Source organism: Phyllobates terribilis, unplaced genomic scaffold, assembly GCF_046119375.1.
Source record: "Phyllobates terribilis strain yellow unplaced genomic scaffold, ASM4611937v1 Scaffold_7__3_contigs__length_470593459, whole genome shotgun sequence".
Taxonomy (NCBI): Eukaryota; Metazoa; Chordata; class Amphibia; order Anura; family Dendrobatidae; genus Phyllobates; species Phyllobates terribilis.
The window spans coordinates 79,972,941-80,117,119 of NW_027362767.1; the positions used below are offsets into that span (position 1 = coordinate 79,972,941).

Consider the following 144,179-nt stretch of genomic DNA (forward strand, 5'->3'; position numbering starts at 1 on the left):
CTCCGGGTGCACAATCCCCACTCCACAAACTCACACACCCTCGCAGAAATCTCAAACACCTTGACCTACACTCTCTCTCTGAATCCCTCCTTCCTCTCACAGACATAAATTCCTTACACGATGCAGACGTTGCTGCTGCTTCATATAACACCACAATAGCTTCAGCTCTAGACTCGATCGCCCCTCTCACACACACCACACCTCGCACATTCAACAGGCAACCCTGGCACACTAAACTTACCAAAGAACTGCGCCGGGCCTCCAGGGTTGCGGAGCGGAGATGGAAAAGGTCTCACTCCATCGAGCACTTCATCGCATTCAAGCAATCCCTCACTAATTTCAAGTCCGCACTCACTACAGCAAAACAAACCTACTTCTCATCTCTCATATCCTCCCTATCTCACAACCCTAAACAGCTATTTAACACTTTCAACTCTCTCCTTCGTCCCCCAGCACCTCCTCCCTCTTCTCTCATCTCAGCCGACGACTTTGCCTCATTCTTCAAACAGAAGATTGACACCATCAGACAAAACTTTGGCCTAAAGTCCACACAACCCCTCCTCATATCTACTCAACCCTCCTCCTCCAAACCCCACTTCTCCACCATTACAGAAGGTCAAGTCTCCTCTTTACTCTCCAAATCACACCTCACCACCTGCGAACTTGACCCAATCCCATCCCACCTCATCACTAACCTCACCACAGTCTTCATCCCAACCCTAACCCACCTCTTCAATCTATCACTAACAACCGGAGTCTTCCCCTCATGTTTCAAACATGCCGCAATCACACCCATCCTCAAAAAGCCCTCCCTTGACCCTTCCTCTCTGACCAGCTACCGCCCCATATCACTCCTCCCCTTTGCCTCAAAACTTCTAGAACAACATGTCCACCTTGAACTGTCCTCCCACCTCTCCTCCTGCTCCCTCTTCGACCGTCTACAATCTGGCTTCCGACCGCATCACTCGACTGAAACTGCCCTGACCAAAGTCACCAACGACCTACTAAATGCCAAATCCAAGCAACACTACTCCATCCTCCTCCTTCTGGACCTGTCATCTGCCTTTGACACAGTGGACCATTCCCTCTTACTCCAGATTCTCTCATCTCTTGGCATCACGGACTTGGCTCTATCTTGGATCTCCTCATACTTAACAGACAGGACATTCAGCGTCTCCCACTCACGCACCACCTCCTCATCTCGCCCCCTATCTGTCGGTGTCCCCCAAGGTTCAGTTCTAGGACCTCTGCTCTTCTCCATCTAAACCTTCGGCCTGGGACAGCTCATAGAGTCTCACGGCTTTCAGTATCACCTCTATGCTGACGACACACAGATCTACCTCTCTGGACCCGATATCTCCTCCCTACTAACCAGAATCCCACAATGTCTCTCCGCCATCTCATCCTTCTTCTCCGACAGATTTCTAAAACTCAACATGGATAAAACAGAGTTCATCATCTTTCCACCCTCTCATTCACATCCCCCATCCGACCTATCCATCAACGTCAATGGCTGTTCACTCTCCCCAGTCCCACAAGCTCGCTGCCTTGGGGTAACCCTGGACTCTGATCTCTCCTTCAAGCCACATATCCAAGCCCTTTCCACCTCCTGCCGACTCCAACTCAAAAACATCTCCCGGATCCGTGCATTCCTCAGCAAAGACTCTGCAAAAACACTAGTGCATGCCCTCATCATATCCCGCCTCGACTACTGCAACCTCCTGCTCCGTGGCCTCCCTTCCAACACTCTTGCACCTCTCCAATCTATCCTAAACTCTGCTGCTCGACTAATCCACCTGTCCCCCCGCTATTCCCCGGCCTCTCCTCTCTGTCAATCCCTTCACTGGCTCCCCATTGCCCAGAGAATTCAGTTCAAAACTCTAACCATGGCATACAAAGCCATCCACAACCTGTCTCCCCCATACATCTGTGACCTAGTCTCCCGGTACTTACCTGCACGCAACCTCCGATCCTCACAAGATCTCCTTCTCTACTCCCCTCTTATCTCCTCCTCCCACAATCGTATACAAGATTTCTCCCGTGCTTCCCCCCTACTCTGGAACTCTCTACCCCAACATATCAGACTCTCGCCGACCGTGGAAACCTTCAAAAGGAACCTGAAGACCCACCTCTTCCGACAAGCCTACAACCTGCAGTAAACACCACTGCACGACCAGCTCTACCCTCACCTACTGTATCCTCACCCATCCCTTGTAGACTGTGAGCCCTCGCGGGCAGGGTCCTCGCTCCTCCTGTACCAGTCGCTGACTAGTTTTGTTAAGATTATGTAAATGCTTTTGTTATGTATATCCCTATCACATGTAAAGCGCCATGGAATAAATGGCGCTATAATAATAAATAATAATAATAATCCCTGCCTCAAACGTCTCAATTCAGTCTCAGCTGATGAGACACGATCCGGATCATCATACAACAAACCCAAAGCAGAAAAAAAACTATCCACTGATCTAAAGCATGGATCACTAGGTTGGAGAGAAAAGGCCCATCCCGGAGGTTCTTTGCGCAAAAGTGACATTATGAACCCTATGCGCTGTGATTCATCACCAGAGGATCTGGGTCTCAAACGAAAATACAACAAACAAGCATTTTTAAAGGAAAAAAATTCTTGTTGATCACCAAAAAATAAATCAAGCAAACGTACCTTTGGCTCCACAAAATGTGCTCCAGAACAGCTACTCACGTGTTGTTGGAGCTCGGCCACCTCCAGAGAAAGTCCCTGCAGGCGTTGAGCCAAATCCTGAACCGACACCATGATGGAAACTGGAGGTCTTTCCTTATAGATATTTTTGGGCTGGACTTACTGTTATGATCTGCTACAAGCACTAAGGAAAGAAAGGAGATCTGTCCCTACAATAGAACTAAGCTAGATCCCTACGATGTAACGGGAACCTGATCCTGCGATCAGACCCGCTAAAGTCCTCGGCTAGTCTGTACGAAGACCTATAGATGCAAGGGAGGGATCCCTACAAGAACTAGGGACTGGGATAAAGTTGGACACCTCCTAGCAGAAATTGTAGCAGTAAAAGACAAACATACAACATAGAACATAAAGGTCCAAAGACCTAGCAAAACTGACTGAGAAAGGTAACTAAGCACCAGGCTAGCTAAAGAGTAGAAATTACAATGAAGTCCAACAAGGCCAGGAGGGCGGAGCAGGATTAAATAGGCAAAAAAGGTCATGTGACCAGCAAGATAGAAAAAACCTAACAGGAGAGTTCTAACATATAACACGCTATCACCAGCAACTCCCTGAGGATCTGAGTGTATTTAAGGACACAGCAAGGAAGTGCTGAATAACAGCAGAAAGGTGAGGATACCTCAGGATCCTAAAGGGAGAGGTATAATGCCCAAGCAAGGTGAGGATCACCGCTGGGTCCTAAAGAGAGAGGAATCATAAAAGGATCAGGGAAATGTTTGTAAGGCCAAACACAGCGACCTTCTACAGCCGGACACCACATGACTGTCTGTCAACCCTGACACACCCGTAACACAACACAAGGTGGAGCCGCTCCACAACACAGGTACTAGAATCTGGGTTAGCCAGGAACTGTCCAACAAGCTGAATAGCTCAGAGAGAAGAGCTGCCACCTGGTGCACAAGAGCTGCTGGGTTTGAGTCCTGACATCATGTCCCGGAAGGGCATCAAGAAAATAGCCATGGACTGATTGGTGCAATTAACTGACCCTGCTGGTTCCTGTACAGACTAAAGATTCTGACCCCGCAGTCCCTAGTAGTTCCTGCATGAGCAGAGATCGCCCCAACCACAGACTAGAAGATGGCAACTCTGCCCTATGCTGACTGAAAGGCCGTGGAGCACATCACGTTCCTCCTAAAGAACTGGAGGGCAGAGCAGCGTGTGAATTACCTACAAAAGGGAAAGTGTACTGAAAAAAGGAAAGATCCCAGAGTGAGTAAAATAAACCACAAAATTCAGAATAAAGTATAAAGTACATACTGTTAGAAAATATGCCGCCTACTTCCTAAAAAGATACAGAAGCTAGGTGCAGGGAAAAGAACATTAACAGCAAAGAGATAAACCCTAACTGGCTTTAAACTACAGCAAAATGGTTGCACATCCAAATGAGAATATCACCAGCAGGAAATGCCAGCAGATGGACAGAATATAAAGCCGCACCCAAAAGGTGATAGGGCAGACACATGAAAACACCTGTGTTATGCTAAACAGACTGCAGCCAGAATAGCAGCACCTAAACCCCTTGGAAAAAAAAGTGTATCTGCTGCGGCTCGGCAGACAGAGAAGCCGATCACAAAGCACAGGCTGAAGGGTTCGAACTTAGGAGTATGACAGTCTTAACTCGGCTGAGATTGAGACTGGATTCACATCTACACTGCTCAGTTTTGCTGCACGCCTTCCTCCATGCAGCTGCTGCTTCTGAGTGTGTGCTACGTAAAGGAAGTAAGAACAGGAATACATCTCTGCATGCTCTCTAAGGGAGACATCATAGCAGTAATTCTCTACCCACTAGCTCAGAGTCAATTGCAAATTAAGAGAGATCATTAGATCCTCAGCCAGCCTGTGCATCGGAGTCCGTGCTCAGACCATGATACACAGATATGTGAATCCACCCTTACTCTTAGGTCTGCCCCTGGTGCACTAGGATGGGGAACAGAGATGTAGCCAGGGGTTCGACACAATGGTAGGAGGGGCGCAAACACATCTGAGTGGGAACTTAATTTAGGTAACTAAGTTTATAATGACAGTGGCACACCCTAATCATAGTGGGTAAAGGGGGACCTCAGCCGATGACCATACCACTACTAGAATAAAAAAATCACTATACAAAAACCAAGACCTATATTATCCCCATACATGGTAGATACCAGTTAAGAGATTACAATATGTAACGGGTCTGGGAGGTGGAACCTCTGTGCAACTATACAAGGGGGCAGTCCTTGCAAGTGACGCGCCCCCTGGGCCATATTCGTTAGTGGGAATATCCGGAGCCGGATCAGATGGGAGTTGTAGTCTTCCGAGTGGCTGTGACCCGGTCCGTGCCCAGGGTGTCAAACTCAGTTGTATGTGGCAGTCCTACAGATGTTATAAGTTCTTTATTGTCGACTACGCCACCCGTTGTATTGCGGTCACTACGGCCGCCGCTGCAGCAGGGTCCGCTGAGGCTGATGGTGTAGGTGCAGCTTTTGATGGTATAACCCCCAACGGGTGGGGTATAGCCTCAGGGGGTCAGGTGCAGAGGATGGGGGTTGTGGTGGTGCAGCATAGGTGTTAAGGAAGACAGAGTCGGGTTATGCAGTTTAGGGTATTTACTCACTGCTGATGTTCCGGTCACTCCAGCTTCAAGTGACCTCCCGAGCCGTGCTGCGTCCACCAGGTCCTGGATCCAGCCAACCCCCAAGCGAGTCCGGAGCGTGACCCTGAGCTCTCCTTCTGTCCTTTCTCTGGCCGTCCCCACTATTGATCCACCCAGGTCCAGCTCCCTCGGGCCTTCTGTTGGGAGACCCTTGGCCTTGGGTTCCCTGGCCCTCCACGTGGTATGCCTTCGTGGTGGATGTGGTGGGTGGCCGTGGCAGACGCTGCCCACGGCCTCCGGTCTCTGGCTGGGGTGTGTTTTTGCCCCCACCAGCTTGGGTTCCGGTACCCTGATGCCGGCTCTTCACCCGTTGTTTGAATTTGGGGTCTTAGAGTCCTCTCTTCTGCTTCCCCCTCTGGGTCTCTCTTTCTTTCTCCTCTCTCTCTCTCTGGATCTGCTCTGCTCCTCTTCCTGTGACTCCTCTGCAAAGGCTGACAGACTGACTGACCCTGTTCTTTGATGGTGCCCACCTTATATACACCCTCTATGTGTGAGCTCAGGTGACCAGCACCCAATGAGCTCCTATCTTTACCCAGGCTGCTCCCCCTATCTGCCCCTACACTACTTGGGATGTTCCACCCCCCTCCCACTCCAGCCAGGAACAGACTCGGTCGTACCTGCACATTTCTAAGTGGGAGTACCGTTGGCCTGTTCCTCGGAAATGGGATGTGTGTAGTGCATGCAGCCTACCGAGCTCAGTTCCACACTCCATCCTTACCCGGGAGTGGAATATCACACCTCTGGATTGAGGTGCAATACCCCTGTAGCAGCCGAATCCTCAGGGTGCTACATTCCCCCCTGGTAAATCACAGCACGTCCTCGGGCTGTAAGACATAACATCCACAAACATACATTTTTTTTTTTTTTCATAAACAACATATAAAACATATTAAACAACACATATATTATCAGCAATAAACTTTTCATATAAATAACATTCTCGTCGCCTCTGGCTCCTCCTCCGGTCACTGTGCAACGTGTGACCGGGTAAAGTGCGACAGTCTTTTCTTGAAAAACTCGTGGCTTTCCTGTAAAACCAGTAGGGGGCGCTTTAGGACGCGCAACTATATACAGGGGAAGTGGCCGCTCTCAGTCCTCGACCAGTGGGATTTAGGGGTTAAACGGGTAACAGTTCACACTTGCTGGTCCCAACGGGGACTATATTTAGCAACAGTAACAGTTTCAGTTTATGGTGCCCCGACGGGCAACTATATACAGCTCCTGCTTCGCTGTACTTAACGACGGCGTCCTCCTGCTCTTTCTTTATTGTTACCTTTGGCTCTAGTTTCAGACCCGTCCGGGTCCTCTTGTTCTTCCTCCTCACACCGCAGCTCTTCCTCCGTCAGACGATGCACATGGAGGGCGTAGGGTCCTTTGGCACACTTGTGCCGGGTAAAGGTGACCTCGTCCCCGATGTAAAGGTCACGACCTCTGTGTCCCTCCGGTAGGTGGGACTCAACGTCTCTCCTCGTCACGAAGACGTCGCCTAGGGTGCGGTGGTCTCGGATGAAGCCCCACCCATGCTGCATATTAAACTTTATCACAGTCCCGGTGGTGCGGGGACTATGCGCTGCACGGGGGTCTCTCCTGGCCCGGCTCTTCTGCTCCGCGCTCCTTACTTGAGCTTGCTGTTCCCGGACCCGCCTCTCTCTCCGCTCCCTCTCAAAGTCCTCGAGCTGTTGGCGGCAGCACTCAGCACGCTCCGCTGCAGCTGCCCGAGTCTCTTGAGTGAACCCCATGAGATCTTCTCCGGTGGGGTCCCACTCAAACTGCGCTTCTGCTAGCGGGGGCGAGATCCTCTTTACGGGCTTTGGAGCCGGGATCAGGGGTTCATCCAGGGGTCTCTCTCTCCGGAGTCGGGGATGGTGGAACTCCGGTGGCCATATAAATGGCTGCCCATCCGGGCACGTATGCTGGGCGTACAGGTCCTCTCCCAGATGCGGCACTTTAGGTCTTATGGGCGCGGTGGTGTTAGCGCCCGGGTTGCCCGGGCCTTGCGGCCAGGCCTGGGGTATCTGGAAGGTGAAGGGCACCGTAAGGACGGCGGCGCCCTGGGCTACTTGGCCCTGCGACCAGGCCGGGGGCTCCGCGGAGGTAGGGGGCGCTGTTGGTATTGCGGCGCCCGGGGGTACTAGGCCTTGCGACCAGGCTGGTGGTACTTCCTGCTTGGTCACGCTCGGGGTCGAGGCGTGTGACGTCACAGGGGTCGCGGCTCTCGTTTGAGGCCTAGTCTGCGGCGGTGACGTTGCAGCGACGGGCACGGCAGGATAGACTTCGGGCTCTGCGACGGGGAGCTGGGGCAGGTACGCGGTTTCCCGGTTTGGGGTATAGACGTCCCCTTTACCTGCCTCCACTCGTTCGGCTCCCTTCTCGGCGCCGTCTCCGGCCTTGAGTCCTCCCGCGCCATCCTCAGAGGCGATCTGTCTCCTCGTCTTGGGTGGCGTGCTCCGCTGACGGGTCTCGGTCTGCTGGGCCATCTCTCGGCTCCACTCCGCCAACGTCTCTCGCTGCACCCGGGCCATCCTCCTTGCGAGGCCCTCCAGAGCGGTCTGTGCACACTCCCGGTCTCGGGGGAGCTGTGCTAGGACCTCCACTAGTCCTAGTGGGGTCGTTGTTTCCAGCAGGCTCCTGACCAACGGGTCGGTGCTGCTCTGCTCTTCTACAGTTGTTTCCAGCAGGCTCCTGGCCAGCGGGCCGGTGCTGCTCTGCTCTCCCTCTTCTGTTTCTAGCAGGCTCCTGGCCAACGGGCCGGTGCTGCTCTGCTTTCTCGCCATCTCCGGGTAAGCTCCTCCGATACTCTTCTCCAGGCTTCTTGCCTCCGGGTGCGCTCGCTCTAGACTGCTCCAGGCGGCACCCATCTTTGTTCTCTCCTTTCGTCTCCTCCCCCTTCGAGGGCGGTCCCGGGGCCACTTGGTGACTGTCAGCTCCAGGGGCTGTTCTTTCACGCTGACAGACACCTCTAGCATCACAGTCTCTGTTGGTGGGGGCGGTTTCCACCTTTGGCGCCATTTTCGGTCCTGGCCCACGATGGGAGGTGGCCTCTTGCCATCCTCTGGCACGCCCATAATGGCGTCCGCTCTTCCAAGGCGGGAAATCTTCGGAAATGGCGGGAATCGCTTCCCAGTGGCGGGAAACTCTGCAGATGGCGGGAAAAAGCTGTTAATGGCGGACAACCGGCGGGAATTGACTGGTGATGGGGTCCGATGGCGGGGACCCTCCGGAACCGGCAGGAGACTTCTTTTTGAGGTAAACTTGCACTTTTCTTCAGGCACGCAGTACCCGGTTGTTGTGGGCACGTAATCCTGCCGACTACGCCAAAGTTGACGCGCCCCCTGGGCCATATTCGTTAGTGGGAATATCCGGAGCCGGATCAGATGGGAGTTGTAGTCTTCCGAGTGGCTGTGACCCGGTCCGTGCCCAGGGTGTCAAACTCAGTTGTATGTGGCAGTCCTACAGATGTTATAAGTTCTTTATTGTCGACTACGCCACCCGTTGTATTGCGGTCACTATGGCCGCCGCTGCAGCAGGGTCCGCTGAGGCTGATGGTGTAGGTGCAGCTTTTGATGGTATAACCCCCAACGGGTGGGGTATGGCCTCAGGGGGTCAGGTGCAGAGGATGGGGGTTGTGGTGGTGCAGCATAGGTGTTAAGGAAGACAGAGTCGGGTTATGCAGTTTAGGGTATTTACTCACTGCTGATGTTCCGGTCACTCCAGCTTCAAGTGACCTCCCAAGCCGTGCTGCGTCCACCAGGTCCTGGATCCAGCCAACCCCCAAGCGAGTCCGGAGCGTGACCCTGAGCTCTCCTTCTGTCCTTTCTCTGGCCGTCCCCACTATTGATCCACCCAGGTCCAGCTCCCTCGGGCCTTCTGTTGGGAGACCCTTGGCCTTGGGTTCCCTGACCCTCCACGTGGTATGCCTTCGTGGTGGATGTGGTGGGTGGCCGTGGCAGACGCTGCCCACGGCCTCCGGTCTCTGGCTGGGGTGTGTTTTTGCCCCCACCAGCTTGGGTTCCGGTACCCTGATGCCGGCTCTTCACCCGTTGTTTGAATTTGGGGTCTTAGAGTCCTCTCTTCTGCTTCCCCCTCTGGGTCTCTCTTTCTTTCTCCTCTCTCTCTCTCTGGATCTGCTCTGCTCCTCTTCCTGTGACTCCTCTGCAAAGGCTGACAGACTGACTGACCCTGTTCTTTGATGGTGCCCACCTTATATACACCCTCTATGTGTGAGCTCAGGTGACCAGCACCCAATGAGCTCCTATCTTTACCCAGGCTGCTCCCCCTATCTGCCCCTACACTACTTGGGATGTTCCACCCCCCTCCCACTCCAGCCAGGAACAGACTCGGTCGTACCTGCACATTTCTAAGTGGGAGTACCGTCGGCCTGTTCCTCGGAAATGGGATGTGTGTAGTGCATGCAGCCTACCGAGCTCAGTTCCACACTCCATCCTTACCCGGGAGTGGAATATCACACCTCTGGATTGAGGTGCAATACCCCTGTAGCAGCCGAATCCTCAGGGTGCTACATAAGGAAGCGGGTGGCTTCCAGGGAAGACGGGCAGGTAGTCACGGCAAGTGACAGGGACAGTCTCTGGGTAGAGGGGCAGGTAGTCACGGCAAGTGACAGGGACAGTCTCTGGGTAGTAGGACGGGTACTCACGGCAAGTGACAGGGACAGTCTCTGGGTAGAAGGACAGCAGGCAGGTGGCTGGTGAGCGCTCCCAGGTGAGCGGGCGAGAGTCTCTGGACGGGCAGGTGGTCACGGCAAGTGACGTCGGAGCCTCCAGGTAGGCTAGCAGACAGGTAGCAGGTGAGCGGGCAGGCTGGTCCATAGACAGACTGACAGGTGTCGGAAGGCAGACCGTCGGACCGCAGGCTAGCAAGCAGGTAAACGGATATCAGGCAGGTATCAAGCAGGAATCTGGCAGGAAACTGGCTGGTAACTGGTAATGGGACCTGAGGGCTGAAGCAGAGTGAAGGCTTTGCAACAACATTGCTCGGGCACCTCCATTTTGGAGGAGTGCCTTATATATGGGAGGTCCTCCGGCAATTGGCCGGGGACTCCTTAGGACGGCGCGCGCGGTCCCTTGAAGAGAGGGGGAGCGCGCGCGCCCTAAGCACACTGCCGGGGAAGGAGCGCGTGCCGGAAGCAGCGGGGAGAGAAGCGCTGGAGGACGCCGCGCCAGGAGCGGGGAGGTGAGAGGGACGGCGTCTCTGCCTACTATGGGGCAGAGACGCCGATGCTACACAATACAGTTGTATTAGGCGACTTACAGCTGAAGTTTTTTCTGATGAAGTCGTTCACTTTTCCCATCTAGCTCAGACTGACATGACAACTTCTTCCAGCCACAACCCGTCTGTAGGGTTTACGTCAAAGACACATTTAATTGCTTATATTATAAGCATCGTCCCCATCTTTTCCCAACCTGCACCTGCTGTGTGGCATGGTAGCAGTACTGCTCTTAGTGTTAGACATAATAATACCCATCACTGTACCCCTTACATAATAAAGAGCTTAGAAAATATTAATGCCCCCTAGAAAAAATGTCCCATGTACCCCTTTGACTGTTACATAATTGACCCTTAAGTGCCTACTTAACATAGTCCCGAGTGCCCCTATAAAGTAATAATGCCCCTGATGCCCAAAAACAGCCCTTCCACAAAGTATGATGGATCGCACAACCCCCACACAGTATGGCGACCCCACAGTAGTCCCCACCACACAGTACACAGCTCCCTACAAGTACTGTCTAAAATAAAAAACACTCTACTCTGCCCGCACACATTCAGCGTCCCAACGCAGTGATGTCATCACGACATCCATATGCATGCTCCTACGATTCTATAGGCTGCAGGCCAAAAGCGACCTGCGGACTACAGAACGGTAGGGAGACCAAGGCTCCCGGCTCTTCTATAGGAATTTAACTGTGAAACAGCTGCTTTGCAAACCATACAGTTAAGAGTGATGGTCGCTCCGGGTGGGCTTTACCATGTGGATGGGCCCAGGGTAACCGACCCCTCTGCACCACCCAAGTAACTACCTTACTGATGGGGAATAACCCAACCTTCAGAATTGAGCCACTGGGTGGTTAACAGCCTAACCGTAACAGTATAATAGAACTTTAAAAATGTAATAGAACTTTTCACATGTATCACACGTTATGTGAAAAAAATTGATTTGTCATACAAAATTCTTTCCAGTTAAAGGATATGAACAACTATAGGGCATTTTTTTCTTTTACTTAAAATGAACCTGACAACTAATGCATGCTGTTTGATCCGTGGACTGCATGGATTAGGCTCTGGTTGAGTGATCTCAGCCAGGTGTGTTTGGCTATGAAATGCTGCAGCGTTTCAGGAAGACATATGCCGGGTCCCCGGCGGCTTCTCCCAGCCCACTACCCTGGATTGACAGGTCTCTACCTACATGCACGTATAGGGAGAAACCTATCAATACAGAGCAGAATGCGGGGAGAAGCTGCCAGGGACCCGCCTGTCCGACTAGTCTCTAGCAGCTTTAAATGGATGCTTATTTTGTTATTGAAGTGATTTTTTTGTGCAAAAGTAGTATTTAAAAGGCAAAAAAATACCCCCCCATTATAAATTGGGTATTGCTTTAACCATATGGACCCGCCCAATAAAGTTACAGCCAGATATGTCTTGACTCTGAAACACTACTTTAAAAGTTGGGCGGGGGCCAAGATGTTTGGGCGACTAATCGGTCAGGGGGGCCTCTGAGGCCTCTTCCCGCCCGCTGCCAATGGCTGACAGGTCTCCTTATATACGCACGCAGGTAGAGACCTGTCAGTGGGCGAGGAGAAACTGCCAGAGACCTGCCTGTCTAACTAGTCTCCTGTGCGGTTGCGGCTTTTAAACTATGTTTTTTGTAGGAAAGTCTTCAACGTCAAACACGTACATGTACGTGGCTGATATCCTGCCTCCAGTGCCCGATACATGCGGCCCGTGGATCGCGGAGCAAGTATCAGATGTTAGGTTCCCTTTAACATTTTAATTATACTGCATGATGAACGCCCTAAAAAATAAAAAACTATTCCAGGTTTAATGTTTGATTGTTCATGCTCCTTATCCCCCCCCCAAAAAAATTGTTTTATTTTTTTTTTTATTAAAAAGTAATAAATTGTATGAATCCAAAAAAGGTACAAGCAAAAACTACACCTTGTCCAACCAAAAACAAGCCCTCGTACAGCTACATCTACAGGAAAAATAGGAAAATGATGGGTATCAAACTCGGGGTACACCCCCTCCCAAAAAAAATATATTTTTAAAGAAATTTTCAAGCAAAACATATAAAAATCTTTATACATTTGGTATTGTCGTTATCATATCGACTGAAAGGGACAAATAGGGCCTGTGCACATGATGAGTTTCTGTCGCTTTTTTTTTTTTTTTGGCGCAGCTTTCACAAATCTTGAAGGATTTCCTAGTACCAGTAAAGTGAATGAGATTCCTGAAGTCTCATGCACACGTTGCTTATTTTTTCCTTGCAGATTTACAGCAGGCTCAATTCTTGCAGCAGATTTTACCCATTGTCATGAGTGGGGTACACAAAATACTCGGATTTTACGCTGCGTTTTTCCTGCCAACACATAAAAATTTGCAGCTAAATTTTCTGCTGCAAATCCTGATCGTGTGCACGCAGCCTTATAACGAACGGAGTTAAAAATATACATTTTTTTATTGTTGTTCATTTTGCCTCCAAAAAGTGTAAAAAAGTGATTAAAAAAAATCCACAAACTGGCCCCAATAAAAGCCGGGTTGTCCCGCAAAAAAAATGGAAGTCGTCATATGGAAAATCAGAATACTTGTGTCTCTCGGGGTTGACACAAAAGCATTAAAACAGAAATAAAACCTTATAAACGATGCATCGCCGCCCGGAATAGAGTTAACCCTTTATTTGTGCAGTACGGCAAATGGCGTCAAATATAAAAAAAAAATAAAAAAAAATTTAAAAATCGCCAGCTCTAATGTTTTGTCAGTTTCTTTCCAGAAAGAGTTAATAAAAGTTTGTTATCAAGTTGTCAGTTACCCCAATAATGAGACCACGGACACTTATCCCGAAAATAAAAAATGTCTTAAATCACTGAAAAAGTAAAAAAAAAAAAAAAAAAAGTTATGGCTCCTGGAATGCCATGAAAAAAAAAAATGAAAAAAAAAAAAATGGTCAAAAGGGGAAGAATTAAAATATATATTTTTTCCTTCATGCCAAATACTCAGTAAAAATTCCCTCACACCCGGTGTCAGCCTGTAGTCCGCGAACCAGGGCGCTGAGACTCCGCCCTCATGCGGGTGTATCATAACCGCAACGCAACCAAACCCCACACGACACAGCGGAAATGCCCTCCCTCGTAGAACTTTTGATAGTCTTCCCCGTAAGCCAATGAGCGCTAAATTCCTGTTAAAGTAACCAATCACGACGTAGAGGGGGCGGGTCTAATAGTTAAGGAGTGTGGAGGCGGGACTTAAAATAGAGGAGTGACGTGGGCGGGTTATAGCGATAGAAGGACAGGCCTATCCACCAATCGCGGCTGTGCTTCGTTTCGTAGGCGGTGCTCTGATTGGGTGGTGCCTGAGCGCTTGTGAAGCTGTTGGGTTTGGTTGTACCCGGGCAGGTGAGAGACCTGAGACCTGGGGATTGCGGACCGGGGCTGGGAGGACGTCACCGCCGCCTCTCAGGTGAGTTCCTGCTGCTTCTCTGTGTATTTCCCCCTCACGGTCAGCAGCGAGAACCGCTGTGTCACCTGGGAGGGAGCCACGCACTTGTGTGCCAAGGTTTCCTCATCACTGTCACGTGATGTGCCCTGTGCCCGGCGGTGGGCAGGGCTGGTGGGGCACTGTGTGGCCATGTAGTGTCCTGCCAGCTCCGCCACAGCCTGTGAGAGCATCATGGCTGACATCTGCAGTGTTGTATGAAGTTGGCAAAGTCTGTGGTAACTCTGGGCGAGTTGTGCCCGGCCCTGCTGTGCCCCCTATACATGGGCACCGGTGGTGAAGCCTGGTGACAGCTCTGAGGTGGTGTCCTGACTGTGCTGACTGTCCACCACAGGGCATGGGGGTGCCATGGCTGCCTGGTACTACGGCTGCTCTGGTGTGTGGTATTACCTGATGGGGTGGGCATAGTGTATGCAGTCTCCTGCCAGAGCACCCGTCTGGGCCCCCCATATATAAATCTCTCAGGGGATCCAGTTGCCAACGCTGGGGAGCAACTGTGAGAGACGTCCAAAGCTCCATGAGGAAGGTAAAGGCCCTCCTAGTTGTGTGCTGCTCACCATGATGATGGGGGACAGTGTGGCAGCGTACAGGACTCTGTAATCCCTACATCGGGCACTCTGGAGATTTATTTTAATGCACGCATGGCAAAATCTGACCCGCTGCTATGTGGGGCCCATTATACTGTATACTGTTTGGCCTGCATCTTCCCAAGTTTATCATTTTGGCCCTCTGTGTGTTTGAGCTTGGCATCCCTGCTTTAAGGCCACATTCACACATTTAGGATTTGTAAGCCAAACCAGGAGTGGGTGATAAATACAGAAGTGGTGATATGTTTCTATTATACTTTTCCTGACTGTTCCACTCCTTGTTTTGGTTTACAAATACTGAACGTGGCCTTAAGGGTTATTTCTGTCTTCTTAAATTGATAAATACAGGCAACTTTTTTTTTTTTCCCCCCACTACGCTCTCAAAAGGAATAACTTTTTTATTATTTACTACTCGTAGGGTAGTGTAGCAGCTGTGGTTGACCATGCGCAGTGCTTACAAGCTCTTGTGGCTTATTCTGTAGAGGGTCGGGATCCTGGAGCTGGCTGTTAGCTCCTGATTAGCTTCAGTGCTACTGCACTTCTCCGTTGCTGTTTCATAAGAAGCATCCCAGAGCGCGTACGTCAGGACTTTTCCACTGGTGCATGCTGTCAGTCAAAATGCTGACTGTACTTTTTTTTTTTTTTTTTACGAAGGGATTCTGTGGGTGACCTATGACCCCAGACAAGCTTGTATAGCCTAAGTTAGGCTTGAACTTTATAGCTCCTCGGATGTATGGGACTGATGTGAGACATCTGCCGTGTGTTTGCTATATAATCTGGGAGAAGACTAATGTAGGGGCTGAGAGCCTGATTCCAGGGATGTCACTTACTGGCCTATGTACTGTAGTTTCAATAAAATCAGTGTTTTATCAGCAGGAGATGATCGCCTCAGCACTGACTAGCAGCTTTCTGCCTATACACCGGAAGCTGTCAATCAGTGATATGAGCGGAGTTATACACAGCTCAGCATTCTGAGCTCTGCTAGATCTGCAGCAGAGAAGTGTGGTCTTTTTATAACTGCTGCACCCAGTAAACTGATGGCTGGAATCAGGGTCTCTACCGCTATATTATGCTGCAGTCAGATTAAATGGCAAAAACCTGCTTTAAAGACCCTAAGGCTTGGGAACCGCTACTTTGTTAGGGCCATAGGTCATGCTTTGAAACATTGTGCTAGAGTGGAGTCGTATTGTGACCAGCGAGTAGCCACGAAAAGCAAGTAACAGAAAGTTGTGTTTTTTTTTTTTGTGTGTGTGTGTGTGTGTGTGTGTGTGTGTGTGTGTGTGTGTGTGTGTGTGTGTGTGTGTGTGTGTGTGTGTGGTGGTGGGGGGGGGGGGGGGGGGGCGGTTGCAATGTGACTCCATTTCTTTGCATTGCCAGCATGCTGAGATCTTCAGCCGCACCACCTGTGTCGTGGTCCCAACCTAATTGCCACCGTATTGGTCCTCCGCTTCCCCAGAAGCAGCTGCTGTACATAGGAAACCAGGGGTAAAAGGGCCATGAATGCCTCTGTACAAATCCTGCGGCATATGAAGGTACGGTATGAGCTTCCTATTCCTGCACCATGACCTGTGTATGCACAAGCACTGAGGCTCCTCATTCCTAGTCACTGCAGGATGCAAATAGTTAACAATGTGTGACACCTACTGTGACTTCCATGTTACAAGAAGCACCTTAGATGAGAGGCAGTAGGAAACCAAACCCTACCTTCTGAATATTGTGAAGACTTGTATAGGAAAGTGATGTCATTTCTGGACTTGACTTTCTACCTGTGGAATATTCCAAGAAGGGATTCAAGGTCATGTTTCTTAAAGGAAAACTCCACTTTGGAGTTTGCCACATTGCGTAAATTGTGAAATGTCATTGTAGGTTTACTAAGCTTCACTTTTTAACTATCCAATGTTTTAACACACATTGGACAGAACAATAGTTACTGATTTTTCTATAACTAGACAATGCATTGTGGGAATTCAGGTGTTAATAAACAGAGCCAATGTCACAGGCCTGCGAGGAGGTGGGGGTTTCCAATCTGGGACATTTTATGGCTCAAGTCCTACTACTGGGACTTCCATCTATCTCAACAACGAGGCCTTGCTGGGCTCCCCTAGGAGAACAAAGGATTGACCATTGAAAGTTTAATGTGCCAATCCTTCTCTACCTCAGCATCATCTTTTGGGGGCGAGTCGGGAGTCCTCATACACATACTGTTGGCTGATATTGGTGGGTATGGCCTACTTTAGTCATGTATGAAGCCTTTAGAGAAAGGTTGATCTGAACAAAGTGCTCCCCCCCCCCCCCCTTTTTTTTTTTTGTTGTTTCTTAAAAATGGTAATTCACTGGTGAATATTAACCCGCAAAAAAACATGAAGATCTTTAGACAAGGGGGTTTATGAGGGAAGACTACCTTTTGCAACATATTCAGGGAAGTCTAAAATCAAGACTGATTCATGGATGTAAACAATGGGGTTCATCTCAAGATGCGACCACTGGTGACACTTGAGAACAAAAAGGTGGTAGACTTATCTACAAAATATCTGGAGAAAAAACAAACAAACTGCCTACTTCAGGAGAGAGCGTCTTTTGGATGCTTTTTTCCCCCCACATGGCTATGTTCCCACATCCAGTTCTCTTTTCCATCAAACTAATGCGGACTGTTTTGCATCTATATTACATCGAGTGGCTTTTTTTTTCTTCTCATCCTTAAACAAAAAAAAAAAACACAAACTGGTAGACTGCACTTTTTTTTTTTTTTGTTATCCATTGACTCTTCACTATGGATCACTTAAACGGATGGAACAACAAAGTAAAATTTGTCTTCTGTTTAACAGGATCCCCATGAACTTTAATCTGAGAAACTGATCTGAAAATCCGATGAGAATAATACCTGCTCTGAGTCTCATGGACCAGACTTAAGTTTTTTTTTTTTGTTTGTTTTTTTGTGGTTTTAATAGGAGTGTTGGATGAGTCTTTTAGTAACTTATTTATTTTGAGCGAAAATCATTTTACCAGAAGAGTGCGCGATTGATTGACAGCATAGTTTCCCTACAAGGTTATCAAGAAACAAGTGTTCTTAGGCACGCTTGTTGGCAATAATGGGTCAGAGTAAATGTACCCTTATGTCTTAGTCCTCAGACTTTTAGTTCTAGTTGTCTGACCAAGTCTGTCTTTGCAATGTGCTTACAAGGTGATACGTTGTTTATAGCCTTTGGACTTCAACCCTTTCTGGACACACATAGCAAGCAAAACACAGAGGTGCTGAGTTGTCAATTTTTTTTAGTTTTTTATTCCCCTCCTTCCTCGGTTCAGCCTGCATTTACTCTTCTCGGTGACACCAAATCGGTGCATCACTTTACATAAGTTGCCTAAAAAGTCAATCCTCTGAGTGCACCATTTAAAACAAACAAAAAAAAACAACATTTATTTATTTAGTTTGTAATGGACGTCTGGTAAATATTTTACTTTTCTTATTTATTTCTTCTAGAATAATCAGCGCTGTTCTTGCCGTTGTACCACATTACCTGCGCTCTCGTACCTCTCTGCATCATACAGCACCTCATGTAATCTCCAGTCTCCTTGTTTGGCCTAAGAGGTTCTCAATCAGTCTTATTTATTAGATCTGTTGTCATTCCTCTGTTACTGTATAAATTGACAACTGTTATCATTTGGGGCTATGTTCCTACACACTGACATTGGCACCTATTGGTCAAACAGAAGGGCCACAATCCGCTGCAAAACTGCAACCAATCCTTTGTAAAATTCACCTGTGTGTGGGTGGTTCTATGATTTGTGAAGGGTGAAAACTCACAAAGAATTAATATGCTGCGGATTTTAAAATCTGCATTTGTGTCTCTACATTGAAAATATCCACAACGTGTAAATGAAATTTGTGGGTGCTGTATTCCACAGTGTGTTTTCTTAAATGGAATCTGTCAGCAGGTTTTTGCCATTTAATCTGAGCAGTAGCATAATATAGGGCAAATGAGCCTAATTCCAGGGATGCCACTTCTAGACTGTGTGCTGCACTTTCATTACAATAAGTGTTTTATCAGCAGAAGGTTGTTCTTGCCCTTTAAGTATTTGTTGTCTGCAGCATATCGCCCCGTGTGAAGAGTATGTGCTGTCGGCAGCATCCGTTCTGTATAGATATTGAATGCTCTGCATTAACAGCTCATGCAAAAGAAAGCATCAATAGATTTTTTTAATATAGTCTTTTATGGGCAGAACGTGCACCCATCTAAATTGGGCAGTGTTTCTGCAGGAAGACATGGCTGACAGCATAGTGCTTTCACTATGAACAACTTGTCAGGCTAAAGTTAGACGTACACATGAGAGATGTCGGCCAAACCTCCTTTCGGCAGACGGCTGTCACTCTTGACTCCCCTTATGGGAGTTGCTTGGTCGAGTGTTCATGTGTGTTAACCTGGGAGAGGGGAGAAAGCAGCTGCCAGACCCATGGCTGCGGCTTTTCTGGCCAGAAAAGTAAAGCATTGGACGTTGAAAGTCAGCTGGTCCAGTCGCCTGCTCCCGCCTCTATATGTGTATAGTAAACTATGCAAGGTGTTAGGTCATCAATGCAAGACGTATGTGAAACCATAAAACCATTTTTGGAAAAAAGTGCAAATTATTTAGTTGGAAAAAATTTAATGACTATTCTGGACAAAAAAGTACACATGAGTTCATGACAAAATACACAGCTACAAATGTAACAGCAAGGGGAGGTGAATTGGTCAGGAATAGTTGAGCTAAGACATTGGCAGAGCATTGAGTTTGTAGGACACTGTTTACTTTCACACATTGGTCAGCTCTTGAGTTGGTCAGGTATTGTTCAATTTCACACCTTCGTCGGCTAAGGTTTACTTTACACATCACTAATTTAATTAAACTGTACTAATCCTAACTGCCATTCTCAGGGGAGAACACCAAGACATCATGATGTAAACTTTGGAAAATCACAAAAATGTGTTTGCAATACTGCTGTACCTGTGCTTTTTTTTTTTTTGCCAAAAATGCAACAAAACCTGATACCTGAATTTTTGCACTCAATCTTTGCTTTCAACGGGTGAAAAAAAAAAACGCTGAAAGAAGTGCCATGTTTCAGTTTTCCAATTCGATCAGGAAAAATTAAACTTGTAGGCATAACATTTCTGAAATCTCATAGCTTTTGCTGGTACTGTAAAACGCGGATTAAAAGTTGAATTAAAAAATGCAACATGTGAACAAACCCTTAGGTTACAGGCAGATGGGACTTGCCACAAAGTGCCGTACATTTACATCCCAGTGATGTCCGAAGACCTGAGTTATTTGCTACAGCTGTAAATATACAAAATGACTTTGATCCTAAAATTTTCAATTTTTTTTTTATTTATTTATTTTTTTATTGGCATGTTTGACATCTGCAGTAAAGTTCATCTGCACCATGCCTACATCAGGTTTTCATTGCTTTTGATCATATGGTATAGTAAGCAGAAAACCTGATGAACACCTAATTTTAAGAAAAAAAAAATTGTAAAGGGCTTTATCAAACTATTCTTACATAACACTTACAGGTACGTAGCTACCCAGGTCCATAAGTCTATTTCTCTGTAGATGTATTCGTCTGTGTAAATTGTTACTGTTCTTCATTGGGTACATAGCACTAATAGTCTTCAAGGTTGCACAGAGCTGAGACTCTCTTGAGGGATCTTATTTTGATGTTTACTCTTCTAGGGGGAAAAAAAATATACAGGAAAAAAATTCCTGATTATGCTGGTTTTGCTCTTAAATCCATAATAAGCATAGGAGTGGAGTAATTGATCCCTGTGGATATTTGGTTCTATGCAAATTCCTGTGTATAGAAAGGAAATGGCTCTACATGTGCTAGTCAGAGGACTGATGAGAAACTGCGTGGGAATCCACCATGGTTTGTAAGCTGTGGATGTATTAATAAAAAAATGTATATATATATTTATATTAAATCTATAAGTTGCCATGTACAGCATCAGGAAATATATTTTGCTTGTGCGAGGTATATCTCGTTATGATGCGTCACACTTTGCGGAACTACTGCAGAAAATTTCAGCAAGGAAAATCTGAGGACATATCTTCTTATAAAGGGTTGATGTGTTAGGGTTGACTGCCGTATAAATCTGCCCGAGATCTGAACCCAGTGCACGGACTTGTCGCCGACTCTCCCGGTGTAACCGCTTCTGCATTTTTATCACCCACTCCTGATTTTGGCTTACAAATACTGATGTGAAACACGGGCCATGTGAGCCTGGATTTATTGTACAGTGTGTGTGTGTGTGTGTGTGTGTGTGTGTGTGTGTGTGTGTGTGTGTGTTTGTGTGTTTTTTATTTTTAAGGGTGGGGCTTTGTGACAACTTTTCGGAAGCCATTGGTTGCATGGCCAGAGACTTGTGTAGCTGCTCTATTGCAGCTCTATACAAGTGTATGTGGGGAATGACTAGAAAGTTGCAAAGAAAATCCAATTGGGTTAGATATTTTTGCAACTTCCTGCTCGTGGTGCTATGGGTTGTACCTTGTATTGCAGATCAGCTTAAGGCCTCATTCACACATCTGTTTTTCACACATGTAAAACATTACAATTAGTCCTGAACTAAGAGGTCTTCCCCAAAAAAAAAAAGCTTAAAAGGATATCCGTTTTTGATCTAAGTCATGGATCAAAATTGCCGAGAAAGTGTCTAGTGTAAATTACGGTCAGCTCATGGATGCAGTCCGCGGGCTATCTGTTTTTAATATTGTAATGGGTAGGTGAAGTGTTGCAACTTTCTTTTTAAAAAAAAAAAAAAAAAAAAAAGTTTTATAGCGGTAGTGAAAACGGATAAAAAGATGGCAGAAATACAACAGCCACTTTGAACCTAAGGTCTCTGCATTTTCCAATTCTCGTGTTGTGAATTACTTGGCTCTTGCCTCTGCAAAGATTCTCCACCTGAGTCTTCCTAAATGTCCATGTGTTATTAAGGAAAACCCCGGCCAGCGGCGTCTCTGCTACATTCATATCCACCACCTACCTTTGATGTCCCCATTCAGTATGGAAGGATGGTGGTGGTGAACGTTTAATTAACCCCTTCCCGACCTGTGTCACAGCGTCTGTGACATGGAAATCAATTTGTTCCCGACCCGTGTCACAGCGTCTGTGACATGGAGGGATCGCGCGCCTGCGAGCGGGGTCGCTCAGGTGTCACAGTTGCTACTGCAATTGGACATCCTGAAGTTGACCCCACGGGGGGTGGATTAAACCCCCCGTGCCTGGGACCCCTCCGATTGGCAGTTTCACTAAAAGTGAAAATGAAACTGCCAATTGGAATGAATTAGATATTTCACAAATGAAAATTGGTGAAATATTTAAATCTGGGCATGGCCTGATGCTTATAGCATCAGCCATTGGCTGGGGGGACTGTCACCTCTGTCCCCCCCCCCCCCCCCCCCGCCCCAGATCTGATTGGGGCTAGTGTCCATGTGTCTCAGTGTAAATCCCCTGTGCCTGTGATCACCGATCATCCCCCCCCTGTCCCAGTCATCACCCCCCCTGCTGCTGCTACTGCCGGCTTCCTGCCCCCCCTTTCTGCCCCCTCCTGCGCCCCGTGTGCCTGAGTGCGCCCCCTACGCCTGACAGTCCCCACACGTGACTGCAGAAGGTTACACCACACACGCACGCACGCGTACACTCACACTATAATAAAGTTTAGATTTTTTTTTATTTTTAGTTTTTTACACATGCACACAACACACAAAATGTCCCGCCCGTCCCGCACATACCAGTCTAGGGCGTACTCAGCTGAGGAGGCTATGTCAGGTTGGTGTGTGTGTGTGTGTTGTAGTGTATGTGAGGTTGTGTGGTGTATACACTACACTATACCACACCGCACACCAACCTGACATACACTACACAATTTGTGAAGCACATGGGGGTGCTCACTATGCATCTAGATAAGTTCCCTGGGGGGTCTAGTTTCCAAAATGGGGTCACTTGTGGGGGAGCTCCACTGTTTAGGCACATCAGGGGCTCTCCAAACGCGACATGGTGTCCGCTAACCATTTGAGCCGATTTTTCCATTCAATTTGTTAGCTGACACCATGTCGCGTTTGGAGAGCCCCTGATGTGCCTAAACAGTGGAGCACCCCCACAAGTGACCCCATTTTGGAAACTAGACCCCCCAAGGCACCTATCTAGATGCATAGTGAGCACTTGGAACCCCCAGGTGCTTCACAAATTGATTTGTAAAAATGAAAAAGTGGCAAAAAAAAAACACTTTTATTTTTACGGATTAATTTGTGAAGAACCTGGGGGTTCCAAGTGCTCACTATGCATCTAGATAGGTGCCTTGGGGGGTCTAGTTTCCAAAATGGGGTCACTTGTGGGGGTGCTCCACTGTTTAGGCACATCAGGGGCTCTCCAAACGCGACATGGTGTCAGCTAACAAATTGAATGGAAAATCATCTCAAATTGTTAGCGGACACCATGTTGCATTTGGAGAGCCCCTGATGTGCCTAAACATTGTAGCTCCCCCACAAGTGACCCCATTTTGGAAACTAGACCCCCCAGGGAACTTATCTAGATGCATAGTCAGCACTTTAAACCCCCAGGTGCTTCACAAATTGATCTGTGAAAACAAAAAAGTACTTTATTTTTCACAAAAAATTTCTTTTAGCCTAAATTTTTGAATTTTCACATGGGTAACAGGATAAAATGCATCCTAAAATTTGTTGGGCAATTTCTCCTGAGTACACCGATGCCTCATATGTGGTCATAAACCACTGTTTGGCTCATGGCAGGGCTCAGAAGGGAAGGAGCGCAATTTGACTTTTGGAGCTAATTTTCCATTCAAAAAGTGAAATGGCGCTCCTTCCCTTCTGAGCCCTGCCGTGCGCCCAAACAGTGGTTTATGACCACATATGAGGTATCGGTGTACTCAGGAGAAATTGCCCAACAAATTTTAGGATGCATTTTATCCTGTTACTCATGTGAAAATTAAAAAATTTAAGCTAAAAGAAAATTTTTGTTGGAAGAAAAAAAATGAACATTTTAATTTTTCTATGTGGCTTTATTTCCTGTGATGCACCTGAAGGGTTAATAATCTTCTTGAATGTAGTTTTGAGTAGCTTGAGGGGTGCAGTTTTTGGAATGGTGTCACTTTTGGGTGTTTTCTGTCATGTACACCCCTCAAAGGGACTTCTAATGTGATGTGGTCACTGAAAAAAAATGGTTTTGTCAATTTTGCTGGAAAAAAGATAAATTGCTGATGAACTTTGAACCCTTAAAACTTCCTACCAAAATTTTATTTTTTTTTTTTTTCAAAAATTGTGCTGATGTAAAGTAGACATGTGGGAAATGTTATTTATTAACTATTTTGTGTCACATCACTCCCTGGTTTAGCAGAATAAAAATTCTAAATTTGAAAATTGCGAAATTTTCAACATTTTTTCCCATATTTTTGCTTTTTTTCACAAACGCAAATATTATCGACATAAATTTAATACAAACATGAAGCCCAATATGTCACGAAAAAACAATTTCAGAATCGCTAGGATCCGTTGAAGTGTTCCAGAGTTTTTACTTCGTAAAGGGACGCTGGTCAGAATTGACAAAAATGCCAAGGTCTTTAGGGTCAAAATAGGCTGGGTCCTGAAGGGGTTAAATGCATTTTGGAAAGAAGCACTTGCCTTCATCAGGGATGCCTTCAGTCACCTTTTTATCTCCTTAGTTAATGGACCTATGTAGCGATGGTTGATTTATTCAGTGGCCTTTGCTTCGAGCTTTGTACGATGATCAATCTTGTGCAAGTCTAGATGGGTCTACCAGGGTCTTCTGTTATCTTGGTTGTCAAGGATAAAGGCCCCGTCACACTTAACGACGCTGCAACGATCCCGACAACGATACAACCTGTCAGGGATCGTTGCTGCGTCGCTATGTGATCGCTGGTGACCTGTCAAACAGGCAGGCTCACCAACGATCAGGGGAGCAGCGACATCGTGGAAAGAATCTTTCCATGATATCCTGCTCCGGTTACCAGCCTGCTGAAGCAGGAGCAGGCTGGTAACCATGATAAACATCGGGTTACTAGGGGCACACGCGCACCTAGTAACCCGTTGTTTATCATGGTTACCACTCTGCTACGGTGAGCGGGAGGTTACCGCTCACTTTAGCAGGTTCGTAACCATGATAAACGGGTTACTAGGTGCGCGTGTGCCCCTAGTAACCCGATGTTTATCATGGTTACCAGCCTGATCGCTGCTCCCGCTAGTCACACACAGCGATGTGTGCTGACCAGCAGGAGGGCAACGACCAAAAAATGGTCCAGGACACTTTGCAACGATCAGCGACCTCACAGCAGGGGCCTGATCGCTGCAAAGTGTCACACATAGCGACATCGCTGGTGAGGTCGCTGTTGCGTCACCAAAACCGTGACACAGCAGCGATCTCGCTAGCGATCTCGCTATGTGAGACGGGGGCTTAACAGTCAAGAAGGGGGATGGGGGGGTTGCGCAGATCCCACCAGTCAAGGAGGACATGGGGAGGGGGTGTGAGGGTTTAATCACACAGATCCCACTGCTGTCACCAGTTTGTCAGGGGACGCTACTCATCTGCCTCCAATCGTCAGGACAATTACGCAATTGACTTATGAGTGACGTATTAAGTCAGGGCTGCTTAAACTACTAGGCCGGTTATTTGGGAGCTCCCAGTGAGTGTATGGTATATATGACACTGATTTACAACACATGCACTATATAGATGGATATATTTCACATAGTTACCATAGGAACCACTAGCTGCCGCCATTAATTGTTTATATAGGCTGATTGGACACTTGTTACAAGGTAGCATATGGCTTTAAGGTTGATGAGCAACAGAGCTAATTGTATATATTTAATTCTGAAAGGTAGGCAGTGTTTATGATAAAAAAATATATATACACAAAATGGAAACAAAACAATACAGTATATACAATTACATAAAAGCAAAAAAAAAAATTCAAAACCTGATGTTGGGGAAATGGCTCAGAGCTTGGCAGAGGGAGGTACGCCTTAGGAAAATGAACAGAAACCACAGCAAGCTGTACTCTCAGGACTGACAAAATGCCCAAACCCAAATTCTGCTTTTTATGATCAGGATTACGCCCTCATGCCTCCCCTTGGTGAGCTCAGGCGGGCATTGGTTTTGGGATGTGCTGGGTCTTTAAGGATATCTTTGCCCCTGGAGGTCCCAGGCGGTAGATATTGTCGGTTTCCTATTGCAATCTTGCCTTTTATACAGATACAAAACATGATCTGGATAGAATCCTCCATTGGACCGTTAAGTTGGAGGGGTTAGAATGGCCTTAACAGTGATGTGAGTGAATGCGTTATATTTACGGCATCTTAGCGAAGGAACGTGCGTATCTCCCATAAATATTGGATCAATGCAAACACCAATATTCATCACTGGCTACTGGGTCCAGAAGGTCTGTGATCAGTTGTTTAATCACAGGAAGTTTATGCCTGGGAAGCATACTTCCCCCTCCATCCTTCCCACCTCTGCATAAACAAATCCCAGTCTTAGTGTCTGGCTCTCAGAGCAGATCCTGCAGTAATTACTGGTGGTCACTGCAGGAGGTCTCTACTTCAATAGACGTTGAAGTATATTCTCTCACTTCACCAGTTATAAATCCGATATTTTCAATGTGAGGGTGATGTGTCCCCTCTCTGGAGATGTTGTAGTTTTAATTTTCCTCTGATACTGGTAGTGATGGTTGTGCTGTGTATATTTGTCATTTACATTTAACATACTGGTTACCTTTTATTTTTTTTTATTTTTTTTTCTCCCTCAGAAGGCACCTTGACCCATAGTTTCACTAATCCATACACACCAGTTTTAAAAAAACAACAAAAAACTGATCTGTGCTCTCATCCAATTTTGCGGATCAGATTCAGAGTCTATGGGGACACTGACACTAGGAATACAGATTTTGTACTTCAGAGTACCACCAGAGTTTCATCCATTTTTAACTGATACATTAATAGTCAATGGATAAAAGTTCATACAGTCTACCTGCTTCAGTGAGAGGGAGAAAGAGAAGAAAAGATGCAGCTGGTGACTCCTGGGAGGATAGGGGAGTTTCTTTTTGCATGGGTATAACATTCATGAATGTGCGAATGCAGCCTATTACCCATTAAAAACAACAACAAATATTTAGCATGATTTATTAATGCTCATGATAAAAATACAACGCTTTGATTTTAATGGGGTGTATTCAGCTTCCCCTATTTGTTTACCATTATAATGCTAAATAAAACAATCTACTATGATGGGTCATGCTCAGTATCAATTCTTTGTGTGTACAGTATATGTATATGGACCATTTACAGCCCAATAGCTCCTCTGTAATGCACAATTCCACCTGATTAGGAGATGGTAATGGTCTCCTCACCTCTTGTGTCCCCAGTGCAGTTAGTTGCACCATTGATATGTCCACCCTTGGTATTTGTGCAGTTTATACTTACCTACCCATCATCGACACCTAGGTAAAAGAAGACCAAGCACGTTGGAGAATTTTTCTGACAAAATTAGTCCCTTTTATAAGGAATTTCAGTATTAGATCTGTGGACAGCATGGTATAGTGAAGTAGAGTAGAATGATATCTAGGTTTGTTGGAAGAGATTCAATAGAGCTTGTATTTGACCTCTGTATGGATGAGTCCAGTGGGCGGTGCTGCTAGTGATTGACAATCTTCCAGTATGATTCTGCTTGCAGAGACGGCTGTCAATCACGGAGTTGCAAAACGCACTGGACTTGGATGCATACAGACACCAGAGATTTAAATGAATAAAATGTTAAGTTTTTGTTAAGATTTCAGTAAAATTTGCATTAATCTGATCAGCTCTGTAGCCAGCGTCAACATGACAGGTTCTCTGAAGAACAGCTCGTCCCCCCCTAAAAGGATCGCTATCTACAGCTACGTCAGACTTGTCCACACACGTACCTGTATAGCTCATCCTTCTCCCTCCAGTCAGCAGGAAGCCAGTAATGCCAAATACTGGCTGTAATTACTACTGTGTGAATATATCCTAATGGACAGTAGTGGCAGTACCACCGAGACTGGTTTGTTCCTTCGCCTTTACATTAGGCAGCGTGATTTTAGCTCATTATTACATCACTTTGAAAGTGAATGCTTTGTGAACAGCTGCCTTCTCCAAGTGAAAACTAGGGTAGAAAATAATGGTAAGCTGCTATTACAGAGCTTACCTAGTGAGTGTAATTAGTAGGACTCTAATCTTGTGACGCGTGTTCTTGGCGATGTTGTGGTACGGTAGGATAAAATAATATATTATCTCTCAATTCCCCCCTCTTTCCACAGACTTTTTTTTTTTTTAAATTAGCATAAGGCACTGTTTTTAAAAACAGTCAGCTGGCTTTTGCAGTTTTTTTTTTGCCAGCAGCATAATGTAGGGGCAGAGATCCTGATTCCAACCATGTCACATGCTCAGCAGCTTGCTGTAGTTTCAATACAACCAGTGTTTTATCAGCAGAAGATTATCACTGCAGGACTAGGCGTCACGTGCACCGCAGTCCAGCTAATCTGTGTAACCCCGCCACTGACTGCTGCCAATCAGCGGTGTGGGCAGAGTTAAACAGGGCTCAGTATTCTGAGCACTGCTACATCTACAGCAGAGAAAAGAGGGATTCTATCAAAACTGCACCAAGCAGCCTAGTAAGTGATATATCACTGGAATCACGCTCTCTGCCCCTACATCATGCTGCGATCAGATTCCATAGCAAAAAGCCGCTGACAGATTCCCTTTAATTATTACGACAGAGTTGAGCAGTTTTTGAGAAGAAATAAATAAGACTTTACTGATCAGTGGGAAAAGAAGAATTTTTGAACTAAGATAAATGATAAGGTTTCTTATCTCCACTTGTGCTATTAATGTACAGGAAAAAATTGTGGCTTGTTTATCAGTTTGAAAACTGTCATTTTATGGTAAAACTGCATGCTATCCTCTTCAGCCACCTGTTTATTATGGCTACATTTAGGCTTAGTGCCCACGATGCAGAAATTTTTCTGAGCATTTCTGCATCTCCTTGGCAGAAAAACGCATGCGGTTTTGACGCGTATTTGCCATGCGTTTTTCCAAAGGCAAATACGCATGCAGAAATGCACAAGAATTGGTCATATCCGTATTTTTTTTCTGCGAGTAAAATCTGCGCAGAAAAAATACGGACCATGTGCACAGAACTTGCAGAATGTCATAGGAATTCATGGGATAAGGTATGCAATGCGTTTCTGGAGCATTTACGTGCTGCAAATACGCACCAAAAACGCATCGTGGGCACACAGCCTCACACTGTTTAGCAGTGTCTGCTCGTTGTGTACAGTGGGAAAGCTCTGACCTACTCACAGGCTCCTATTAGGCTCTGCACCCCTGCACCTGTATAGCCGGTGACGCTTGACAGCGTCAGACTGAGCAGGTCACTCACTATAGGGTATATTGGTGCAGAATCTGGCTGAAAAATGCATCACAAAATGCAATCTGAAAAAAAGTGGCATTTTCACCTGGGAACCTGGCCTAATGCAAAATAAGCAGACCATTCAGGGCGCTTATTCCCTACTAGATGGTGGCCCGATTCTAACACATCGGGTATTCTAGAATATGTATGCAACCGACCGGGCGCGACTAATCAGCGAAGCAGTGTTTAAATGGGTTGTGCACTACGTTAACTTAACCCCCCAATGTATCCCCCCGGGGCCCCTAATGAATTTTGTAATTACGTCATGTTGTCAATAATGCTTGTGACAACATCGCTGACCACGCACAGCCAGCACGTAATTCCCCCGGCTGCAGCCGGATCTTTCTTCCGCTTACATCACGACTATTTACGGCTGCAGCCAGGGGTCTCCTGTTCCGCGTTCCACGGTGAATGAAGGGCTGTGGGCGGGGTTATCCCCCATCGTGTCACACCCAGCATCCACCGTGCGCTCTGTCAGTGAATGCGCGTGCGGTGGATGCCGGGTGTGATGGGATGGGGGATAACCCCGCCCACAGCCCTTCACTCACCGTGGAACGCGAAACAGGAGACCCGTTTGGCTGCAGCCGCAAATAGTCGTGACCTAAGCGGATCAGCAGAGCGGTGTTTAAATTTGGCACCAATATTGTAAATTTGGCACCAAAATAATCATATGTTGAGCTGCGTGCCGTTTACTTATTCTGAAGGTTTTATCACCTAGTGATTATCATTGTCTGGACTACAGCAGCGTGTACATGCTAGTCTGGCCCCGGTCATCTCCCAGCTGCTCGCAGCAGAAGTACCCTGACCGGCAGCATAGGCGGCACCGCTCCCCAGTCCTCCCTTCACACTTGCCGTCGGGAGATCAGCGGCGATGCAGCCGGGAGATGACCGGCGCTAGCCGGTCATCTCCCGACTGCTTGCAGCAGAAGTACCCGCACAGGCAGCGCCGCTCCCCAGTCCTCACTGACACAGTTCGCTGATTGGCTAGCGCCGGTCATCTCCCGGCTGCATCGCCGCTGATCTCCCGACGGCAAGTGTGAAGGGAGGACTGGGGAGCGGTGCCGCCTATGCTGCCGGTCAGGGTACTTCTGCTGCGAGCAGCTGGGAGATGACCGGGGCCAATCAGACTAGCATGTACACGCTGCTGTAGTCCAGACAATGATAATCACTAGGTGATAAAACCTTCAGAATAAGTAAACAGCACGCAGCTCAACATATGATTATATCATTGAAATCTGTTAACCCCTACATCATGCTGTGCTAAAATTACATGGCAGAAACCTGCTGACAGATTCCCTTTAAGGCAGGGCTCGACAAACCCAGGCGCCTGGTCGCCAATGGCGCCTAGAAAATGTTGCCTGGTGCTTGAGGAGTTGAGAAGAAAAAAAAAATACTCTCAATCCAATCCCACCTCCTGCACGGAGTCGTCCAATCGGAGGAAGCAGGGACAGTATTGCTCAAGCCGCCTTCTCCACTTTGCTCCGCCCCCCTTATGCTCCGGGACTGGACAGGGAGAGTTGGGTTACGGGGGAAGCAGGGCCGGCGTCAGTACCCGGGCAAGTGCCGGGGCCCTGGAAAATCAGAGGGGCCCAGCCGCCCACTCACTCTCGGGGCCCGGGCCCACACACCCACCCGCCCACTCACTGTCGGGGCCGGGCCCACTCACTGTCGGGGCCGGGCCCACTCACTGTCGGGGCCGGGCCCACACACCCACCCGCCCACTCACTGTCGGGGCCCTGGCCGCTTCCTCGGCACCTGTTCAGGGACGCAGGCGCTGCTTGATTGCCGGCACTCCCCCAGACATGGCCGCGCGCTGTGCGGCTGTGTCTGCTAGTAATGACACGGCAGGGTCGACGGCACTGCACCTTTAATTGTGCTTGTGTGTCGCTCCTGCCGCGTCATTACTAGCAGACACAGCCGCACAGCGCGCGGCCATGTCTGGGGGAGTGCCGGCAATCAAACACCGTCGGAGCGGAGGTCCTGCACAGATGGGCGGGAGGGGCCCGGACCCGACCGCAAGTGGGCCCCTCTGTTCCAGGGCCATGAAGTCTGTGACACGCCGGGGGCCCTGCACTGCCCCATACCCGAGGAGCTGCTGGACAGGACACTGGACCGGGGACAGGTGAGTGAGGCTTCCCCAATCCCCATATTAAAAATATTAGTAATGGGTCTGTGTGAGTGCATGTATGTGAATGTCAGTGTATATGACTGTGTATATATATTTGTCTGTTTTATCTATGTGTATGTCTGTATGTGTACATATGTCTGCGTACCGTGTGTGTGTGTGCGCGCGCATATGTCTGCGTACAGTGTGTGCGCACGCATATGTCTGCGTATGTGAAGGATGAGGGGGGCAGGCTGGGCCATGTGTAATATATATATATATATATATATATATATATATATATATATATATATATATATATATATATATATATATATATATATATATATATATATATATATATATATATATATATATATATATATATATATATATATATATATATATATATATATATATATATATATATATATATATATATAATTTCTCCGCCGTATCTGTGCATCATGAATCGTGTATGTGTTAAAAGGGCCCACTGAGACTCTTTCGCCCGGGGCCCAGAAAAACCTGGAGCCGGCCCTGGGGGGAAGGATCGCTGTGGCCGGGGGCCCGTTCTCATCTCCCGCTACCTGTGTAAGTACATACAAAGGCCGTGCTCCCCGGGGAGACGCCGTGTGTGAGGGGGTCTATATGTACAGTTTGTCAACAAAAAAAATTCTGGCTCCTAAATTTTTTGGCTGGCTCCTAGATTCTGAACAACTTTGTCGACCCCTGCTTTAAGGACTTGTTGAAGCCAGCAGGTTTGCAATAGTTTCTTCACAAGTGACTTCCACCTGTACGTCTACGCTCCTGGGAATGTGGAGTTCTTCCCTAGCGATCGGCAGTCGGATGCCTCCTTTGTGTTCTGTATATTGCAGCTCCTCTCCTGTGAGATCTTCCCTGTGTCGAGAATGACTGACTTATTTATTACTCACAAGGAAATAAATGTCCTGATGAGGATTGCACAAGGTTCAGTGTGTTGTCTGTACAAAGGGCCTGCTGGCCATGGTGTGTGCCCGGTGGCGGCTCTGTCACCAGGGCTTTGCCGTTCCTCCCCCAGTGTTTCTCAGTAGTGAATATTCTGCTACAGTCTTGTATCAGGTATAAATAGAGGATCTCCTCTGCACCTTGTTTAGTGTGGATTGGACTGGTCTTATCAGGGTGTTGTCAGCCTCATCATCTAGACCGGTATTTTCACTGCTAGTGCGGTATGCTGTGTGGGTATGTGCAAATCTGCTGCAAATACTAGAGAGTTGGCAGGAAAAACACTGCATAAAATACACTTTTTGTTGCATTTTTCTATTTTACACATTGTCCCCCCTCTCCCCGTGCTCCATTCGTTAAGACAATCAAAAAACGCAATGAAAGTTTGTACGTACGTTGGTTCCCGATCATTTCTCTAACCTACTCGGCGATAAAACGACAAACCAGAAAATGCTCAGATATAGTTAATGAGCAATTCCAAAGGAGTGGGCAACCTGCGCTGGTGGTATTTTATCCAATAGAGGAGTCCAATTCAAGAGATGTATCAGTGCGTTTTATTGTACATGAAAAAAATCCCTTAAATGGAATCTGTCGCCAGGTTTTTGCTTTGTAATCCGAAAGCAGCTTAATATAGAGGCAGAGACACTGACTACAGCCATATGTCACTTACTGGGCTGCTTGCTGTAGTTTTGATAATCTCTGACTGATAAAATCATAGATTTATCACTAGCGAACTAGTAAACCTGCTGCTAGGTAGTCCTCCATATTCATGAGCTCAATATAAAAATGTCCCACCACTGGCAGCTTTCTGTGTAAACTGCATAGGCAGAAAGCTGCCAATCAGTGGAGTGGGCGGAGTTATACACAGCTCAGCATTCTGAGAACTGCTAGATGTGTGATGCAGAAAACTGATTCCATCAAAATTGCAGCAAGCAGCACAGTGAGTGATACACCACTAGAATCAGGGTCTCTGCCCCTACATCATGCAGCTCCTAGATAGGGATAGTAAAAACCTGGTGACGGATTCCCTTTAATGTTGGGTGTTGTAGAGTTGTCCAGTTGACCCCAGAGTGATGACTATCTCTCTGTTCTCAGATTTTGGCTGACATGAAGGTGTACGGATGGTTATGTCACCGGTTTTGAGGTTTTAGATGTGGCTTCCATGAAATCTGCTGAACAAAGTAAATAAATGGGGTCTTAAAAACTGGTGAAAAAAAGCAGCTTTTTGATTTGTGACACAGAAATAAAAAAACATCCTCTGACAAAAGCTGTAGGTAATTGTCATTGAAGGACAAATGGGCCAACCCCATGGTTTCCTTTCCAATTGTGAGAGTTTAAAGGGAATATGGGGTGTTTGGTTTTTTATTTATTTTATTCCTTTGTTAAATTTGGGTTATTGGCATTAAGAAAACATTGAACTTGGATTAAATTGATAGTGCTCACAATCTTGCCCATGACTGTCCCAACTTGTTACTTGCTGTATTTTATTTTTATTTGAAGCTGTCTTTGCTATAAATAGCAGCGCCCCCTCCCTCCCCCTTTTTAATTTTATTCTTATTAACTATATGATCCCCCTATGGCTTTGTTTTTGTTGCATTCTCGGTGCTGTGTAAATAATCGCTGATCCCATTCCCATGATCATTATGTATCTCGGCATGTAATTAGTCCCCGAGGGTCTTTCTCTATAAATTACTTGGTATGCACGCAGACTAAAGCCTTTTCCCTGATTTTGCTCTTGCAGTTTCTGTTCATTTTAGCAGGGCAGTGTGAACCCTCTCAGAGGGAGGGATAAAGCCCCCCCCCCCCCCCAATGTGCGCAACATTGTGGAAAACCAATAGCTATTTGTGTCATGTAACCATCTGCAAACAGGGACATGGTAGGTAACTGATACATATCCACTTGTAGGAATGGTGATGTGAGCAGTATGCTCCCAGGCTGGTTGGGAAAAAATATTAAATCAGTGATCTTTTCTCTCTTCCATTAATGTTTGCCTGTAAGACGGTCTCTCTCCTTGGAGGAGCTGGAATGTCCGCTGATTGTGAACAGCCCTTTGACTTTCAGTGGCCACCATTTACTGTTTGGAAGCCCTCTGACACCAGCAGATGCAAGAAAATAGAAAAATGAAACATAACTTCCCTTCAAATCCAGCACTTACGTGGTTTTTGTTGGTTTGTCTTCCCTGACTTTGTAGCGTTTACTTGCTGTCAATCCAAGTCACCGCTGCAGCCTGTCTTCTTGTACGATGTATGCAGTCAAATGTATATGTATATTCTTATTTAGTTTTGTATATGGGTCTGTTCAAAAATGTTTGCAAACCTGCCAGACAGGCACCCTAATTTCCCTAGTGGTGTCACTGCAGAAATAGAAACTTGCTGCAAAGTTGCACCAAAAATGATCGATACTGGGTCAGGGTCCCTTCAGCAGCGGTATGATCTGTGCTCAGACTCTCTCCCTCCCCCTCCCAAGGAGTCCTGGAACAATATGTATGTGAATATACTGGTAAAGAATTGCGTTAACAAGTACCTTTCACCAATTTTTGTTTTCATGGTGAACTGGACACAATATGTAACAGTGGCTGCAGAGCTCTAACTTTATCTCCACAACAAAATGTGATATAGAATTTGCCTCCTAATGGGTTAAATTAAAAACCCAAATAAAGTTATCAGTTGTCACTGAGGGCATGTACTTCTCCCTGTATGATGCTGACCAATCATATGCAGGCAGCATCACACATGAAAGAATACGCCCCCACCATGGCTTAGAGCATGTTTCTCAGTGTGTGAGATGTAAGGATTCAGCTCTGATCCCCCAGTCTAGCCTCCTGCATGATTAGAAAACCCAGATGAGGTCCCTGTGGAGGAGGGTTAGCACAGCTGAGTTTGGCTGTGTTACTTTACAAACCCTTCTATCAGCTGTCCTCTCATAGCAGTTAGCTCTGCTGTACTCACCTCCACTTACACTGCCTGTCCAGAGATGTTAGTAATCACTTGTATCAATTGTGTGATAAGTGCACCCCACCCAGTGAAAACTTTTCAAATGTTTTAGGTCCAAATGGGTGTTTCTCATTAGGTGCCAACTACTTTGCTAATATCTCTGCGTTGCAGTGCTGACAAAAAAAAAAAAAAGTTATTCCTCTCTGCAGCCACTATTGCATAGATTGTCCAATTCAACATGAAAAATTTGGCGAAACTTCTCTCAAATCCATAAAACTTTTTAATGTGAGAGGATTGTTTTTCCCCAGGGTTATCTTGTCTGGCTGTGGATGCATTAGTTACATTCTTCTGCTGCTGAAGGAATGTGGAGTCCTGTACACGGGATTCCCGAGTGCCAAGGGTAATATGACATGAACTCTATCTACACCTTTTTCAAGGGAACGGCCGGCAGGAATTGGTGGGATATCGTGATAAATTGTGTGTGAGAAGCAATAGCTGTCACTCCAGGACTCGCCAGCTCATATTCATACTTGCAAGATGAGAATTCCCTAATGGCGCTGACTGCCAGGTGATATCTTCGCACAAGATGAAATGACCGGCTTGTTTACTTTAGAGAAATGTGCCAGCAAGGCAAGCGGCCTGCCCCCGAGCCCAGCGTTCCGAATCCGGCCTACTCTGCACTGACAGGCATGCAGCGACTCGTACCACTGCTAAACCAATGCACAAAGTGGAAGGAGGCTGCAATTCTAAATACACCAATGTATCCTCATTTCTGGATTGTGCTGGGTTCCTCGTCTTCTGAATGCTGCAATAATTTTTAGTAGGTAAATTAGGATAGTTTTAGCTGCATTCACGCACGTGTTCTTTAATGGACTTCACGCAAATACAACACAGATGGCATCGATGCATCTATGTGCTGTCCATTAAATCGCGGCCCCATTCATAGATGCAATTTTTTTTTTTTTTTTTTTTTGGTCCACCAATCTGACATGTCGTCTTATTTGGGTACAAATGCAAAAAAATCTGATTTATTCAATATATTTACTGTGGGAAGGTGGGACCCAAGTTAATTTCCACATGTAACATTGACGTTTTAAGCCAGTCATGAGGTCCGTAGAGCAAAAGAATCAAGGGCGACCTGTCATTTTTAATGACTGCCATAAACATTAGATTGTTGGCTTTTTGTGTAATGATGCATGGCATATCTTGGGGTTAGGAAAGATCAGGCGTGTTGGAGTTTTATCATGCCCAATCCGTTTGAGGTATCTGAGCTAGACTGTCTTGTCTTTCTCTGCACCATTTTGCATTGTCCCCCTTTCTTCCCTGTTGAACCAACATACATCAGAGGTGACTTGTTGGAAATGGACCCCTGCACAAAGATAAGCAAGCATGGGTCAGGGGGACCTCTACAGTGTTATACTGGTGTATTTTGGAATGGGCTGCTTAGTCTTATAGTATCTGCTTTACTTGCAGATTACTTGATTGCTTAGTATTGCAGTCACTACATCCATCGGAGTGTCTTTCCTACGCTGTTTGTTGCATCATTGTTCATGCTCCTTCTCTCGTAGTGTAGATTCCAGCTTTATTGGATTTCAGAGAAGGACAGACCACAAGAGCAGGTGCGACATTTTGTTTTGCATTTTATGATTCTAACCTCTGTGGAAAGGGATGGGAGTAGTCGGCCCAGGTCCTCTTCTCCCTTACTTGCCCAGGTTGTCTGATATACAAGGTCTGGTGGACCAGTGCCCTTAATATGCACTTGGTTCCTTCTCTCTGAGGTTCTTGATCCAGCTCCACCTTCTTATATTTGATCACTTATTTTATTTTCTCTCCTGGACCAGGGCGACCTTCTTGTCAATGGCAATTACAATTTCCCTGGTAAATCTAGAAACATTAAACCACTTAGTTTGAGTAACAATCATGCCTTTCTCCTCCACTGATGCCTGCCCATCTTCATTATCAGTTTTGTTCCCTTCGTGGGAATGATTTTAGCAATTCTACAGTAAAAAGTAGTAACTTTGTGTTCGCCTGAACATATGCATGTATTTGGGGGAGTGGGAGGAATATCTGTTGGCTATGCCCATCGGGGCAGTCCCTAGTACATTACATGGATGCCCAGTGGGGTGGGCCTCCCTCTGTTTTTTTTTTTTTTTTTTTAAGAGCACAGAGCGGACTCGCCTCCTAGATGACTCCATGCTACACTATATGAACAAAACCATTGGGACGCTCTATTAAATGTTGAATTCAGATTTATTATTATTTTTTTTTCTTTCAGTTCCTTTGCCACGGTGTATAACTTCCAGCCCCCCGCCTGCCATCTGCCTTTACTAACATGCAACAGAACGGCTGGTGGTAAAGAGATCACTGATACATCAGCGGCCCTGTAATGGGAGCCACCGGGGTAATAAGTCAGTTCACGACACGTCTTCTCTCCCAAATATTCCTAATCACTTGTCAGTGATATTCCAAAGTGGGAGGAACCGCAGCAACTCTACCAGTGGAGACTACCTAAAGTTACAGAGCAGGGTCACCGAGTGCTGAGGAGCTGAGGGCAGAAATGTCACAAATGCTCTACTGACCCCATAACTGCAGAGTCCAAACCGCCTCTGCTGCTAATATCTGCACAACCGGGAGCTTCATGTAAGCCATACATCACCAAGCACAATGCCAAACATAAGATGGAGTGGTGTAACGCTGCCAATACTGCACACACATTAATGTTGGCCAATGGTGATCACTTCAGCCGGCAGTGTGATATGTATGGCAGCCTTGTAAAAATTGTCATCAGTGGAGATGTCGATTAGGCATGTCCGATTTCTGACTGCCGATCACTTTGTACTCCTGGAGATAAGCTGCTAACAGAGGTGTCAGTCAAAGGCTTTTTCCTAGAGAACACAGGAGCATGTGGTCTTGTGTATGGGAGAGACGGCCAAGATGGCTGTTGGCTGAAGCTTCGTTCTGCTGACAACTATTTAATGTGTATGTCCCGGCTTAAGACACCTCTGGCAGCAACTTATCTTGAAAGAAGACATTGGCTTGGACACATAAGTGAACAGTCTTCTGGCAGCTTCGGTGGCTTTTGCCCTAATTTTTGTGTTGGAGCAGACTACGCTGCGTTCCCTGCGATGTTGAGAGTTTGTGTCCCTCGCTGTTGGTAACAGTGTCTAGTATCTGCCTGATAACCAGTGTCACTGTATGACTTATTCATGGCGGTGTGCTGATGCCAGGCTTATCGGATGCACTTTAGCCTTGGAAATGATCTTTACTATTCATGGCATTGTGATTAATTCATTGACTAATTTCTGGGCATGTTGGGCTCTGTTTCTATTTCAAGCTTTCTTTTATCCAAAATTCTTCAACTCTGGGTATGATCCTTTTTTTTTTATTTCTTGAGTGACCCAGTTTAGCTGAAAATGTTAGTAGTTATTTCTGGCACATGCTTTTACTTATTGAAGGGATTGAGACCATGACGCTTCAGAGCCTGGAGACATGCATAGCTACGAGCCGGGGATATAGGTGTCTTGTATGCAAAGCTGCGTTTGCAGATTGTGATGTGCCTTGTTCACACACAGAAGTATTTGTTCAAAGAAGGAACTAATACGTAATGCAGCAAGGGAACATTTCCTATATATTTTTTTTTTCCATGTGAAAATGGAAATTGCCTCTGAATATTTCTCCTGAAACTTTTGCACATGGCACAGGTACAATATGGGCCCATTTTAGCTTGTGATCAAAAGGGGAAATTGGTTAATTCAGTATACTCTCCAGGGTGGGGTCACAAAAGGGTAAAAGGTGTATGTATTATACGGGCCAGACATCAATATATTAAGGTATTCAAATAACTCTTCATGAACCGGTCACCAGCCAGTATGTGTAAAAGAACAGATATAGAGGTCTATGAAGTGCATGGAGGGTTTGTAAACAGATGCTATGAGGGTCCTGATTTTGAGGAAAATGTAGGAAGTGCAGAAATGGAATAGTTAGTGAGATGGCCATTCTAAAGAAATTAGTTTTTAGGGCACGCTTAAAACTGTGGGTACTGGGAATAAATCGAATTGTCTGGGATAGTGCATTCCAGAGAACTGGTGCAGCACAAGATAAGTCATAAACATGGGAGTTGGATGTTCAGATTAGAGTACGTTAGTCTTGGGCCATTTACGGAACAGAGAGCACATGTAGGACTGTTAGACAGAGATGAGGGAGGAGATCTCTGATGCTGCTAAACTGTACAGGACTTTGTGGGTGACAGTGTTAAGTTTGTTATATTCTGTTGTGAATGGGCAACCAGTGCAATGACTGGCAGAGTGTGGAGGCATCGTTGTAGCGGTTGGACAGGAATATGGTTCTGGCTACTGCATTAGAAGGCATAAGCTTCATAGCCTGTACAAAGGGGGAGAAGAAAACGACTGGAAGGTCACATAACGTCTTGCATCCGTTACATAATATACGTTTTTGTTACTTGCGATTGAAGGGCATTTTTATAACCACTTTTCCAAAATAAATAAGTTTTCAAATAAGTTAATATATCTCCCCCTACCACCACATGTGCCCCTCTTAAATGTGAATGGATTAACAGATTTTGCGCAAAGATTAAACAAGTTCCCCTATAACGTTGTTTTTCTATTTCACAACATCTTATAAAGAAGTCTTCCTTTCCCGCTTCCTGTCGGATATCAGCGTCTTACTAGAGAACATGTGTACGATTGATCTCCAACGTGGCGATCCAGGTTATAATACAGGTCACGTCTCAAGGAGCTGAGATGAGTCAGACCTGCGTAAATGAGAGAAATAAATTGTGGGGCTGTATGGCAGACGAAGACAATATGTTGTGTCGGCAGGGTGATTAAGTTGTAGGGTTGTTTATAACCTTAAAATGGGATTACTGGACAGTAACTGACTAGTGGGTTCTATCTCTCTGGAATATACAGATGCCATCTCTTTATAAAACCTTTTATGTCTTCACCCCCCCCCCCACCTCAATGACAGATCTACACTTGGGACAGACCTTGTGGGTGCTGCTCTGCATTGTTTGCTGTCAAACAGGTTCCCAGGATCAGATATAAACAGTGTCTTGTCTCATCCATCCAACCCGTTTTTGAATAAAGGACAATCTAATGGGATTTTATAGGTTAATGATATTCTGAAATGTTTAATAATGGCGGAATAGAAAGAGGAAGGAAATTGGTGTACCAGATATCCAATGATATAAATACACACTATAGTGTGTGTGTGTGTGTGGGCGGGCAACAACCCAGCAGCAGGACCGCTACCTCCACCTTTGTGCAAGTAGGAACAGGAGGAGCACTGCCAGAGCCCTGCAAAATGACTTCCAGCAGGCCACAAATGTGCATGTGTCTGCACAAACTGTTAGAAACCGACTCCATGAGGGTGGTATGAGGGTCCGACGTCCACAGATGGGGGTTGTACTCACAGCCCAACACCGTGCAGGACGCTTGGCATTTGCCACAGAACACCAGGATTGGCAAAGTCGCCACTGGCGCCCTGTGCTCTTCACAGATGAAAGCAGGTTCACACTGAGCTCATGTGACAGACGTGACAGAGTCTGGAGACGCCGTGGAGAGCGATCTGCTGCCTGCAACATCCTTCAGCATGACCGGTTTGGCAGTGAGTGAGTAATGGTGTGGGGTGGCATTTCTTTGGAGGGCCGCACAGCCCTCCATGTGCTCGTCAGAGGTAGCCTGACTGCCATTAGGTACCGATATGAGATCCTCAGACCCCTTGTGAGACCATATGCTGGTGCGGTTGGCCCTGGGTTCCTCCTAATGCAGGACAATGCCAGACCTCATGTGTCTGGAGTGTGTCAGCAGTCCCTGCAAGATGAAGGCATTGAAGCTATGGACTGGCCTGCCCATTTCCCAGACCTAAATCCGATTGAGCACATCTGGGACATCATGTCTCGCTCCATCCACCATCCACGTTGCACCGCAGACTGTCCAGGAGTTGGCAGATGCTTTAGTCCAGGTCTGGGAGGAGATCCCACAGGAGACCCTCCGCAACCTCATCAGGACCATGCCCAGGCTGTAGGGAGGTCATACAGGCACTTGGAGGCCACACACAATACTCAGCCTCATTTTGACTTGTTTTAAGGACATTACATCATAGTTGGATCAGCCTGTAGTGTGTTTTTCCACTTTAATTTTGGGGGTGACTCCAAATCCAGGCCTCCATTGGTTAATAAATTTGATTTCCATTGATGATTTTTGTGTGATTTTGTTGTCAGCACATTCAACTTTGTACAGAACAAAGTATTCAATGAGAATATTTCATTCATTCAGATCTAGGATGTGTTATTTGAGTGTTCCCTTTATTTTTTTGAGCAGTGTATATAGCCAAGATTTTATTAATTATCAAAAAGACCTAAAAAAAACAATTAAAAGAAGTGGACATAACCACAAAAACGCTGATTTTGATATAATAGACAAATACAGTGATATAGCAACAAATTCCCATAATATGTTAGGATAAGGGGATTACAATTGGCCCGTAAATGTATGCCATATACCTCAATTAATAGATATAATTAATAGAAAAAATTCTAGTCAAAAAGACATGATTATAGAATATGGCAACTTATATAATTAGAATGTCCACATAATTAGATAATCTAGGAATATAAGATCAAAAATTCATGAATAATAAATCTGTGGCCTCTAAGAAGACCTAACAAAGGTCCATAATACAGAGTTAGGTCCATATATATTTGGACAGAGACAACATTTTTCTAATTTTGGTTCTAGACATTACCACAATGAATTTTAAACAAAACAATTCAGATGCAGTTGAAGTTCAGACTTTCAGCTTTCATTTGTGGGTATCCACATTAAAACTGGATGAAGGGTTTAGGGTTTTTAAGCTCCTTAACATGTGCCACCCTGTTTTTAAAGGGACCAAAAGTAATTGGACAATTGACTCCAAGGCTATTTAATGGACAGGTGTGGGCAATCCCTTCATTATGTCATTCTCAATTAAGCAGATAAAAGGCCTGGAGTTGATTTGAGGGGTGGTGCTGGCAGGTTTTGGTGTGAAGTAAACATGCGGTCAAAGGAGCTCTCCATGCAGGTGAAACAAGCCATCCTTAAGCTGCAAAAACAGAAAAAACCCATCCGAGAAATTGCTACAATATTAGGAGTGGCAAAATCTACAGTTTGGTACATCCTGAGAAAGAAAGAAAGCACTGGTGAACTCATCAATGCAAAAAGACCTGGGCGCCCACGGAAGACAACAGTGGTGGATGATCGCAGAATAATCTCCATGGTGAAGAGAAACCCCTTCACAACAGCCAACCAAGTGAACAACACTCTCCAGGAGGTAGGCGTATCAATACCCAAATCTACCATAAAGAGAAGACTGCATGAAAGTAAATACAGAGTGTTCACTGCACGGTACAAGCCACTCATAAGTATCAAGAATAAAAAGGCTAGACTGGACTTTGCTAAAAAACATCTAAAAAAGCCAGCACAGTTCTGGAAGAACATTCTTTGGACAGATGAAACCAAGATCAACCTCTACCAGAATGATGGAAAGAGAAAAGTATGGTGAAGGCGTGGTACAGCTCATGATCCAAAGCATACCACATCATCTGTAAAACACGGCGGAGGCAGTGTGATGGCTTGGGCATGCATGGCTGCCAGTGGCACTGGGTCACTAGTGTTTATTAATGATGTGACACAGGACAGAAGCAGCAAAATGAATTCTGATGTATTCAGAGCCATACTGTGTGCTCAGATCCAGCCAAATGCAGCCAAACTGATTGGTCGTCGTTTCATACTACATATGGACAATGACCCAAAGCATAAAGCTAAAGCAACCCAGGAGTTTATTAAAGCAAAGAAGTGGAATATTCTTGAATGGCCAAGTCACTCACCTGATCTCAACCCAACTGAGCATGCATTTCACTTGTTAAAGACTAAACTTCAGACAGAAAGGCCCACAAACAAACAGCAACTGAAAACCACCGCAGTGAAGGCCTGGTAGAGCATCAAAAAGGAGGAAACACAGCGTCTGGTGATGTCCATGAGTTGAAGACTTCAGGCAGTCATTGCCAACAAAGGGTTTTCAACCAAGTACTAGAAATGAACATTTTATTTACAATTATTTAATCTGTCCAATTACTTTTGGTCCCTTTAAAAACAGGATGGCACATGTTAAGGAGCTGAAACTCCTAAACCCTTCATCCAATTTTAATGTGGATACCCTCAAATGAAAGCTGAAAGTCTGAACTTCAACTGCATCTGAATTGTTTTGTTTAAAATTCATTGTGGTAATGTCTAGAACCAAAATTAGAAATATGTTGTCTCTGTCCAAATATATATGGACCTAACTGTATATACAGACCAAAAATAATGCAATCCCAGAGTGTAGGAACAGGGGAGGTGTGTGTCTATCTATACATATATATTTTTTTGGATGAGCATACCCAAGGATGAAGAACTAGTTGTAGATCTGAAACCTCTGTCACTCCAGCTCTATTTCCCACCCACGCCACTTATTGCTTGACAAACACCCTCTATCGTGTGTGACTTCAGGCAAAGGCGGTGGCTCCTTTGCCTGACATCACACAGGACAGCGACTGTCAGTCAAGCAGGAGGAGGTGGCACTGGGTGGGGAATAGAGCTGGAGTGACAGAGGCATCAGCTCTACCATAGTTCTTCAGCCTAATTTGCATAACCATTCAAATGCTGGTTTCTTCATAATGTAGGAGCAGATTGGCCATGTAACAGTATTGCTGGACTTGTCTTTGAAAGGGCTTCATGCACATATAGTTTGGGCGTGAAATTCTGTTGACAGATTCCCTATAATGTGTAACTGTGATTTCAGGAGAACTTGCAGCAAAATCTGTTTTGCCTCTAGTTACCCTCACCGCTCCATAGAACTTTATGAGCACCAACTGCAATCTCCTATTTTAGTAATGGGAAAATCAGTGTTCACTCAACACAGATTTAACCCACACGTTTATCTGAGCTAAAATACTAAGTTGCTTACTTTTGATGGGTGCTAGTGATTTATGAGATAAAAATTAAACTGACTGTTACTCTTTAAGCCTAAAGAAATGACACTACAGAGAAGGGCAAGTTCCACTTAATTTAGTAGTTAACCGCCATTGCTTCACTCCTCTTGAGTGGCATTGCATAATTGGCTGTTACAACATATCCTTTAATTGCATCTATTGGCATAATCGGGTCAAACATCAGGTTAATGTCTATCAAACAATGCAGAGCTCTGCCCTTTCTCACCTTTCAGTTGAATTACCCTACTTCTATTAATTTGTTTATTCTTTTTGAGAAGAAAGTCATCCTCTGCCAGTCCAAGCCAGATTACGGCATTTGATATGGCTGACCAAGCTTTTTCTTACTGTGCCAATCTGTCTAAATTATGGGGCTCGCTTAAAGGGAATCTGTCGGTAGGATAAACCCTCCTAAGCCATCTATATGGGCATGTAGGTCATAGCGAGATGGATAAAATGATACCATGACATCTGCAATTCGATGTCTTAATTTATAGAAATAGAATTTTTTCTTTATGTAAATGAGCTCTTAAGATCTATGGGCCAGGCATAGATGTCCCTGAGAATCTGCCTCCAGAGCGGTTTATAACTGAAAAACAGGGGCGTTACCAGTGTGAGACATGTTATAACTGACTGTCCTCTCTCTTGATCTAGAAGTTCTCACTGGTAACTCCTCTTTTCATTTAAAGTAAGGAGGCAGATTCTCAAGGAGATCTATGTCTGGCCCATAGATCTTAAGAACTCATTTGCATGTAAGAAAAATGTGGATTTCTCTGGAATAAGACATCGGATCACAAATATCAAGTTATTTTATTCATCTTCCTATGACCTACATGCCCATATAGACGGCTTAGGGGGGTTGATACTATTGACAGATTCCCTTTTAAGAGTCCATAACTTGTAAGCGGACGTTAGTTCTAATGGTTTCCATGCAGTGATGTCCTTTATCTATTATTTTGTTGCTGTGGGAGTTTTGTTCCCTTTGAACTGTTCTTTATTTGCTGCTGCTGTACCAGGCTGAACCCTGCACGCTGTGGGAGTCCCTGCTCTTTATGACGGAGCAGCTGGAGAATGTTGTTCTGCCTCGGGGGCAGAGCATTACCTGGAGGCCCTCTGCTGTGCATAGTTATAAATCCTAATTACTAAGTGCTTAGCATCTTGGTCACATGTAATCTGAAATGCAGGGATTCCTTTTGTGGTTTTTAGTTGATCCCAGGGGTTCCCCTTCAAGCCTTTTTTTTCCTTTCTTTTCCTTGTAGTAAAGCCACACCATTATGATAGCCGATACCGGCACGACTGCAGAGAACAGTTTAGTATCATTCATGCAATTTGTATAATGTCACGTTGTGAAGCAACCTTATCCAGATCAGCTATTCTGTAATGTTGGGGGATGTTATTTTTAGGTTAAATACCTATGTTAGTTGTTCACTGGAAAATCTGCAGTGTATTTAGGGGTTTCAGGTGATATTTTGCCTAATCTCATCAACATGCTGCATTAAAGAGGGCCTGTCATTTGTGAAAATAATTGAATTAAATACCTTAGAAAAATCTCCCCCCTCTGATTCTGCCATTTTTTTTCCTGTATTGCAGAGATATTAAAGGGAATCTGTCACCACTTTGGAGTTATCAGACCTCTACTATGGCCATACAGGGTATAGAAAAGTAAATCTATACATACCTGTATGGCCATAGTAGAGGTCTGATTGAAGAGAAAAGCGCTTTAATCAACTCTATTTTGTACAGGCTTGGGTTCCGGGGGACACCAAGCAATCCCTGCTTATCTGCTTATTATTCCCCCAAATCCCCGCCTATATGCTTAATTATCATATTCTCCCCCCTGCACATCACAGGGCCTGGTGACAGGCCGTGTGACGTGCACTGTGCTCCCTGACTTCCAGGCATGCGTAAAGCGCAGCTCACATAGAGTGCACTTTGCTTCATCCCGGCCCTGTCTGCCTGTGCACTGCGCCGCAGGTTTCTATTGCGCAGGTGCCGGGGAGTCACTGTCACTTTACGGCGCCTGCGCAATAGAAACCTGCGGCGCAGTGCACAGGCAGACGGGGCCGGGATGAAGCAAAGCGCAGTCTGTGAGCGGCGCATTGCGCATACGACGCGCCCCCTGGGCCGTGGGGTACCTGGATCCGGGCCTGTAGACGCTGGGGGTTGTAGTCACCGTGGCGGCGACCCGGTCCATGACCCAGGGCGGTCAAACCAAGGGTAGTCTATGTAAAGGTGTTTAATGCCCGACTACGCCACCTGTGGAATGCAGTCAATAGGAACCGCCGCTGCGGAACAGTCCTCCTGAAGCTGGTGGTATAGCAGCTAAGGTAGTGTAACTCCCCACAGGAAGAGTGTAGTTCCAGGGCAGCAAGTGTAGATGATGGTGTTTATGGTGCAGGTAGTCGGTAATGACACGGAGTCAGATAGTGCCGTCCCAGGGTCTTTACTCGTGGCAATTATACAGGCCTCAATGGGAGTACTGGCTAGTAATAAGGGTCCGGTCGGTCTGGGAGCAAGCATAGAGTCCCCCTGGCCAGGTGGAGTTGTAGGCCTGCCGTTCTTACTATGCTCTTTGGCTATCCTGCTTATAGCTGTGTTGTAGCCCACGTCCCTGAGTGTAACGTGCTGTGCTCACCCGTATGGCTGTTAACTCTGGCCTTGTGGATTCCTCGCTCCTCTGTGGCTGTACTGGTCCCTTTGTGCTGCTGAGCCTCCGGGCTTCTGATGGGGCCAGGAGACCTGCAATCTCCTGTCCTGCGGTATCTGCTGCTGGGTTTGCAATCCCCACAGCCTCGGACTCCGGTGTCCGGTACTCCTGTGTATACTGGCCAGGCCAGGACGAGCTATCTCCAGCTCCAGTCCCTGGCTCCTTGCTCCTTCGTGTCCACAACTTGACTCCTCACACTGAATTCTCCTAACCCTGCCTCCAGATCCAGTTATATAGGGCAGGATCCTCCCCTTTCTGGTCTGGAGCCAGGATATGTTGCATGTATTAGGTTCCTGACCAGGAAACCCCTGCTTGCCTCCAGACATGGTATTACCTCTTTTAAGGGAAGCAACACCACTGTGGCAACCAGACCCTCTGGGGTGCCACACATGCCCAGGAAGTACAGTGCATGTCACTGGGCCCTGTGATGGGGAGGGGGTGGGGATAAGATGATTAAGCAGATGGGCGGGGATTGCTAGGCGTCCCCGGACGCCAAGCCTGTACAAAATTACTAACCGTACACATGCAAGAAATAAGAGCATGTTCACACTAGCAAAAAGATACAAAACCTACAAAAGACAAAAAATATATAACAAAAAAACAAGCAATGTGATATATTTTTTGTCTTTTTGTAGGTTTTGTATCTTTTTGCTAGTGTGAACATGCTCTTATTTCTTGCATGTGTACCATCTTAGACCTCAGTTCACATTGCTTGTTTTTTTGTCTTGTTTGCATTCTGTGCAAATTAAGGGTGTGGCATCCCCTTTGTTGAGCTGATTAGTATATATGTAGCTTACCACGGGCCTAGGTGGTCTGATGTTGGGACCCGGTTCTATTTGTCTACCCTTTTATATGCATTACTTCAACTTTGATATACAGTAAGGTTTTTAATATAGACAGTGTAGGACCGTCCCAAATAGGGTCACCTTGTCGCTGGTGGGGACGGCTTGTATACTTTTTTTGATCAAAAATAGTTCACCAAGTACCCTATATTTCATATGCAACTTTGCTTTACATTTTTATATAATGATGGTAGGGTATGAGATATATTTTGTCTTTTGTAGGTTTTGTAAAATTACTAACCGTGTAGTAAAGTGGTCGCTGCTTTTTCAATAAATACATGGCCAGAATAAAGTATTTAAATGAAATAAAAAAAAAAAAAAACTCACTTTTTTTTTAAAAAAAAATCTTTTTATTGTACTCTCATTCCCCAAATCCCTCTTCTCCTGGAAAAAAAAAAACGTAAAGTAAACCACCATATTCCTAACCTGTCCACCGTCACAACGTAGTCCAGATTGTCCCTCAGCGGTCTGGGTCACTGCTGTAGAAGATAGCAATGTATACTGACAGGAGTGTAAAATAACCCCTGTCAGTATACATGCTGCTGCAGGAGTGAGGTCACTGGGGTTCATCAGCTGATCAGCCCCGGTCACCTCACCACTAGTACTGGTGCTGCGAACATTCTTGAGAATGTTCCCACGCAGCATCTGTGCCATAAAGTGAGATCACGTGAGCGCTCAGCTGATCTTTGCTGGCACAATTGACATGTTGCGTTTTTTTTGCCGCAATGGTAATCATGAGCGTAAATTTCCGCATCATGTGCACATCACATCAGGATTACCATTGCAATACCTGGCAGACCCATTACCAAGCGCTTTCGCAGCAGAAAAACCGCCGCGAAAATGCTACGTGTGCACTTAACCTTGAAGACATTATTACTCCAGAATACCTCAAATCTTCTGGTCCAATCACCAGGGGGCAAAAAGAAAACATCTTAAGCAACTATATATACACTTCTCATATACTGGTACCTTTTTAGAGCTTCTCTATATCTCAGAATCAGAGCTATAATCTGCCTATCCCAAACAGGACAAATGCTACCAGTTCTCCATCAATATGGAATATTCAAAATAGAAAATCGACACTTCTCATTAGTACTCCGACACGTTTCCTCCTGCGTTGTTCAGGGTTCATCAGGGGACCGGTGGGAGACACCAGTCTTTCTCTCTCCATTTGGCCAGAAAAGTGCGGTGTGCAGGTGCCAACCATTAAAATGATTGGGACCATTCATTCCGGGTCAAAGCGCCACATCAGCCACTCACCTAATGGTATATAGCGCTACCATCTCTACGGAGTGGTCCGCGAGCAGAAGTGGCGTAGGTGGAACGCAGATTGCGCTCCACACTACCGCGACTTGTCCGTCCACTTAGCCTAGCATTACTGTACTAACCCTATCTTGCAATACCCCGATAAGTTCTTGTTTTGTATATATGATTACGATTTGAGTCCTGCTTGCTTTTAATATATTAATGCAAGGTATTAATACCCATTTATTTAAGTGACTGGCTTTATTTAAAAATGACCTGCATGTCAATTTAATACTGCAAATTTTCTGTGAAATCTTCACCATGAATTCTACAACAAAACCCACACCTTTCTTGGTGCAGATTTTATAGTTTTGGGTTTGGCTAAATCTTGTTTACCGAATCAGTCCTGTGTGGATTAACCCCAAAGTTTAACACTGCAAAGACCAATCATTTTATTTAATTATTTGGGGTGAAGTAAGACCCAGGATGGGGTAGTCTTGCCTGTTTTGCATACAAGAAAGGAGCCTCTCCCTGAATGACTGACTAGTCTGAGAATCGTACCATTTGTGTAAACTTTATCATCCATTTTTTTAATTTTTTTTTTCCTTTCCCTTTTTTTGGACAAACATTGTGGTTTCATAGCTTTTATATTCTTTCACGATGTTATCACACAACACAAATCCCTTTCAGGGACAATGTAAAGTGACACTGGAACTGGTTACATAATGTTGCAGGAATGTAGCTGGGCTTAGGTGTCTTCTTACTGACTGCCAGTTGTACGGAAATAGAGTATCTACCTTTTTACTGAACCGACACTATTGAGTTTGGATCTTCCTTTCGTTCTGTAACTTTATTTTTTATAGTTTAAGATTCTGACAGGTCAGGACTAAAAGGTTTTCCAAAACCCTTCATCTTTTTCCTATAGGCTGTGTCCCTTTTTCGCCCCAGATTCTGTATGTAGTACCTAATCATCTAGTGTTGGTTGATGCTTTTGTTGGATCCATTCTGTCTTTAAACTACACAATATTTCCTGCGACACTGTCTGTTCCTTAACCCCAAAGAACACACAATCCTTTTATGCTGAAGTGTTGGTGTGGGATTGTGTGTAGGACAGCCCTTTTTGAAGTTTATTTTTTGCATTTCTGTTTTAAATCCGTATGATCAAAGGGATTTGCATTACTAAAATCCAATGACCTATCTGTGTAATATAGGAGAGTAGGGTCCCCCATAGAGATGCTTCCTAGGCCATGGAGCTAGGATTAGGGGGTCCCAAAAGATCCCTTGGCCCATATGAAGGCTATTAGAGCAATGTCTTGTGAATGGATTCAACTAAAATAGGGCTTTGTGGCATAAATGAGAAGCAGTATATTTGGAGAAAGAGAGAAAATGGAATCTATGAAACAAGGCTGTAGTATCTGGATTTGGGTCTGTTTTTGCTGCACCTGGACCAGGATATCTTGCAACCATTGATCAAACTATTAATTCTGAATTTTATCACATCAGTAAATTCTAAAGGAAAATGTTAGTATGGTACATCTGTCCATGAGCTGAATATCAGGAGCACGTGGGTCAAGCAGCAAGACTAATTTTTTTGTAGAACGACTTGTGTTCTTTGGGTCGTTAAGTTTTTGGAATGGCTAAGTCAAAGTCCTGACCTTAATCAATGTTGTGGAAGGTTCTGACATGAGCAGTTCATGGAGGAAAAGCAACCAGCATAGCAGAGTTGAAGCGGTTTTTGTAGGGAGAAATTGTCTAAAATTCCTCCAAGCCAATGTGCAGGACTAACCAGCAATTAATGGAAATGTTTAGATTCAATTACCACCAGATACTGAAAGCAAAGGTTCACATACTTTTACCACTGATAGACATGTGATCATGAATCATTTTGCGCATGTAAAAAATGACAGTCTAATATTTTTATCTCCTTTTTATTTGATTTGGTTCATTATCTACTTTTCTGAACTTGTGTTTAAAATCTGTAGTTTTTAGGTCAAATTTTATGCAGAAATGTGGAAGATTCTGAAGGGTTCACAAACTTTGAAGCAACACTGTGGGTAGATCTTTGCTAACATGTGAAAGGCTGTGTGCCCACGATGCAGAAATGCTTCGGATTTTTCCTGAGCGTTTCTGCATCTCCCTGGCAGAAAAAAACGCATGTGGATTGTACATCCGCTTGTCCCTGGCAGGAAAAATGCAAGTGAAGCTTTCTTCACTTGCATTTCCGCATGCGGATTGTACATGCGTTTTTCCTCCCAGGGACATGTGGATGTGAAGCGTTCTTCACATGCATTTCTGCATGCGGGTTGACAAGCGCTTTCCAAGCGATTTTAGCATCACTTGGAAAAGTGCTTGACAACTTGGTCACACTATATAAATCTATGCAAACGGCATGGATTTTATATCGTGTAACCGAAAGAATGGTAAAAAATAAATATATACTTACTTTCTGATGGCCCCCAGTGTCCTTGTCTGTGCTTGCCGGCAGCTTGCGGTACACTGAAGGACCTGCCGATGTCAGCGGTCACGTCACATGACTAAATGACGTCACCGCAGGTCCTTGAGTCCACCGCGAGCTGCCAGCAAGGCAAGATAAGGACACCGGGGGCCATCAGAAGGTAAGTATATATTTTTTATTTTATTCTTTTTTTTTTACAGTTACTATGGTACCCGGGTCCAGAGGAGAGTCTCCTCTTCTTCAAACCGGGGTACCATCCACACATAGAAACACATGTATAGATCCAGTGGTGCTTATTCCATGCGTTCCAATGCAAGTCAATGGCGGCGAAAACGCCGCGCTTCCGCAAAATAATTGGTGGTGCTGCGGATTTTTCCGCAATGATAACCCACAGCGGAAATTTCCGCAGCATGTACACAGCACATGCGGATTATCATTGGGGAACATGGCAGGCCTTCTACCAAGCGTTTTTTTAAGCTTTTCTGCAGCGGAATTGCCGCTGCTTAAGCTCATAGTGGCACACAGCCAAAGGATACTTTTTAGGACTCTTGTCTCTCTCATGTACAAAACTGCAAAATATAGCAAATATTAAAATTGGACAAATAGAATGTATTTTTTGTTCTTGTTACTATTGTTTGTTTCCCATTTGGGGTGTGACTTTCTGATCTCATTATTTAGATCGGCTTTTTAGGTTGATGAAGTGCTGATTAAATGTTGGGGTGAAAACCTCGACCTTTGTCTCACAGGGGAAGGATACAGTAACAGACTTGTAAGACATCACTTGTCTGGAGATTTGTCTCACACTTTGTTCACAGCTTGCGAAAAGTCTCTGCTTAAACACAGGAAGTGACGAGCTTCTTGCATCGCATCGGTTTGTGGTTGCGTTTGCTGAATCATGACTTTTGACACGGGTTTTTTTTTTTTTTTTGCATTATAGTAGTTTGTGCAAACATCTAAGAACAGAAGTGGTCATGGTGTTCACGAGGCATTGATAATTGTTTGTACCATCACTTGGCATGGCTCATTTTATGTTTTTTAGGCATATTGGCTCTATTGTTGATTTACTGTTAGAGTGACTTCTGTTTTCTATCCAAGCTGTCATATGCCCAAAGTCTTGGCATGATGTGACTGTACGTATGTGTGTCCTCAAAGCACCTTAGTGCCCTATGAATAGCGATCTATGGAAACTGTTGCTTTATTAACTGGTGGTAATTACTGTTGCCATGAAGAGGAGGGATTTCGGTCCATGCCAGCCCATGCATTGTGTTTCTGCAGAATGGCATGTCTTCTTTGATTGTGCTTTCTTTTGCCTTGGCCCTTATTACTGAAAGTTTTTCTTGTATTCTGAGCATAATCTTGTTAGTCAATAACTGGTTAACCTCCTAAGAATTAAATGGACATGTTCAATTCAAGTGCATGGTTAAATGGGTTCTCCACCGCTGGACAAACCCCTGGATGCTGCATAAATGTCATGAGTAATGTCAGGTGAGCGCTGCAGCTGATCAGTAGCCTCTCTATCCTGCTGCAGTCTTCACAAATACATCCAAGTGGTTGAACGGTGTTGGACAGCTGCTTAAACCTCAATTTGCGCACTTGTGTTTTTTTTTTTGTTGTTGTAGTTTTGTAATATACAGTATTCTCAAATAGTTTTCAAGAGGACCTGACACCTTTTAGAAAGTCAGGAACTAAATGGAGACCAGCTTTGACAGCCGAGGCCTTTTTTTTTTTCTTTTTTTTTTTTTTCTTTTTTAACATTGAGTTTTATGGACAACGGATCTGTTAATTATTCTTCCATTTTCTTCTATTTGAAACTGATCAATGGGCAAAAACCAGAACTTTTTCATATGAAAGAAACTGATGGCTGATTTTACGGATCCGCTATTAAATAAAAAGTAAAAAAAAAAATAAAAAAAATAAAAAAACAGCTGAAATCCGTTTTTAAAAAAAATGGACAGTTGTCGGCACAACTTTTTTGCCAACAAATTGCTGCTGGATTCAATCGGATGATTGCTGGATGTGTGAACATAGCCTAATTCACTCCATGGCACATCAACCCTTTATGAGCAGCTATGTTCTCATCACAGATTAACCCTCTATAAGCAGCTATAGCCTCCTCCTTTCTCTTGGCTGCAAAATATGCAATAACTTTTTATTACATAGCTGATAATTAACAATTATCTGTGTTTTAATGAAATTCAGTATTCTTGTGGGAGGTCATGCAGCTGGGTGTGATACTTTTGACACCTCTATACCTGATGAGCGGAATACTTCATTGAGGGTGGGGGGGGGGGAGATATAATTACAGCAAACTGTAATTGTTGGCAAAAATTCCACAAGGTTTAGGCAGCCCCTCTAAACATTCACAGTAGTTGGTGATTAGTTTTGAAGTACCTCTTGGGAATATAATTCTTGGGTATACCCAGTTTGGTGAGGGCATCCGTTTATTAGTGCTGTTGAAAGCTAGTGGTTTTGGTCCATTTGCCTCAGGAAAAAAAATATCACGTTTGTTCTTTTTTGCTGTACTTGTGAGTTGTCTTTATAAAATCCCATCGGCAAAATGGATATCTGTGATAGTCATATGCAACCGCTGTTTGGGCAATGTAGTATTACATGCTTCCATATAACACATTGGTGGACTGTGTCTGCCAGCGTGAAATGCCCTGCTTGTACGCTTCTCGTTAAGGGGGTCGGGGGCCTTCAGTGGGATACCCTCATTCCTGATCAGTGCAAATGAGAAGGGGGGAGATGAAACGAGCCTTTCAAATCTGCTAGTAAAATCGATCAAAGAAACTCTCTGATGTCTCTGGCGGATGGATGTCTCTATTTTATTCTGTTCCGCCATTCTTAAAGAAAAACCCAGAGAGAAACTTCTATTTGATGTCGGTGGGATATATATAATTTTTTTAAGCGGCAAATGACATAAGGTTACCTTGGGAAGCCTCTTCTGTCACTTTTCCATCCGGTTAAAATAAAATCCTAAATATACCGGTTTTAACAAGGTGTGATGTCTTTCCTTTATTGTACACCAGCTTATAAATATTTGCACATACCATTCTGGAGAGACAAAAGAAATGGGAGGAGAGGAAAAGGAGGTCGGTGGATCCAAGAACAGGCGGCACGTTCAGATACAGCTAAAAGCTGATCAGTCACAAATCTTTAAGCCCTAAGGGACCCGGCCACCTCTGGTCCCGCGTGCGTGGCGGCTAAGGGACCCGGCCGCCTCTGGTCCCCTGATCAGCCAGGGGAGCATTGGGAGGCCGCCATACACACCAGATGGTCTGTAGGTACCGCTGAAATTGCCTGCTTCGTCCATCCATTGTGGCCCAGACAGAAGCTATAAAAATTCTGTTGTATGAATACACTGTTAGGCCTCATTCAGACATCTGCTTTTCCATGTACAAGAGGAATCTGAACATTTGTTTGGATCAGACTTTGATCACCTTTTCCTTTCTAATAGTCCATGAAAATCAGACCACAACAGTCAAATTTTTTTTTTTTTCATGAATTCCTTGATTTGCATTGCTGATTTTGATCTGACCCTCAGATTAAAATCTGAAATGTCTCCTTGATTTTTTTTTTTTGCAGCCCACCTCTTGGTCTGCAAAAAGTCACGGACATGTGAATGGCCCCATAGCACTCACACCTGCAATAGACTATCTGTGAAAAAACATGGATGGCACTCAAATCAAAATCTGACATCTAAATAAGCCCTAACGTTGTTTCAAGTAAAAAAAAATTTTGGCAAGTGGGTTTTTTTTAATGCACAAGCATTATATATCTTATTTTTAACCTTTCATTATGGTAGGAAACTGTAATGTATGTAATTATTAACTCCCCTTTTTATATATTGCTGAAATGTTTTCCATTTTCTTCCTTACAGGGATAAGAATCTGTGATTTCGGTAACGAGGCGATCCACAGAGGTAGATAAGTAAATCTTTGTATGCAATGTATTTATATCCTCTGATATTCTGCGCATGGTTGTATATTACTTACAGTAAATTCTTTGTTCTTGCAGAATAGTAATAGATGGCACTGCCGAGTTCACATCAGGATTTTTTTTTTTTTAAAACTAAGTTGTAGCTCTTCTTAGTTTGGTTGCTTTCTAGTATAAAGGGAATCTGTTATCAGGTTTTTGCTTTGTAATCTGATGTGGAGGCAGAGACCCTTATTCCAACGATGTATCACTTACTGGGTTGCTTGCTGCAGTTTTGATAAGATATGTTTTCTCTGCTGTAGCTCTAACTGTTCTCTAAATGCTAAGCTCTGTTATCCCGCCCACACCTCTGATTGGCTGCTTTCTATATATACTGTTCATAGGCAGGAAGCTGCCAATCCGTGATGGGGGTGGGGTTACAAATAAATAAAAAACGATGCTTTATCATGCTGCCAAGCAAAAAATTGAATAACACGCGATCAAAAAGACTAATATAAATAAAAATGGTACCGCTGAAAACGTCACGTTGTCCCGCAAAAAACAAGCTGCCATGCAGCGCCATCATCCGAAAAATCAAAAGTTATAGCTCTCAGAATAAAGCGATGCAAAATTTTTTTTTCTATAAAATAGCTTTTATTGTGTAGAAGGGCCAAAACATAGAAAAACGATATAAATGTGGTACCGCTGTAAATGTAATGACCCGAAGAATAAAGCTGCCTTATCAATTTTACCACACGCGGAACGGCATAGAAAAAAAAAACAAAAAACAATTCCGGAATTCTTGGTTTTTGTTTGTTCTGCCTTCCAAAAATCGTAATAAAAAGCGATCAAAAAATATCACGCGTCTGAAAATGGCACCAATAAAAACATCAACTCATCCCGCAAAAAAACAAGCCATCACATGACTGTCGGCCAAAATCTGGAAAAATTATAGCTCTCAAAATACGGCGATGCAAAAACTAGATTTTACAAAAAAAAGCGTCTTTTAGTGTGTGACAGCTGTCAATCATAAAAACCCGAAATTATTCTGGTATCTCTGTAGTCGCACCGACCCGAAGAATAAAGTCATCTAATCACTTACACTGCACTAGGAACGGCGTAAAAAATAAACGCTGGGGTTAGGGTTGTGTGGTTTTTTTGTTTTTGTTTTTTCAAAAGTAAAAAAAAACAAAACAAAAAAAAAAACGATATGGCGACTAGTGTTGAGCGCAAGTGCTCGTTATTTGAGTTTGCATCGGGTGCTTGAGTATCGCGGGTGCTCGAGTGACATGCTCGAGTCTCCGCCCCATATGCTTCGCGGCCAAAAAAACCTCACTGGGATTGCCCGCCATGCACGAGCGATCCCCGCATGTATTTTTTTGGGTGTCTAATAACCGTGAAACATGCGGGGACTCGAGCATGTCACTCGAGCACCCTTGATACATGGTGCATACCTGAGTACCCGATGCAAACTCAAGTAGCGAGCACTTGCGTTCAAGACTAATGACAACTTATTCAATATGATGACCTAATGTTATCAAATTCTGTGTCGTACCTCTGGGTTCAAAATGTTCACTCTACCCCTTGATAAAATCCTTGAGGGGTCTAGTTTCCAAAATTGGGTCACTTGTGGGGGGTTTCCACTTTTTAGGCACATCAGGGGCTCTCCAAACACGACATGGCGTCCGCTCTAGATTCCAGCCAATTTTGCGTTCAAAAAGTCACACAGTGCTCCTTCCCTTCTGAACTCTGCCGTGCGCCCAAACACTGTATTTTCCCCACATATGGAATATTGGCGTACTCAGGAGAAATTGCACAAAAGTTTTTGGGGTCCATTTTCTCCTCTTACCCTTGTGTAAATAAAAAACAATTGGGGCTAAAACATCATTTTTGTGGAAAGTTTGATTTTTTTTTTTATTTTCACGGCTCCATGTTATAAACTTCTGTAAAGGACTGGGGGTTTAAGGTGCTCACCACACATCTAGATAAGTTCCCTGAGGGGTCTAGTTTCCAAAATGGTGTCACTTGTGGGGGGTTTCCACTGTTTATGCACATCAGGGGCACATCCGCTAATTATTCAAGCAAATTTTACAATCAAAAAGTCAAATGGCGCTCCTTCCCTTCTGAACCCTGCATTGCACCCAAACAGTGGTTTTCCCCCACATATGGGGTATCTGCTTACTCAGGAGAAATTGCACAACAAACTGCATGGTGCAATTTCTTCTGTTACCCATATAAAAAATGCAAAAGTGGGGGCTGGGTTTTCCCCACATATGGGGTATCTGCGTGCCCAGGGGAAATTGCACAATAAATTTTGGGGTCCACTTTTTCCTCTTACCCCTGCGAAAATAAAAAATAATTGGATCTAAAGTAACATTTTTGTGAAAAAAGTTAAATGTTAATTTTTTTTCTTCCACATTCCAAAAATTCCTGTGAAGCACCTGAAGGGTTAATAAAGTTCTTGAATGTGGTTTTGAGCACCTTGAGGGGTGCAGTTTTTAGAATGGTGTCACTTTTGGATATTTTCTGTCATAAAGGCCCCTCAAAGTCACTTCAAATATGATGTGGTCCCTAAAAAAAAAAAAAAAAAATGGTTTTGTAAATTTTGTTGGAAAAATGAGAAATCGCTGGTCAACTATTAACCCTTATAGCTCCCCAATAAAAAAAAATTTGGTTCCAAAATTGTGCTGATGTAAAGTAAACATGTGGGAAATGTTATTTATTAACTATTTTGTGTGACATATATCTCTGATTTAAGGGTATAAAAATTCAAATTTTGCAAAATTTTCGCCAAATTTCCTTTTTTTTCACAAATGAACGCGAGCGATATCGAAGAAATTTTACCACAATCATGAAGTACAATATGTCACGAAAAAACAGTCTCAGAATCAGGGGAATCCGTTGAAGCGTTCCAGAGTAATTATCTCATAAAGTGACAGTGGTCAGAATTGTAAAAATTGGTCTGGTCATTAACGTGCAAACAACCCTCGAGGGTAAAGGGGTTAATGGTCAGATTCGGGCAAGACAAAAGTGTTGTCGCCTAGTCATATAATGCACCCAATCCTAGTTTACATCCTCACCAGTGCTCAGTAAATGATCGGTTAATTAGTGGGTGTGTATAAAAAGAAACCCAGCACCCCAGACCTTCACTTGAACTGCAACTCGAGCTCTGACAACATGCCAAAAATCCACCCTGGGACCAAAGCCTTGATTATCAAGAGGCTGAAGACCAGATCCACTGCAGAAGTGGCTGGCTCCTTTAATGTGTCTCAGCGTCAAGTACAAAGAATTAAAAAAGATTTGAAGAGACTGGAGATGTGTTTGACAAGCCCAGGTCCGGCAGACCCCGCAAGACAACTGCTCAGGAGGAACGTTTGTTGGTTAGAAAATCCAAAACAAGCCCCTCTTCCACTGCAGCAGAGCTCCAACAGGCCTGGTCACCTCAAGTCCCTGTGTCAACTAGAACAGTTTGTAGGATTCTGTCTCGAAATGGCCTCCATGGTCGAATCAGTGCCCAGAAGCCTGCACTAAACAAAAGGCAAATAAAAAACCATGTGGCATTTGCAAAGTCCCACAACCTGCTAAACAGATGGACGCTGGAAAAGTGGCAGAAGGTGGATTTCTCTGAGGAATCTTCAGTAGAATTACACCACAGCCACTGCAAATACTGCAGGAGACCTACTGGAGCCCGTATGGATCCAAAATACACCCAGAAAACCGTTACATTTGGTGGTGGAAAGATCATGGTCTGGGGTTACATTCAGTATGGGGGTGTGCGAAACATTTGCAAGGTGGAAGGCAATATCAATAGCCTAAAATATCAAGAAGTATTAGCTACCTCTTACATTCCAAATCATAAAAGGGGTCAAATTCTGCAGCAGGATGGTGCTCCATCTCATACATCCATCTCTACAGCAAAGTTCCTCCAGGCAAAAAAATCAAGGTGCTCAAGGACTGGCCAGCCCAGTCACCAGACATGAACATCATTGAGCATGTTTGGGGTAGGATGAAAGAGGAAGCTTGGAAGACAAAACCAAAGGATCTAGATGACCTCTGGGAGGCAAGTAATACTGCATTCTCTGCTATTCCTGATGACTTCATTAATAAATTGTATGAATCATTGTTGAACCGCATGGATGCAGTCCTTCAAGCTCATGGAAGTCACACAAAATATTAAATATGACTCTAATAGCACCAAAACTTCATTCATCAGTGTTGTGCAACATATATTTGTGTATTAAAATAATTTGTTTGAATATCACATTACTTTCTGTGGGCGACAACTTTTGTCTTGCCAAAATCTGACCATTCTGTGTTCATTAAATGATCAATATTTCAGCATTGATGCCAATTTATTTTCTTTACCTAAACCAAACTTGGTAGGGTTTCAGCTTTCAAAAGCCTAAATAACCTTAATTTCCTTGACGATTGCTTTGACACCACCAGGCCCTCCTCCACCATAATGGCATTTCCATTCTCTTCCTCATTGGGCTTTATCTGTGTACTGATGGACTTCTAAACTCATTCACAAAGTATTGGTTTAGCAGCATTCACCTGTCAGCACTCTTGTAGTTCTATTGGTACAGGGTAAGTGAGAAATGGAAAATCAATGGTGTAAGTGTTATTTAGACAGCCCGAACTATATAAATCCGCTGGCTTCCCGCAACACAGCTTGAGAGATCACCAAAAAGCTGTTCTCATTACGTGTGTTTTTTTTGTTTTGTTTTTTCTCATTTTATCTGGCGTAGAAGAGGTAACATTCAGTTTTTTTGTTTCCAGCTAAATAATGCATTGTGTTTCCTACCAGTGCTGGGCTCTTGTACTCCACTTTAGCGGGTTTGTCTGTGTCAGATGAGCTCTGCTGATGGCGGAGGAATTCAGCCTCTGTAAGCTGTTACTGAGCATGGTCGCTCAAGGGAAAGGCTGGTGCATCACTTTGCTATAGTTACTGATCCAGTGACTCTTTACCCATACGCACGGGATTATGCGTTTAGTAATGGTGCAGTGTCTTCCTATTATTTCTGTAGTGTCATTACAAATGGTGGTGTTTTGTTTTTTTTTTGTTTGTTTTAGGGGGGGGGGTTAACTTTCGCTGCATTCACTCTGACTTGTAAAATTTCCTGTAAGCATGGCAGGAACATCCAGATCAGTACAATTTTGGTGATGCCAAACTTAAATTTTTTTTTAAAAGTGGCCAAAAAATAAATAACTCAAAACTGTATACAAATAAAAATAATCTGGCCATACGTTCTGAGACTTGCAACTTATGTAAGGACTTGTGTTTTGCAGGCGAGTTTATGTTGGTACCATTTTGGAGTGCGTCCAACTTTTTGATCACTTCTCATTCTACAGGTGCATCTCACTAAATGAGAATATCCTCAAAAAGTTCATTTTTCAGTTCTTCAATACAAAAAGTGAATCTCATATATTATATAGTCATTACAGACAGAGTGATCTATTTCAAGTGTTTATTTCTGTTAATGTTGATGATTATGGCTTACAGCCAATGAAAACACAAAAGTCATTATCTCAGTAAATTAGAATACTTTATAACAGCTTGGAAAATGTTTTTAAAATCCAAAATGTTGGCCTACTGAAATGTATGTTCAGTAAATTCCCTCAATACATGGTCGGGCTCCTTTTGCATCAGTGCTGCATGGCATGGAGGTGATCAGCCTGTGGCACTGCTGAGGTGTTATGGAAGCCCAGGTTGCTTTGATAGCAGCCGTCAGCTCGTCTGCATTGTTGGGTCTGGGGTCTCTCATCTTCCTCTTGACAATACCCAATAGATTCTCTATGGGGTTAAGGTCAGGCGAGTTTGCTGCCAATCAAGCACAGTGATACTGTTGTTTGTAAACCGGGTATTGGTACTTTTGGCAGGGGCCAAGTCCTGCTGGAGAATGACATTTCCATCTCCAAAAAGCTTGTCGGCAGAGGGAAGCATGAAGTGCTCTAAAATATCCTGGTAGATGGCTGCGCTGACTTTGGTCTTGATAAAACAGTGGACCTACACCAGCAGATGACATGGCCCCCCAAACCATCACTGATTGTGGAAACTTCACACTGGACCTCAAGCAGTTTGGATTGTGGCCTGTCCTCTCTTCCTCCAGACTCTGGAACCTTGATTTCCAAATGAAATGCAAAATTTTCTTTGCATTTACTTAGTGTCAATCACTGCCTTCTGGACATCTGTCAAGTCAGCAGTCTTCCCCATGATTGTGGAGCCTACTGAAACAGACTAAGGGACCTTTTTAAACGCTTAGGAAGCCTTTGCAGGTGCTTTTTGTTAATTATTCTAATTTACTGTGATAATGACTTGTGTTTTTCATTGGCTGTAAGCCATAATCTTTCAACATTAACAGAAATAAACACTTGAAATAGATCACTGTTTGTAGTGACTCTATATAATGAGTTTCACTTTTTGTATTGAACTGAAATAAATTAACTTTTTGATGATCTACTAATTTAGTGAGAAGCACCTGTATATCTTTTGGATGAGAGATGACTGAAAAAACGCCAATTCATTTGTTTAATTTTTTTTGTTATTGACGCTGTTTTACAGTTCAGGTTAATTTAATATTTTCATAGGTTAGATGTTTACGGATGTGTTGAGGACATTTGTCATTATCTTTTAATAATTTAAAATAAATACTCATTAATGGGTGTGTAAAAAAATAAATAAAATATATATAATTTTATTTATTTTTTTCCCTAAAGAACCTATTGCTTTTACCATGTACTGCAGTACTTCGGTATGTGAGGGCCAGTCTCAGGCTTGGCTTAATGGGAACTACAAAGGTGACAGAGGGCTGTCCGTAGACCCCCGGCTACCAATGTAACTTATTAGCAGCAGCATTTAAACGATTAAACAGCAGCGATTGCAGATGGCTCCTATTGCTGCTGACTAGTGTTGAGCATTCCGATACTGAAATATCGGGTATCTGCCAATATTCGCGGTATTGGAATTCCGATACTTTTACAATATCGAATACCGGAATCGGAAGTTCCCATAATGCCTGCGCTCTGCAGTGTCTCTGAAGGATGACAAGCTGGATGGCAGCGCTCAGCTGCGATCCAGCCTGTCATCAGAATGCCATCCCAGCGTGAGAGAATTCTCCTGATTGTTTAAAAGCCGGCGGGTGGTAAAAAGCCGCCAGCTTTTAAACACACCGCCCCATACTGCTTCCCCGCAGCCTCCCACCCCGATCCTCCGCTCCCCTCGCCACCTCCCATCCTGATCGTAAGTTAGGACCGGGCGGGGAGCACAGCACCAAGGAGCGGGGAGCGAAGGACCCGGGCGGGGAAGCCGGCAGTGAAAAGACTTCACCGCCGGCTTTCCCGTTCTGTGCTGCGCTTTCCCGCCGGTTATCTCAAATGAACAGCTGAGGTATCAGCTGATGCCAATCAGCTGTTCATTTGAAGTAGCTGCGGTGCCCTCAGAGGGTTCATATGAGTTCATGCTTGACTGCATTGCATAAGCGGGTTCGCCGGAGTTCAGACAGCGCTGCTCCGGTTAGCTCCTTTACGGCCCTGCTGTATCGTGAGAAATTCCCACGGTACAGCAGTGCCGTAAAGGAGGTCTCCGGAGCTGCGCTGCCTGAATGCACTCCGGTGACCTCAGTCAGGGGCTCGCGCTGCCGGGAGCGGACGTGTTCCCGGCAGTGTGAGCTTACAGCAGCCATGACAGCTGTTCAGGGAGATCAGCGCAGGAACATGGACAGGTAACTATTTTTTTTTTAGTAAACTAAGAATTAAATGGTGTGTTTTATTTCAAATTATTTTTTTCTGGGTGTAGTGTGTTTTTTCTTTTTAACACTTTGTAGGTTAGTAATGGGGGTGTCTTATAGACGCCCATCATTACTAACCTGGGCTTCATGGCAGCTGGCGCTGACATGAACCCCACCACTATTACCCCCTGCCACCGCACCAGGGCAGCGTGGAAGAGCGAGGCTAAGTGCCAGAATTGGCACATCCTATGGATGCGCCATTTCTGGGGCGGCTGACGGCTGGTGTTTCTAGCCTGGGAGGGGGCCAATATTCATGGCAACCTTCCTGGGCTATTAATATCAGCCCCCAGCTGTCTGCCTAGCCTTTGCTAGCTATTAAAATAGGGGGGGACCCCACGTCATTTTTTTTGGGGGGGTCCCCCATTTTAATAGCTAGTAAAGGCTAGGTATTCAGCTGGGGGCTGATATTAGTATCCTGGGAAGCTCCATGGGTATTACCCCCTTCCCAGGCTTCAAACATCTGCCCCAGCCGTCTGCTTAACCTCCGCTAGAGACTAAAATTATGGAGGATCCCACGCCAATTTTATTTTTAATAAATCCTTTATTTTAACACTAAATGACATTTGAGGAGTTAATAAAGATGCAGTCCCTAAATTATTATTTATTTTTTAATTAATTTTTCCCAAAAATTTTGACGTGGGCTTTGCCATATTTTTGTATGCCAGCCAGGTACAGCATCCAGCTTCTATGAACGCGCCATTTTCCGGGGTGGCTGCGGACTGCAATTTGCAGCGGGGGGGGGGCCAGAAAGCTTGGGCCTCCCTGCGCTGCAGATTCCATCCCCCAGCTGCCTAGTTGGACCTGGCTGGACACAAAAATAGGGCGAAGCTCCACATATATATATATATTTTTTTTTTTTTTTAATTATTTCATGAAATTCATGAAATAATTAAGAAAAAAAGGGCTTCCCTATATTGTTGTGCCCGGCCAGGTACAAATAGGCAGCTGGTGGTTGGGGGCAGTCCGTTCCTGCCTGCTGTACCTGGCTGGACACAAATATAGGGTGAAGCCCCACATCAATTTTTTTTATTTCATGAATTTCCTGAAATAATTAAAAAAAATTGATGTGGGGCTTCTCCCTATTTTTGTGTCCAGCCAGGTCCAACTAGGCAGCTGGGGGATGGAATCTGCAGCGCAGGGAGGCCCAAGCTTTCTGCCCCCCCCCCCCCCCCCCCCCGCTGCAAATTGCAGTCCGCAGCCACCCCGGAAAATGGCGCGTTCATAGAAGCGCCATCTTCTGGCGCTGTACCCAACTCATCCAGGGCCCTGGTGCGGTGGCTCACTGGGTAATAAAGGGGTTAGGGCCAGCTTGGCATTATCAGCTGGCCCTAAGCCTGAAATTCATGGGATCACGCCAATATTAGACATGACCGCCATGAATTTCTAGTAAAGTATTTAAAAAAAAAAAAAACACAACACCCAGAATAAAATCCTTTAATTGAAATAAACACACAATTCTTTATTGTTCTAAATTAAACCATACTTACCATCACGCCCATTCCAGCTGAAGCCAACGATCTCCTGCAATAAAAATAAAATAATAAAGCAACCTCATCCTTACCTTCCCATGGTTCCCAGGCCAGCTCCAGCTCTGCTACATCGAGATGACAGGCTGGACCGCAGCAGAACGCTGCCATCCAGCCTGTCATCCCGCGGACACTGAGAAGCGCAGGCATGCTTGCTCTCCTCAGTGTCAGGCTGTGACAGCATCCAGATGAGCCGAGTCTCTCACGCTTACCGCATGCGCAGGAGAATTCTCCCACGCTGTCCGTGACGTGCATGAGGTGAGCTGAGTTCATTGTCGGCTCATCTGGATGCCGTCACAGCCAGACACTGAGGAGCGCAAGCATGCCTGCGCTTCTCAGTGTCTGCGGGATGACAGGCTGGATGGCAGCGTTCTGCTGCGGTCCAGCCTGTCATCTCGATGTAGCAGAGCTGAAGCTGTCCTGGGAACCATGGAAAGGTAAGGATGATGTTGCTTTATTTTATTTTTATTGCAGGAGATCGTTGGCTTCAGCTGGAATGGGCGTGATGGTAAGTATGGTTTAATTTAGAACAATAAAGAATTGTGTGTTTATTTCAATTAAAGGACTTTATTCTGGGTGTTTGTTTTTTTTAACTTTGACTATGGGGTTAGTAATGGGGGTGTCTTATAGACGCCTCTCCATTACTAACCTGGGCTTGATGTCAGCTGGCATTATAAGCGGACATCAACCCCAGCCCTATTACCCCACTGCCATCGCTACAGGGCAGTGGGAAGAGCGAGGCTAAGTGCCAGAATTGGCGCATCGTATGGATGCGCTATTTCTGGGGCGGCTGACGGCTGGTGTTTCTAGCCTGGGAGGGGGCCAATATTCATGGCACCCTTCCTGGGCTATTAATATCAGCCCCCAGCTGTCTGCCTAGCCTTTGCTAGCTATTAAAATAGGGGGGACCCCACGTCCTTTTTTGGGGGGTCCCCCATTTTAATAGCTAGTAAAGGCTAGGTATTCAGCTGGGGGCTGATATTAGTAGCCTGGGAAGCTCCGTGGGTATTACCCCCTTCCCAGGCTTAAAACTTCTGCCCCAGCTGTCTGCTTAACCTCCGCTAGAGACTAAAATTACGGGAACCCCACGGCAATTTTTTTTTTTTAATAAATCCTTTATTTTAACACTAAATGACAAGTACAGTAATCAACACTATCACTGTACTTCTTATATATGTGACTGACATGTTTCTATCTATCTAATCTGTGTGATGCTCTATCTTTCTGTTATAAATTGTTGGGTACAGATGCTGAATTGCCGGCCGGCTCTTTTAAAGAGACGGTGCATGAAAACACTAATATTTTTTTAAATAAATCCTTTACACTAAATGACAAGTACAGTAAGCAACACTGTCACTGTACTTCATATATATGTGACTGACCTGTTTCTATCTATGTGTGAAGCTCTATTCTTTCTGTTGTAAATTGTCGGGTACCGGTGTATGCCGCTGCTGAATTGCCGGCTTTTCATGTTTCACTGTGAGCACTGTTCCCATCGATTTGGGCAATCACCTCCCCCAATACATTCTACATTATTGTTAGTTGTTTTCCTTCATGTAGAATTAACCTACAAGGAAAGAAAGGGTTTATTTTCATTCCGATATTTGTGTCCCATTGACTTGCATTGGTTTCCGGTATCGGAATCGGCGATATCCGATACTTTTTGGGTATCTGCCCGATCCAATCCGATCCGATATTTCCTGATATCGGAAGGTATCGCTCAACACTACTGCTGACGGCAAGTGCTGGCTTTTTGGGAGTGGGCTCAGCTCTTGAGCTCCTACTCTGCATACTATATACCAGTTGAGAAGGGGATTAATTTTATACTTGTATTCACCCCAAAAAAAAAATAAAAAAAAATGTAAGGCATCTCTTCTAAAAATTTACATATTCTCTAATGTCCTTACTGGAAATGTATAATAATTAGCAAATGAGTGTTACCAGCTTCCTACCTAGTTCTGCGTTGTCCAGTTGCTTTTGACTGTGTATGGATATTCGACATTGGCAAGGAAATGACTTTAACCCCTCTAATTACACTCCTTAATTACACCCCTTGGACACGTTGACTGTATAATGGGTGCATGGGTTTTATTTGCACTGAAACTTGAAGGGTCCTAAAAAACGTATTGTACCTGATGGTAAGGGGGGCTCTGCTCCGCCACCAATAGTACCTGGTCAATGTCTTCACCATTTCCTAGAGAGCTGTTCGCTCCGGTTACGGGCATACCTCTGTACGCACGTCACTAACATTTTGTTAATCTAAATATTATTCTTTATTCGGTCGAGTGCTTTTCTGGTCTCCATTGTTTTCAGGCTTGCAGAGCACGGTGCTCGTATTTAATAGTATCTTATAACTGCTTCCAAAATGTCCAGTCCCCTCCCCGTGAGCACATTTCTCCTCTGGCAGAAATATTAATCATGTGCTGCTTCTTCTCTGCTGTAATAAAGATTTTATTGCTTTTATTTGCTTTTCCTACATTTCTCCTGACTTCAGATCAACTGAATCTAGGAGGCAATAAAAGTAAATTAACAGGATAACGTGTTATGGTTTGTGCACTATAATAATAATTTTGGGATTTATCACCTTTGGGAGAACTGAACAGAAAGAAAACCTACAAAACCCTGCAGTACAGTGCTGGTTTTGTGCAAACTATGAAATATCCTGGCAAGTATTATAGGTGTGGGGACACTCTTTAAAAAGGACCTGACACCAGTTCAAGTATCCAGGTTCTACTCTTATTTTATTCCCACTGGTTTTCTTTTGTTTTTCTTAAAAATCCACCATACTGTTCCAGAGATGTGGACCTTTTTTCTGTCACCCATGACGGCACAACGAGAGAGGGGATCCGCCCTTCAAGGACAGGAAACCTTCAAGATAAAAAGGGCGGCGCCTCTTTCCGCCTCAGTGGTTTCCTGTCCTTGATGGGGGACCTTCTTACTCGTCATCGGCGACAGCAGGAAGATTCTTACCTGGGCCGGGGCCGGTCTGTTGTGGCGGGGCACAGTCTCTGCTGCGGCCGGTCTCGTTTGTCCTGGAAGCGCCGAGGAGGGCGCCGACATTTGGTCTCCTCATGTGAGGGCAGGGGTTTGGGGCACCTACACAGCATGGTGGCCAGCAACCCTGTGTCCCGGATGTGACATCACAGGGCGCAACCGGAAGTGACGAACCGGAAGTCGCGCACCGGGAACTCTGACCCGCGTATGTAATTTTCGGGGGAGGTACCGGAAGCTGCGATAACGCCGGCCGGTCATCTCCCTGGCACAGTGGGAGTACTTAAGGGTAGATCACCAGCTAGGCAGGGGCGCAGTGGACAGTAATGGCCTCACAGCAGCCCTCCCCACGGCATCAGCAGCAAGAGCAGCAGACCATGCTGCTGCTGCAGCAGCACAAGGAGATGGAGCAGCCTCTGCGCCAGAAGCGCACCCAGGAACAGCGTCCACCGCAGAGCAGGGAAGATACATGGATGCTGAAGGACCCACTACACCGGAAGGTAGATACCTTCCTTAAGGGTACTTGGGAATCATCAGCGGGGGCAATGAAACCAGCCATAGTGGCAACCTGTACTGCAAGATCCCTCATGGTTTGGTTAGACAGGTTAGAAGACCAGGTTAAAAACTAGTCACAGGACTCCATTCGGGCCTCTCTTCTAGTATTGAAAGGAGCTGCGCCCTTCTTATCTGACACCTCTGCAGATTCCGCCAGATTAGCGGCTAGATCTGCAGCCCTGTCTAATGCCGGCCGTAAAGCAGTCTGGCTGAAATGTTGCCCAGGGGATGTACAGACAAAATGAAAGCTATGTTCTCTTCCGTGTGAAGGAGATTCTTTTCGGTACCTCTCTTGACACAATTCTTGAGAAGGCAGGTGACAACAAGGGATTTCCTAAATCTTCCTTCTCGGCTTTTAAACAGTCCTTCCGGAGGAAGAAATTTGCCCGCAGAAGAACATCCACAGAACAACCTAGATGGGAGGATCGTTACAGAAAAGGAAAAGTGTTTTTTTATTCGGCGGGCCCTCCCAAGATAGTCGCAAACCGCCAAAATGACTCTCCTATCCCAGGTGGGGGGGAGGCTCTCTCTCTTCCAACAGGTGGATCCTCAGATTGATAAAATTGGGGTTAAAGCTGGAATTTCTGAGGAACCCGCCAGAGATTTTTCCTGACTACCTTGAGATCCTCTCTACCGGAACAGCGGGCACTGGAGGAAGAGATTTCAGGTCTCCTTCAAAAGAATGTCTTATGGGAGGTATCACCACAAGAGGGAAGAAGAGGGTTCTATTCCCCCTTATTCCTTGTAAAGAAACCAGACAACTCATACAGAGTAATCATAGACTTGAAAGGCCTAAACAAATTCCTGAACATTCCATCATTCAAGATGGAAACAATAAAATCAACGATAAGCCTTCTATTTCCCGGCTGCTACATGGCAGTGTTGGACCTAAGATGCTTATTATCACGTGCCAGTCCATTGGACGACTTCCTAATAGTGGGAAAAACTCACGATCACTGCCTGGCCCAAGTGGATCAGGTGAACGCCATCTTAAAAAACTTAGGATGGTGTTTAAACCTAGAAAAATCAAAACTGATCCCGCAAACAACTCGACTCTTTTTAGGCCTTGCTCTGGATTTGGTTAGACAGGAATGCCGCCTGCCCGAACAGAAAAAACAAAAAATAAAAAACTTGATTTCGGCGGCCATAACAAACCCAGCAATGACTCTCGGGGGGCCATGTCTCTGCTGGGGTCTCTCACCTCCGGCTTTCCAGCAGTATGCTGGGCCCAATTTCACTCAAGGGAATTACAATGGGACGTCCTAAAGAACGAAATCATCCTCAGGGGGCATTTGGAGGGCAGATTAACACTCCCTCACAATGTAATTCAGTCACTGCACTGGTGGTTAATGGCTAACATGTTCCGGACAGGCGTCCCTTGGGTTCCCCTTATTACCAGAGTAATTACTACAGACCCCAGCCCCAGGGGGTGGGGGATACACCTAGACAACCACCCGATGCAGGGGACTTGGTCATAGGAGGAGAGTCTGGAGTCTTCCAACATGTGGGAACTACAAGCAGTAGAGAATGCACTAATCAGCTTCTTACCCCTTCTACGAGGACATCACGTAAAAGTTCTGTCCGACAACCGGGTCACTGTAGCATATGTGAACCACCAGGGGGGAACTCGCTCAAAATCTCTAATGCAGGTTGCGGGGAAGATATTTTCTCTAGTGGAAGGGAAAGTTCTCTTTAAAGGCCCTTCATATCAGCGAAGAGGGCAACACGAAGGCAGACTTTATAAGTCGCAGGCCACTATTGCAGGGAGAATGGACTCTAAATCATTCAGTCTTCCGACAGCTAGTGGCCATGTGGGGGTCTCCAGAGATCGACTTATTTGCTGACTAACAGCAAATTAAAAAAGTTCTGCTCACTGAATCCCACGGAAAATCCTCTAGTAGTAGACTCCTTCCAGTGCAGATGGGATTTCAGTCTGGCCTATGCCTTTCCCCCAACGTGCCTAATTTCAGGAGTGTTGAGGAAGATCCGAGAGGATCAGGCTTGAGTGGTCCTCATGGCCCCCTTCTGGCCCAAGAGACCATGGTTGAAAAGCAGGTCAATCACAAACCCCTGGATTCTTCCAGAGATTCCTGACCTTCTTGCTCAAGGTCCTGTATTCCATCCTCGGGTGAAAGGATTTCACTTAGTGGCCTGGAACTTGAGAGGCCATTGCTAGAAGGTCGGGGATTCTCATCGAATCTAGTTACTACTCTTCTAGGTAGTAGGAAACCGATCACTACTAAAATTTACAGTAGAATCTGATAGAAATTCTTGTCATCCAAACATTTGTAGTCCAAATCTCTGCCTTAGGGGCCTTGTATAATTATAATTTGGCCGGTAACAAATGGATTTCCACGTTTGTGAGGGCATGCAGTAGAGCCAATCCGGCCCCTATAATAAGGGTCCCTTCTTGGGATTTAAACTTGGTGCTAAACACATTAACAAATTCTCCCTTTGAGCCCCTTAGCTCAGGGTCCATAAGTTACTTACCCTAAAAACAACACTTCTTGTGGCCTTAACATCAGCACGGAGGGTTAGTGAGTTACAGGCTTTATCTGCAGATCCACCTTTTACCTTCGTTATAGACGATAGGGTAGTTTTGAGACCAGACCCTGCTTTACTACCTAAGATTGTATCTAAGTTTCATATGTCACAGGAGATGGCCCTACCATCCTTCTGTCCTGAACCAAAAAATAGCAAGGAGGAAAGATTTCATACCTTGGATGTCAGGAGATGCCTTATACATTATTTAGCATCCACAAGCTCATGGAGGAAGGATAGGGCTCTATTTGTCTCCTTTCAGGGCTCCCGAAAGGGAGCAAAGGTCTCAAAAGGCACTCTATCAAGGTGGATCCGAGAAGCCATCACGATGGCCTATACAGGATCAGGCAGAGATCCTCCTAACAATCTGAAGGCCCACTCTACAAGGGCCATGGCTGCTTCCTGGGCAGAAAGAGCGGACGTGCCCATTGAGTAAATATGTAAGGCGGCCACATGGTCATCTCCGTCCTCTTTCTATAATTACTATAGGCTTGACCTTTCTGCCTCCTCTGATCTCACATTTGGGAGAAGGGTTCTGCCGGATGTGGCCCCTCCCTTACATACCTAGTTCTCTGTAATTCTCTCATTGTGCCGTCATGGGTGACTGCACCTTTACATTCCCTCCCGATCACTATGGTGATCACCTTCCGGTTGGTGGGTATTAAAGTATTCACATGGGTGAAATTTGTATATAGTTAATAAGATTATGTACGCTAACCGGAGAGTCCTCTCATGCACTGTAATCCACTGATGCGGAGAGAGGCGCCGCCCTTTTTATCTTGAAGGTTTCCTGTCCTTGAAGGGCGGATCCCCTCTCTTTGTGCCGGCATGGGTTCTGAAAAAAACACATTACCGGTAAGTAATATACGTGTTTTTGGTTGGTGCTAATTTTCAGGGTCTTTACAAAAGGGGGTGGCTCACATGATTCCTTGGGGGTGCGTCTTTAGGCTGCTCAGCACAATTACCCTGTAAACCACGTCCCCTTGGCAAAGACCATAAAAAATCAGCGATAAAATTAAAAGACCCCAATCTCTCAAACCATATGGTGGATTTTAAAGAAACAAAAAACTGAATGCCCGGGAGAAGTGGGGATAAGATATTTGCAAAAACTGACCTCTTCAGGTCCTCTTAAAGAATGCTAAACCTACAAGTGACTATCTTAAAGGGTAGTCTTCTAATGGATAACTATTAGTGTGCCCCACATAAAATATCTGAAAAAAATCTATTACTTCCTGGACAAGCGCTGCTTGCAGTATTGGCACTGTGATTCCCAGTCATGTGGGATTAAGTTGCGTGACAACCGCAGCCAATCAGTGTCCACTGATCAGCTGCAGCCTTTACTAGTCCATCAGAGTGGACATTGTCGGAATTCACCCGACAGATATTGCAGGAGCTGCGCCGGTATGGGAGTTAAGTATGTGTTTTTATTTTTGAGGGACACACTAGTTGCTTAATAAGGAGTGGGCACCCTCTTTTACTTTACACAAGAAATGTAGCCACCCTCCTTTTTTGTTAGTCTGCAGCATTTTCTGTATGATCCTGAAATGGAGCAAAGCTGCCCCTCTCCTAAATTTCATCAGCTGTGCCTTTAGCCAAAGCAGAGGGGGGCTTGATCTTTTGTACTGCTCTAGACAGAGTGAGGGAGAGGCTTCTGCTACAGCCAGTTGTCTTAAAGCCAGACTCGGGACAGTGAGGAGGGTGACATGGCTGATCTCCTGAGACAGACGTACAGTAGGGAAAATCCTTATTTGATGATGTGAGACGTAAAGGAGGAGAGGCATAATTTTAATCGATCATTTTCTATTTAGTGCTCCTTTAAAGTAATGGGGGTAAATCCTGGCACCCACATTAGCTTATGGCTGTCTTCCTCCATTCTTAGTTTAATAATGGTGATTGTGATTTTATCTTTTAAGTAAAGAGGAAATCGGAGGTCCTGTTTCTTGTTTTATGCTGACTTGCACTTTCGGATTCTCTTATGAGGACCCTTCATATGAAACATTTTTGTGACTTCATAGTTGCAATAGCTCATAAATATAATCCTTAATAGACGAGGGCAGAAATACTGCAGAGGATATTAGAAGATCATCCCAATTTAGGCACAGGTAACTAATTTGTAAGAACCACAGTTATTTGCTTCTTAGGGATTATCTAGTTTTTCTTTCTGTGGGATCAACACCACGATGAGATTCTAGGAGGAGCTGGACACCACCGCTATAGACCTGTTGGTCTTCATATAGTGGTGGGTGAATGCCGATAGGGAAGTTATCCAGGGAGGTGTAAGGTGAGTGACAACTTTTTTGGCTCCTATTCAGATGAGCCCCGGCACATTATTACGATTTTTAGCTGTTGTCATTATTTTACCATTCTGTTGCTGTATAAAAGCATTTTCCTTCCATAGATTTCCAAACCACTCCACATCCATATTTTGACTTGAGATTCGGTCTTCTGTACAATGACTTTCTAGCCTGATTTGGGAACATGAATATTGGGTTCATCCATAATTTACATAATTGAGCAGCCGGCTTTCTGTGCAGATTCCTTGTATATATGACATTTAGTACGTCTTAAAGCTGTCCGCATTACTGTGATAGTGATTCTAGAGCATTTTGTAGTTAGGTTTTTATCATACTTGAGGCATATAGTCATGTGCATATTAACTACACTGGGCGTACAGAGACGAGAACGTGTGTTTTTTTTAGATATGGTAATGGGAGGATAAAAGCACTGGAGCAAGTAACTGACCCAGTTAATGATCACAAAGTGGAAAATGTACTGTGAGGACCAAGTTCTGTGCACAAGGTCAATGGTCGTCCCTAGTGCAAGTTCCTGATCAATACAGATGCAAAGTGTTTGATATTTTGACATGTCTGGCACAATAGTTTGTCATAAAAACAAAAAACTTTTTGCAACTGGACATATACAGTTAGACATCACTCAAGCGTTAGTTTTTCTCGTACGAGCTCTATCCATGATTTTCACGTTCGCATTGTTGAGTTTGATCCAAGACTCGAATCAAGTGTTCGTGATATTGTGCGGACCTCAGTCTGCAAAAATAAATGGGTGTATGAACAGGTACATAGACTAATAGGTACTTGGAAAAGGGGGGAGGACAAAACCTGGAGGTTTCTCAAGGTTCTGCTCTCAAACAGCCTGTGAAAAAACGGTCTGCACACAGCTTACGTCCAAGCTCTTTCCGATTATTTATTTTTTCCCCCATGAACATATAAACTTTGACAAATCGAAATTGTCATTTTGATTTTGTGCAAACCACACTGCAAAAATGCACGGACCGGTGATGAGATCCATATAATATATTCGTACCTATTCTAGTCTATGGAGATGTTCACATGTCCGTATATTTTTGAAGATCAAGTGGTCTTAAAAATAATCATGGAGACTGCCAGCTGTATGTTCTTCACTGGCTGATAGGCGAACCTTGAGAAACCTGGATCAGTGTTTGCCAGCATAGTCCCATCAGTGGGATGGTGCTGGCAAACATGTGACTAGCATATACTGTATAAAGGCTAAGCACCTGTTTGCCAGCACCATCCCTCTGATGTAGTGGTTGGGTGGAGGATGGTAATTGACTTCACTCAAAAAGGCTGTGCTCACATTTATCTGCAGGTGTACACACTCTGTGCAGACATTTTCCTAGGTTGCTATTTGCCCTTGTGGTGATGCAAGTCCATCAGTGCCACTAAATGGGCACCAGCATTGGATGGTTATTTTCTGATGCCATTTATACACACTGGACTTCTGTGCAGGTAGATACACTTTATATTTGGGCTTACACACTGATTACTTTGGACTGTATGGATAAGCATGGGGTATATGTACTATTAAATGACATGGAGTACACGGGAATTTTCCTCTCCATACTGCCATGTACATATATATACATTTATGATTTGTCCATTCACATGTTTTCTTAGTTGCCATTTCGGTGATATAACCCCTTTCCGTTTGTCCCCTTCCTTCCATGTACTAACCTGCTTGATGTTTATCTATTCTTATTCATCTATATATCTTAGAGTCTAGTATATATTATAACATTGCTGTATGACTATTATAATGCGGCTTTCCTTGTGTATGTAGTGTCACTTTTACCATAATTTGAATAAAGGTATTTTTGAATTGCTTTTGTTGTATTGGACCTATCATTCGGTGGTTCTCTTATATTATGTGTCTTACCGAATGGTCTGCCATTTCACGTTGGTCCATATAATAAGTACACGATTACTTACCGGCCCGTTGATTTGCGGGTCTGAATATGATCAGTGTCTTATACTGTTATATTCAGTGTTGTATATATTAACCTGAAATAATAAATATTCTTACGGTATTTATAGGAAACTGAATTGAGGCACAAAGTATAATGATAAGTTGGCGCGCTTCGTTCTACAATGAATATTGAATTACATTTACGCAAAAAAAATGAAATTCCTTATTATAAGCTTTGGGCAGCGCTAGTTATATCTGCCATGATTAAGAACCATTCAAAGTCACTGATTCGAAACGCGTATGCTTAGTCGGCACGTTTTGTTTTTTAACCTGTTTGGGGGGTTTCTGTTCCGGACTACCTACCATTGCATTCTTGGGAACAAATTTTTGCTACTTATAGTACAGACCAAAAGTTTGGACACACCTTCTCATTTAAAGATTTTTCTGTGTTTTCATGACTATGAAAATTGTACATTCACACTGAAGGCATCAAAACTATGAATTAACACATGTGGAATTATATACTTAACAAAAAAGTGTGAAACAACTGAAAATATGTCTTATATTCTAGGTTCTTCAAAGTAGCCACCTTTTGCTTTGACTGCTTTGCACACTCTTGGCATTCTTTTGATGAGCTTCAAGAGGTAGTCACCGGAAATGGTCTTCCAACAATCTTGAAGGAGTTCCCAGAGATGCTTAGCACTTGTTGGCCCTTTTGCCTTCACTCTGCGGTCCAGCTCACCCCAAACCATCTCGATTGGGTTCAGGTCTGGTGACTGTGGAGGCCAGGTCATCTGGCGTAGCACCCCATCACTCTCCTTCTTGGTCAAATAGCCCTTACACAGCCTGGAGGTGTGTTTGGGGTCTTTGTCCTGTTGAAAAATAAATGATGGTCCAACTAAACGCAAACCGGATGGAATAGCATGCCGCTGCAAGATGCTGTGGTAGCCATGCTGGTTCAGTATGCCTTCAATTTTGAATAAAACCCCAATAGTGTCACCAGCAAAGCACCCCCACACCATCACGCCTCCTACTCCATGCTTCACGGTGGGAACCAGGCATGTAGAGTCCATCCGTTCACCTTTTCTGCGTCGCACAAAGACACGGTGGTTGGAACCAAAGATCTCAAATTTGGACTCATCAGACCAAAGCACAGATTTCCACTGGTCTAATGTCCATTCCTTGTGTTCTTTAGCCCAAACAAGTCTCTTCTGCTTGTTGCCTGTCCTTAGCAGTGGTTTCCTAGCAGCTATTTTACCATGAAGGCCTGCTGCACAAAGTCTCCTCTTAACAGTTGTTGAAGAGATGTGTCTGCTGCTAGAACGCTGTGTGGCATTGACCTGGTCTCTAATCTGAGCTGCTGTTAACCTGCGATTTCTGAGGCTGGTGACTCGGATAAACTTATCCTCAGAAGCAGAGGTGACTCTTGGTCTTCCTTTCCTCATGTGAGCCAGTTTCTTTGTTACGCTTGATGGTTTTTGCAGCTGCACTTGGGGACACTTTCAAAGTTTTCCCAATTTTTCGCACTGACTGACCTTCATTTCTTAAAGTAATGATGGCCACTCGTTTTTCTTTACTTAGCTGCTTTTTTCTTGCCATAATACAAATTCTAACAGTCTATTCAGTAGGACTATCAGCTGTGTATCCACCAGACTTCTGCACAACACAACTGATGGTCCCAACCCCATTTATAAGGCAAGAAATCCCACTTATTAAACCTGACAGGGCACACCTGTGAAGTGAAAACCATTTCCGGTGACTACCTCTTGAAGCTCATCAAGAGAATGCCAAGAGTGTGCAAAGCAGCCATCAAAGCAAAAGGTGGCTACTTTGAAGAATCTAGAATATAAGACATATTTTCAGTTGTTTCACACTTTTTTGTTAGTATATAATTCCACATGTGTTAATTCATAGTTTTGATGCCTTCAGTGTGAATGTACAATTTTCATAGTCATGAAAATACAGAAATTTCTTTAAATGAGGTGTGTCCAAACTTTTGGTCTGTACTGTATATTTTCAGCGGGCACTGAGATGTTGCTGCACACGCCATCCCTACCTGTCAGGTAATATGCATGTATCCTAGTCTGATTAATAAGACATGGGCATGATACCGGCTAGGTGTTATCCTCCATGGTACAGCAAACGTGCACAAACATCTCTGATCTGTGAAAGTTAGAGATGCTGTACAAATCTATAGAACCTGCCGCATATGATTGTATTCAAGATATGGGTGGCACGGTGGCTCAGTGGTTAGCACTGTAGCTTTGCAGCGCTGGGGTCCTGGGATCAAATCCCACCAAGGACGATATCTGCAAGGAGTTTGTATGTTCTCCCCCTTTTTTTTTTTTTTTTTTTTTTTGCGTGGGTTTCCTCCCATATAGGGATCATGCACAGTTTGTCATAAATGTATTCTTCTTGGGCCGTGGGGGAAAAAAAATAATTATATATTTTGAGGCTGAAAAGTATGGCGGAATAGGAGCTGATAATCAGTACCAGGTTGTGACCATTACACATTAAAGGTGCAGCTCCTTTCAGTATTTACACCTGCTGCTGCTGCTGCCCGAGCTGCCAGCAGTCATATAGATGTGTTTTGTATGTGACTGTGCAGAGCATGATACCATTTCAGAATGTGAACTATGACTTATGTTGTGTAAGGTTGCGGTGTTCACACCGTGCAGTAACTGAGGCAGTGACCCAAGCAAGGCCAACATAAACAGCTTTTATTCAGCACTCACGGGTAAACAGAAAAGTCCTCCGGTTCGCAGCCGGGTTAACAGAAGTCCATACACAATGGTTGCCGTGGGCAACGGCCGCGCTGGGTCGTGCAGAGCCTTCCCAGGCGTAGGTTCAGCTACACGCTGACCCGTAGCTTTCCTGCTATCCTCCTAGCAGGTCCCAACACTGAACAACACTAATCCTTAATGCAGGGTTTTTAAAGGACCTGTGGCAAGAGCCACTGGAAAACCCAGGTTGGAGGGAGGAGGCCGCCCCACTGCCTTCCTGTAGCCTCCTCCAAGAAATGAAGGCCCTGCCGGGTTTTACTAATCTGCCTTAGCCAGATAGCCTGACCAGGTCCATGCTCGCCTTCATTCCTGCATTGCAGCCGCAATGGTGTCTGTGACTGCAATGCACTCCAACAGGTTTACTAGGTCTCTGTACTTATTCTGGGGGATATATAGCATCCCTCGTATACGATCCCGGTCACTGCCTCACATATTCCCCCACCTCTGTTCTAACTTGTGGGGTTGAACATTTGTCACCATACAGGGTGCCGGGACAGGGCTTCCGCGTTTGCCTTCGACTTCCCAGGGCGATGTTCTACAGAGAAACTGAAATTTTTGCAGTGACAGAAACCACCTGGTGACTCGCACATTCCTCTCCTTGGCGTTGGACAAAGGTCCAACTTCGACACCTCATTTAATTTCCGTAAATCGTTACAGAAGCGTGACGATTCGTCTGGTTTCGGGATCAGCCCCAGCGAGAGAGCCTCCCATCGCTGCTGTTTAGTGAGAGCATCACTTATCCTGACCTCTCCCCCCAGACGCACCCCTGGCTGAGGGTACACGTACTACCACCCGATCGCCCTTGTTTAAAGACCTGACCATGTTTCTTCTATTATATGTGCGCCTTCGTGCTGCCTGGGCATCTAACAGATGTTCTTTCACGATGGGTAGGACCACCGCGATCCGGTCCTGCTTACTAGCCGTGTTCAATTATACTCCTATGTGGAGTCTGCTCTTGTCCCCACGTCTCTTTGGCTACGTCCAACAGACCCCTAGGGTGTCTGCCGTACAATAATTCAAAGGGAGAGAACCCTGTGGAAGCCTAGGGTACCTCACGGACGGCGAGCATCAAATAGGGTAGTAACATGTCCCAATCCCTTCCGTCCTTAGAAACCACCTTTCAAGGTGTGGCGTAGTGGTATAGCCTCCGGGTACCGGGTGGCACAGTCGACCACCAGTATATGTTGGTGGCCACGAGCGGATTTTACAATGGGCCCTACAAAGTCCATTGCAATCCATTCAAAAGGTACCTCTATCACTGGCGGAGGTACCAATGGGCTACTGAAGCTTGCGGTGGGTGTGGTCAGCTGACATTCGGGGCAGGATTCGCAGTACTTTTGGACCTCCGCGTAAATCCCCGGCAAAAAGAACCACTGCAAGATACTCTTGTGTATTTTTAACCCCTAAGTGTCCACCCAGCAGGTGTGTGTGTCTGTGTGTCTGTGTGTGTCTGTGTGTGTGTGTGTGTCATCTCCAGAACTACCCGACGGTACTACTGAGGTACCACTAACTGTTCCACGACCTCATCCCTGATTTTTGTCTACCCTATAGAGCAACTCACCGTTGACTTCCACGTGTGGAATCGCAGTATCTGCACAGGGCTGTTGAGCTACGCCATTTACCTCTAACACCCTTTTCTGCGCCCGAGTCAGGGTGGGATCCTGTAGCTGAGCTGTCCCAAACGTGCCCCGGGACACTTCCAGCTCGGGGATCAATGGGGTCTCCTCAACCTCTCTTGCCAGCACCTCTAGGGGAAACCTATCGGGGTTACACTCTGTCCCTAGGTTGGACACCCCTACGGCAGGTACCCCTGACTCGAGTTCTTTGGGTACAGCGCCCGTAATAAATTTTACCGGGGAAGAGTGGTTTTTATTTTTCCACACAGTCCCATAGGGAAGAGTTTTTATCACCCCCACCACATGTTTCGTGTCCCCACATGGCGTGGACAACACTACCTCCGCAGTTGGGTATTTTCCGAGGTCCCCATGGATACACACAACCCCGACGGTCCGTCCACTGGGGTTGTCTCCAGCCACCAGCAACTCATGTACCAAAGTCACTAGGCTCCCTGAGTCTAAGAGGGCCTCCGTTGGGTACCTATTAATCAGTACTTGGCACAGTTGGGGTTCACTGTCCGGGGGGTCGGTACTCTCGGAGCAGACTGTCTGGGTGTACAGTGAGGTTATACCCGCAGTCCATGGGCTCTGTAGTCAGGGGGCAGTTAGCAACCACATGTCCCGGTCCCTGACACCGCCAGCACCTAATGGCGGAGGTACTGTTAGATCTTGTGACCGTTTGGGAGTGAACCGATCTCCTGCCACTCTCTCCCCGGGGTTCCCCTTCAGCACGGGTATGGTGCTGACTGTCCTCAGCAGAGGGACGCGACCCCTTTCCCGGTTCCTGGTTTGGCAGGGTCCAGCGTGACAGTCGCGAGGTGGCCGTGTACCGCTCGATTAGGCTGACCACCTGGTCGAGGGTGCCGGGTCCCCTTACCCCACCCAACGTTGGATAGCGGCCGGCAGAGTCCTCACCAGCCGGTCAACCACCACTCTCTTCACCATCTGGGCTGGAGTCAAAGTCTCTGGCTGGAGTCACCTCCTTACCAGCTGCAGAAGGTCATAAGCCTGAGACCGAGCGGGTCGGGTCTCCACAAAGGCCCATGAAAATGCGCACCGAGCCCTCACGTATGTATTGACCCCAAGTCGGGCAAGGATCTCACCTTTTGAGCCTCTGGTAGTCCTGGGCGTGCTCCCGACTGAGGTCGAAGTAGGCCTTCTGGGCATCGCCAACCAAAAACAAAGCCACCACTTCAGCCCACTGGCCGGCTGGTAGGTTTTCCCGCTGTTCCGTGCGTTCTTAGATAGTCAAAAAGGCTTCCACGTCATCCTCCGGTCCCATCTTCCTCAATGCTGAGCGAACCTTGTCCTGGGCCTCTCGACGTTCCGGCCCTCTCGACGTTCCGGGATCGGCGGCGTGGCAGTTGCCCGCAGGGCAGCAATCTGTTGCAGCATCAGTTCATTTGTTTTTTGCTGCGGATTGCACTGCTGTTCCCTCTCCTGCTGCTGCCCTGGAGACTGCAGCTGCTGCTGCTGGGTGAGTACCAATTGCTTTAGCAGCTCCTCCATTTTGTCCACGGGGCGGGGCTGAAAGGTGGCCGGCCGGATTGTGGTCATGTAGCTGCCAGTGGGGTATGCCTCAGTCACACTGCCCGCATTCTCAACTAAGCGGTAAGGCGGTGGTGTTCACACCGTGCAGTAACTGAGGCAGTGACCCAAGCAAGTCCAACATAAACAGCTTTTATTTCAGCAACTCACGGGTAAACAAAGTCCTCCGGTTCGCAACTGGGTTAACATCAGTCCATAACAACGGTTGCCGGGGGCAACGGCCGGGCCATTCAGAGCCTGGCGGGTGCAGAGCCTTCCCAGTCGTGGGTTCAGCTACACACAGGCCTGTGGAGCTTTCCTGCTATCCTCCTAGCAGGTCCCAACACTGAACAACACTAATCCTTATTGCAGGGTTTTTAAAGGACCTGTGTTAAGAGCCACTGGAAAACCTGGGTTGGAGGGAGGAGGCCGCCCCCACTGCCTTCCTGTGTTCTCCTCCAAGAAATGAAGGCCCTGCCGGGTTTTACTAATCTGCCTTAGCCAGATAGCCTGACCAGGTCAATGCTCACCTTCATTCCTGCATTACAGCCCCAGCTGTCTGTGACTGCGATGCACACCAACGGGTTTAATAGGTCTCTGTACACATTCTGGAGGATATATAACGTCCCTCGTATACGATCCCGGTCACTGCCTCACAACTGTAAATGAAGCATGCTTCCAGATCATGAAGCATAGTTTGTCGTTTAGCTAAGTGTTGACTTGGCTCGCAGCCACGTGTGCTGTCCCATCAAATTCCTGCTGGCTTTTTGGTGTGGTATTAGCTCTTGGCTGACTTATAGCATCAATGACTTTGCCTGGGCTTTTACAAAATGTTCTCAATATATACAGAACAGCAGCAATTCTGAGATTGGCATAACAGAAATCCAGCACCAATTAAGACCTTTTGAAGAAACACACTTTTTTGGACAATCTGCTGATGGGTTTACTCACCAATTACTGCCGAACACCAGATGCTTATTTTTACTGCAGTGCCTCTACAGGAGAAATCAAGGATTACATGACCTTTATTAAAATCATTGCGTTGGTGTATTTGAAACTTGCACTGGGCTTGCTTTTATTTGTGACCACATTTGTGTTCTACAAAGTGATTTCTCGGCTACACTTTGACCTGCTTTCCAATCATTTTTAATTTCATGGTGTCCCTGTTAACTGTTTAAGTAACTAACTATATTTTAACTTTTTTTTTATTTTAGATTGTGAGGGTCGGAAAATGAACAAACTTCGTCAAAGTTTCCGGCGGAAGAAAGATGTGTATGTCCCGGAGGCCAGCCGACCCCACCAGTGGCAAACTGATGAAGAATCTGTGCGGACTGGGAAGTGTAGCTTTCAGGTTAAGGTAATTGCCCCTCGTCAGGCTGAGCTTTGGACTCTGCATGGTAACTGCAGTCATACATGCTGTCTAGATTTCTTACAACTGCTTCTTACAGTTGGATGAAGTCTCATGTTAGTTACATCGATTAACCCAGTCTGTAAACGCTTAACATTTGGGAATGCAAAACTATTAATCTTTTTTTGCTTTCAAATACGAAAGATCACTATATTTCGGTTACTGTAATATAAAATATAATTGCTTAAAAAATATTTGAAGTGAGTAGTTTTATCCTCCAATCTCTTCAGATTGCATTTTAAAGGGAATCTGTCAGCATGTGTTTGCAAAGTAATCTTCGAGCAGGATAATGTAGGGGCTGAGACCCTGATTCCAGCGATGCGTTGCGGTTTTCAATAAAATCAGTGTTTTATCAGCAGGAGATTATCACTGCAAGACTTGGTGTCACATGCCTCCCAGTCACCTGCTCTGTATAACTCCGCCCCCACCACTGATTGGCAGCTTTCTGTCAGTGTACATTAATCAGTGGTGTGGGCGGGGTTATACACAGCTCCACATTCTGAGCTCTGCTAGATCTGCAGCTGTGATTGTATTAAAATGGCAGCAAGTGACCCCACTGGTATCAAGGTCTCTGCACCTACATCCTGCTGCTCTCAAGATTACACAGCAAAATCCTGCTGACACACAACCTATTGAATTGTATATTCTCCATTAGTATTTGTTGTTCTGTAAGATTATATCTAACTAGATGCTTAATTTTTCCAAACGTATGCCTCATACCCTGCAGTACTTTTCATCTAACTCCATTTTTTATTTTATTTTCTGACCACCCCCACCGCCCCAATTTATGCAATGACTGGGCACTACCATGCGACTGACCGTTTATATAAAGGTTGCTATCCTCTGTTCTCTATTGTGACAACCTATATTATACACATAGAAATGAGCTGCATAAGCCCAACCATTAATTGACATATATTCATCTATTTTTCCCTTTGATCTGTAGATTTGTGCCTCAACTTTTATTTATTAATGAAACTTCATCTACATTATTCCAAATCTATTTTTTTTTCATGAAAGATTAACCGGGTAGAGACATTTAGACTTTCCAGTTTTCACTTCATATCAAATTTATTATTCAATTTTGATTATTTTTTTCCCCCCTATGTATAACACTGGTCAACAGCATTTTTGGTGCCAAAGATATTTCAACGAATTTAGGGTAACTTTGGGGTGCTGATTCTGAATATGTCATCAGTTTTGCCAGATTGGCTCTAGTTCTTGATATTTTCTGTAAAATGTGTAAAAAAAAAAATGATGTAATTTGCTACACGCGCATTAACTTTATTGATATTGTCATGAATACTATAAATTAAACAAAGTAAATGTTGATTATAGTTTATTTTAACTAGTTTTAGAAAGTAATCTTCAAAAATGAACAAGACATGAAAGATAGGAGACATTTAATCTCTGGAAAAGCGCTTTTTATATGATTTTCTTCTATGTGAGCTTTTCGGGCAGTCACGCTGTAGATTCCAGCAGTAATCAGCCATCATATGTCTGTCCCATCTGCCTTGGTACCTTTCCTCCATCACCATAATATCCTGATGAAATCTCTCCCCTTGTTCTTCGCTAAAATCTCCAAGATTTTCTGGAAATCTGTCCAAGTGACTGTGAAGATAATGCAATTTAATGCTCATGTGTACACCCAGATTTCTAAATCTCAATAGCATGTTTTGTACCAGTTCTTCATAATTGTCTGCCTTTTTATTTCCCAAGAAGTTCTTCACTACCAACACAAAACTACACCATGCAGCAGCTTCCATGTCATTAATTTCCTTAGGAAAATTTGAATCTTTAATGAGTTTCCGAATTTGAGGACCATCAAAGATTCCTGCCTTCAGTTTTTCGCTACTAAGACCAGGGAAAGATCTGCAGATGTACATGAAGCAATTACCATCTTTGTCTAATGCCTTGACGAACTGCTTCATTAATCCTAACTTTATGTGAAGTGGTGGTAGAATGATTTTTTCCGTGTCCACCAAAGGTTAGTTCACTATGTTTGATGATCCTACTGTCAAGGTGTCCCTTGGAGGCCAATTCACTTTCTCCCAGTGCTGATGTTTTGCTCTACTATCCCACATGCAGATGAAGCAAGGATACTTTGTGCATCCACTTTGCTGTCCAAGTAAAAAGTTGACCATTTTTAAATCAACACATATCAGCCACGAATGTTCATGGTAGCACAGTTTCTCCAAGACCATTTTGACATTTTTGTATTGTTCTACAAGTTTAGTTGAGTGAGCTACTGGAAGAGATGCACACTGATTGCCATTGTTCAACAAAACACGTTTCAAACTCCTTTTAGAACTATCTATGAAAAGCCTCCAGTCTTCAGGACGATATACTTGTAAACCCATTTGCAGCATCAGGCCAGGAATATCCTTACAATATACAAGTAGGTCATCTTCACAGAAAAATTGAAGAAGTGCTTCTTCTCTGGTCCTGTAAGATGTAATTTTAGTTCCAGGCGTCAGACAATTTTTCTCACTTAGCCTGGAAGCTAAAAGTTCGGATGCACTTTTTGAGAGGTTGAGGTCTCTTATTAGATCGTTGAGCTCTCCTTGGGTAAATTGCGTATATGTTCGGAAACTTCCTTCATATTCTGGTTCACTTCCAGAACTAATGCTTAGCTCCATACCCTGCATTTCATCATCAGGTGGGGGAAGGTCAGGTAACATGGTAAACACAGGTACAGGCACATCTTCACAATGAGGGACAGGCCTTCTTGCAGATTCCATGTTAGGATACTCCCGTTTTCGTTTCTTATGCTTATTGAATCCTTGCACTTGCACTGCACAGAAATAACAGTCATCATGATGATTTTTTTGCTCTCTCCACACCATTGGAACACCAAATTTGAAGCTTTTTCTTTGTCCTTTGCTCCATTTTCGTAATAATTCGATACATGCTTTGCACACTATGTGTGGTGCCCAAAACTTGTCTTGGTCCCCAAGCATAACCCCAAAATAGGCCAAATACACTTTTTTTACGAAGTCTGTTATGTTTCTTCTATGTTTTGGCAGTGTATATTCACCACAAATGTAACAGAATGAGTCTGGATCATTAAGGCAACTTCTTCTTGATGAGTTCATGCTTTTCACTGGAAAACAGACAACAACATAAAGTTAGTATAAAAATCAAGCTATGAACAAACTTCTAGAACACTAATTAACACAAAACTATATTGAGAACTGCTCAGTTCAAGTACTAATCTAAAGAAATTAATGAGATGACGCGTCGCATTTACCAACACGTGCTATAAATAAGATACCAAAAATCTCAAAAACTAGAGCCAATCTGGCAAAACTGATTGCATATTCAGAATCAGCACCCCCAAAATACCCCAAATTCATTAAAATATCTTTGGCACCAGAAAAAAAATATTTTTTTGTTGACCTGTGTAATAGAAACTATTTTGAAATATATATTAGTGCTTCAGTTCTTATCATTTTATAATATATATATAGATATATATATATATATATATATTCATATATATATATATATAAAAAAAATATATATATATCATATATATATATATATATATATATATTATATAATATATATATATATATATATATATATATATATATATATATATATATATATATATATATATATATATATATATATATATATATATATATATATATATAATATATATATATATATATATATATATATATATATATATATATATATATATATATATATATATATATATATATATATATATTATATATATATATATATATATATATATATTTATATATATATATATATATATATATATATATATATATATATATATATATATATATATATATATATATATATATATATATATATATATATATATATATATATATATATATATATATATATATATATATATATATATATATATATATATATATTTGATTTTTTTTTTTTTTATTTACTAACAGGTATTTCTGCAAGGACACCTTGTTAATCTTCTGCCCTCCACATACATACCTCCAAAAGCTACAGAATGTCAGGAATGTTAAAGGGGTGCTCTCTGGTTTAAACAGTATCATTAAGATTGGCAATGAATATTTTAAAGGGATTCTCCACTTCTCAAAGTGGATCCTAATACTTTAACAAAGACCAGACAAATCCCCCCCCCCCCCCCACCACCGATCCAGCACAAGCTCCCTTCTGCTGTCCTGCGAACATAATGTCAACTGCTTACAACACCGCTGCAGCCAATCCTTGAGCTCGGCGCTTACAGATGTGGACAGCACGATCCACTTAGCTCAGTGATTGGCTGCAGTGGTGATGTGAACTATTGACTCTGTCACCCCTACAGCCAAAACAGAGCCGAGCAGCAGTGGTGACCTGGGTATGGTGAGTACTGTCATTTGGGGTCCACTTTTCTAGAAGTGTGTGTAAAAAAAAAAAAAAAAAAAAAGGCCTCCAGTGACTGAAATTTTGGCTCACCCCCTTTGCAGGGAAAAGGAGAGCTGGACTTTCATGTTCAGATTACTGATGGTGCTGACATTGTTCTTTTCTCCTGCTACCTTCGTGCAGAAACTTTTAAAATAACATTTTGCTGCTTTTGGGAATTTAATATAGTGATATCCTTCTAAGACTTCCCGTATTTAGGGCTACATAAATTATATTTTCCCTTGTGAAAAAGAACATTTTATTTAATGGCATGTTGTGATTTGTTGCATTACGACAAGGTAATTTTCACAGCCACTTATAGTTTATCTCCAGCCGTCTGTGATAATGTATTTTTATTGAAAATCACTGCAGGAGTCTTGCTCTTCAATTATGATTCATTTTTTGCAATAATACTTGTCTTTTGCTGAAGGATTAGAGGCTTTTCTGGATTGGCACAGCAGGAGCCTCCATCCTTGTGCATGTTATTCCTTTTCCTGCCTTCCTTAAAGCAGAAGTTTTCACAATGGCAAAGTCATGTGGGTGAAAGCTAGAAGCGCCTCCTTCGCCTTCACTACCCATGCCACATCTGTATATACATTTACAGGAGGTGGCAGAGTAGCACCATGATGGATGTGTACACTTACCTTTAAATTGTGCAACTAGTAAAACCGGAAGATAACTTTTTTTTTTTTTTTTTTTTTTTTTTTTAGTTTGTGTAGAATAGACTGGGTCAAATACTGAATAATCAAACATTCATGGCCGATCTTATCTCAAACACTGCCATGATGACCCAAAAACTGATCCCAACTGAATGGGACCCATCTATATGCTTTAATAGTACACGTGTGCAAATGAATTTAAAAAAAAAAAATCTAAATTGTTTCTTGTGGCCAAAGTGTTAAGTCGCGAACTACAACTTAAACATTTGAATTGTTTCCCTGTGTGCAAAGCTTCTCATGTTTTTAGACACTTGCACCATCTAAAGTGCTAGATCTACTGTTCTTTCTAATTAAAACCAACCAGTTTTGTAATTCTCTTTTTAATTCCTTTTGTTTTCTTTGTTTAGTACCTGGGACATGTGGAAGTGGACGAGTCTCGAGGGATGCACATCTGTGAAGATGCCGTTAAAAGACTGAAATCCGTATGTATTCATTGCTCTGTCCACAAACTGCTGGTGTATCTGTTCTCTAATGAAAAGTACAGGTTTTCATACAGCAAAGGGTTTGGCCACAAGACCGAGACTTCGCACACCCGTGGGGAGCCAATGGCTGCACAATTTAGCTTCACCTGCCACACGTGTAGGCAGAGTTTCGGATGGGAATGTTGCCGCATCCAGAGGCTAGAAAATGAAATTGACCCCCTTCCCCCACACACCCCAGGGCAATTTTGTGTTTTCGTTTTTTGCCACCCCTTCATCCCAGAGCCATAACTTTTTTATTTTTTCCCGTCAATAGGGCCATATGAGGGCTAGTTTTTTGATGGATGAGTTGTACTTTTGAATGACCCCATTGATTTTACCACTGGAAAATGTGGAAAAAATTCCAAGTGCAGCAAAATTGCAAAAAGTGCAATTCCACAATCTTTTAACCATATTTACTAAATGCTAAAACTGACTTGCCATTATGATTCCTCTTGTCATTTCGAGTTCGCAGATACCAAACAAGTATAGATTCTTTTTTTTATTTAAGTGGTGAAAAAATCCTAATGTGTTTTTTTTTTTTTTTTTTTTTTTTTTTTTTTCTTCAATAGTCTCAAAAGGAGACTTGAGGCTGCGACCTTACGATCGCTTGTGCTATACATAGCAGTGCTTCGGCCCTGATATGTGTAGCAGCAGAAGTCATCTCTTATGAACGCTGGCCACAGACCGGTGTTCATAGGAGATCTGCAGTGACAAGCAAGGGGGTCTTCTGCAGACCCCCGATTGTCATGCCAACCCATTGGCGCCCCGCGGTCATGTGACGGGCATTGATGGGTTTGTCTTGTGATGTGCTTCCACTGGGCTCGAGTTAAATGCCGCTGTCAGAGATTGACAGCAGCATTTAACATCAGTTGTCATGTGCAGGAAAAAGATGCGGGCTCAGCGCCAGAGCCTGCTTCAAAGGCAGGAACACGAAAGAGTTAAGGTAAAAGTCATAAACTTTGCTGTAACATAAAAGACTGTGTGGAAAATGCAGACTAAAAACCTAGTCTAAAGGTCCACATACACATTAGATGACCATCTGCCAAATGATGCTTCTGTCATCTCTCCCATGCGTAGGAGTGCATGTTTGGATTGGCGCTCCTGTGTTCTGAGAGACATCTGCCAGCAGCTTCTCTCCAGAAAAACAAAGCAATTGGCAGTCTCAAATCGGACATGTCTGATCAACCTCTTCCCAGACGATCAGTCGGCCGCTGCCCACCATGCACAGAGTTGCCCGAACCCGTCAGTATTGCGGTTGCAGCCGACATTAGTCTGTGTATAGAAGGCTTAAAGCGGTATTCCCGTCTCCAAGATCCCATCCCAATATGTAGTAGGTGTAATAAGAATAATATTAGCAAATACCCCCAATTAGAAATGTAGTATAGTTTTTCTGATTCGCTATGTCTTGCCTCATGTGCAGGCATTCCAGGGCCTTAGGTATACATGGTTACGTCCACTGATATAGTGACAGTTATCTAGCTGCCAGTGGTCGTAACCGTGGATACCTAAGGTCCCGCAATCCTGCACATGAAGTAAGTGACATAGCGAATCAAAAATACTATACTACATTTCTAATTGAAGATATTTGCTATTATTATTATTATTATTATTATTATTATTATTATTATTATTATTATTATTATTATTATTATTATTATTAATATTAATATTATTATTAATATTAATATTATTATTATTATTATTTTCTTGGAGATGGGAATACCCCTTTAAGGCTAGGGCTAAATGAAGACTTTGTACCTCTACTAATTGATTTTAACTATTGATTGATTTCTCAAGTCTGCATGTTTTGCATACAACTGCTGTTAGTTGATACTTGCAATTAATCAGTGCTACAAAAGTCTCATTGTAGCCTGAGGCCAGTTTCACACATCCGTGAAACACTAACCTTGTTTTGATCGCAATAGTTGGCCCGACTGCTTGGGCTCCTGACCTAAGCTTACTTCATCTTAGGGTTATATACGGCAGCTGGCTCAGGTCAGGAGACTGCACACTCAGGCCCATGTATTGTCATACAAGCACGGTTCATCTATCACATTTATGGAGAAGTACAAATTGATGCTGCCAAACTTCTTGGGTGGCTCCTATGGAGCTACTATAAGTATCTGAAGAGCTTCGTATTAGATTAGCATTCTGTTTTCTTTCTTTGAATGAAGAGGAAGCTGCGTATGCTTTGGTTTTTCCATTCACTTCGATGGGATTTCCGAGTACACCCGAGCTGGTGTGTTCTCAATTACTGGCGGTAAACACTTCTACTGCCCAAAGACAGCTAGGGGTTCTCTCTCTGGAGTGGTAATCTATTGTTTCAGATTTTTACGTCCTATCAATACCATCTGAAAATTAATTAATTTTCTTACCGGTTATCTACATCCATCTTTGTGTGATATATGTGAAATCTCCCTCCATGACTTACACATGTTTTCCATGATCTTAAAGGATATCTTTCACTTCCTGAGAACAAATGGAGTCAAATACATGGTACAAATCTCCCAAGTCCCCCTGATTCAGCCACTCTTTTTTTCTGTTTTTGTGCTGCTTCACTCTATTGCAGAGATATTCCCATTTGTTTCTCCTGCAGCACAGTATGAGAAATCCCTGCTTGTAGTGCAACTGGGCGTTTCTTCAGAGTCTTCTCTGGGGGTGTGCGCTTTCAGTCATCCCTCGCAGACTGTCAGTCACAGCTCAACAGCTGATCTAGTAGTCTCAGATGCTGAGCTTTGATTGGCTTAGTTTGGGAGAGGTAAAAACACGTGCCCCCAGAGAAGATTCTGAAGAAATGCCTGGTTTCACTAGAAGCAAAGTCTTCTCTGGGGGCGTGTTTTTTTTCACTTCTACCAAGCTAAGCCAATCAAAGCTCAGCATCTGAGACTACTAGATCAGCTGCTGAGTTGTGATTGTCAGCGTCTACAAGGGAGGATTGTAAGCTCACACCCCCAGAGAAGACTCTGAAGAAACACCCAGTTGCAAGTGCTGCAAGCAGAAATTTCTCATATTGTGCTGCAGAAGAAACAAATGTGAACATTTTTGCAATGCATCGATGCAGCGCAAAGCTGAAAAGTGCAGCAGAGTTTGGGGAGCTCAAGTATTTTTTACAAAGTATTTAACTAACTACATTTTTTTTTGAGTAAGTGACATGTCCTCTTTAACAGGCTCCGCCATGTGCTGTTCCTCCTTGATATATATGTCTTTTGTGCTTACAAATGCTTGATATGTTTAATATATTTTCTTGTTTTTAGCAGGTTAAAAAAAAACAATAAAGAATCATAATTAACTTAGTGTGTTTATTTTACATATTAAACAATTAACAAGTGTAGTTCCTTCTCATAAGATAATCAGCCTTGCATGACTGCTTGTTTCTTCCTAACTCTGCTGTTGGAGTGGTTTGGAAGTGACTCTCACATTAACACTCCCTGTTCTCGGAGTAATATTAACGATTAACTGTCACCCTGAAATTAGGAACGTGTGGTGAGATGTCCTTACCGTCTGCTTGCTGCAGGGCTGATGTTCTATAGGAGCGTGATGAATTGGAGGGTTGTGAAACTTGGCAGCAGAAGTCTCGTCCTTTCTCATTAGTCGTCACCTCGCACTGATTCATGACGGGCATTACATCCTCAGTGCATGTGGCGTATGTAGTAAGCACTCATTTCGGAGCCCTTCACATGCAGATGTGCTTAATACTTTTCAAGCGGCAAAATGAATTAAGCCTTTGAAAAGGGAACACAGCAGGATTTCCTGAAAACAGCTCTGTGCAACATCATTGTGCAATGGCCGCTGTGCTTTTTTTTTTTTTTCCTCTCATTTATATATAGAAGCATTTGCTTTGCAGACATAGAAAACAGTATAGAAGAAAAGTCCCTTTTTATACTTTTTTTTTTTTTTTTTTTTTTTTTGCATGAGGCGTTCACATGTATGTTTTGAGCATGCAGGGCTGCTGCTACGTGATTACTGGCAGTGTGAAGTATGTACAGACTTATTTAAAAAGTTCATAAATATTATTTAATTCTAAAATTAATATTCCAATTACTATTAAAATAAAAAGGATGATTTATAATGATACATTTATTTCTCAATATAAACACGGACTGAAGGTTTCCTGTGAACCTCAGCAAATTTGTGTAGCGCAATTTTGTGCTCTACTATGGTATCTACAAGATTAAGTGATTATGAAGCCCCAGTCCTGGGTTTGCAGTGTGGTATGCCGACTTCTTGACTCTGGCCTTGGTTTATTTTACGCAGTCCATCATGAGTATCTATCCATCATGAGTGCTTGTCAGCGTGCGCTCTGATATACATTGTGCTGATCATATGGGTAACTGCTCTAACCGCTGGTACACATAATCCAAGTTTAATTTGCATCACATAGTTCAATTAAAGTTTGTCATTTAGCGGGACTATAGTTTTAAAATTGTTTTATTTTGTACTTTTTAAGGGAATCTATAAGCAGTTTTTATGTAATCCAATAGCAACATAATGAAGGTGCAGAGAACCTGATTCCAGTGATGCAGTTTGCTTTAGTTCCAATACAACCAGTATTTTATCAGCAGAAGGTTATAACTGCAGGACTAGGTATCTAGTGCCAGGTAGTCCAGCTAATCTGTGTCACCCTGCCCCCACCACTAGCAGCTTGCAGACAATGTACAGTATACACAGAATTTCTGTTTTTCATTCATTTGCCAGCCAAAGAAATGGAATAACAGTACCAATAGAGTTGGTCGAAAAGATTCTTAGGACTGTGGTCCAATGTCCCATAAAAAGTAAAGTGGACATGTAATTTACACAACACTACACCCTTTTATTTTTATTTTTTTTATGGTTTACACCCCCCCCCCACTTCTAAAAAACAAAAACAAAAAAAAATTATATTTTATATACCCGAAAATACAAAAATACAACTTGTGACCAACAGGCCCTCAACTGAAAAATCATACGGCTAACAGAGAATGGAACTGGGCATGTTAAGGTATTGCTGGACATGTCTTTGAAAGATTGACATGAACATGTTAGTAGCCTGGACTGTTGAAATCCTGCTGACTGATTCCCTTTTAATGTTGATTCGATCCTCCTGACTCTCCTGTGACTTTCCTCTTGCCATTTGAGATAATTATAGATAGATAAATAATTATGAGCCTTTTTTTGCCTTTCAATGTGCCTATTCTGGCAAGAGCTTCCAGGGGGAACTTCAAAGAAATATGTGAGCAGCATAAAAGTAGACAAAAGCTGCAAATAATTTTGCTTTAAGATTAATTTTTATGCATCTTACCAGGAATTCTGTCCACTTCTGAGCTTAAAGGTTAAAAGATATCAAAGTTGAAGAAGCAAACTATGTGCATTGGTCATCCCATGAAGTGGCCTCATGCTCCAGATTGACTGATCTTCTGCTGCCATGTTTCACTGTGTGTGTGGTTGTTGGTTCTGGAAGAAATGCCTCGTGTCTCACCGAGTAACTGATTGAAAAACAGTACAGGAGTTCAGCCATGTTGTAGAGATCAAAGCTGCGGGGTTAAGGTGGCCATGCATATGCTAGAGCAGTCAGCTCAATAGTTATTTTTCCTCACTCCTCTAAAAGGCTATATTCACATGTTGCGTTCTTTGCTGCTGTTTTTCAGCAGTTAAAACCTGCTCTTTTGGTAGTAAAGAAGCTGCTTTCAAAAAAGGTTTTGCTGCTACGTTTTTTCCTTGATCCCAAAGTTGAGCTTTGCTTCCACCACAGAAGCATGAACAATGCAAGGTGTTAGGTCACCAATGCAAGACATATGTGAAACCATAAACCATTTTTTTGGAAAAAAGGACAATTTGATCAAATTATTTAGTGGAAAAAGATTTTTATGTCTGAAAAAAATAGTGACTATTCTAAACAAAAAAGTTAATGAAAATAATACACAATTACAAATGCAGCAGCAGGGGGAGGTGAATTGGTGGGGAATAGTTTACCTAAGACATTAGCAGAGCATTGAGTTTGTAGAACACGGTTTACTTTCACACTTTCGTCAGCCAATGTTTACTTTACACATATCACTAATTTTAATTAAACTGTACTAATCCTAACTGCCATTCTCCGGTGTGTAGACCAAGACATTATAGTTTAAACTTGGGAAAATCACAAAAATGTTTTTCACATATTGCTGTACCTGGCTTTTTTTTTTTTCACTAAAAACGCAGCAAAACCTGGTACCTGCATTTTTGCACGTACCCATTGCTTTATATGGGTGAAAAAACGCTGAAAGTGACATGCTTCAGTTTTCCAATTCAGTCAGGAACAAAGTGTGTGCATGAGATTTCTAAAATCTCATAACTTTTGCTGCTACTGTAAAACGCAGCTTTTAATTTGCATAAATACTGCAAAAATGTAACTTGTGAACATAGCCTAAACATGCATGTTTAGCTTGGCTGAGCTTGCGTGCATGTTTCACTGGGGAGAGGGGAAATAAGCGGCTGCTAGGCCACTCTAGCAGCTGCTTATTGCTCACGAGAAAAGCATTGGGTATGTTAAAATCAATGTCCTAAGCATCCTCTCCTGATAGACCCCCAGACATGCTGGATAATTGACCTATACTTCTGAGTAATGTGTATGGGCACCTTTTTTTTTAGTTGTGGATCAGTGTAGTGCAGTTTTAATAATTGAAAAAAAAAAATGGTACCACTGCTGATTTTTGCAGACTTGTTTCATTGCATTAGAAAACTTCTTGAAGGCTTTTATATATTTTATTTTAAATTGAAATATGGATAAAACTGCATCTAACACTGCTCGTGATGCAATTTTATTAGGTCTTTAGTGTGAACCCACAAAAGCCTCGCGTCCCCACTGATGCAATGAACGGGGTCTAAAGCGAAGATGGACATGACATGTTCATCCATAGCAAAATCTCAGGTTGATAATTGTGAGATTATTTTTCCCTTGTTGCATGGGAAATTACAGGGTGACATTTGATGATTTGGTTGTTTTTTTATTTTTTCCCTTCCTTCTGGCAGCTTTAGTCTGCCTGCCACCTTTAACCTCTTCTTTCCCAAGCATGGACGTAGGGAGCGATGTCATCCGCTTGCTCCTTCTGTGTAGCGCTTACTAATACTTTGCTGTGCTATTTGATGCATGTTGATTTGAAAACCTTGAGAGACTTGTAGCTTCCAGCAATAATAGTGCTCGACTTGTCCCCTCCCCTGTTCCTCCAGGAAAGGAAATTCTTCAAAGGCTTCTTTGCAAAAGTAAGTCCATTGCCATCTGTGGTTAAATTTATAAGGAGTTACACACTGGTAGTAAATGGTCACTGTACATAGCGGCATGTGCCTTCACTTTGTGATTCCTGTGGTATAACCTTGTATAGACCTGGATTTTTCTTTAATACCTTATTTTTATATAAATTTTGACCTTAGAGGGATGGGCAAGAAACATTAATTATGGGATGAGGTCAAATAATGGTGTTTTGCATTCGACTGATACATTTTGATTTTTCTGATTTTAAGAAAATTTTAATTAATTTTATTAAAAAATATTAGTGATCCATTCCCTATAACTCAGGTGTTTGGGTCTGTTTTGGGGTCCTGGGCAGTCATATCTGGAAGACTATGGCACTTGTGGGATGTCTGTACCAACAAGGGTCCCAAGGACAAAGTGGTTATGTATCTCTGCACCTTTGTGATCTGTGCTAGGCTGTCCATGCAAAATTACTGTCTATCTGAAAAAGACTAATCTTATCAGAATTGTTCCTTTATGAGCAGGAGTGATCCAATAAGGAAGGGAACTTTAATTCCCTGCCTTAAGACAGGCATGAGACACCAATTTTGGAGGGGAAGAGGCTGAGGTTGTTTTTCTTTTCGCTTTCTCTAATCTTACAAATGTGGGAATTCTCTGTCCCCACTCTCTTTAACTTTACTTATTGCCCCACTGTGTGATGATTTTTTTTATTTTTTTTTTTTTTATTATATATAAATGCCTATAATCACTTTACAATCCTCCATCTCTTCCGTCGTAATGGCCATGTTTGTGGCTTGTTTCCCCCCCCCCCCCCTCTTAAGGTTGTTGATCCTCCTATCCCCCGCCTCTCCTATCCCCCGCCTCTCCTATCCCCCGCCTCTCCTATCCCCCGCCTCTCCTATCCCCCGCCTCTCCTATCCCCCGCCTCTCCTATCCCCCGCCTCTCCTATCCCCCGCCTCTCCTATCCCCCGCCTCTCCTATCCATTTTTTTAAGAAAACCAGTTATATCACTGCATATTTGACTCGACTAGTTGTAGTCCTCCTTTACATGCCCACGCTCATTAGTTTCTTTCCGCTGTAATATAAGGCCTAAAATCAACCTAGATTCTTGCCTACCAATCTTTTCTGGACTTTCTCCAAATTTACCAATGAATGTTGCTTGTGCTGATTTAGACATGATTACTTTTGACGGGTACAAGTTGTGGGTTCTTGCCTACATGGTAATAGATCACGATTTGTCTGCAGGAATTCCAGTGCGGGACGGCTACAGCTATGGTGATGGCTTTGTTCACTGTCAAAATGGCATTTAGGTGTACTTGTTCCTTTCCAAAAGTGATTTATATGAATTCAAGTTTTAAATGTAACTATAATGAATAAGGGTAATGCGATGTATTTACACACAGCGCTAGTTCTGTGCTTTCTTCCACGTGGCTGTGAACCACATGTGGTTTTCTAGTCAGAAAAAAAAGCATGCGAGTATACCTGTGTTAGAGTAACCGTCATTTTAATTTTTGCTTTCATAAATCAATAGTACATAAGATATATATTACAAAGTGGCTTATTTTAATATCTGAGAAATCTGCTTCTTCCTCTTCCTGGACTGATCTTTCACTTTTAGTTCATGTCTAAAATTAGTCAAGACATATTTTCCCATTACTGAGATTTGAGATGACAGTTGGTGCTTATAAGGTTCTATGGAGAAGGGAGGAGCTAGAGGCAGAAACTAACTGTCATCTCCCATCTCAGAAATGGGAAAATCTGTGTTCACCGAAGATAGATTTTACACCAAAATTTGAGAATGAATGATCAGTCCAGGAGAAAGAAGCAGATTTCTCTGATAAGATATATTACACAATTTCTTATTTTCACATGTACTATTTATTTGCGGGGGAAAAATAAGTAAAACTACGGTTGCTCTCAACTAATTCTGAGCTATGCGCAATTCAGACATATATGTTTCGCGGTCTATATACAGGTCATAATGACCGGATCTAACTTTGTCAAATATGACTAAGGGCTGTTAGATGGGAGCAATCATGACTCTGGCCCAAATTGTTAATCACCAGGAATGCAAGTGGGACGCTAGTGGAGAAGTGCTCTCCTGAAAAAATTAATCAATCCCTTTAATTTTGCTAAATTTTTAAGCAACAGCAATTATTGCTGTGCATTACTCCTCTTCAGTTCTCCCCTGTTCTGGCTGCTTGATTGACAGCAGAGATGGAGGCTGCTGTTTGTAGATAACGGAAATCTTAACAGTCAGGGCGGCACTGGGCAGGGGTTATTGAAGAAGCGCTGTTGACTGCATGTGCACTTGCAAAGCCCGATGCACTTGCAGTCTTTATTTTTATAATAAAACAAAAAAATAATCTGCAATAAAACAGAACAGGAATATGCAGATATTGCTTTGTCGAACAATTATTATACATTCCGTTAAGGAATATTTTAACGGTCTACTTTTTTGTGTTAATTTTATAATAAAAATTTAAAAGCCCATGAAATTAACCATATTAAGTCCTACCTCCCGTTAGACCAAATAAGATTGTAGTGCAGAAGCCCGCAGTATAATAGTTTCTTTACATCACGATTTTGCTCTTAATAGCCGCACAGAGCGGCCATGCTGTCTCTTGGGTTTCCATCTCAAGTGCTGTACAATATAAAGTTATTATTATTGCAAAATAGATTGGATGCCAGATTGACTTCAGATTATATATTAAATTGGCCTTCACTTAAAAAACAAACAAAAAAACAAACAAACCCTTAAATAAGTATAAGTTATGCTCTTGCAGGCATGCCATCAGATTTTGTTTTTCTTTTTCCTGAAGCTGTGAAAATGTCTCTGGCTATCCTGGAGATGTAGCATTGAGTATTAAGTGGTTCAGAGTTTTTTGCCTAAATGCCATTTTACAGTGTGGTACCACGATTTATTTCGATGAAGGTACCAGTGGAGTAACTCCTTATTCATGTGTGCAGTCTCCTAAGTCTTAGTAGATTCCTCCCCATCCAGGTAAAGAATTTTGCTGCAGAATTCTTTGCGCTCTCAAGTGTATGTTGTAGTCTCCATGTCCCTTGTCTGTCGAACAGTTGCCCTTCACCTTCTTCGCTGCGCTTTTTATGAACTTCTCTTTTGCTTTGGTGAATGAATTGGCATGGATCTTGGATACATAGGCTTCTAGAGGTTTTTCTAGATTTATTTTGCTCACGTTGTTTCATTCTAGGTCTGCAGCAAAAGATAAGAGACTTCCCATACCCTTTTGTAAGATTCCCTTTTTTCTTTCTGATATATTTAAGACTGGAAAGAAGGCAATCAAGGCGGTCCTGTGGGTTTCAGCCGATGGACTTAGAGTTGTGGATGAGAAGACAAAGGTATGAAGTTGCTAATGTTTTACATTAAAGGAGCAATTAAAAGTACTTGGATATTTCTCAATGTTGATTTTCCTGAAATGTATGAATTGCAAGATGATCAATTATGGATAAGGATTACTATTTTTTTTACTTTTTTAACAGGAGAAACGGTAAAAGAATTTACAATTTTAGTTGATTAAAGTTTTTAATTCCTTTGTGTCTAAATGGTATCTACAAATTCACTGAACGGTGGCAGCTACTGAACATAATTATATTCGGGGTGGCAGAAGTAGACTTGGTCAGATGGCTGTATGAAAAAACTGGTTAATCACTAACACACAATGCTGATGTGATTGGCTGTGTGCGCTCATGCTTATTACATACGGATGCAGGAGTTGCCGTGAAATGGACCAGAATATCGTCACGGGGATTCCTCGACAGAGGCCAGAAGATCGTGGCGTCTGGTTACACGAACTCTTGCACTGGTTAGAACTACTTCGCCATCCTATTAAACAGTGCAGGTTTTCCTTGATCTGTCATTGCAAGGGTTAATCAGTTCTATCTCTCTCCTGGGGCTCTGTCCTGAATAATTGTGTCAGCTGTTGTGTTGGACACTCCCTTCTGACAATTCCCAAGTGCCAGTGGCCAGCATATATACCAGTGATGGTTACAACTTCCTGGTTTGGTGAAGGAGAGTTCTGAATTGGTAGCAGTCTTTTGGTGTAGTTTTACAGGCGATATCTGCGTAGATTTGGTATCGTGTTTATCCTAATCCTCTCCCATTTGGCTTACTCTCTCCTACTATTCCCTTGAATTCCACTGTTGATTTTTGAGTGGATTTGTATGATTGTAGTTTTTCTTCGATCCCTGTCTGTTTACTCCTGTCTGTCTGGTTAGTGATTTCCAATACACTCCAGCCTCTCACCTCCCTGGGTGGTGAAGGGAACAGATAAGGGTTAAGATGGAAGCATACCAAGATACAAGACCCCAGCGTCTCCACCATCTGGGCTAATCTGGGGGACAGGGATAGCCTAGGGTGCCCTTAGTTCAAGGAATTGCGGTAGGTGCCCACAGTCCCTTGTCACTACGTGACAAATATTGCATACAGCAATGTTTTCAGGGTGTGTTTTTTTTTTTTTACACGCAGATCACACAAAGACATGGTCAATGTCAAGAAACTAGAGTTGGAGCTTAATGATTAGCAAGACCTGGTCCAGTGGCCATGTCAGTAATCTGCCAGCTGGATATGACACTGCAACGTGACTCTGCACTAGGCCAACTAATCACACGAGCTGTATATGCTGGCAGGTAGGTTACCAGGTCTCCCATCCTTTGGCCACCCACAGATTACAGATGTGACTATTGGACCAGGTCCTGTGAACAGATTCAGACCATCTCTTAAAAAATAAATAAATTAAAAACTCATCAGAACGGCTCTCTTCAATCACATTGGTAAGTGTGCGATCCGATTTTCAAGAGGACCTGTCACGTGCTCCAAAATTTTTTTTTTTACATACCTTGCGGCGATTCTGCGGCTCTTTTCCATTTTGCGCTGTCTCTCTCCATTGCAGAGATATTCACATTTGCTTTCAGAGTGCGGTATGTGAAATCTGAAGACACACCCAGTTGCACTACAATCAGAGTCTCCTAAGGGCATGCGCTTACACTCCTCCCTCCCAGATGTTTCCAATCACAGCGCGGCAGGTCTAGTCTCAGATGCAGCCGAGCTGTGATTGACCGTATCTGGGAAGGAGGGTTCAAGGTGCACAACCCCTCAGAAGACTGAAGAAACGCCCAGTTGCACTACAAGCAGAGCTTTCTCATACTGCGCTCCAAAAGCAACAAATGTGAATTTCTCTGTAATGAAGTGACGCAGCACAAAGCGGAAAAAAGCGTCAAAGGACAATGTATTTAACTCTTTAACACAGAAAGCACGCGTCCAGGATGGCAGCAGGGAAGCCAAAATTTCAGAGCTTCACTCCAAAATAGTAATGGATGAGAATAATTAATGCACTACAAGCTGCTCCATATGTTTGGCTGGACACTTTATGACTAATACTATATATATATTAGATTGGTTTCTCACCCAAAGCAGTTTTCAGAGAGCTGCCACATTTATCATGGTCAGTTTCAACAGGTTTTTTTTTTGTGTATATATATATATATATATATATATATATATATGTGTGTATATATATATATATATATATGTGTGTGTATGTGTATATATATATATATATATATATATATATATGTGTGTGTATGTGTATATATATATATGTATATATATATATATATATATATATATATATATATATAATATAATATATATATTTTTTTTTTTTTGCTACTTTTACATATACAAAAATAGTTCTGTTAATCTTCTTCTTTTTTTTTTTCTTTTGTTCCGTAGGATCTCCTGGTAGACCAAACCATTGAAAAAGTGTCCTTCTGTGCTCCAGATAGAAATTTTGATCGGGCCTTCTCTTACATATGCCGTGATGGAACAACAAGGAGATGGATCTGTCACTGTTTTATGGCTGTTAAGGACACGGTCTGTACTTGATTTATTGATGCTGCTTTCAGTGTTTAATAAAGGTGCATCCAGGAGCTGAGATTTGGTAGATGAGCTTTCTTAAAGGGACTCTGTTTGACCAGTTATTCTATGCTGATAACGCCTAGGCGCTCGTTGCATCATGGTGTGACCAAACATTTAAATATACCTTCCCACCTGCTTCTTTACTCTTTGCCCTGCTCTTGCTCTATGAAGCCAGAGCTGTCAATCAAAGAGGGTGAGGTAGAGATTAAGGGAAACCTAGCAGGTGGGAAGGAGTATCTAAGCGTTTGGCCCCGCCATGATGCACCGAGCGGCGGTACTCTGTTTAAGCAGTAATTCTGTGCTGACAATCTTTTAGAACGCTCGTTCCCGATTATTAGCCCATGCAATCACCTGATAAAAGTATTTTGCTTATTCATTGGGTGATCTGCTCATTTATGTTGTCAAAAAGAAAATTATCGTCATTGACAGCACATCATCCCATGAAAATGGGGAATTTGCCAGCACACTATAGGGACAGAACAATTGTATGAATTATTGATCTGTTCCCAACCGTTTTCTTAGTCTGTGTAAACAAGTCAGCAATTGATCGGCTGTGTATAGTCCATCAGTGCTTCTTAACGGACAGATTGGTCTAGATGCACCTCCTATTTGGAATAGTTTTCTGTAAAGCAAGCAGATCAGACTACGTAGCAAAGACCTGCTGACAGATTCCCTTTAATATAGAGAGCAGCATGATGTTGGGGCTGAGACCCTGATTCCAGTGAGGTCTCACTTACTGGGCTGTATTTTGCGATTTCAATAAAATTGTTTTATCAGCAGGAGATTATCACTACAGGACTAGATGTCTCATGTCTGCTGGTCCAGCTACGCCCCCACCACTGATTGGCCACTTTCTGTCAGTGTACACAGGAAGCATCCAATCAGTGGTGTGGGTGGGGTTATACACAGCTCGGCATTCTGAGCTCTGCTAGATCTGCAGCAGAGAAAAATGTGATTTCTATCACAACCGCTGCACCCAGTTGACTGATACTTTGTTGGAATCGGGGTCTCTGCTCCTACATATCTGCTCTCAGGTCGCATAGCGAATCTGCTGACAGATTTCCTTTAACAGATATTTGGTTTAGGCTTTATGCACACAAGCATTCAGGAGTCTTGTCTGGTATTTTGGGTGACCAGAATGGCCCAAGTCTGCAGCTTTGTTCCTGCCTTCAGAAATGGCAGAACCTTCAAAGACTCTATTGTAGCCATTCACATTCATTAGTACCCATTTATATTACTTAAAAAATGGATCCATCACAGTGGTCACGGTTCAGTTTTTACCGGCTCCTAAGGCCAGATTGCTGAGAAAATTGACTTTTTAAACACCTCAATAATGGCCAACTGCACCTGAAACCTGCCTTATAAGAGTGAGGTGTCAAGGTTTTATTTAAAAGGAAACTGTCAGCTTTTACAGTCACCTTTGGACATTATTTTACAGCTCGCATATCAATATAATCTTCATAAAATACTGAGTTATTACTTTTTTTAATCTTGTACTGGAGTTTCGTTCTGTTATAAAGCTTATTTGCACAGCCGGTGCCCTTAATTCCAAGCTCTAAAGGAGCCAAATCTTTTAAGTAATTTTACTTGTACATTTCTTACATCTTAAGCGCTCTCTGCCGGATCCGTTCCCAAATGCTCCTAACTGCCCTAAATACTGGTTCGGTTGTTGTTGGAACACCCAACAGTCGAACACATCTCCTACTTTCTTGCTCTTCGACTGGTTGAAAGCCCTAATCTACCCCATGTGTGGACCAAACTGGCCTGGGAGGCAGATGTTGGTCCAATGTCTGTCGAGCAATGGGAGCTTGTTTTGGAGACCCCAAAGTTGGTTTCTCTTTAGCTTTTTTGAGACCGCCAAACAGCTCTTCATCCTTCATCGTACATATTATATCACAGCCGGGGTGTGTAGGGTTCATCCCCAGCTCCCGGAGGTGTGCCCCAAATGTGATGTTCTTCCACCTTCTGTGGAGTTGTCCAGAGATTAGACGATACTGGACTTAGTTGGTAATATTTCTACATGACAGTATGGCGATGCCAATCACAGAGGACCCCTAGACCGTGATCAGTACTCGGTGACATCAAGACAGGCTGTTACTAGAGGAGTCCTTATTGTATTGTTTAGTGGTGTATGACTAGGCATGGTGGTCCCACAGAACACTCACCATTTCTGAATTCAAATCGACAGTGAATCTTTCCTTTGCTTTTAAGAGTATTTACATACATTGGGGCTGCCTCTATACGCTTGGCAAAATCTGGGGTAGATGGACCAGGTCCCCCCCTAACTTCCTGATCTGTTTGAGGCGGATGGTAGGAGGGAGTCTATCCCTATAGCTGGTGGCAGAGTTTTGAGTTTGGAGGTGGGAGTCACAGGCATCTCTTCCTTCTGATTGTCCCTGGGTTGTCTCGGGCTCCTCCTTTTGTCTCTGACCCTTGACTGGAGCTCCCCTGCAACAGCAGGAGCTCATCTGCAACGGAAGTTTTTTCTTATTTTTTTTACTTGTACCCAGGTCTGTGTAACCAGTTCAAAACCAGGTCATTTACCACCATTCCTGATCACACATTTTCCTTCTTTCTTTTTTTTTTTCCCCCGCACGTGTGGTTTAAAGAACTCTGGTGTCTGTGTGGGTTTTTTTTTTTTTTTTTAAAGCAGATTAAAATTTCTCAAAACACATCAGAGTAGAAAATGTTGCAGCTTTTCAGTATGAACACCAGTATGTTTAATATTGACAAGTTGAATGCATATTTCAGATTTTTTTTTGTCATTAGGAGAACCTATAATTTCTTTGATTATTCTAGGGTAACCTGAGTTGCATGAAGCCTGTGCACTGAGACTGTTGTTGTGCAGTTACAGGATTATTTCCATGCTATGGTTAATGATTACTTATGTCTTACAAATAACAGGGAGAGCGGCTGAGCCATGCTGTCGGATGTGCATTTGCTGCCTGCCTAGAGAGAAAGCAGAAGCGTGAAAAGGAGTGCGGCGTTACTGCCACCTTTGATGCCAGCAGAACCACTTTTACAAGGGAGGGATCATTTCGAGTGACCACTGCTACAGAACAGGCAGAGAGGGAAGAAGTCATGAAACAGATACAGGATACCAAGAAAGGTGCCGTTCTATTCTCTACCGTCACATCAGGAATCTTTTTTTTTTTTTTGCTTTTTTCCTTCAAAGAATTTGGACACCAACTAATAGATGGTATAAGGCTATGTGCCCACGATGCAGAAATGCTCCGGATTTTTCCTGAGCGTTTCTGCATCTCCCTGGCAGAAAAAACGCATGCGGATTGTACATGCGGATTGTACATGCTTTTTTTCAGCCAGGGACAAGCGTATGTCACGCTTTTTGCACATGTGATTTCGCATCACTTGGAAAGTGCTTGACAACTTGGTCACACTATATAAATCCATGCAACCGGCATGTATTTATATAGTGTGACCAAGTTAATAGTTAAAAAAAAAATACAAATAGTAAAAAATAAACAAAAAAACATTATAATCACCTTTTGATGGCCCCTGGTCTCCTTCTCCCGTGCGTCTGGTGTCTTGGGTGGCTCGTGGTGGTCTAAAAGGACCTTCCATGACATAATTTCATCTTGTGACCTGTCACATAACTAAATGACGTCATGGAAGGTCCTTTTACGCCATTGCGAGTCACCAGGGAGCCAGGACACACTGGAGAGAAAACCGCGGGCCATCAGAACGTGAGTATGTTTATTTTTTATTTTAAATTCTTTTTTTTTTTTTTTTTTTTTTTTTTTTTAAAAGGTACTATGGTACCCAGGTCTGGATCAGTCTCCTCTTCTCCAAACCCGGGTACCATCCACACATTGAATCGCTTAATATCTGCATGTGTACATGTAGTCAATGGGATATTAAGCAATTCAAGTCAATGGCGGCGAAAACGCCGCGATTACGCAAAATTAATGGTAGTGCTGCGGATGTTTCTGCAATGATAATCCACAGCGGAAATTTCCGCAGCATGTGCACAGCACATGCGGATTATCATTGGGGAACATGGCAGGCCTTCTACCAAGCATTTCTTAAGCTTAAACGCATCGTGGGCACACAGCCTAAGAGTAAAATCTGTTATCTTCTACTAAAAGTTTGCAAATTTTTAACTCCTTTTTCAACGTAATCTTTTCTGCTCCAGTTGCGACAGCCGCTGTTGCACAAATAGCAGCCACAGCAGAGCAGAAAAAAAGCAAATCTTTCAAGAAGTTTAGAAAAAAAACTTTACTATCTAAAGTTTTACTTAAATGGGTTTTCTGTCCTAAAGATAAGTCTGCAGTCACTTGACTAGATGTGTGCAGCCTTGCTCAATGGAAGTGTATTGAGCCAGGCCAGACATGTCTAGTTGGAACGTGGCCGGAAGTAAGCAAACCTCCAGTTGACGGCATTGGAGAATCCTCACAGCATGCACACTGCGCTCTGTGAAAATTCTCCAATGCCATCAGCTGGCGATCATTGTGGCTGCAGACTTGTACTCCAAGACTGGACAACCCATTTTTAAATGACTTTTGTTTTCATAAGCTGCAGGCTTACGGACCTTTTTTAACGTCCCTATAATCAAGTGGTCATAAATACTCATTCCCGATTTATAAAGGGCCAATGGGAACATAAGAGCCATCAACAGACACCAACAAAATGATTGTTCGTTAGCTGATTGCATCTTTTCTTTGGGTCTAAAAATGATGTTCAGTTGCATACACCCACCTCATGTAAAATGGATGTGCTGCTTATCATATGCATACTATATGGGAGCTGAATTATATTCACTATTGTACAGTGCTGGCAAAAAAAATCTTTACACTTGCACAGCAAAAAAAAACTTTACATATAAAATCCACATCATAATTTCACTTTTTAAAAGTGTACACAATGGGGGAGATAATAAAAAAACTGTGTAATATTAAAGCTGACTTTGTTGCAAATATCAACCAATCAATGCTCCGTTTTCACTTCTCTGGTCAAGCGAAAGCTGCACTGTCATTGGTTGTTATGTGCAGCTCAGCCAGTTTTGCTATTAGGTAGTCTTTTATTATCTCCCTCAGTTTTATATTATCTCCCACAATGGGTCGAAAGAAGCTTAAAATGGAAGAGAAATCCCGTGCCTTAACTCTGCTCGAGAAGTGGGATTCGGTGATTGCTGTAGCTAGAGATCTGGGAGTGTCAAGAGAAGCAATTTTCAACTGAAGCGGTTGGCGGCATCATTGCCTCCTGGGATGGTACCGCAGAGGAAGTCAGGCTCTGGCGCACCTAAGAAGACTTCACCAAGGACTGATAAGCTTCTGGAGCGTGAAGTGATGTCACATCTTTCTATAACTGCCGTTGAAATAAAAAATAAGTACCCTATGCTCCTCCAGAACATCGCAACTAGGACAATTCGTCACCGCCTGCAGAAGGACCTGGGTCTACCAAGTTGCCGTGCCGCAAAGAAGCCCCTGCTCACAGCAGCGATGAAGAAGAAACGGCTTGCCTTTTGTAAGAAATATCAAGATTGGACATCTGAAGAGTGGAAGAAAGTGATGTTTAGTGATGAGAGCACTTTCAGGCTGGTCAGGGGAGGCTCAAAGGTTGTGCGTCGTCCGAGTACAGTGTCACGTTATGACCCAAAATATACAGTTAAGACTGTTAAACACCCTGACAGTGTGATGGTGTGGGGTGCATTCAGTGGAAGCATGGGCAGGGCAGGTTTGTACTTCCTTCCCAAGATTGTAACTATGAAAGCAAGCAATTATATTACTGTTTTGGAAGAACACATGCTTACTTTTTGGGTCATACATCAGTGTGATTACTTTATGCATGATGGAGCCCCTGTTCACAAAGCCAAGGCCGTGAGAAAGTTTCTCAGTGACCATAACATTAAGATTTTAGAGTGGCCAGGTAATTCCCCTGACCTTAACCCCATAGAAAATGCCTGGAATTTAATGAAAAACAAGGTTCAAGAGACACGACCCAGCAACATCAACAATCTAAAGGAGGTGCTGAAGACACTGTGGGTAAACATGGACTCCACCTACTTAGCCAGCCTTGCTGAGTCCATGCCTAAACGACTGCAGATGGTGATAAAATGTAAGGGTGACATGACAAAATACTAATTGTAAGAAAATATCCACAATAAAACACTTGAATCCACTTGAATATTAAGATTTTGTGGTTTCATTGAACTTGTAAAGATTTTTTTTGCCGGCACTGTACCTATGTCCCTGAGCAGTTTGAATCAACTTTTCTTAACTTTAACATGCATCAACCCAGACTCAACTGATGCATCAGATATTTTCAGTCTTTTTCACCATTTTCTCCAGTTTGCCAGTATGGGGCCGGATCACAATATTGCATCAAATGTTGTGATTCAGTCTCCAGATCAGCTCCCGCTCAAGACAGGTTGGATTGATCCCATTGCAAACAATGGAATCCATTCCCAGATGTCAACTGCCTGGTGGAAGTAATACCGGATGTATGTGTCAAGGGACCAATGGGCCTTCCAACGTGCAGGGGGACTAATGGGGCCTTCCAACGTGCACCTATTGACTTCTGTTATTGTCTATCAGCATGCAGAAATCTGCCAGTGTAAATTTACTTTTATGCTCTATGAATTTATACATACACACCATATAGCCAGCTTATATGGATATACTGTGACCTTTTTTGTCCACTGCACAATCCTTTTAACAATCGTCTGACAATAAACTGATCACAACATATTCCTATATATGTGTAAACTGGGTGAAGTGGCTCAGGACCAAACGTTAGCGTAACTGTTTTAATTTTTATTCCATAAACCAATAGTACACATGAAAATAAGCAGCTTTGTAATAGAAGCAGATTTCTCTGATAAAATATTTCTCCCACAACTGGTCTTTTATTCTCAACTCATTAGTAACATCTGTATTCGGTGAAGACAAAATTTTCCCATTACTGAGAGAAGAAACAGTTGGTGCTTTTAAAATTGTTTGGAGGGGGAGGAGCTGGAGGCGGGGACAAACATTCTAGGGAGGAGCTTGAGACTGACAGACATTCTGCTGCAAGTTCTCCTGAAAGTTACTGTTCTTCATAGAACCTTATAAGCACCAACTATCCTCTTATCTCAGTAATTGGAAAGTATATAGTCACTGAATACAGATTTTACCCATGACTTGAGAATGAAAGATCAGTCTAGGAGGAGAAAAAAAGCAGATTTCTATAATAAGATATATTACAAAGTTTCTTATTTTCGTGTGTACTATTGAGTTATGAACTATTAAACAGTTTAAACTTTTTAAAATTTAGTTTGCATGAATCAGTAGTACACGTGCCAATAAACTTTTCTATATGTTAGAGAAATCGGCTTCTTTCTCGTCCTGGATTGATCATTCATTCTCAAAATTCTCAATTCCCTAGTAAAATCTGTCTACAGTGATGAGATTTCCCCATTTTTTGAGATGAGAGAGGACAGTTGGTGCTCCGAGTTCTGTGGATAACTAACTGTTTCAGGAGAACTAGTAGTTGAATGTTTCTAGCTCCCCCCTCTCCATAGAGTCTGGTAAGCACCAACTGTCCTCTTTTATCGCAGTAAAGAGAAAAACTGTCTTCACTGAAGACAGATTCTACCTGTGAATCAAGAGTAAAAGATCAGTCCAGGAGTAGAAACAAGCAGATCTGTCTGATCAGATATATTACAAAGTTGCTTATTTTGATGTATGACATAAAATTAAAACGACAGTCACTATTTTTATGTGCGGCAGGGAAGTTTAAACTTAATTTTTTTCTATCCGAAGGTTATAGATTAGAATACTAGGGTAAAACCTGAAATATGAACGCCAATCAGGTAATGATACTGGGGGCCGCTCACAAGGTTTTCTTTTGGGTAGGCGCCACCCCTGTGTTTGGCGTATAAATACTGAACAGTATATTGCCCGGTGGACGTGACCTAATTCGCTCTCCTTTTCTGTATTTCGCAGTTGATCCTGAACCCAAACCCAAGCCTGTGTTACCAATTCCTACCACATCTGCCACAGTGACACTGACCACGGCTCCAGCCTTGCCGGCCTCACCAACATCTGAGCTCTATGTGCTCCAGGAAAGCAAAGATGGCAGCAACCCTCACATGATCCCACGCAGACACGCACCTGTGGAGCAACTGGCAAGACAAGGCTCTTTCAGGGGATTTCCTGCGCTCAGCCAAAAGATGTCCCCTTTTAAACGGCAGCTTTCTCTGAGAATTAATGAACTGCCGTCCACTGTGCAGAGGAAATCTGATTTCCAGATTGTTAACCCAGGTAAGGTGGTGAAGCGGGAATGTGTTTTGTTTTTTGTTTTTTTGTTTGTTTGTTTTTTTACAGTACGGGAATTCTCTATTTTAAAATGCATTTGGAAATCTACCGTGCGAGCCTTTGCAGAATGGTTTGTAATATTAATCAATCCAGGCAGTGGGCAATCGGAGAATTAGCAAATGCAACCCTACGTGAACACATTAACAGCACAGTGAGGTCTGGGAATGGCATTATCATTCATACACTGGCTGTGTGAATGACACGTAATGCTGCATCGTGGCTGTGAGGAATGCCTGCACTCCTGAAATTGCTTAAACCCAGGAACATTGCACCTGCTCAGTATATACCCTCGGGCGCTGACAGCAACACGTACACGAGATTGGGAGTGTTAGCCAAGAGGACAGCAATAACCGCTGCCATCAAAGAAAAAAAAAACCTTCAGTCCTTACCAGTGCTTCTCTCCAATGACTAGTGCCAAACACTGCCCTGCCATACATCGAGGCCCTTCTTGATGTATACTGCTTGATGCCAGGGCTGGCGTTAGAGGAGAGAAAAATGGCGAATTCTTATGGCCCTCAGGGACTCCAGCCAATGACGTGCTGCTAATAGCGACAGACCACGCGACAGACATGGGGCTGGGGGAGAGGGGCGGTGTCGGCGTCTATTCCAGTCACCACCCCCCCCCCACCATCCGGCATCTCACATTCAACTGTATCTTCATCCAGGATGTCAATACAGTTGAAAACAATGATGGAGGAGGAAAGCCATCATGCTCCCTCGCCCATCACTCTCCCTCGCCCATCACGCGTCTGTCAGTGGGCATGATGAGGTCACTTCTTCGCGCCATGCTGTGTCGGGCAGTGGAGCTGCTGAGGAGATGCGCTGTGGAGAGTGGAGCAGCAGGGGAACAGGGAGAGGCGAGTATGTAAGTTTTTTTTTTTAAATCATTGTGGTGGTCTTAATACAGTATGGAGGACTATGGGATGTGCATTATACTATATGGACTATGGGATCGGTGTAATACAAATAACTCTAAACCTTAGCTCAGTCGTGGGAAATAAGACGAGGTGTTTTTGTTTTCTTTTTTAAATGTAATTATATTTCACAAAAAGTGGTAACATGCAAAAAAATTAACTTATTTATTATTATAGCGCCATTTATTCCATGGCGCTTTACATGTGAAAAGGGGATATACATAGCAAAAACAAGTACAGAAATCTAAAACAAAATGAGTCAGCGACTGGTACAGGAGGAGCGAGGACCCTGCCCGCGAGGGCTCACAATCTACGAGGGATGGGTGAGGATACAGTAGGTGAGGGTAGAGCTGGTCGTGCCGCGGTATGGTGGAGCGGTGGTTACTGCAGGTTGTAGGCTTGTCTATCATTTCCATATTCCCTTAAAGGGGTTGTAATGCTTAAAATATTGATTACCTGTCTTCAGAATAGGTGATTAATATCAGACCGGTGGTGGTGGCCCCAGGGACAGACACTGACACTGTAATCACACGCACATTTATATGCATATTCACATTACTCGGTTATAATAAAACAAGCACGTTCTGACACATTATACACCCGTACACATGCATATATAAAATACACATCTACACAATGACATTTTTGTTTAGTACTTGTTGACACGACTGTTTTTGTTCATTCCTTTCTAGGATTAAAACCATAAAAATAAAGTTGTGAGGTCTTGCTTTTTTGTGAGGCAACCTGTAGATTTGTAGGGGGGGGTGGATATTTGTGCCATTTTGCCTAGAGCTTATGCATTACATTTGTGCTAACTTTTTTTTTTTTAATGGGGAGGGGGGGGGGGGACGACTTTTGCAGCATTATCTGTGCTGTATGTGCAGTATTCTGTGGACACTGCATGGAAATATTAAAAGGTGGGTATTCAGTCAAAGGAAAATATTCCAAATTTCTTTAAATGATAAATTCTATAACTTCCTGATATAGTTTTATATATCCATGCGGGTTCCCAGCTGCGTCCAGAACTGTACTGGGCGCAAGAAAGGTTTCCTATGACCATATGGAGGGGAGCAGTGTATGAAAGCAGTCATTGACTGATTATTTCTGTCACAGCCGCTACCTAGATAGGGAAGGGGGCTGGCTTAGCTACTTTTTTTCTCACCCTTTTTGTGAATCCCATTTTGTATTGCAGTTGCTGAAATGGAGGGAGAAACTGACAGCATTAGTGCATTATGCTCTCAGATTACCAACACTTTCAGTGGGCCTCCTGAAGACCCCTTCTTGTCTGCACCTATGACCAAGCCCACCACACCACAGTCTCCACCATTTGAAGGTTTGTCACTGGATTTACTGGGCATGAACTCTGGCCGTCTATTGATATTTTATTGGCTTCTGTGTGTTAATAACATGATTAACCGTCTGCTCATACTGCTAATTTTACCTAGCTGGAGCATAACACTTTACTCACTTACATTGTTTGTTGCATACATTAACAGGAATCCTTCACTAGGTTTCTGTTTTCTATCCGCTGAAGCTCTGCTAGTCTTCTCAATGTTGAGCTCTTGTCTTAGCCATTGACAGCTCTCTGCTTCAATTGGGCGTAGACAGAAAGCTACCAACCAATGGTGATGAGTGGGGAGCTCATGAGTATGGAGGACTGCATCGCAAGAACTTATCATTGAGAAGACTAGCAGAGCTGCAGCATATGAATCAGTGTTTTATCAAAACTACAGCAAGAACCCGAGTGACAGAGTGCTGGAATTAGGGTCTCTGCAGTGAAGTTTAAAATGTCTGATCCTTCACTTCCCCAGCATCATGTGTCAAGAAAATAAAGTCTCCCATACAGATTATATGGTTGGGTGGTCCTGCCATAATTGACTGGGGGGTCTAATATGTATGGGTGGGGAATCCTTGAAATATCCATCTATGTAAAGGTTTCTGCTTTGCGCATGTCCTTGCATGAACTAATCTCTTCATTGTCATGTTTCAGTGAATGGCACTGCCCCTGCATTTACACTGCCTGCTGCTAAGCCCCCACAAGTCTCTGTGGCTCCCGCAGCGGCTCCTGTCCGGGAGACCAATCCCTGGGCAAATGCTCCTACAGCATCTGTCCAGCAAGTTGCTAGCACTGGAGCACCGCCTGTGGCCACTGTTGTTGGTAAGGCAACATTAGATGGAAAGTCCTGCATGGGCGCTCTCATATGGCTGTATATTATTTGTTAAACCAAAAGCGTTTTTCTGCTGCCTGGGATCCCTTTCCATGACTATATATGTGCAGACAGAACATGAACCCAAACGCTGCTGGTTAAGCAATCTGTATAGCAGAGAGCATATACCTGCTAACCCAGTCTGATCTTCATGTTCATTGGCTCTAGATTTGAAATAATTATTTTTCTCATTACTTAGATGACAATTGGTGCTCATAAAGTTCTATAGAGAGCTGTAACTATCGTTTTAAGGAGAACTTGCAGCAGAATGCCTGTCGGCCTCTAGCGCCTCACCTCTACATAGATGAGTTACAGCTCTCCATAGAACTTTATGAGCACCAACGGTCATCTATGTAGAGGGGATGAGCTAGAAGCCGACAGATATTCTGCTACAAGTTCTCCTTAAAGTTCTATGGAGAGCTGTAACTGTCACTTTAAGGAGAACTTGCAGCAGAATGTCTGTCGGCCTCTAGCTCCTCCCCTCTACATAGATGACAGTTGGTGTTCATAAAGTTATGTGGAGTGCTATAACTGTTAACACCAACTGTCATCTATGTAGAGGGGAGGAGCTAGAGGCCCGACAGACATTCTGCTGCAAGTTCTCCTTAAAGCGACAGTTACAGCTCTCCATAGAACTTTAAGGAGAACTTGTAGCAGAATGTCTGTCAGCCTCTAGATCCTCCCCACTACATATGAAGTGATAGATGGTGCTTATAAGAGTCTGCCAGCCTCTAGCTCCTTCCCTCTACCTAGAATCTTATAAGCACCAACTATCCTCTCCTATGTAGCAGGTAGGAGCTAGAGGCCGACAGACATTCTGCTGCTAGTTCTCCTTAAAACAATAGTTACAGCTCTCCATAGAACTTTAAGGAGAACTTGCAGCAGAATATCTATTGGCCTCTAACTCCTCCCCTCTACATAGAATCTTATAAGCCCAAACTATCATCTCCTATCTCAGTAATGGGAAGATCTATCTGAATTGAGAGTGAAAGATCAGTCCAGGGGAAAAAGCAGATTTCTCTGATAAGATGTACAGTATATTACAAAGTTGCTTATTTTCACATGTACTGTTGATTTTAAGTACTGTCTCCCTAATATTTTATATACCCCGCTCTCAAATTTAAGGACTGAAAACATTCCTGGTGATTTTATTAGGATTTGTCTTTTTGTTTCGCCCCCTTTTAGGGCCGGAGTTTGTATCGACACCGACGGTAGTCCAGTCGAATCACAAGCGGACTCCCTCTGAGGCAGACCGCTGGCTTGACGAGGTGTCCAAAACTATTATGGCTCATCAGAGACAATCCCCTGTCCCTGCTCCTGTCATTCAAGCGCCGGCTCTGCTGCAGCCTGTTTCTGCTGCACCAAATCCTGCTCAGCCTTACCCAACAAACACCTTCATAGCTCCACCAACCGTGCCAGTTGCCATAGTCCCAGCTCTACCACCTACATTTATGCCTGTGCAGCAGCCTTACCCTGTAGTGAATGGAATGAGTTATCCGGCTCCTAGCGTCCCAGTTGTCGGCATTACACCTTCACAGATGGTCGCAAATGTATTTGGAGCCGCAGGACACCCACAAGTCTATCAACCGAAGCCGTCACCAGGTCTGGTCAAGCAGCAGACTTTCCCAACCTACGAGACCAATAGCACCACCAGCAGTCCGTTCTTCAAACAGTCTCCTCAGCAGCAAAATGGTTCGGTGGCATTTAATGGAGTAGACAACAGCGGTTGGGATATGGGTGCCAAGCACCAACAAGGGCAGACTTCATCCGCTCCTTTAGACCCTTTTGAAGCCCAATGGGCTGCGTTAGAAAGTAAATCAAAAGCTCGAGGCAACCCTTCCCCAACTAATCCCTTCTCCAGCGACCTCCAGAAGACATTCGAAATAGAACTTTAAAGCAGCAATGGTCTACAAAGTTGGAGACTGGTATATCAATTATTTTTCTCATGATAAATACCTTAGGAATGGACCAAGGAGGGGGGTATGGAAGTCACAATGTTCACCAAGAAAAACCTATAGTATATAAAACCATGGGGGAGGGGAATGATCAGTGTTCTTCAAATCTTTCCTTTGCTTCCCTCACAAAGCAAATCAGACTATTCTGTACCTTAGTCCATGGGATCGAAGATGAAAAAGATGGACCTACTTTCATTAGAAATAAAGAAACATGGCTACATCCCGGAGATATGACTCTCTGCAAAGCAACGTAGTAGTGCCTGAGCTTCCAAAATTAATATAAGAAGAAAATATATATGTACATATACAGATCTAGGGCGTTATACGGCGGACGTTATGTACCCAGCGCTGCCAGGAGCACAGGGGGCTGCAGTGCAACTTCACGGCGCTGACCCACCTACTTGGCAGCATCGGGGAATAAAGCCAAAATCCTTTATTTTTTATGCAGATATTTTAAATAGTTTTGGGTTAATTAATGGTTGTCTTAAGTTTGTAAGTAATCTTGCCAAAGGTTTAAAATGAAAGCGCGTTCGGTTGCTAGAAATGTATATATGATTTTGACTTAGCTGCTAATTCTTATTCGAAAGGAAACAAAACAAAAATCTAAAACTGGACCGCCTGTGGTTTTATCTTCATGCCATACGTCACCTTCAGATGTAAGTAATCATTGCTTTAATAATAGCGAGCAGTGAGGTATCTCTATTGTGCTTTTACAACAAATTACAGAACAGTATTTGCGTTGGCGTTCAGCCGTCGCAGAAAACCTGTCAATTTTTTTTTTTTTAATTCTTCCATAATTCAACATTGCCTAATCTAATAAATATATATAATGTATCTATATAAATGTTGTTTTCCTTTGACAAACTGCTGGTCTTTTGTTTATATATGTAAGTTTTTATATATTTTTATATATTAATATATATTTTCTCATATATATATATTAATATATACAGTTAGAGTTTTAATGCCACTATTATGCACAGTATATTCATCGACTTATACCGCCTGTTTTTGTTTTTTTAATGTTCTTTGACTTTACTCACTATTTTCGTCTTCCTCTTTTTGTTGTTCTCTTCTTGTATACCTCAATTCACAGAGATTCATCTTTTATCTGTAAGTTTCGGTCTTACAGTCATGTGTATATTTGTACCAATTTACTTTTAATGGAATAAACATTTGGTGGTGGAAACAATAACTTTTTCTCTGCTGTTTTCTGTATTTCTGTTTTTTTTTTTCTTTTTAATTTTGCTCATGAGTTCTCAATTCCTTTTCATTTCAATGCAAAATAAAATTATTTCTAAGTAATTTTGTGATCTTTTTTTTTTTTCTTTTATGAACTCGTGATTTAGGTTTATTAAGCCTTTTGTTGCCAAGTATGTATTTCTATAGTTTTATATTTTATTTTTAATTTTTCTTCTTATGCCAATGTAGAGCTACTCGTGTAGTGGGCAGTCTAAGCCTCCCCATTCACATTAGACTAATGTTGGCCGCACTCACCAATACAGACAGGGTTGGCCAACACTGATCGGACTGCCGATTGACTTGTTCTCCCAGAGATAAGCCGCCGGTCTAAATGTCTCGACTGTTTTCTCCTAGAGAACACGAGTGCTTGGGCCAAACAAGCGCTCCTGTGTGGGAGAGAAACTGCAGAAATGGCTGCCAGCTGAAGTATCATTCAGGCGGCAGCCAACTAATGTTTATGGGGGCTTAACTTTTATCTTTTCCGTTCACCCGCAACAGCACCCTAGAGAGAAATGAGTACCCCTTCAAGGACAGGCTACCCACAGAAAAAACGAAGCGAAGCCTCTCCAATTACATCAGTGGTTACTCTGTTTCATGGGGACAGAGATGTCTTTAAAACCTGACCCGTCCTACCTCCCCAAGGTAGCCTTTAGGATCCACAGTAATTGGGAGATTGTCCTTCCCTCTTTGGTCAATTTCTATAACCCCTAAAAGAGCGGTTCCATAGTCTAGATGTTAAGAGAAGCTTTGAGGGGGGCGTGGCCTAGCCTGGGATGTAGGCAGACGTGTTCCGGAGCTCTCCCGCTGACCGTTACTGTGTGCACCGAACCGGTGTACCGCCGAGCCCTTCAAACACCGCCGGATCCTGTGGGAAGCTCTCCTGCCGCCCTGGGGAGCGTTTCTGGCGAGCAGGAAAGCAATAATGACCTGCACCAGGCAGCGAGATCCCGGCCCTGGCAGAGGAGGCAAGGGCTAAGATGGCGCTGAAGCCCAGGAGGAGGCGGCCAGAGAAAATGCGGCGTGCTCCAGGAGGATGTCGGCTGCTGCACGCCTTGAGAGGTTTGCGAGGGTGGAAGTGGGTGAGCACAGTGCTGGACTCTCGGAACGGGAGGCTGGGGCAGAAGATGTTATGGAGGATCAGAATACTCTGGGTGCAGGAGACTGTGAGGCTGATGGCTCTGGAGATGTGGTGCAGGACAAAAATGTGGAATCTGCTGCTGATCCTGCTGTGGAGGAACCCACTCTGAAAGATGTGTTCACTGTGGTGTCATATTGCAAACAGGCGCTTACAAAGTTGTCAAAGCAGGTTACGGGTGTGCAAGCAGAAATTACTAACATTAAAGCTGCCATGCAGAAAGCTGACATCCGCACAGGAGAGGTAGAGGAAAGAGTGAGCTCAGCTGAGGACGCTATAATATCTTTTACAAGCTGCTCAGAAAAAGCAGGACAAGCAATTAACAGATGTCATTGCTAAAAATGATGACTTGGAAAACAGGTCGCGACGTAATAATGTTAGAATAGTGGGGGTCCCGGAAAAAGCAGAGGGATCAAACCCTACAGAGTTTATTGAGAACTGGCTGCTGGAAAAATTTGGAGCTGATAAACTGTCAAAGGTCTTTGTTGTAGAACGAGCTCACAGAATCCCACTGAGACCCCAGCCTCCAGGAGCAGCTCCCCGGGCCATGTTGGCTAGGATCTTAAATTACAGGGACAGAGACACTATCCTGCGTACGGCGAGGAAGATCAAGGATTTAACAATTGATGGACAAGACATCTCGTTCTACTCAGACTATTCACCCACGGTGCAAAAAATGCGCATGAATTATAGAGATGTAAAGAAAAAATTGAGAGACATGGGACTTGCGTATTCTGTGATGTATCCGGCCAAGCTGAAACTGGTTGCACTGGGTAGAGTACACTTTCTGCGATCTCCAGAAGAAGCTTTGGACTGGATTGAAAAGAATTCTAGACGAGTGCGAGAGCACAAGGACAGCTGAAGAGAGGCAGATTGTGTTTTTGTGCATGTGACTTATATTTATCCTTTGTTACCCTTTTTTGGTTGCATTTAACTATTTGTTGCAGGATACAAGTCTGTTCATGGACTGGGGCGGCGTACTGGTGGTGCATACAGTTTATGTATGAATTATTGTTTTTCATAAGGCGGGAGAGGCCTTTGGGAAGACGGTTGGTTTTTTGTTTTTCTGCAGTTTAGGCGGGAGGGATCATCTGGTGGAATAGGCCGGTTTCATTCACCCACTCTCGGATAGAGAGAACGGAACGACAAATTTGGAGGTGGATTGGGGGAGATAGGGGCGGTCAGACGAGTTTTGGTTTGGGGTATGGGGGGGGTTGGATGCGGGGGGGGGGGGCGGAGACGGACGGCATGGGGGACACCTTATGATATGGTCATATACACAGACGTTGAATCTGATAAACAATGGCGGGTATGGTTAAGGTGTTAAGCTTGAACATACGTGGTTTGGCGGCCCGTGAGAGACGGGCCATTGTTCTCCAAAATATTATGGCCCACGGGCCTTCCATTATCTGCCTCATGGAAACACACCTGACGAGGGACAAAATTGGGCTCCTGGCGAGGAAATGGGTTCAAAAAGCATACCACTCTACTTACTCTGCATATGCGAGAGGGGTTTCCATCTTGGTGCATGTTGGGACTCCATTTGAGGAGGTTGAGATTAAAATAGATAAAGATGGGCAGTACGTTTTTCTAGTCTGCAGACTTTATGGCAAATTATATTGTGTGGTGGCGGTGTATTTCCCACCGCCATTCACTGGGACAAAGCTGCAAGAGATTATAGAACTCACGAGGCATTGGACAGGGACTCCTGTATTGCTGATTGGAGATGTTAACAATATAATGAATAAAATTTGGAACAAAACTAGTAGGCAACTGGGAAGAACTGACGGAGAGGGGGAGACACCCTTTGCTAAGTATGTGTCAGAGGTGGGCCTGATAGATTTGTGGAGAGTGAGACATATGGGAGTGAAGACACTCGTGTTACTCCTCGAAGCACGGCTCTATGTCTAGAATAGACTTAGCCTTGGGAAATGGGTTGGTTAACCAAAACATCGCTCATATTGATTATTTGCCTAGGATACTCTCTGATCATAGTCCCTTGCTGGTGGAGCTGAGGTTCGGTATGTGTGGGGACGGTGGACGGAAAGAGTGGAAGGTTCACTCGGTATGGCTGGAAACGATAGATATTCAGAAAATAGCAGAAGAGGTGGAGGAATTCTTCCAGAATAACGTGGGAAGTACAGCCATAGGAACTGTGTGGGACACAATGAAGGCCTATGCTAGGGGTTTACTGATCCAGGATATCTCCAGGTGTAAAAGTCAGCACAGATTGGAGGAAAGAGAAGCATTGGCTGTGCTGAGGAGGGCAGAGGAGGAGTTCGTGCTTAATCCCACCGTAGAGGCGCAACAGAACATGAAGGAAGCTCAAAACGGGGTGGATAAAATATTTCTGGCCAATGGGGAAAAGAAGAGGGAATTCCAAAAAATTGCCTTTTATGAAGAGGGTGAAAAAGTTGGTCACCTGTTGTCTGCTATAGCGGCAGCGCAGAGAGAACCGGGATTTGTATATGGTCTCTTGGATCCAACTGGCACCCTAGTCACTGAAACGCGAGATATCTTGAGGGTTTTTAGGGACTTTTATAGCGACCTATATAACTCTAAATTAAGGAACATGGGAGATGATATAGACCAATTTTTGAGGGGAACTCTGATATCTAGGCTTAGTGAGGAGGCTAGGGATAGTTTGGAGTGACCCCTGACGGTGGAGGAAATGGAGGAAGCTTTGGCTTCAATGGCAAATAATAAAGCCCCAGAAGCAGATGGTTTACCAACAGAATTCTATGAACATCTTAGATGTACTATTGCAAAAATTGAAAGATGTGTTTTTGGTGGCCCTGGAGGTGGGAGAATTACCGGAGTCAATGCGGGAAGCTACGGTGGTGGTTTTGCCCAAGGCAGATAAGGACCTGACACAGCCAGATTCGTATAGACCCATATCCCTACTACCGGCTGATATTAAAATTTTAGCCAAAGTAATGTCTAACCAACTGAGCCGAGTGGTTTCTGGTGTTATACACCCGGATCAGTCAGGATTTATGCCGGATAGATCGAAGGCCATTAACTTGAGGCGATTATTCTTTAATATGCAATTGGCCGCTGATAATGCTGGGTATAGAGTGGTGGTCTCATTAGACACACGGAAAGCCTTTGATAGTGTGGAGTTCTCTGGCGTGTTCTCCAGTTGATGGGAATTGGTCCGGTTTTTTTTGGCATGGATAAAATTATTACATACACGCCCGGTGGCCAGGTTGAGAGTAAATGGGGAGCGGTCAGATAAATTTGATATGACTAGAGGAACCAGACAGGGCTGCCCCCTCTCCCCGCTGTTATTTTCCCTGGCCATAGAGCCGTTGGCTGCTGTACTGGGACAGTCGGACATGGTGAGTGGATTCCGGTATGGTGTGGCGGAGGAGAAGATAGCGTTCTACGCAGATGATATTTTATTATTCTTACAGGACCCTCAGATGTCATTACATGGAGCAATAGCTATTATCATTAGATTTGGTTTATTATCTGGGTTACAAATTAAAATAAATCTCATATTATGGAAATAGAAACCCTGGATAGTTTAGATGTTGAACAGGTGGAGCGTACACAACTCAAATTGGTACGAGAAATTAAGTATCTTGGAATTATAATAACATTACCAGTAAAGGAGTACATTCAGTTGAATGTATACCCGATACTGGGGAAATTAAAGGATAAAGCATCTACATGGAGCAAAATGTGCCTCTCAGTGGTGGGACGCACCAATCTTCTTAAAATGGTGCTGATGCCCAAATTGTTGTACGTTTTATATAACTCCCCTGTGTGGATTCCTCAGCCGGTGTTCCAGTTCATTAATGCAATATTTAGAGATCTGGTCTGGGGTGGAGGGCAGCCTAGGATTAAGCTGGAGATTCTTCAGAGGCCGAAAGAGGAGGGGGGTCTCGCCCTACCAAACCCATGGGTATATTTTTTGGCAGCACAGTCCCAACATATTAGAGGGTGGGCGCAGAGGGCAGTGAAGGGGACTATTCAGGCGGTTTTCTGGAACTTCATCTTAAAAAGAGTCCATTGGTAGTGGGTCTAGAAACGGGACTTTTTGGGAAGATGGGTGTAATGCACACGCCCGGACTGACTGGCGTGTGCGTGTTTATGTAGTGATTCCACTGTGCCATGAACCGGAGAGTGCCTGGAGGGGCGTAACTAAGTATCTGCCCGATCCGACCAAGGTCGCACGACGGCATACGACGCCAGTGCACCAGGGAGGAACCGAGCAGAGGAACCAGGGTCTACTCCAGGTCAGACTCCGGACACGGCTGTTGACCCACACCGGGGAATACAGGAACAGGCAGACTAGAGCACAAGCTGGGTAGGGTCCAGTACAGACTGGGAGACAAATTCGAAACCGCAGACGCGGTAGACAGAGCTGAGCAAAGCGAAAACCGCAGACGCGGTGGCCAGAGCTGAGCAAAGCGAAAACCGCAGACGCGGTGGCCAGAGCTGAGCAAAGCGAAAACCGCAAACGCGGCGGACAGAGCTGAGCAAAGCGAAAACCGCAAACGCGGCGGACAGAGCTGAGCAAAGCGAAAACCGCAGACGCGGCGGACAGAGCTGAGCAAAGCGAAAACCGCAGACGCGGCGGACAGAGCTGAGCAAAGCGAAAACCGCAGACGCGGCGGACAGAGCTGAGCAAAGCGAAAACCGCAGACGCGGCGGACAGAGCTGAGCAAAGCGAAAACCGCAGACGCGGCGGACAGAGCTGAGCAAAGCGAAAACCGCAGACGCGGCGGACAGAGCTGAGCAAAGCGAAAACCGCAGACGCGGCGGACAGAGCTGAGCAAAGCGAAAACCGCAGACGCGGCGGACAGAGCTGAGCAAAGCGAAAACCGCAGACGCGGCGGACAGAGCTGAGCAAAGCGAAAACCGCAGACGCGGCGGACAGAGCTGAGCAAAGCGAAAACCGCAGACGCGGCGGACAGAGCTGAGCAAAGCGAAAACCGCAGACGCGGCGGACAGAGCTGAGCAAAGCGAAAACCGCAGACGCGGCGGACAGAGCTGAGCAAAGCGAAAACCGCAGACGCGGCGGACAGAGCTGAGCAAAGCGAAAACCGCAGACGCGGCGGACAGAGCTGAGCAAAGCGAAAACCGCAGACGCGGCGGACAGAGCTGAGCAAAGCGAAAACCGCAGACGCGGCGGACAGAGCTGAGCAAAGCGAAAACCGCAGACGCGGCGGACAGAGCTGAGCAAAGCGAAAACCTCAAACGCGGCGGACAGAGCTGAGCAAAGCGAAAACCTCAAACGCGGCGGACAGGGCTCTGTTCACACGGAACAGACTAGAAGGGAAAGGCAGAACCAGATACCCACAGGGTACTTGCAGAGAAGTAGCGAGTGGACCACAAACTCACAAACGGAAGTACAGTGACAACGAGCAGGAGTAGGTACGAGTTCAGACTCTGCAGAAAAAGGAAAGGAACGGACATAGAGAAAAAACAGGTAAAAGATAGGAGAGAGTTCAGACTGGAACTGAGTGTACGGAGGAGACCGACACTGCAGCGGGATACAGGAGCGGGTCTGGGAATACGGCCCCCAGAGAGGCGGGACGAACAGGCAAGGAGCGTGTTCAGACTGGCCTGGAAATACAGCCTCCAGGAAGGCGGAACGAACAGGCAAGGAACGAGTACAGACTGCAGGTTAAGGTACACAGATAGGACACAGTACAGACATGGGAACAGATACTGCAAGACAGGTAACATAGACAGGACCTGGCATGTCAGAGACAAAAGCCAACTGACAGGGCAAGATGCTCAGGCATGGGTTAATGGGGCAGCTGGTTTAAATACCAGGTGACAGACAGCAATAGGCTGAGGACTCACAAAGGGTGTGCCTGCAGCAGGTACAAAAAGCAGGAAGTGATCGGGCGCCGCCCATAAGCAGCAGACACAGAAGCAAACAGACAGCATGGAGGGAAGCCAGAGAGACACCCTGGACTGGAGATCAAGTGCGCGCTCTTGCACAGTGGGAGATGGACCACTATGCAAGGACGCTGCCAGGTATGTTACAGTACCCCCCCCCCCTTACGCCCCCTCTTCTTCAGGCCTGCCAGAATGTTCCGCAGGGAATTCGAGGGCCAATCCTTTACTTCAAGTAGATCACTTCCACTGTCCACTGGAGAAACTGGTCTCGTCTGGGTAGCTAGGATGCTACCTCCTATCCAGCCATCCTCAGCAGCAGACGAAACAGGTGGAGTACCAGGAACAGCACACAGGGAAGTCTCTCTCCACTTATTATCAGGTAGCACCCCAGAGGGTTCAGGAGACAACTGGAAGTCCTCCGCCGGGTTGAAGGAGTGCAGAGACTCGGGGGTAACCTCTGCTTCGGGGTACATCTTGTCAAACTCACAGGATGAAATGGGCGAGGTATCAGGTACAAGGTGTAGAAAAGTCCCTGTTACCTTGTTATCTGGTGGTACCCAGGAGGATTCAGAAAACAACTGGGAGTCCTCCGCCGGGTCGGAATAGTGCAGAGACTCGGGGGTAACCTCTGCTTCGGAGTACACTAGGTCGGACTCGCTGGATGAAGCGGGCGAGGTATCAGGTACCGAATATAGAAGAGTACCTGTCCATTCGTTATCAGGTAGCACCCCGAAGGGTTCAGGAGACAACTGGAGGTCCTCCGCCTGGTCGGAGGGGTGTAGAGACTCGGGGATAACCTCTGCTTCGAGGTACATCTTGTCAAATTCACAGGAAGAAATAGACAGGTTATCAGGTACAGGGTGAAAAAAAGTCACTGTCTCTTTGTTATCTGGTGGTACCCCGGAGGAGTCAGGAAACAACTGGAGGTCCTCTGCCGGGTCAGAAGAGTGCAGAGGCTCGGGGAAAACATCTGCTTCAGAGTACACTAGGTCGGACTCACTGGACGAAGCAGGTGAGGTATCGGGTACCGAGTATTGGAAAGTCTCTGTCCATTCACCACCAGGTGGCACCCCGAAGGGTTCTGGAGACAACTGGAGGTCCTCCGCCTGGTCAGAGGGGTGTAGAGACTCATGGGTAACCTCTGCTTCAGAGTACACTAGGTCGGACTCACTGGACGAAGCAAGCGAGGTATCAGATCCAGGATATAGGAAAGTCTCTATCCATTCACCACCAGGTGGCACCCCGAAGGGTTCTGGAGACAACTGGAGGTCCTCCGCCTGGTCGGAGGGGTGTAGAGACTCGGGAGTAACCTCTGCTTCGGAGTACACTAGGTTGGACTCACTGGACGAAGCGAGCGAGGTATCAGGTACAGAGTATAGGAGAGTCTCTGTCCTTTCGCTACCAGGTAGCACCTCGAAGGGTTCTGGAGACAACTGGAGGTCCTCCGCCTGGTCGGAGGGGTGTAGAGACTCGGAGGTAACTACCACTTTGGGGTACCCATTATCAGGCTCACAGGACGAAGCGGACAAAGTATCGAGTACTGGATGTAGAGAAGTCTCTCTTCATTTGTCATCGAGGGGTATCCCGGAGGATTCAGGAGGCAACAGGGGGTCCTCCGCCAGGTAGTAGAGGTGCACAGACTCTGAGGTAACCACAGCTTTGGAGCATCCTTGGACATGCACACCGGTTAAAGTGGGTGAAGCATCTGATGCCGGGTGCAGGAAGTTCTCCTGTGTGGAGTCTGGATGGGCAGAAGTCTCTTCGGGCAGGAGAACTGGTGCACTACCCACGCACATTACCCGTTGGGCCTTCTCCGGGATACAGGGAGATGAAGCTTCAGTAGGGACTTCAAGGTTGGGGTCAGGAGGTCTCAGGGAGGACAGACCCTGGCGTGACGGCTTGCCTCTACGCCTAGCACGTCTGGACTGCCTCTTGAGGTTGGGAGAAGTATTCCGGAAAGCGTAGTCACCCTGTGAGGATTCTGGGTGGGCAGTAGTCTCATTGGGCTGGAGGACTATTGCGCTACCCACACACATTACCCATTGGGGCTGCTCCGGGATATTGGGAAGTGAAGCTTCAGCAGGAGCCTCCGGGTTAGGATCATCAAAGACCATTAGAAAGGCCACCAGGAAGGCCATTAGGTCCAGGAGGATCGGATCCTGTGTTTCATATAGGGGGTTGATCCATTCCAAGGCATCACCCGCCAGGTAAGACATAATGAATGCCACCTTAACCCGATCGGTGGGAAAACATAGAGGGTAGAACTTGAAGTGTAGCATGCATTGCTCCACAAATGCACGACTTTGTCTTGGATCCCCATAATAACGTAGCGGATCCGCAGGAACGAGAGCAGATAGATCCATCTGGACGGGTGCGTAATTCGCCTGGAACTCTGCTAAAGGGAAAAAAAAAATTTTTATTTATTTATTTTAATGCATGTATTCGCTGGAAAACTTCTCAGAGAGCGAAGGCCGTGGGGCTCAACGGGAACCATGGCCTGAGCATGCTGTAATGCACACGCCCGGACTGACTGGCGTGTGCGTGTTTATGTAGCGATTCCACTGTGCCATGAACCGGAGAGTGCCTGGAGGGGCGTAACTAAGTATCTGCCCGATCCGACCAAGGTCGCACGACTGCATACGACGCCAGTGCACCAGGGAGGAACAGAGCAGAGGAACCAGGGTCTACTCCAGGTCAGACTCCGGACACGGCTGTTGACCCACACCGGGGAATACAGGAACAGGCAGACTAGAGCACAAGCTGGGTAGGGTCCAGTACAGACTGGGAGACAAATTCGAAACCGCAGACGCGGTAGACAGAGCTGAGCAAAGCGAAAACCGCAGACGCGGTGGACAGAGCTGAGCAAAGCGAAAACCGCAGACGCGGTGGACAGAGCTGAGCAAAGCGAAAACCGCAGACGCGGTGGACAGAGCTGAGCAAAGCGAAAACCGCAGACGCGGTGGACAGAGCTGAGCAAAGCGAAAACTGCAGACGCGGTGGACAGAGCTGAGCAAAGCGAAAACCGCAGACGCGGTGGACAGAGCTGAGCAAAGCGAAAACCGCAGACGCGGTGGACAGAGCTGAGCAAAGCGAAAACCGCAGACGCGGTGGACAGAGCTGAGCAAAGCGAAAACCGCAGACGCGGCGGACAGAGCTGAGCAAAGCGAAAACCGCAGACGCGGCGGACAGAGCTGAGCAAAGCGAAAACCGCAAACGCGGCGGACAGAGCTGAGCAAAGCGAAAACCGCAGACGCGGCGGACAGGGCTCTGTTCACACGGAACAGACTAGAAGGGAAAGGCAGAACCAGATACCCACAGGGTACTTGCAGAGAAGTAGCGAGTGGACCACAAACTCACAAACGGAAGTACAGTGACAACGAGCAGGAGTAGGTACGAGTTCAGACTCTGCAGAAAAAGGAAAGGAACGGACATAGAGAAAAAACAGGTAAAAGATAGGAGAGAGTTCAGACTGGAACTGAGTGTACGGAGGAGACCGACACTGCAGCGGGATACAGGAGCGGGTCTGGGAATACGGCCCCCAGAGAGGCGGGACGAACAGGCAAGGAGCGTGTTCAGACTGGCCTGGAAATACAGCCTCCAGGAAGGCGGAACGAACAGGCAAGGAACGAGTACAGACTGCAGGTTAAGGTACACAGATAGGACACAGTACAGACATGGGAACAGATACTGCAAGACGGGTAACATAGACAGGACCTGGCATGTCAGAGACAAAAGCCAACTGACAGGGCAAGATGCTCAGGCATGGGTTAATGGGGCAGCTGGTTTAAATACCAGGTGACAGACAGCAATAGGCTGAGGACGCACAAAGGGTGTGCCTGCAGCAGGTACAAAAAGCAGGAAGTGATCGGGCGCCGCCCATAAGCAGCAGACACAGAAGCAAACAGACAGCATGGAGGGAAGCCAGAGAGACACCCTGGACTGGAGATCAAGTGCGCGCTCTTGCACAGTGGGAGATGGACCACTATGCAAGGACGCCGCCAGGTATGTTACAATGGGCAGGTCATACCCGACCTGTGGCCTAGTCCATAAATTGTGGATGAGGGTGAAGAAGATTAGAGGCATAGTGGGGCTGACAATGTATACTCCTATTTGGGATAATGAAAACCTATGTGAATTTTGCAAAACAAGAGAGCTGAGAGGCTGGGTGGCAAAGGGTATACAGTACATCTACCAACTGATGGATAATCAAAACATCAAAACCCTAGAGACGCTGAAAGAGGAATTTCATTTATCGGACAGACACAGCTATCAGTATACACAGGTTAAAAATGCGTTTATTAAACAAGGGAAAATGAGGAACCTACAGTGGTGGCCAAAAGTATTGGCACCCCTGCAATTCTGTCAGATAATACTCAGTTTCTTCCTGACAATGATTGCAATCACAAATTCTTTGGTCTTATTATCTTCATTTAATTTGTCTTCAATGAAAAAACACAAATAGAATTGTCCTAAAGCCACATTGGATATAATTCCACACCAAACCTAAAAAGGGGGGTGGACAAAAGTATTGGCACTGTTTGAAAAATCATGTGATGCTTCTCTAATTCGTGTAATTAACAGCACCTGTAACTTACCTGTGGCACCTAACAGGTGTTGGCAATAACTAAATCACACTTGCAGCCAGTTAACATGGATTAAAGTTGACTCAACCTCTGTCCTGTGTCCTTGTGTGTACCACATTGAGCATGGAGAAAAGAAAGAAGACCAAAGAACTGTATGAGGACTTGAGAAATCAAATTGTGAGGAAGCATGAGCAATCTCAAGGCTACAAGTCCATCTCCAAAGACCTGAATGTTCCTGTGTCTTCCGTGCGCAGTGTCATCAGGAAGTTTAAAGCCCATGGCACTGTGGCTAACCTCCCTAGATGTGGACGGAAAAGAAAAATTGACGAGAGATTTCAACACAAGATTGTGCGGATGGTGGATAAAGAACCTCGACTAACATCTAAACAAGTTCAAGCTGCCCTGCAGTCCGAGGGTACAACCGTGTCAACCCGTACTATCCGTCGGCGTCTGAATGAAAAGGGACTGTATGGTAGGATACCCAGGAAGACCCCACTTCTTACCCCGAGACATAAAAAAGCCAGACTGGAGTTTGCCAAAACTTACCTGAGAAAGCCTAAAATGTACAAAAGTAGAGCTTTTTGGGAAAAAGCATCAACATAGAGTGTACAGGAAAAAAAAAACAGGCATTCAAAGAAAAGAACACGGTCCCTACAGTCAAACATGGCGGAGGTTCCCTGATGTTTTGGGGTTGCTTTGCTGCCTCTGGCACTGGACTGCTTGACCGTGTGCATGGCATTATGAAGTCCTGAAGACTACCAACAAATTTTGCAGCATAATGTAGGTACCAGTGTGAGAAAGCTGGGTCTCCCTCAGAGGTCATGGGTCTTCCAGCAGGACAATGACCCAAAACACACTTCCAAAAGTACTATAAAATGGTTTGAGAGAAAGCACTGGAGACTTCTAAGGTGGCCAGCAATGAGTCCAGACCTGAATCCCATAGAACACCTGTGGAGAGATCTCAAAATGGCAGTTTGGAGAAGGCACCCTTCAAATATCAGGGACCTGGAGCAGTTTGCCAAAGAAGAATGGTCTACAATTCCAGCAGAGCATTGTAAGAAACTCATTGATGGTTACCGGAAGCAGTTGTTCGCAGTTATTTTGGCTAAAGGTTGTGCAACCAAGTATTAGGCTGAGGGTGCCAATACTTTTGTCTGGCCCATTTTTGGAGTTTTGTGTGAAATGATCAATGATTTGATTTTTGCTTCATTCTCTTTTGTTTTTTTTCCTTGCAAGCAAATTAAATGAAGATAATAAGACCAAAGAATTTGTGATTGCAATCATTTTCAGGAAGAAACTGAGTATTATCTGACAGAATTCCAGGGGTGCCAATACTTTTGGCCACCACTGTATCTGTTCAAAGGGATATCATCATTGATTATATTTGTATGGGGGGATGTACAACAGGCGTCATATCTACGGTGTATGCTAATCTGTTTCACACCTTTTTAGTGAATTATCCTGTTTTGGCTAAGGGAAAGTGGGAAGCAGATGTTGGTTCCATTGAGGATGACAAATGGGAATCCATCTTAGAATATATCCCCAAGTTGTCTCTAAGTGAACCTGCCAGAATGTCCCAACTACTTCTTATTCACAGAGCATATAGGTCGCCCAATTTTTTGTTTAGAATAGGGGTACAGGAGACCTCGGATTGCCCGAGATGTGGGTCAGAAGCTGCCGGTATATTACATGTTATGTGGAGTTGCCCAAAACTTGCAAGCTATTGGTCTGAAGTAGCTGCCCTAATTGAAGGGCGTTATCACTGTATAATTCCTAGAAATCCAATAGTTTGCTTGTTGGGATATGTGGAGGAACTTGTGGGGAATGATGTTGCAAAATTGGCAATTGCCAGACTCTTATATGCAGCTAGAAAGGTAATAGCAAGGTATTGGGTGTGAATGGAACCTCCCTCTAAGCAAGAGTATATAAGGCAGGTGGATTATGTGGTACAGATGGAGGAGAAAATCTATTTCAAAAGGAAAAATGCCAAACTCAGTGACAACCTATGGGCACCATGGAAGGTGTGATTAATGCTATTGGAGGGAAGATTCCGGTGAATACACTACGAAATGCATTGAAATGGTTATAGGATGTTTTGTGTGATATTGGATCATATCTTGTATAACGATGAGGGATTATTGCTGTCCGTTAAAGGGGAGGGGGGGGTTCTTTTTGCTAATAAGAAAATGGAAAATTGTTATGCTGAAGTTGTATTTCATTATTTTTTCTCTAAATGAATAAAAATTTATCTGATTTAAAAAAAAAGAGAGGCTTCGAGGGTTACATCTCGGCCACAAAATTCTGGAAGAACTGCTTATCACACTTCGTCTCCTTTCATGGTTCTAAGAAGGGTTATGGGGCCTGCAAAGACACTTTAGCTAGATGGATTAGAGCAGCCATCTCGTTGGCTTACGCTACAAGTACTCAGAGCATTCCATGGTTACTGATGGCTCATTCTACTAGGGCTGTCTCTATTTCTTGGGCTTAAAGAGAGAATGGTCCTATTGAGCAGATTTGTAAGGCCCCAACCTGGTCCTCACCTTGTACCTTCAATAAACACTATAGGTTGGGGGGGGGGGCATTGCTGAGCAGCATATGTAGTGAGATGCGCTTTGAGAGCTCCCGCTGCACTCACCCGGTTCAATTCATTATGAGGCACAGATCTGATCATTGATTACCCCCACACACACCTGCCGAGTCGGGGTTCCTGGAGTCTAGGTGAAAGCCGCGGCAGTGCCATGACCCGCAGTGAAAAGATGTGCAAAGTGGAGTATGCGGTAACGGATTTTCAAGATGGTGCCCGCGCAGTTGATTGGAGGAGACGGACTTCAGCGGGGATGGTGTGGCACGACTGAAGTAATATGCTCACTGGTCTCACCCTTCCAGCACTTAGATGCAGCGGTCAGTGAAGGCCACGTAGGGTCCGAAGGGAGCATTTGGAAAAGGGGTCCTGATTCAGAGCACTCGCCTAGGAGGAGGACGACGACACTCCTGTAATGACTTTCCCTTCAGGCCTCAAGTACAGAGGCTGCTCCTATAGGGAAATTGAGCAATCCCAGTAATCCTAGTGAAAACCCTCAGGAGAGCTCTCCATTAGTGATGCGCTCAAGTGCTCGTTACTAGAGTTTGCCTAGGGTGCTCAGGTATGCAAGGAGTATCGCGGGTGCTCGAGTGACATGTTCGCATCCCTGTGGCCGCATGTTTCACAGCTGTTAGACGGCCACAAAACTTGCGGAGATTGCCCAAGTTTGTCAGGCAATCCCCGCATGTTTTGTGGCTGTCTAAACGCTGTGAAACATGTGGGATGGGGACGCGAACATATCACTCGAGCACCTGCGATACTCTGTGCATGCTCAAGCACCCTAGGCAAACTCTAGTAACAAGCACTTGCGCTAATCCCTACTCTCCATCCCTGCAGGATGCATTCAATGCAGTTACTAAATACTATTGTACATTGACAGGTCGAGTGGGATATATGCAAGAAACCATTTCTATAATCTGCCATGATGTGCAAAAGGTGGTGGAGCGTACTGCAGCTGCGGAGGGAAGAGTCGGCGACCTGGAGGATGCTCTTCCACCTGAATGCAGAGATATTCAAAGTCATTCGCAAGCTGTGGCTGCTCTCCTTGCTAAAGTTGACTACCTAAATAATCACCAGAGATGTAACGACAGCATTGTGAGGTTACTGAGAAAGTGGAAGGGAGAGACCCTGACAGCTTTTTTTTTTTTTTTTTTAAAAATGGCTGCAGGACACATTTGGGAAAGATGTCCTCACTCCTTTGTTCACAGTGGAGAGGACCCACAGAGTCTCCACAAGATCCGATCCGGTTGGCAGACCCCCCTCATCCCATTCTGATTTTAAAATTCTGCACTGCAAAGACTGGGACATTATCCTTAGGAAAGCAAGAGAGGCAGGACATAATGCAAGGAGGCCAAAGAGTTGCATTTTTTCCCCAGATTTCTCCATGGAGGTTCAGCGTAAAAGATGCCTGTTCCTGGATATAAGGAGGATGATGGCTATCTGCCTGCAATACTCAATGATTTATCCCGCTAAACTCCAGAACTTTGGCCCTCTGTTCTACCAATTTTTTTGGTTTTGAGTCACCTAGGGATGCCCTATGGTGGCTGGACAGCCATGAGCAACAAATCAGTCATGGGACCGCAGCCGGTAGTAGAGTGTGAGTCGAAGTGGCTCTGTGTCTGAGGACTCTGAATGGTTTGGGCTGGTTTTTGGCCATTCATCGTCACCTGTTGGTCCAGACTTACTTGCTGACCCTCAGGACTGGTGGTTTCAATTTCTCTGCTATATGCATGTTTTATTTGTGCTTTGTTCAGTGTCCGACTGAAGAACATGGGGTCCACCAGAGGATTTGATTCTGAGGGCCCACCTTTCTCCCCCATTCAAGAGCCCCATACCAACTTTAACACTTGCGTTATGAACTCTCCTGAAGGAGAAGCGAGGGCCCATCTGAGGATTCTCCGGTTCTCTCGTGGGCCAGTCCAACTCTGGCGGTGTTTGTGGTTTAGATCTGCGCAAATGGTTCTTAATTTTCATTAGTGCAGTGGATCCTCTTTAGAGGGTCCATTAATGAGAAAATTCTAATTTCTAATCCAACATTCCTTTTTCTTCACAGGACTACACCTAATGGTAATGTCTTTCCTGAGGGCTTGAGAATGAGGCGTTGAATTTGGAAATGGTTAGGGAGACCAACAAATTTTACCCAAAATAACAGCCCTGATAATTTGTCACACTGGGTAGAGACCCAAAAACAACTACAAGCATTCCTATTGGAACAAGCTGATGCGAAGCAAATGTTTTTAAAAAAATTTGAGGAGGGGGAAACTACTGGTCAGTTGCTAGCTAAAATGGTGCTGGCCCAGAGAGAAAATGCCTTTTATTTACCAGCTAAGGGATAAAATGGGCAGGGCAAACATTCAGACCCCCAAAATATTACAAATTTTACATAATTTTTATTCTAGCCCATACTCGTCAGTGGCTTCTCATGTAGAGTTAATGTAATACTTGGTGTTCCAACCTTGACAGATGGTGATAGGGACTATTTGGATCTCCCAAAGGAAAGATCAGTAGAAAACCCCAAGTCCAAACTGTAGTGTTTTGCAAAGGAGTTTTACTGGTAGTGGTCCTTCCTGATAAGGGTTCTCTTTTGCCCTCTGTGGGTGAAGTCATGGCTAAACGGAAAGACTACCTGTAATTGGATTTTCCAGAATCCATGACTGCACCATTAAATTCCCTCCCATCACTGATTAAAATTGGTGGCTCTAATTTGGGTTCGGTTCATGTGGTTGGTGGGGGTAAAAAAAAAATTAAAAAAATCTGTGTGATTGGAGATGCTTCTCCTTTTTATTCTGTAGGTTTCCTAGTCTTGAAGAGCAATTAGCAATTATAGTCTTCCTAGTAGGACCTCCAGGTATGTGAGCAGCTCAATTATATACAGTGGGGAAAATAAGTATTTGATACACTGCTGATTTTGCAAGTTTTCCCACCTACAAAGAATTTATATGTAGGTGCACTTCACCTGTGAGAGACAGAATCTAAAAATAAAAACCAGAAAATCACATTGTATGATTTTTAAATAATTAAATTTCATTTTATGGCATGAAATAAATATTTGATCACCTACCAACCAATTCTGCCTCTCACAGACCTGTTAGTTTTTCTTTAAGAAGCCCTCCTACTCTGCACTCATTGCCTGTATTAATTGTACCTGTTTGAGCTCAACTTTATAAAAGACACCTGTCAACTCACTCAATCACACTCCAAACTCTCCACCATGGCCAGGACCAAAGCTGTCTAAGGACACCAGAGACAAAATTGTAGACCTTCACAGGGCTGGGATAGGCTGCAGGACAATGGGCAAGCAGCTTGGTGAGAAGGCAACAACTGTTGGTGCAATTATTAGAAAATGGAAGAAACAAAAGAGGACTGTCAATCTTCTTTGGTCTGTGGCTCCGTGCAGGATCTAGCCTTGTGGGGTAAGGATGATTTTGAGAGAGGTCAGGAATCAATCCAGAACTACATAGGGGGGACCTGGTCAATAACCTGAAGAGAGCTGGGACCACAGTCTCAAACATTACCGTTCGTAACACACTGCGCAGTCATGGATTAAAATCCTGCAGGGCACACAATGTCCCCCTCACGCCAGCACATGTCCAGGCCCATTTGAAGTTCACTAATGACCATCTAGATGATCCAAAGGAGGCATGGGAGAAGGTCATGTGGTTAGATGAGACCAAAATAGAACTTTTTGGTATCAACTATGCTCGCCGTGTTTGGAGGAAGGAATAAAACTCCCAAGAATACCCTCCCAACCGTGAAGCATGGTGGGGGAAATCTCATACTTTGGGGGTGCTTTTCTGCTAAAGGGACAAGACTACTGCACCTTATTAAAGGGAGGATGGATGGGGTCATGTATCGTGAGGTTTTGGCCAACAATCTCCTTCCCTCAGTAAGAGCATTGAAGATGGGTCATCTCTGGGTCTACCAGCATGACAATGACCTGAAACACAGCCAGGGCAACTAAGGAGTGGCTCCTTAAGAAGCATTTCAAGGTCCTGGAGTGGCCTAGCCAGTCTCCAGCCCTGAACACAATAGAAAATCTTTGGAGGGAGCTGAAACTCAATGTTGCCCCAGCAATAGCCCCAAAACCTGAAAGATCTGGAGAAGATCTGTATGGAGGAGTGGGCCCAAATCCCTACTGCAGTGTGTGCAAACCTGGTCAAGAACTACAGGAAACGTCTGACCTCTGTAATTGCAAACAAAGGTTTCTGTACCTAATATTAAGTTCTGTTTTTCTATTGTATCAAATATTTATTTCATGCAATAAAATGCAAATGAATTGTGTAAGAATCATACAATGTGATTTTTCTGGATTTTTTTTTAAATTCTGTCTCATAGGTGAAGTGTACCTACGATAAAAATGACAGACCTCTCCATTCTTTGTAGATGGGAAAACTTGCAAAATTGGCAGTGTATCAAATACTTATTTTACCCACTGTAAATAATTAAAACGCCATAAAAATCACCTAAAAAACACTTGAAAGGCTCCTCCTATTCATTTCAATATTCATAATCTTTGCCGTTCACTTGAGTTTTTTGAGCGTTGTCTTTGTTTTTTTGTTTTTTTCCCCTGCATCAGGTTTTTAAAAATTTCCAGAGGAAGCCACTTTGTGGTTCAGGTGAGGCTGTTTACTTTTTTTTTTTTGTCTAATTTTAATAAGGTTTTAAAAACTGATTGGGAAAAAAGGTGTAGGCCGCTTCTTTAAAGTGGATCTAAACTAGACACTGTCCAATAAAAAGGCTGCATAAAGCTTTTCCAACAGAAAACTTCCAAAACCACTTTTAAAAAAATGTTTTCTGAAGTTGTTTCCACTGGGGGGGGGAGGGGGGGAATGTCACTTTTGAACACCTGAAAAAAAAAAAACCTCCATAAACCACTTTATTATGTACTCCTCACACCTTTTTAAATCCTTTTTATTTTGATTTTTGCCCCCTACATTTTGTAAGGTACAGGAAAATAGACGAAATTTTCAGTGTTACTGTCTTCTCAAAATCCTGGATTTTATAATGAGTTGTTTACTGTGTAATACAGGTAGAAATTACAACACTATGATAAGTTGAGAGACTTGTCATTGTGCCAACCTGATTGGGCTTGGTTATGTTGGAATCCAGAGAAATTGCAATTAAATCTCCATTATAGTTTGATAAGCCTAGTGATTCACATTACCATGGCATAGCCTGGGAGTATTTATGTGGCAAGAAAGCTGCCAATCAGTGACTGATACTCAGAATTGGAGGACTAGGAGGCACGAGACTTCTAGTCCTGTAGTGATGATCTTGTGCTGATTAAAAAACTATTCTTGAAACAGCAGTAAGTAACATCTTCCTGGAATTGAGGTCTCTGCCCCTATATTATGCTGCCATCAGATCACATAGCAACAAATTGCTGATAGATTCCCTTTAAAATATATATATATACTTTATGTAAGACCTTGCTGTATTTAGAACATATCGACCTAACTTATATTTGATATTTTGGACTATCGTACTTTCTGCAGATCATAGTGTTTTATATTTGTGCTTGAAATATGCATAAACTTTTATCCCAGAAACCGAGGTACAGTGAACTAAGTGGAAACAAACAAAATAAGAAATGAGACATCTGATTTAAGTTGCCCCGATATTCAGGTACAACTTACAGCTTCATTATTAGTTTTTATAATGTAGTTTGTGGAGTTGTATACAATGATTGTTTGTATTTCTGTGGATAATACACAAGCAACTAACAGTTATGGTATGTGCTCAATCTCTTAACATGTGGCAATATTAACCCCTTCGCAACCTTGGGTTTTGTCGTTTTTGCTTTTTCATTTTTTGCTCCCCTTGTTCCCAGAGCCATAGCGTCTTTATTTTTTGGACAATATGGCCGTGTGAGGGCTTATTTTTTGCGGGACAAGTTGTACTTTTCAACGCCATTACTAGTTTTACCATATCATGTACGGGAAAATGGTAAAAAAATTCCAAGTTTGGTAAAATTGCAAAAAAAGTGCAATACCACAGTTTTTTATTTATTTTTTTTACCACGTTCACTGAATGCTAAAACTGACTTGCCATTCTTATTCTCCAGGTCATTACGAGTTCGTAGACACCAAACGTGTATAGGTTATTTTATATTTAAGTGGTGAAAAAAAATTCCAAAATTTGGTAAAAAAATAAAAAAAAAAAAAGCGCCATTTTCCGAGACCTGTAGCGTCTCCATTTTTCGGGATCTGGGGCTGGGTGAGTGCTTATTTTTTGCGCGCCGGGCTGACGTTTTTATTGATAACATTTTGGGGTAGATCCGATGTTTTGATCGCCCGTTATTGCATTTTATTGCAATTTTGCGGCGACCAAAAAACGTAATTCTGGCGTTTAGAATTTTTTTCTCTTTACACCGTTTACCGATCGGATTAATTCTTTTTTTATATTGATCGGGCGATTCTGAACGCGGCGATACCAAATATGTGTATGTGGGTTTTTTTTTTTGATATTTTATTTGAATGGGGTGAAAGGGGGGTGATTTAAACTTTTATATTTTTTTTATTTTTTTAAAAACCTTTTTTTTTTCACTTACTGCATGCTTCAATAGTCTCCATAGGAGACTAGAAGCAGCAGTTGTCTGATCGTCTCTGCTACATACAGGGGACCAGCAGATCCCCTGCATATAGCAGAAATGGTCCTGTGCTATGAGCGCCGACCACTAGGTGGCGCTCATAGCGACGAGATCATGACAACCACAGGCGTCTGCTGCAGACCCTGGGTTGTCATGCACACCCATCGGTGACCCGCCATCACGTGATGGGGTCGCCGGTGGGCGGGGCTTATGACGCGCAACTCGGAAGCGTGCGTTAAATGTCGCTGTCGGAGATGGACAGCGGCATTTAACATGTTAACAGCCGCGGGTGGATCGCGATTCCACCTGCGGCTGTTGCGGGCACATGTCAGCTGTAATAATCAGCTGACATGTGCCCGGTTCAGTGCAGGCTCACCGCCGGAGCCCTCACTGAACCGGGGGTACGCAAATGTGCGTACTAATACGGCAAGGGTTGGAAAGGGGTTAAAAAGGATGGTCTATTGCTGCAATCTATATATATATATAATCGTCGCAAGGCGCTCATCTCCCGGCCGGTAACAGCAGAAGGACCCCGACCGCCGGACCCATCTGTGGGACGGAGATGCAGCCGGGAGATGAGCGGCACGAGGCGCTTATCTCCCGGCCGGTAGCAGCGGAAGGACCGCCGGCGTCGCTGACCTCCATGCAGAGGGAGGACCGGGGAGCGGCGCTGCGGGTCGGGATACTTCTGCTGCGAGCGCCCGCTCATGTCCCGGGTTCTCGCCAGCGACCAATCAGCGATTTTTAACACAAATGTCCGGACCTTTGGAACACCATGCCGATACTGTGGGGACATCAGCGGCTAGGGTGTGAAGGGAGGACCGGGGAGCGGCGTTGCGGGTCCGGATACTTATGCTGCGAGCGCCCGGTCATGTCCCGGCTTCTCTGAGCGGAAGTATCCGCACAGGCAGCGCCGCTGACATCCATGCGGAAGGGAGGACCGGGGAGCGGCGCTGACATCCATGTGGCTAGCGTGTGTAGGGAGGACCGGGGAGCGGCGCTGCGGGTCCGGATACTTCTGCTGCGAGCGCCCGCTCATGTCCCGGCTTCTCGGAGCGGAAGTAGCCGCACAGGCAGACACTCCCCGGTCCTCACCAATACGATACGCTGATTGGTCGCGTCAAGAGGGCGCGACCAATCAGAGATTTGAACGCTGAATTCAAACACACTGTCCGCTGCTTAGGAACACGGCGCGCGACATTTAAAACCTGCTTCTATGATTGGTCGCGGACGCCGCCCGCGACCAATCACAGACTTCCGCGCCAAATTTAAACACGCTCTCCGGCCAATTACCGCAACATTTCAAATATCTACACCACCTTCGGGAGATAGCACGGCTAACTCCGCCCATGTGGTCATGTGACTCACAAAATGCTCATAACGTACTGAGCAGGTTTTCTCTGTCACACTGTGCGAGGGACTTCTGTCACACTGTGCGAGGGACTTCTGTCACACTGTGCGAGCATTTTGCACAGCAACCTTGATGCTCTTCTGTATCCGCTATTCTTTCCAAGCGGTGATCAAGGGTGGCATGAAAACCTACACCAGCAAGAAACTTCAAGAAGAATTACACAACTACAGTACTACAGTTTTCTTCTGTCTGTGCGAAATTACTTCAATCCTATTTTAAACGGTGGGAAACTGACACAACAGTACTTAGTAGACGCATACGTTAAAATTGAAGCAAATCGGCTCAATTTCATACGAAGGAATCAAAAACAACTTAAAGTTGAAGACTACTGCGTTCTTCAAGAACATTTGCAAAAACAATCCATTCAAAAAGGAATTCCAATTGGAAAAACAGTAATTCTCCCGTCATCCTTTGAAGGTAGCCCCCGCAACATGCAACAGCGTTATCAAGATGCAATGGCAATAGTAACAAAGTATGGAAGACCTGACATTTTTTTTAACAATGACCTGTAATCCTAAATGGCCGGAAATTACAGAAAATCTACAACCCTGGCAGCAAGTTGAACACAGGCCGGACTTAGTTGCACATGTATTTCGACTAAAACTCAGCAGCCTTTTTGAAGACCTCAAAAAAGGCCTTTTTGGAACAGTCGTAGCAATGGTACACGTCAGAGTTTCAGAAACGAGGTCTCCCACATGCGCATATACTAATTATTTTAGATGCGGATTCCAAGTTTCGCATGGAGGATGAAATTGACAACATAGTGTGGGCTGAAATTCCTAACCAAGAAAAGTATCTTGAGCTACATAATATTGTAATCTGTAATATGGTTCATGGCCCATGCGGTGTTGCAAATCCAAAAAGTCCATGCATGGAAAACGGAAAGTGTACAAAAGGGTTTCCAAAGCAGTTGAAACAGCACACTGTTAAAGATTTGGACGGCTACCCATCCTACCGGAGACAACTGATTGATAACATTGTACACAACAAAAAGATTATAAATTACTCATGGATAGTTCCATACAACCCATACTTATTAAAATGCTACAACTGTCACATCAACGTTGAAATCTGCACTTCAATCTGCGCTTCAATAAAAAGTGTTAAATATCTTTTCAAGTACATCTACAAGGGGCATGACAAAGCTAACTTTGAAATCCAACAAAAAAGTCAATCACGATGAATCATCACGGTTTGTTGACTCAAGATATGTCAGTGCTCCAGAAGCTGCTTGGAGAATATTTGCATTTCCAATGCATTCACAGTCCCATGCCATTATACGTTTAGCTATTCATTTACCAAATCAACAGCAGCTTTATTTCTTTGAAAATGCTCAAGTCGAAGATGTCTCCAAAAATGTAAGCACAACGTCAACATTAATGGAATGGTTTTTGCTGAACCAACGTGACGAAAACGCAAGGCAGTATTTGTATCGAGAGATTCCAGAGCACTACGTTTGGAATAAAACTTGGAAGCCAAGACAACGAGGACTTAGCAGAATAATTGGACGCATGTATACTGTTAGTGTCAAGGATCAAGAAAGATATTGCCTTCGGATGTTACTACTGCATGTCAAAGGAGCTAGAAGTTACGAAGATTTGAAAACAGTTAATGGAGTATTGCACGATACATTTAAAGCTGCAGCTTTGGCTTTAGGACTTCTTTTGCATGATACTATGTGGACACTTACTTTAGAAGACGCAGTTACTCTACATATGCCTAAGAAACTTCGTGAATTGTTTGCCTACATTTGTGTCTTTGGACCGCCTACAAATCTGGCTCAACTTTGGACAAATTTCAAAGAACATATAATTGAAGATTACTGCTTACGTCTTCACAACAAAAGTGGAAATTGTCACAATTGCGAATCTTATGCCATGCAAGATGTCCAAAATATCCTACTACTGCATGGAAAAACGTTTTCAGACTTTAATTTGCCACAGCCTGCAAGTCAAGTTGCACAAATTCAAGAGTATGACGAAGCTTATGAATTATTGTTGGCAACAGAGAAGAAAAACTCCTTAAATCAAGAACAACGGATTGCATATGACACTATTGTGAGTGCTGTAGAAAACCAAGCCGATCCAACGCCAAAATGTTTCTTTATTGACGGTCCTGGAGGCAGCGGTAAAACATACCTCTATGAAGTGTTAATGCATCACGTTAGAGGGTTAGGAAAAGTCGTATTGCCATCGGCTACAACAGGTATTGCAGCAAACCTTTTACGAGGAGGTCGCACTATGCATTCACTCCTTGGAGATTTCATTGACCGGAACTGGTATCCCGTTTCCAGAATCAAACAAGACACATTTGCAGGAAAACAGTTGAACAGTGCAAATCTTTTGATACTTGATGAGTGCACCATGGCGCCCAAATATGCTTTGAGCTTAATTGACAGACTTCTGCGTGAAGTTATGACTACAAATATTGCTGAAAAAAATTAAATTCCTTTTGGAGGTAAAGTTTTTGTCCTTGGCGGAGATTTTAGGCAATGCCTTCCAGTTGTACCAAATGGAACAAGAACAAATATTATAGAGTCAACCTTAATAATATCAGACCTTTGGAAAGAGTTTAATAAACTACAACTAATTAACAACATGCGATCTTCTGACCCAGAGTACAGCAACTGGCTTCTTTAAACTTGGTAATGGTGAACTGAGCAATGAATATAACCTTGGAGAAGACATTATTGAAATACCAGAAGACATGGTGTGCACTGACTACATCGTAAGTGATTGTTTTTGGACAACGCGTTGAAATAGATGTAAACGACCAAAGCAGTGGTGAGAGAGCCTCTTCCTATGCTATTCTCTGTCCCAAGAACGATGACGTAGCTCTGCTAAATTCCCGTGTGATGGATTGAATGCCTGGAGAGTATAAATTATACAAAAGTGATGATTCTGTGGATGTCGACAATGAAGATCAACGAGAGCATTATCCAGTTGAATTTTTAAATAGTGTTACGTCATCAGGAATGCCATCCCACAGACTACAACTTAAAGTTGGAGCAATCGTAATGTTGCTGCGGAATCTAAATACAAGAAATGGTCTATGTAATGGAACTCGCCTTATTGTTACTGGACTCCATTCCCACATAATTCAAGCAACAGTGATCACTGGATCTGCAAAAGGAGAGGAAGTGTTCATTCCACGCATTGATTTATGTCCTTCAGACACCGGTCTTCCATTTAGGCTTCGACGTCGACAGTTTCCAGTAAAACCAGCATTTGCCATGACAATAAACAAGTCACAAGGTCAAACTCTACAACGTGTTGGCATATATTTACCGAAGCCCGTTTTTGGACATGGACAACTCTATGTTGCATTTTCAAGAGTTAAAATGAGATCCAATGTCAAGGTGCAAGTTTTGGATACCCATTTACAAGGAAAGTTGCTTCCAGATAGTCCAAAAGTATTCACCAAAAATGTCGTGTACAAAAATATTTTAGGTTGATATTGTTAATAAATAAATTCTAGGGTCGTACTTCTTTTGTCCGATGATTTATTGTAAAATATTGTTACATATTCATGGAATAGTTTATATATTTTGATCATCTGTTTAATAATTTTGTTCAGTTGTATTAAGTTCTATAACCAATAATAGTTAATAAAGTATTATTCTGTGTATTCATTGTATTATTGTTAAATCTTCATAGCGGCATCTGCAGCATCTGCTACTAAAGTGAATGCAGATTTGTGCCTCTCCATGCACTTAGTCCCGGCGTGGAAAGCAGCAAATCTACACACAGCAGCTAATCACAGCAGTATCTGAGAGCGCGTGCTGCGCCTCCGATCCTGCGAGGAGCTGCTGAAAACAGGACAGACAGCGCTGCAGCAGAGAAGGGAAACAAGGGGAGGATTAGGGTTTAGTTTTTGAACTGTGCTGTACAGATGGGGGAATGAGTAGGTCCTACAAAACCAGGATAAGGGGGCCATACAAGCTAAGATGAGGAAGGCGTATAATCCGAAATAAGTCAGCCATACAAACCAGGATTAGAGGAATGACGGAGCCATACAAACCACATTGACAGACCGCGCTGTGGATGCTGGATGTGACACGATGACGCCCAGAGCCAGTCATTCACTGTGGTACGCGGAACAGCAGACCCCTGGCTGCAGCCGTAAATAGTCGTGATGTAAACGGAAGCAAGATCCGGCTGCAGGCGGGAGAATTAAGTGCTGGCTGTGCGTCGTCAGCGATGTTGTCACAAGCAGGATTGACAACATGACGTAATGACAAAATTCATTAGGGGCACCGAGGGGATACATTGTGAAGTTAATTAAAAGTAGTGCACAACCCATTTAAACACTGCTTCGCTGCTTAGTGGCGCCCGGTCAGCCGCATGCATATTTTAGATTACCTGATGCATTAGAATCGGGCCACCATCTAGTGTTTCATAATGGTGTACATTAATGGATCATGCAGGACAAGCATATCAAGGGTGAGTCAATCAAGTTCTAGATTCTTCTGGAGCCTTATGATTCACCCCCTCTTCCCCAGTAAAATGATAATACTTATACTCCCCTTCGGCGCCATTCCAGTGGTGTCGGCACTGGCTTTCCCAGGGATTGTGTGACGTTGTCACGCTATCCCTGTAGTCAATCAATGCTGGCTTCTCTCTCCTACGGACGAATCACATACATCTGGAGGAAGGGAGAGCAGCAGCTCACTTTCTATGGATACATGTGATATGCTCAAAGGCGGGAGAGTGAAGCTAGCTCTGAGGCCGCATTATGTCACGTGATTCCCAGGAGAGCCAGTGCTGACACCACTAGAATAGCACCGGAGGTAAGTATAGGTGTTATTTTACTGGGCGCAAACATGGCTTCAGAAAGGGTTGTCCAAGTAATGGATAACCCCTTTAATTTTGTCTTTGCAGTTTGCAGAATTAAGTGGTGTGTGGGTGCCATCATTATCTGCCCCCCACTTATCTGCACTGTTCCATATATCCTGGTACTGTCATGTCTGTCTTGCTTCACATGTTAGGACTCATGTACACGGTGACTTCCACGTACAAGAAAATCAGTCAGTTTCATCAGTTTGCAACGATTTTTCTTTGTGTTTTTCCTCTGAGAGAAACAACCTTAACCTTCTATCAGTCTATGAAAAGCGGCATCTGAATGCTGTTCAAATTTTTTCACAGATTTTGATTCAACACTAGTATCCACATCAGTCCGCAAAAAAATCACCCACGTGTGAACAGCCCCGTAGACTATCATAAGTACAAGTGCTATACTTGAAAAACATGGATGGCACTTGCACGCCAAAAACTGATGTGTGAATGAGCCCTTTATTGATCTGCACAGAAATCTGACTACATTTATACACTGATCTCTATAACCAGTTATGAGGGAACAATTTTCATTATGAAGCTGTGTGGTTTAGGATTTCAGCATTCCTTCTTATTCTGTGCTTGGAAATGAATCAAATTAAACCTTGATTTATATCCAAGGACTGGATATCAGGGAAAAAATTACAACTTTTGATAACCTTACACACATCAGAGTATTGTGGAATTCTATCAGAACACCAACCCCTCTATTAACCAGAACATAGAGCAGCTGTAAAAATATGGCTTCCTTTTTTTTTTCTGCGCTCGTAATGGGAATGTCACCGGGTCTTTTTGTCTGCCACCTAATCTGAGAGCACCATGTTGTAGAGACCGAGATTCCAGCAATGCTTTGTTTACTGAGCTGCTTTCTGTAGTTTAGATAATCTTCATTAAACCTGCTGTAATCCAGCCACGCCCCCACCACTGACTGGCTGCTTTCTGCCTATGCACAGTATACAAAGAAAGCAGCCAATCAGTGGTGGGGGAGGGGTTATACGCAGCTCAGCATTCAGAGAACTTATAGATCAGGAGCAGATAAAACTGAATTTATCAAAACCACAGCAAAGCAGCTCATTGTGATACATATCTGGAATAAGGGTCTCTGCCTACATCATGATGCGGTAGCAAATACCCAGTTACATTTTCCAGTTTTTACTTTAAAGGGAATTTAAGTTTACAAAATGTAGGTATTAAAAAAGAAAATCTAACGTCTTTTGTAATAGTATCTAAAGTGAAGTTTTACCTACCATTTGGCTTAAGTCAGAGATGCTGGGCTTTTAGCCATTTTTCCTCTGCCATGGGAAATCTTGTATTCTGATGCCATCTCATTACCTACATCTTTATATAATAATGTGCATTTCATAGGCTCGCCAGACTTTCTAATGTTGAAATTTTAATATATCTTGAATAAAGTTAAACACACTGTATAAATATTACAATATACTTTTTTTCCTCTAAAAGCAACATATATTTGAGTCAACATACAGTAATACATTCCACAACCATA

At 44.1% G+C, this 144,179-nt stretch overlaps 2 protein-coding genes across 7 annotated transcripts; one reads left to right on the top strand and one right to left on the bottom strand.

Moving 5' to 3' along the window:
- The first annotated feature begins 13,881 nt into the window (after positions 1–13,881).
- Positions 13,882–115,635, top strand: NUMB (NUMB endocytic adaptor protein). 6 transcript variants are annotated; one of them, XM_073638859.1, is made up of 12 exons: positions 13,882–14,039; positions 55,321–55,362; positions 82,117–82,259; positions 87,787–87,861; positions 95,086–95,118; positions 98,397–98,471; positions 100,864–101,004; positions 103,954–104,158; positions 108,993–109,310; positions 111,471–111,611; positions 112,269–112,436; positions 113,671–115,635. In XM_073638859.1, exons 3-12 carry the CDS (start codon positions 82,134–82,136, stop codon positions 114,378–114,380), a joined length of 1,992 nt encoding a protein of 663 aa, XP_073494960.1. In that variant the 5' UTR covers positions 13,882–14,039; positions 55,321–55,362; positions 82,117–82,133; the 3' UTR covers positions 114,381–115,635. The 6 variants fall into 6 exon arrangements, with proteins under 6 accessions (XP_073494960.1, XP_073494959.1, XP_073494963.1 ...); XM_073638858.1 differs by having other exon boundaries at positions 103,954–104,157; positions 108,989–109,310; XM_073638862.1 differs by lacking the exon at positions 112,269–112,436 and having other exon boundaries at positions 103,954–104,157; positions 108,989–109,310.
- Positions 83,633–91,633, bottom strand: LOC141153755 (uncharacterized). Its single transcript, XM_073638864.1, has 2 exons — positions 91,399–91,633; positions 83,633–85,413 (listed from the first exon to the last, which is right to left on the bottom strand). The coding sequence occupies exons 1-2, from the start codon at positions 91,520–91,522 to the stop codon at positions 84,299–84,301; spliced, it is 1,239 nt and encodes a 412-aa protein (XP_073494965.1). The 5' UTR covers positions 91,523–91,633; the 3' UTR covers positions 83,633–84,298.
- Positions 115,636–144,179: the final 28,544 nt, after the last annotated feature.

Excerpts from the sequence above, each read along its gene's own strand:
- NUMB (XM_073638858.1), top strand. The coding sequence starts at position 82,134 with ATGAACAAACTTCGTCAAAGTTTCCGGCGGAAGAAAGATGTGTATGTC. Across the intron at positions 111,612-112,268 it reads ACAGTCTCCACCATTTGAAG|TGAATGGCACTGCCCCTGCA; the intron begins GTTTGTCACTGG and ends GTCATGTTTCAG. Across the intron at positions 112,437-113,670 it reads GCCTGTGGCCACTGTTGTTG|GGCCGGAGTTTGTATCGACA; the intron begins GTAAGGCAACAT and ends GCCCCCTTTTAG.
- LOC141153755 (XM_073638864.1), bottom strand. The coding sequence starts at position 91,522 with ATGCCCGTCATGAATCAGTGCGAGGTGACGACTAATGAGAAAGGACGA. Across the intron at positions 85,414-91,398 it reads AGCCCTGCAGCAAGCAGACG|TGAAAAGCATGAACTCATCA; the intron begins GTAAGGACATCT and ends TCTGTTTTCCAG.